Source organism: Thamnophis elegans, chromosome 11, assembly GCF_009769535.1.
Source record: "Thamnophis elegans isolate rThaEle1 chromosome 11, rThaEle1.pri, whole genome shotgun sequence".
Classification (NCBI taxonomy): domain Eukaryota; kingdom Metazoa; phylum Chordata; class Lepidosauria; order Squamata; family Colubridae; genus Thamnophis; species Thamnophis elegans.
The window spans coordinates 55269324-55413502 of NC_045551.1; the positions used below are offsets into that span (position 1 = coordinate 55269324).

The 144179-nt window shown below is 42.9% G+C and overlaps 2 protein-coding genes across 3 annotated transcripts; both read left to right on the forward strand.

Annotated features, from left to right (window-relative positions):
* The first annotated feature begins 67678 nt into the window (after positions 1-67678).
* Positions 67679-104184, forward strand: OBI1 (ORC ubiquitin ligase 1). Its single transcript, XM_032226972.1, has 6 exons — positions 67679-67829; positions 85855-85990; positions 87673-87764; positions 89301-89549; positions 96621-96709; positions 101668-104184. The coding sequence occupies exons 1-6, from the start codon at positions 67758-67760 to the stop codon at positions 103220-103222; spliced, it is 2193 nt and encodes a 730-aa protein (XP_032082863.1). The 5' UTR covers positions 67679-67757; the 3' UTR covers positions 103223-104184.
* Positions 104185-132983: 28799 nt separating this feature from the next.
* POU4F1 (POU class 4 homeobox 1) lies at positions 132984-135112 on the forward strand. Of its 2 annotated transcripts, XM_032226961.1 has the most exons (3): positions 132984-133106; positions 134081-134519; positions 134604-135112. In XM_032226961.1, the coding sequence occupies exons 1-3, from the start codon at positions 132984-132986 to the stop codon at positions 135110-135112; spliced, it is 1071 nt and encodes a 356-aa protein (XP_032082852.1). The 2 variants fall into 2 exon arrangements, with proteins under 2 accessions (XP_032082852.1, XP_032082851.1); XM_032226960.1 differs by having other exon boundaries at positions 134081-135112.
* Positions 135113-144179: the final 9067 nt, after the last annotated feature.

Below are 144179 nucleotides of genomic sequence, written 5' to 3' on the forward strand. Positions count from 1 at the left end.
CTTAATGCACATTTATATTTATATTTATGTAGATGTAGATGATATAGATTATTATCTAATATATAGACTTAATGTATCTCTAGATTTAGCCTTACAATTACATTTTTGCTTCCCTCTCAACCCTGGAGACAATGTCCCTCAATGATGATAAGCTTAGTCTATATCATCATTGAAGGACACCTAGTCTACCAAGAGCTGTAGTGGCACAGTGGTTAGAGTGCATTACTGCAGGCTACTTCTGCTGACTGATTGCCAGCAGTTTGGCAGTTCAAGTCCCACTGGCTCAAGGTTGACTCAGCCTTCCACCCTTCCGAGGTCGGTAAAATGAGGATCCAGGGGCAATAGGCTGATTCTATAAACCACTTAGAAAGGGCTGTAAAGCACTATGAAGCAGCATATGTCTAAGTGCTATTGTTGTTTCTCTATGATATAGAACAAACTCATGAAATGGATATGTCTAAATTAATGCAGAAATAAGATGATGAGACTCCAAGATGTAAAGACAAGGACCACTAAGAAAACCTTCCTTTGGCTTCTAGGTCTTTGATTTGATTATCAATTTCCTCTAACTCTCTTCCACCTTTATGTATTGAATCTTCCCCACCACCACCTTAAACAAAGGATGAGTCTTATTCAAAAAAGGTTGGTCTCATCCCCCACCCCCTTGGTTTTATGTCACACAGGGGAAACATGCTTTTGAGACATTACCCCTGAATTTAGCAGGGACAAGAGTTTACTGCTGTATGGTCATTAGTCAATGCACTAGCTGAAGCCTTAAACAAAAGAAAATAAACTACAAACAGGCAAGCATCCCCTGAAGGCACATCAACCTACCAGTAATGTGAAGCAGGGATTTCAAACACCACTGCCCTAGCATGTGGTTAAATATTGCTCCTCGTGACTTTAAACAGCCCTCCAAGGAATATAATATCACCATCACCATTGAAATGATGCTGGAGAGCAGGGCGGGGGGTGAGGGGGGGGATGGCTGGGCAGAAGAGTGAAGAATGGTACGTTTTTAGCAAATGCACTTCTTTTTTTAGTACTTGAAGTACTTGAGACTTCATGATCATTATACTTTTCGGCTCCGTAAAATTTGTCAGCACAAGGAAGCCTGGAAGAAGAAGAAGAAGAAGAAGAAGAAGAAGAATTAGAAGAAGAAGAAGAAGAAGAAGAAGGAGGAGGAGGAGGAGGAGGAGGAGAAGGAGAAGGAGAAGGAGAAGGAGAAAGATGGAGGAGGAGGTGGAGGAGGAGAAGGTGGAGGAGGAGGTGGTGGTGGTGGAGGAGAAGGAGGAAGAGGAGGAGGAGAAGGTGGAGGAGGAGGAGGAGGAGGTGGTGGTGGAGGTGGTGGTGGAGGAGGAGGAGGAGGAGGAAGAGGAGGAGGAGGAGAAGGTGGAAGAGGAGGAGGAGGAGAATGTGGAGGAGGAGGTGGTGGTGGTAGTGGAGGTGGTGGTGGTGGAGGAGGAGGAGGAAGAGAAGGAGGAGGAGAAGGTGGTGGAGGAGGAGGTGGTGGGGGGGAGGAAGAGGAGGAAGAGGAGGAGGAGGAAGTGGTGGTGGAGGAGGAGGAGGAGGAGGTAGAAAAGCTCTTTGGTGTTCTTTCAAAACACACTGCAAAAGGCACTAAAGAACATCATCCATTGATTTGTCATTCCTGGTCTCGTAAAAACACTGGAAATGAACTGAAGCACAGTTTTCGGAGTACGCAAGGCAAATTGCTTGCCTTTGGTTTCATGTGATTATAATGGACAACATCCTCTCCCCGATGGGACAGCTGGTCTTCCCTGAAGGGTCTTATTTAGGGAAATGAATGGACCACTAAAATAGTTCTGGAAAGCTGAGAAAATACAGGATCAAGTGTCTCCATGGCAAAGGGTACCTTAAAAACAAATAAATGTATCGTAGCAGAAGCTGCCATGAAGTGTGAACTGATTAAGTGGATTGTAGCCCTTGAAAATAGATCGGTATAAGCATGTCAGTCTTCAAAGTGTCGTAAGACTCTTTGCTGTGTTTGCACAACTTAATCACATCACTATTCTGCTTGTGAAATGGGGCCCTTAAATTTGAATCCTGCCTGTCTGTGTCTATGTCTTTCACTGTGTCCATGTTTGTGTTTGTGTCTGTCTTTGGGTGGGTAAGTGTAACGACAACTTTCTTAATATAAACACTGTTACCTACTCTAAGGGACATGTGAAGAGGAACTATTACACAAAACCTATTTGAACACCCAACTCTTACTTAGGATGTCCATGAGCTCTATATATGCATTTGAAGTATTTCTATACTTCTGTAAGGTAAAGGTTCCTCTCACACATATGCACTAGTCGTTCCTGACTCTAGGGAGCAGTGCTCATCTCTGTTTCAAAGCTGAAGACATCTCCATGGTCATGTGGCCGGCATGACTAAATGCCGAAGGCACACAGAACACTGTTACCTTCCCACCAAAGGTGGTTTCTATTTTTCTACTTGCATTTTTACATGCCTTCGAACTGCTAGGTTGGCAGAAGCTAGGACAAGTAACGGGAGCTTACTCTGTTACACAGCGCTAGGGATTCTAACCGCTGATCTGCCGACCTTTCTGATCGACAAGCTCAGCATCTTAGCCATTGAGCTACCATATCCCTATACTTCTGTAGTTATAAATATTACCTTCTATAGCTTACATCCCCTTTTTAAAAGAATTGCATTTTCAGATATGCAACATTCTGTTAATGTAGCTTTACAATAAATTAGAAATAACTCATCTGGTCATGTTTTCTCTTTGTTCCACCAGGTAAGGCTGATACTAATCTTGTACAGGTCTGAAAGTACAGTTCGATCACTGTCTTTTTTAAAGCCTGAGGATCTAGTTGGCAGAATCTCTTGTTCTGCCCACTATCTAGCCATCTCATAGCTGACCATTCCCTAAGCAACATCTCATTGCTCTCGGGGACTTTCCCACATACTATTACAAAAGGAAATATGGAAAATGATGAAAATGGAGATTAAAAAACAGGAGCAACAGCATCAGGAAGGAAAAAGAAAGAGGGACAAAAAAAAATTAGATTGGGATAAGGCAAAGGGGAAAAGTGAAGGCGGAAAAATAAATAAGAGAAATTGCCCAGAGTTATCTTGAGGTAAGATGGGTGGCCTATAAATTTATAAATAAATAAGTCCTAGTTACATTTCACAAAAAGAGTGAAATTCATCAGATTTCCAAATATCAGCCAATCTTCGGGCTAATTGTCAACAGGAACCCAAAACTGAAATAAAGATCTTTCTGCTTCTAAAGTATTTCTATTTTTCTTATCAAATGTGGAGATTCAAACTGAAATCCTCACATCAAGAAACATACTGGATTACCTCTGGCCAAATCCTATTAAATAGCCCGCTTCACAACACTGTTAGATGAGGGAGCCAAATGAAAGAAATTATATACATTGTCAAAGCTTATTAAAAAATAAGCCGAGAGACATTTAATGGGAGACTTAAAATAACACTACAAAAACAGAGATAACAAATTCCACAATCCCGAAGACACCCTAAATTGTTTTGAAAATCAAGGCATGAAACCAATTACAGTTTTAATACTCTCTCCCTCTAGTTTGTTAGTGTTATTCTGTAACCTTGCATGAGCTATATTATCAATAATTTATCTACTTGCACATCGGCCAATTTAATAAGAAATATTAAAATAATGTCCTGAGTTAATTACAGTGAGAGAAAGGGGGAAAAAAGGCAAGGACGGAAGGAAAGAATAATCTTGTAAGAAAATACTTTTGAGCAACTATCATTGCAAAGATTAGTATTTCATTAATAAAATCAAAACGAATAGAAGTTCCTAGTAGTAGAACTAGCTTGATAGAAGAACCAATTATCTCCCGAGATGGTGGGTCTTCTTTACAGGAGCCTTTCAAACAGATGTTGGGTAGCTATCTGGTGCTTTCTATTGCCAAGAGCATGAAGCAAACTCCTGGTCCCAACAAAAAGCCCTTTCATTAATTTACTGTGAATTCTGCTCGTTCACATTCAGCAAAGTCTTTTGAGGGAGGAGTTACAGTCACAGACCTTATCTGGCTTGGAGAGATGACAGGCCAATATCTGCAAAACTTGGCAAGGAGTCTCAGAGAGTCATGAACCAATTAAGCGAACGAATTGTCTCCTGCAAACTCCATTCCCCTTTCGCTTCTCTATTATTTCCTCTGGGATGGGCCATTCACTGTCCACCTGTGGCCTTACTCCCAAGTTGACCCCTGTCCTTTAGTTATTCCCTTCATCTGGCAACTCTGTGCATGCGCACAGTGGAAACAGGCTCCAGCTGTTCATCTGCCTCACTGATGTCTGACTCTAATGGCAGCAGAAAACTAGTATACGGCTCTGGCTCTCTCTCTGCCTATTCTATTCTATTCTCGGAGGATTTGCTTTCACTGCTTCATTCAACATTGACCAATCCAAAGTTTTCACAGGGATGTGATGATAACCATTTTTACAGGGCCTTGAGTCTGAATCTGAAAATTGGAGTATCGCATTCGATGGAAGGTGAACTTCTAATTTAGATTGAAGATCTAAATATATTGGGGGTGGGGGAAATCCACACACAATGGCCCATAATTGTCAAATCCAGGCAATTAGGATAGAACGTAAGGTAATATTGATAGATGTAGGTTAAACATTCTGGAAGATACGTGCTTGATAAGATAAACAACGGTGCAGTGTTATAATGGGACATAAAGGCATTACCATTGAAATATTTATAGAAAGTTAGATGGATATCGGATTCAAGGAGTTTGCTGGGAAATGCTCACTGCGACTTCGAGACTTAGCAGGATGCAAATTCACTCAGATTTCTCCTGCCTCTCGCTTTTTAAAGAAGGATTTCTCAGAAATACCACAATCGGGGAAGACACTGTGTGTTGTTTTGTTTTTGGAGCTCAACAATGTCATAAGGCAGAGTCTCTTATCCTGACTCTCATGCAGGTAGTTCTCGATTTACAACCTCAACGGAGCCCAAAATTTCTGTGTTTAAGTGAGAGGGGCTGTTAAGTGAGTTAGGCTCCATTTGACAACCTTTCTTGCCACCGCTGTTGAGTGAATCGCTGCAGTTATTAAGTTAGTCACATGGTTGTTAAGTGAATCTGGCTTCCCCATTAATTTTGCTTGCCAGAAGGTCGTCAAAGAGAATCACGGGACCCCGAGACACTGCAAATATGAATATAAATATGAACCAGTTGCCAAGTGTCTGTATTTTGATCATACGACCATGGAGATGCTGCAATGGTTATGGGTTTGAAAAACGGTCATAAGTCACATTTTTTTCAGCGCCATCATAACTTCAAACAGTCACTAAATGAAGTCAAGAACTAACTGCACACTTTGGGATTGGAAGTTTTGAGTTCTTTTTACCACCCAGATATAGCACATTAGGTGTAAAGCTAAGCCGGAATTCTAGGTTGTGAAGCAAATGTTTGCTTAAGGTTTTGTAATGTGGGGAACATCATTCTCCTACCTGTTCTTCAAGCAACTACTCTTTAGAACAATAGCAATAGCACTTAGACTTATATACCGCTTTACAGTCCTTTACAGCCCTCTCTAAGCGATTTACAGAGTCAGCATCTTGCCCCCAACAATCTGGGTTCTCAATTTACCGACCTTGGAAGGATGGAAGGCTGAGTCAACCTTCAGCTGGTCAGGATCGAACTTCCTGGCAGTCAGCAGAATTAGCCTGCAAAACTGCATTCTAACCACTGCACCACCACAACCACCACAACACGGGAGGCACCGTGTTGCGGTGGTTCTCCTCCTACCTCTCGGACAGGTCGCAGTCGGTGTTAGTGGGGGGGCAGAGATCGTCCCCTAGGCCCCTAACTTATGGGGTGCCTCAGGGCTCGGTCTTATCCCCCCTACTATTCAACATCTACATGAAACCGCTGGGAGAGATCATCCGCAGGCACGGGATCAGATACCATCAATATGCGGACGATACCCAGCTGTATCTGTCCGCCCCGTGCCAACTCAATGAAGCGGCAGACGTGATGAACCGAGGCCTTGAGGCCGTTATGGACTGGATGAGGGTTAACAAGCTTGTGCTCAACCCAGAAAAGACCGAGTAGCTGTTGTGCTTCCCTCCCAAAGATTCGATCAATATTCCATCACTCAGGCTGGGGGGTCAAATTCTATACCCCTCAGAGAGGGTTCGCAACTTGGGAGTCCTCCTGGATCCACAGCTATCGTTTGACCACCACTTGACGGCTGTGACCAGGGGGGCATTCGCCCAGGTTCGCCTGGTGCGCCAGTTGCGACCCTACCTGAATCGGGAGGCTCTCACAACAGTCACTCGGGCCCTTGTGACCTCTAGGCTGGAATACTGCAATGTGCTCTACATGGAGCTGCCCTTGAAGAGCATCCGGCGACTTCAGCTAGTACAGAACGCGGCCGCGCGAGTGATCGTGGGTGCACCTCGGTTCACCCACATAACACCTATCCTCCGCGAGCTGCGCTGGCTACCTGTCGATCTCCGGATGCGCTTCAAGGTGTTATTAGTCACCCATAAAGCCCTGCATGGTAGTGGATCTGGATACTTGAGAGACCGCCTTCTGCCAATTACCTCCCTGCGACCAATAAGATCTCATAGATTAGGCCTCCTCCGTATTCCATCGGCCAGCCGGCTGGCAACTACAAGGGGAGGGCCTTCTCAGTAGTAGCCCCGACCCTTTGGAACGAGCTCCCCGTGGAGATTCGTACCCTCTCCACCGTCCAGGCCTTCCGCACAGCCCTTAAGAACTGGCTAGCCCGTCAGGCCTGGGGACAAGGATAGGCACCCCTCCCGAATGATGAATGTATGTTGCTTGCTATTTTATTATATGTCTCTATGTCAATGTTTGTATTCCCCCTCCCTGATTTTATGTGAGCCGCCCTGAGTCCCCTCAGGGAAAAGGGCGGCCTACAAATATTAATAAAATCTCTAAAAAAATCTCTAAACTCAGTGCCTGATAGATGATAACTGAGATCTTTAATATATCTGAAGTTGAAGCAAAGATACACAAAGGCCTATCTGGATCCAGGTAGGCCAAAAATGGGATGCAAAGAGGCCGAAAATTGGACCGTGCGGAGGCTGTGATAGGTGGCAGCAGCAATGGGTGGCAATGGTGGTGATGGGCAGTGGCAATCTCCACAGCCTGGAACACCTGATAGGCGGTATTCTGGGAGGCAGATCCAAACTGCCAATCAGCTGCTTGTGCTAAATCAGGCTGTGGTGAAGCTGACCAGGCTGTTTGCTGTTTCCTTCAGGGAGGCAAATTGCTGGGAGGCAGAGGCAGAGGCAGATTGTTTTTTTTTTCTTGTTTTCCTCCACAAAAGCTAGGTGTGTCTTATAGTCTGGAGCACCTTATAGTCTGAAAAATATGGTATGCTGTGCATGGTACTGTCCATGGTACTGAATCATACACTAATTTCCATGAATAAGTCTATTTTCAGTGTGCTAAATCCAAAAAAGACCAACCCGCTGCTCAACAAGAGACCCTATACTATTCTAGACATATGGCTGTCCAGTTTGTACTTAAAGGCCTCCAGTGTTGGAGTACCCGCAACCTCTGAAGCTATTCCACCGATTAATTTTTCTCACTGTCAGGAAATTTCTCCTTAATTCTAGGGTGGGTTTCTCCTTGATTATCCATTCTTTCTTACCTTGCCTTCAGGTGCTTTGGAAAGTAGTTTTGTGGCAGCCCTAGAAATATTGGTATACTGCTAACATATCTCCCTAGCTCTTCTTTTCATTTGACTAAGGTAAAGGTAAAAGTTCCCCTCATATATATATGCTAGTCATTCCCAACTCTAGAGGGCAGTGTTCATCTCCGTTTCAAACCCGAAGAGCCAGAGCTGTCTGAAGACATCTCCGTGGTCATGTGGCCGGCATGACTAAATGCCAAAGGTGCACGGAACGTTGTTACCTTCCCACCAAAGTGGTCCCTATTTTTCTACTTGCATTTTTACATGCTTTTGAACTGCTACGTTGGCAGAAGCTGGGGAAAGTAACAGGAGCTCACTCCGTTACACAAGCACTAGGGATTCAAACTGTTGAACTGTCAGCCTTTCTGATCGACAAGCTCGGCGTCTTAGCCACTGAGCCACCGGGTCCCCTCTTTCATTAGACTACATAAACCCAATTCCTGCAACCTGAACCAAGCAAGAAGTTGTTTTTTAAAAAAAAGTAATATGCATCTCAAAAAGTCTGTCTGTGCAATTTCAGCAATTTTTCTTAAGCCCCAGAGGTCAACCTGGGCTGAGAGAAACTGCATTCAAGATCTTTGCAGTTACAAGCATTGCATTGTCTCTTTTTAGGAGTGAGTGAGATAGAGAGAAAAAAATTGAAAGTGGAAAGCCCAGCGGATATACTGACAGATGTCAAGAAGAGATGTGCTGCCAGGTGCCAGTCTAATAAACAGAAACTTCCCATCTCTTTGGGTTAATAAGACACCTGCCTCAAAGCTAACCACCCCCTTGGTTATCCCAGGCTGCCACAATACTTAAACTCTTGATGAAGTCCTCGTTGTATCAAAGGAACCGACTAACAAAGCCACTGAGTCAATTTAACCTGGTGAAACTGGACCCTGTGGGCTGGGTTATCAGAGTTTTGTGTTGAGATAATTACCACACTAAAGAGAGCATATGGGCTGTCAGGCTTGGCACATGGCCTGCACCAGCTGTTACCTGGGTGCTTTGGAAAAAAAAAATCTACTGAACAGCATTTTGGATGCAGAATGGCTCTGTGTAAGTTTTCCAAGCTCTCTGCTGGGAGTTCCCCATAATAAATTTGTTTCCTGTTGAGGAGGCAGCTTATGACCGATGTAACACTGAGAAGAAAAGAAATCACCGGGTGTTTTGAAAGAGGAATAATTGCCCTTTTAAAAGAAGAAGAAGAAGAAGAAGAAGAAGAAGAAGAAGAAGAAGAAGAAGAAGAAGAAGAAGAAGAAGAAGAAGAAGAAGAAGAAGAAAAAAAAAAGAAAAAACAGCTCCTTCCCCCTCTTGCTTCTAACACCAAAAATGATGATGACTGTACGTCAACTGTAAGCTGAGTTCAATTACTCAGTTGTGACAAGACTGTAGCTTTCTCCCGCTGCAAAAGGGCTCGTGGTGAGAACTGACATGAAATCATCGGGGAACGACTTGGCGGCAACTATTTTCATCCCCATCAAGGCCTGCCAGGACTGCTAGCCTTTCCATAAGCCGTGCGGTAATGAGTCAATTCTAATTATAAGCAACAAGGAGAGTTTTGAAGGCTGGAAAGTTCCAGCTGTTGGATTGCCCTTTGGTGGTGTGGAGCAACCGAAGGGGACCTTTGCTACCACTTTTGGACTCTGATTAGCTGGCTCTGCCTCCCCATCACCAAAAGGAAGAACTGTGGTGGGAAATTGTCAAGAGATGACATGGCTTAGCTTTGCATGTCCTGATAACCTCCAGTGGAAAATAAAGCCTAAGTAAATTCTCAATTAGCAAGGATTGGGAGGGGATGCTTTCTTTATGATGTGTGGTTCTTTAGTCATTAAGTTGTGTCTAACTCCCTGGGACCATAGCATGCCAGGCCACCCTGTTCTCCACTTTGCCCAAATCCATGTCCATCTGCTTAACATTTATATGAAACTGCTAGAGTAGGTCAATCACTAGTTTGAGATCAGATATCATCAATACCAGGCTACGTATCTTGATCCCAAGTGGCCACTATGCAGTCCTATTTATGACGTAGTGCCAGGAGGCTAGGTGGACTTGCGTGTCTGGGGCCCCCCAGATCCATCTGTATTCCAAGATTGACTCTTAGTAGGCCTGCATTTCCCCAATCGAGATTTGGATGCAATCTAGGAGTCCCCTTAAACTCTCAGCATCTGCTCATAATGCAGATGAAGCGGTGGCCAAGAGAGCCTTCAGTGATATATTAGTAAATGCTTTCCTGGGGGGTGGGGGAAATGATGGCTTAGCAGTTAAGGACACTGAGCTTGTCAGCTGGAAAACTGACAGCCTGGGTTCGAGACCCAACTGCTGCGCAATGGGGTGAGTTCCCATTACTTGCCTCAGCTCCTGCCCACAATAAATATTTTGGTTGGAATGTAATAGCTTTCCATGCACCTCAGCAAATAGTCATGCTGGCCACATGACCACAGGAGTGTCTTCAGACAACTCTAGCTTACTCGGCTAAGAAACGGAGATGAGCACCTCCCCCCAGAGTTGGATATGATTGGACAGTGGAAACCTTTCCTGGACTGGACTGGGAAAGCCCTTCAGAGAGCCACTCATCAGAGGTGGTATTCAGCAGGTTCTGACCAGGGGTGGGTTCTGGCTGGCTTTATTGCCAGTTCACTCATGTGCACATGCACAGTTCAATTAAAATTCTTCTGCGCATGCGCAGAACTCAAAAACAAGATGGCAGCGGTGACGGTGGCAACCAAGGAACCAGTTTGGGTGCATGGCAGCCCTGGGTCACTGCCAGTTCCAGCAGCCCAGGCCGCCATACCACTACCGGTTCAGCCAAACCAGTCCAAACTGGTAGGAACCCACCTCTGGTTCTGACCAGTTCTGGAGAACCGGTAGCGAAAATTTTGAGTAATTTGGAGAACCAGTAAATACCACTTCTGATTGTCCCTGTCCCCATCTATTCTCTGCCTGCCGATCAGGAGGGAATGGGGATTTTGCAGTAACCTTCCCCTGGAGTGGGGAGGAAATGGAGATTTTACAGTATTCTTTCCCTGCCACACCCACCAAGCCACACCCACCAAGCCACGCCCATGAACCAGTAATAAAAAAAATTGAATCCCACCACTGCCACTCATGCCATAGTTATCTCATGATTGGATTATTGTGATATACGGGCTATCCCTGTAGGTCCTCTTCTAGAAACTACAGGTAGCCAAGAATAGAGCAGGGTAGACAAAAATAGGGGTATCACTTTACCTACTTGTAATCTCCCTGCTTATCTCCAGTTGTCACTGCCCACTCAGTTCAGTCTGGACACCCGAGTGCCCTTCAGGTCTGCATCATAAAATAGGTCACCTTGAGGGACTAAGAATCTCCTTCCCTCAGTAATTCATGCAACTTCCACCTTTCTTTCATGACAAGGCCTTGTTGAAAACCTGGCTGTCATGTTACGAGAATAAGGTGATTGAGAAGGACTTCCCCCCCCTCCTTTATTTGGTTTTATTTTGTTTTTGTTTCGCATTATGTTCGTTTATTTTTCCTTTTTTTGTTGTTGTTGTAGGCAACTAAGAATCATATGGGAATCAGGTTGCTTCTTTGCTTGCTTGCTCATTCTTTTATTTTATTTTATTTATTTTATTTATTTTATTTATTTTATTTATTTTATTTATTTTATTTATTTTATTTATTTTATTTATTTTATTTATTTTATTTATTTTATTTATTTTATTTTATTTATTTTATTTATTTTATTTATTTTATTTATTTTATTTATTTTATTTATTATTTCATTTATTTCATTTATTTATTTTATTTTATTTATTTTATTTATTTTATTTATTTTATTTATTTTATTTATTTTATTTATTATTTCATTTATTTCATTTATTTCATTTATTTATTTTATTTTATTTATTTTATTTATTTTATTTTATTTATTTATTTTATTTTATTTATTTTATTTATATTTATTTTATTTATTTTTATTTTATTTATTTATTTTTATTTTATTTATTTTAATTTTATTTATTTTATTTATTTTATTTATTTTATTTATTTTATTTATTTTATTTATTTTATTTATTTTATTCATCTATTTTAATTTTATTTATTTTTATTTATTTTTATTTAGATTTATTTAGATTTATTTAGATTTATTTAGATTTATTTAGATTTATTTAGATTTATTTAGATTTGTTTGTTTGTTTGTTTGTTTGTTTGTTTGTTTATCTATCAAGCAATGTGTACAATGTAATTCTGGCCTTACAGATTCACTTTGGAGTTCATCAGTTAGCCTCCCCCAAAGGGCCTTTAAGGACCATCAAACAGGGAAGACCTAATGACAAGATGGTAGCCATGACCTTGTAAAACTCTTCTCCCCCCCCCTTTTTTTTTGCATTCATTCAAGGTCAAGGATTTGATTCCCTGGTCACAGCCAACATCTTGATATTAGTGATGGCGCTTGGATTTTTATACTGCTCCACAGTGCTTGACAGCCTCTCTGAGCAGTTTATAATGTCAGCATTTTGCCCCCAACAACCCTGGGTCCTCATTTTACTGACCTCAGAAAGATGGAAGGCTGAGTCAACCTTGAGCCTGTTAACCTGCAATATTACATTCTAACCACTGTGCCATCCCCCCACCTTTTCTCACATACACACACACACACACACACACACACACACACACTCACATCAGATGCCCCTGCCACAATTCAGCATAAACAAGTTGAAGGTGGTTCTTTCAGGCTAGGAATATGTTCCCGGTCCTTTTTTCTCTCAGAAGGAGACTTTCAACCTTCCCTGCATTAAATCATGTTCCATCCTTGAATTACTGCCTTGCATTATTTTACATACCCTTCTGACTGTGCTGCATGGTTATACATCTTTGACTGAGTTATAGTATATCTGACACTCCAGTGAAGGGTCATAGAATCCTACCGGTTCTATGAGAACATGCTTCACATGCGTCGTGCTCAAAGAGTGCCCTTGGTGTCAGCACTGGTGAGCAGAGCTGTTTTTTAGCTCAGCAATCCACTCTGCTAGGTGAATCAGGCTGAGCTTAAAAAACAAGGGACTATAGGACAGAGAATGACAGGGGAGGGAAGGCGGGGCCAACCAGAGGTGGTCTTTGCCGGTTCTCTGAACTACTCAAAAATTTCCCCTACCGGTTTTCCCAAACCGGTCCAAACCGGCTGAATACCACCTCTGTGACACTTCCAAACCCCGACCTTTGTCTCAGTCCCAATAGACAATGACAGCCAACCACAGAAAGGTAAACATTAAATTAAATATCAGGAAATTTTTAAATGTGTGTCCTGGCACATGAATGACTTTGAGGCACTTTTAACTCCTTGCAACTTCCACGACAAGTCCTTCAGAAGGGGTTTGCCACTACCTCCTTCCTAGGGCTGAGAGAGAGAGTCCCTGGCTTAATCAAAGACAACGTGCTTCGTGTCTCAGACCAGTGATGTGCAGACAGGGGAGGCAGGGGAGGCACAGCCTCACCACTGTCAATCATGAAAAAGAAAAAAATGTAAAGAGGAAAAGGCGAGTGCTGAGGTTAGGCTAGCTAGCTGCTGCCACACCGTGAATGACTGCCTGTTTAAAAAAGCCTCTAAAAAAGCGCCCTCTACTATGAGGCAGGAGAACTGCAGGCCTCATCTAGTCTGACTTTTTAGGCGTTCGAGCAGAGTTAAGCGAGGGTTAAAAGCCTAAAAAATCCCGAAGTAGTTGAGGCACGCCGTTCTCCTGCCTCATAATAGAGGGCGCATTTTTTTAGAGGCTCCAACTCTGTCATTCTGTTTAAAGCTGCAGCGTCGCGCTCCTTCTTCCTCCTCTCTTTCTCCGTTTCTGCTACCCCCCACCACACGCTCCCTCTTTTCCTTCAAATTTCCTTTTTTTCTTTTTTCTTTAATAAATGCAATGCTCAGGCATTCTCTCCTCTCCCGCAACACCCCACTGACTAAAGCACTTTCTTTCGCAGGGCTGCCGCGAGCACAGGCGGGCAAAAGAAAGTGCTTTAGTCAGTGGGGTGTCGCGGGAGAGGACTGCCTCACCATCCATAAACCTCACCGCACGTCACTGTCTCAGACAGGACTTGAACTCATGGTCTCCCAGTTTCTAGCTTGATGCCTCAAACTATTACACAAAACTGACTCTCACAATATAGTTAGTAATCAGGAAACATAGGGAGGCTCTCTGCTCAGTCACTCAAGCCCTGGTCATCTCCTATTTGGACTGTTGCAATGCACTCTACATGGAGATACCCTTGAAGAGTAGCCGGAAACTTCATCACCTACATAATGTGTCCCTGCGGCAATACCCAAAGAAGGGCGCATGTAACACTTCTGCTCCATAAGCTGTAATTTGCTTCCGGGTTCAATTCAAGGTGTTGGTGGTGACCAATGGTGGGATTCAGCCAGTTCGCAGCCATTCAGGAGAACCGGTTGCTAACTTTCTAAGCAGTTCGGAGAACTGGTTGTTGGAAGAAATCTCATTTTGTTTCCCCCCCACTTTACAGGAAACATTCTGGAGTTGTTTCTAGCCTAATCTTTATTGCCCTGCTTACAGAAATTGCCTCTCCAGTTAACCCTTATTACATTGTAACAGCTAAGACGAAACGCCCATGGACGTGAGTGACATTAAGTTGGTCACGCCCATCCAGTCACATAACCACTGAGCCCCACCTACCCAGCAGGTCATTAGGGCAGAGAACCGGTTGTTAAATTATTTGAATCCCATCACTGGTTTTGACCTATAAAGTCCTACATGGTATGGGGCCAGATTACCCATGGAACTGTCCAGTCTTTGTCCCATTACAATAGCTGTCTCATCTGGTCAGGCCGGGAAGGTTTGCTGCAGATCCCATCAGTTAAAGAATTGTGACTGGCAGGGTATAGACAGAGATCCTTCTGTTCCATTGGCTTCATCCAGACCCTCACTGTCCTATCATTCTGAAAAAGGTGTTAATACATGGCACTACGGCCTCAAATGGGGAGACCAAGGCAACACTTGGCTGTTAGGCTGGGTTGTCCACTGAAAGCCCTCCGGTTGCCTTTTAAGTAATTTTAATCCCTTGCCTCATCTTACAAATGCTTACTTTTTAAAACTTTTACATATACTGTTTTATATTTTGGTGTACATTTTATTATACACTACCCAGAGTCCTCTTTGAGGGAGACAGGTAAATACAGAAATATAATAGATGATAGATAGATAGATAGATAGATAGATAGATAGATAGATAGATAGATAGATGGATGGATGGATGGATGGATGGATGGATGGATGGATGGATGGATGGATGGATGGATGGATGGACGGACGGACAGACACTGGAAGTGGGAGAGATACCGTAGATAGATAAGTGTGATAGATAGATAGATAGATAGATAGATAGATAGATAGATAGATAGGTAGGTAGGTAGGTAGGTAGGTAGGTAGGTAGGTAGGTAGGTAGGTAGGTAGGTAGGCAGGCAGGCAGGCAGGCAGGCAGGCAGGCAGGCAGGCAGGCAGGCAGGCAGGCAGGCAGGCAGGCAGGCAGACACTGTAGACAGACAGACAGATACTGGGTGTGGGAGAGAGAGATATTGTAGATAGATAAATGTTGTAAATAGATGATAGATAGATAGATAGATGGATGGATGGATGGATGGATGGATGGATGGATGGATAGATAGATAGATAGATAGATAGATAGATAGATAGATGATAGATAGATACCAAATTTTAATAGATAAGGCAGAGACTTTTGATCTGCTGTATTGCTTTTGCTACAACAAGGAACAAAAGGCCAACTATTAAAGATAAAGTTTTAGTAAAAATAGATTAACTTTTCTTTATTCAAACAAAAGGAAGTTTTACACGATATAAAGTCATGTTCCATCTCAATATAATTGCTAGAATGACATCTGATAATATGCAAATTTCAAATAAATTTAATAGACTGAATGATTTAAACTGTTTGATTATCTGGGTTAGATCAGAGATTTTTCAAAAATTATCATCAAGCATTCACCATCTTGTTTTTAAAAAAAGATTCCCAGATCCTTTCATGAAAATACAAAATACAGTTTGATGATTAATCAATAATAAATATTGTATAGTATAATAAGTAGCAGACAGACAAATTTATTTCAGTTTTACACCCAGTATATTGTGGGCTCCTTGTAGTCATTCAAAAATATAGATATAAAACATCGGTTTTATCAATTTGTTGCTATTTTTGAGCTCATTTGCAATATTTATTAATTTGAATATGTTGCATTTGTCATTTTCAAACCTCTGAAGGAATATAACATTGAAATCCTTAGCTACATTATGCTGAAATGTCTCATTCGTCATCACAAGCAAACTAGTATTACAGGTAAAGCAAGTTGGTAAACTATTTGTTTGACCTGGTCCATTTTTTCAAGTACCTAATATAATTTCTAAATTTTGCAGATTTATTTTCAGAAATTCCATAAACATTTCTGCATTTTTTTTCCCCCAGAAGGGAAGGAAAAACTCTTGCACATTAAAATCCCCACGTTATTTCAAACAGTCCATTTAAAGTTGCTAGATTTATTGCTACAGGTATGATATACTTTCCAGAAATGATCTTGATGACATGCATTTAATCCACGTCCATTTCTGAGCTATATTCTGCAGGCTTTGGCAAATTTTAAAGAAAAACCCAGAAGTATCTTAATTCTTATCTATGGAAGACATTAAACTGCTAAGTACTAACAATTGGAATTAGTCCTTAAATCTCTAATGAGAATAATAAAGCAAGAATGCAGTTGGTGCTGCAACTTGATAAGGCCTGAATTTACTTGCTGCTAGCAAAAATTCCTGATCCAGCAATTTGGCATTTCTACTCCCAAAGGTGCAGGAAACGCTATCTGTCCTTTAGGAACATCTTCCATGGTAAGCAATTCTTATCTGTGCTATCAAAGGCCTGAGATAGCAGCATAATATCTAGTAACAGCAGCTTTATGAGGAGATCCATTACTGATTTAAATCAATCTCAAACATAGGGCTTTTTTTTAACCCATTCTGAGCTAAAACCAAGTTTCAGAAGTACTTTCACTTTTGATGAAACAATAACAAGTGTCTAAATAAGCATCAGGCATTGAGTAAGAAACTTGCATGACTTTCTGTGCTTCCCTCCTGCTATTGTCTCAACTTGCCATATATATTTTTTTTTCTTAGTGAAATACCACATACAGAAGTAGAGTAACAAAGCAATGAAATGGGTGGGAGGGGGAATAGGATTTTAAAAAGAGCAGCATGATAGATCCAGTGCAATAGCTTTCCCAAACCAAAGAGCACAGGGATTATTTTTATTTTCTCTATCAAAATTGTAAAAGAATAAATAGACCTTCTCCCTGCCTTGATAGCGAAACTCAAAGCAATGCTATATTTAAAACTGTGTCCCTTGCAGGGTAAGGAGCATAACGATCAACCAAGATGTAAAAAGCACAACGTTTGCCCTCTGCAATTAATAAAGGCTGTATTGAGAGTACAGCTGTTCAATGGAGGAAGCATAAGTTTGTACATAATGGTACACACTTTTATTCAAATCCAAATGTGTAAACACAGCTCCACGCACTTACGTAGTACAAAACCATCACTCTTTGCTATTTTGCAAAGCCATCGCTCTTAATTTTGGCATGAGTTAGAGCCTAATATTCAAATACGTTTTACTGATTTCATGTTTACATTTGTTTATTACAATACATATAAACATATTCGTTGTTTTCATGAACAAAATGCAACAGAATTTACAGATCAGAAACATAAAAAAAACAACCATAGCATTTCAATCGCCACCTTAACAATGTGAGTGAATAATTTATTTATTTTTGGCTTTGACTACTTCTACAGACTTTAAAGTAAAGCAAATTAAATAAGCCTTTCTGGAATCAAATGAGCATTTCCATTTGTTAACAGGAAATATAAATGTTGCACTAGGTTTTAATTTTCAATACCTTCAACAGTTATAATTAATGTTGTTCTATCTAGCAACACACACAGCACTTGCAGATACATAGACAGAAACAGAAACATTTATACTGTTGTGGGGTATGTTCACATATAGCATTGTATGTTTTGGGATCAATCTGTAGAAAATAGAAAGAAAGAATGTGCTCTTATTATTTCCTCTATAACTCTCTTAAGTTTCTTATTGTGTTTAATCTGTCATGATTAGAAACCAGCCTCCCGAATTTCACAAGTCTCACAAAACTGAATAACACGATGTTCTTGTTGCTACCTTTAATTTACCTGCTGACATGTGGAATATAAACCAGGCTAAAAGCAAAATCCTTCATTTTCACAAAAACCTCTAAAATTGAAAATAGTCTGTTATGCATTAAAGATATTAAATTTTATTAGATATTAAAAGATTAAAATTCCCAATGCCCTTATCCAAAGAAAGCACACGCAAACCTCAATCTAATCCTAAACAAGAAGGCATCAAAATGATGGAAACAGTTGTTGGGATGAGAACTTCCAGCTGTTCTTACAACGGGGTATATAAATGTTGTCTAAATACATGTTTATTTCAGACCATGCACCTATTTCTGGATTCTGCATGCATCAGCTTGTTTCCACACAGATATGCCATTAATTGGATGGAGTGAAATCAATTAATGAAGTTTCAAGAAGTAGGCATGTATCAGAATATTTGTATCTATGAATCATGCCAGATTTGAATTCCAGTTTCTCAATGTATCAGGGAAAACTATTTGTTTTTTCTTTGGTATATGGCTACTATTCTTTGAAGAAATATTAATTATATAGTATAAAATAATTTCAAAAAGGACAAATTCTTGTGCCAACCATTGGAATTCCCATTTACCAAATTCCTTTTTGTGAAAGGATCAATGATTTCAAAAATTCCTGTGGTCGTATAATGAGCCAGATCCCAAGTATATTTTTAGTGAATGCCTTTGGCCAAAATAGGCCAGAGTAAGTTTGCATGAAAATGTGAAATTTAGAAATGATCACCCTCTCCATATAACCCTCTTTTTTCATTGGACAAGGAAGATGCTATTCATGGCACAGAATCTTTGATAGTCATGAAATACTCCCATTGAAGACATTACAGTCCACACAACCCTGCATTATATGTCCTACCAGGTTTCTAGTCCACTCTACAAGCATAATTGATTTTTCTACCACACCTAGTGACACCTGTATGTGCTGTAATTTCATCTCCCATTATGCTGGATGAGAATTATAATTCCAATGCCTGCAGGCATCAGGTTGGGGAAAGTTACATTCATAAACATGATCCTTTGTTTGAAGGATCTTCAAACAAAGAAAATCTTCAAATAAGAGCATTATCAATTCTATTTAAAAGAAGTTTTTTTTTACATTTTATTTAAAAGAAAAAAAAGCAAACACCAGTAACTTCTCTGGTGGTCGTCATCTTGATTCTGAAAAATCCCACAACTCATTTAAGTGCAAAACCTGCTACAATGAACAAGGAAGGAAACTAAATAGATCCGAGATTGAACAGGAATGACCCCTGTTGAAGTGTGATCACTGTAGAGCGAAGTTTCTACATAGGAAATCCTTTTTCTTGTCACTGACAATAATATAATTTAACACAGACCCGACTGACTACATTAAACACAATTTTTTATGTTGCTGCCCATCATTCTGCCAGTTGAACTGAAAGTCTGGTACTCATAATGCATTTAACTTTTCTTCAAAAAATATATGCAATTGCTCTTTTTAAAATATTCTGCAGCGGGCTTGTCTTTGGCAGCATTTGCATTTATTCTGAAAAGAAACACATCTAAAATCACGACCATCATCCCTGCATTTGAATCCCTTCAAAGGGTCCGCTTAAAACACATATTGCAGACCTTTGAAAAAGATGATGCAACTCCAAGTAATATTTCTAATCTTTTCACTGATCAAAAATCTAGAAACGCCTGAAGCTTGTAATCCTCAGCGCAATAAAGAAACTGCATTCCTAAAGTTAGTATTTCCCTATTGCTTTCGTACACTGATATTAGTCATATCAGTCATCCAGTTTTTTTAGAACGGTTTTTCAGACAATATTTAGCCAGCTAAATATTTCTAGGAATAGTGAGGCATTGTGGTTGCCAAGGCATTTGCATTATGCCACCCTATTTAGCTTCATATTTTAAAAGGGTGATACGGCGAGGGAGACATTAAGGCTACGTCTTTGGGTTGGGTTAAGAATTATTCTTTCCAGCGAGTGCCATCTGTGCAAATTAGGTGAGGAGTCTAATTTCTCTCTCTCTCTCTAGCACAGTATGTAGTGAAGCTATCCATCTAACAACTAACATGGAAAATAATTGCATTCAGTCATGCTTGCTTATGCCACAAAGCAATTGCTGAACAATCTGAAAGGTGTGTTTTAATGTCCCTCTTCCAAAATACCAGAGACCCCCACATTCCCCATCATGCTTTCTCCTTTGCAAGTCCAGAAGTGCTGCACTCGGCGTGGTATTCAAGATTAAATTCTGCTCCACAGCAAAAACCCAGCAGACATAACCCACTTTGGGTGATTTAAATCTCACTCCACCACCCTTTACACTTTTTTTATGACAATAACCTTAAATCACTGGGGTAATTGTCCAATTTTACTTGCTAGATGACATCAGACAATCATTTTCAGGCCAAACTCTGCACCAGGCACTAATTCATAAGGGCCTTGTAAAGAGCAAAGAGAAGAAGGTGTTGTATGAAAGTGCTCCTTTCCATGCTCTTTTAGCAAAAGACGGTGGCAGATGCTCGTGACGCATTTCAGCAGAAGGGAGAAAATTCATAACCCAATTACCACTTCTGGATCGCACTTGTGCCTTTTCCAGTTCTGTCGTCCAGTCTGCAGCTGGTGCTGCAGTTCCCAGTTTTAAAGTTATAGAAGTGTGATTTTTTTTTTTAAAAAAGGGGGGGGAATAAAAGGTGCTCTCTGCACTACTTATAAAACAAAACAAAAAAGGAGTAGGATTAGGTTTTCCCTAAAGTGGGAAAGATATGTAAAGTTAAATCATAGTTTAGACAGCCCAATCATGATGTCATTTAAGCCTCAGAGCCGGCTGGGAATCCGACAGGACAGAAAGCTGCTGCAGACAATTTGGAAGAATTTGCTTTTTTTTTTTTCCCTTGCTCCATCATCAAACTTACCTTGAAGAGATATGGAGGAGCTCCTAAGAGGCGCAAATCAAACAAGGCTGCCCTACGGAAGGGAAGGCGGGAAGCTCAGAGACCTCTTGTTATTCTATCTAGGCCCCAGCAATTGTTCCTTTTCCTGGCGCAGGAAGAAGTGTGCCTTCCAGAAGACCATGCACGGAAAGGAATCATTTCAAGAAGGAATGCAAAGCAAGAAAACAAATAAAACCCTTTCGCTACCACAAATAATAATAATAATAATAATTATTAAAAAAAACAGAGAGAGAAGAGAGAAAGAGAGAGATGCAGCTTTGTGGGACTGTTCCAAGCCTCTTTGCCGTGCTGAATGAAAGCAATCCCTAAGACTGAATGGGTAATGAGATCCTGGCTCCTGAGATTTTAGCTTTCTTAATCATGTTCATAATTAATTCAAGAACATTGATAATTTCATTACATTCTTTTTGTCTTATCAATAAATGATGTGCCTGCACTTTTGGTCCTGTATACAGGGAGAGGGGAGATGCTTAGGGTAATATTGCACCAAGGAGGATGGGGGTGGGTGGGAGGGAGAAGGCTGCATAATATGCCTATGGCTAGAATGTATTTATTAATATAGATAATTTTAAAATGGGTGTGTGTGCTAAAAATGGTCACTGAGCAAAGGCCCCTATCCAAAAACATGGGGTGACGTGACACTACAAATTATTAATAAGTACTAGATACAGAGACAGGGGGAAAAAATCTCCAAAAAAAGTCAAGTTGTCTGCTTGGTTGGTTGAAGAGAAGCAAAGGACAGACTATGCTATTCCAGTCAGGTTTTCCATAGGACTTCTGGGGACACTCCTCCTCTGAAATAACTCATGGATTCATTGAACAGAATCAATCTAATGTGTTTCTTTTTTCTGAGATGTCTCTCCTCAAAGTATTTGATGGAAAGTTTGATTCACCAAACATACCCTGTTTCCCTGAAAATGACCTCCCAGGATAATAAGCCAGTCAGGCTTTTGAGCGCATGCGCTAAAGTAAGCCCTCCCCCCAAAAATAAGCCCTCCCTGAAAATATTGCAACACAGCAGCAGCCTTGAGGGGACAATGCTCACCACCTCCTGCACCTCAAAAATATAAGATCTCCCCCAAAATAAGGCCAAGCGCTTATTTCAGGGGTCAAAAGAAAATAAGAAACATGGATATTTTATGTATGTATTCAAAATAGCTATTGGTCATTCATTCCTCATCAGGATAATTATCTCCTGTGACATATTTGTCCATGCATTTTAGGAGATGCTGCTTTATGTTTGAAAATGTTGAGCAGACTATCTCCCTTTTCAATGCCTCTTTTCTTTGACCCAATGAAATAAATATCAGATAACCCTGCCGTATGTATCTGAGCCTGTTCTTCAAAACTGAACCTCTTCTTTTAGCATCTTACTCCATTTCTTCTTAACTAGCATTTCCAACCATTGGACAGGCCAACTGGATGTATGGTCCAGTGAAGTATGGAAACTGGTTAGAAAAGACTGCCTTAAATATATTGATGAGAAGAAAGTCATGAATGTGAAATAGTTATTAACCTATTAAATGAAAATAGGCTGGTTCCAGAGCTATTCCTTAGCTCTCTTGACACTTGAAATTCATATGGCTTTTGCTCTCATTCCTTCCAGATTTGATCACCTCATCTTTATTCAAGAGCCTGAAAAAAAGAAATTAAGCTATATTTGTCTAAATGCAGCAACAGAATCTTACAGGATCAGGAACCCCAATAAGACAGGCCTTCCAACAAAGTTTGATAACTGCATTCAGCAAAAGCAATTAGATTCCTGTGTCAGACCTTTTGAGTAAATATACAGAAATAGGCACTAGAAAGATTGCCTTTACACATAAGAACCTGCACATCCATATAGGACATGTCATCCTTTGATAGACGTATCAGAATTAAACAAGTTAGGATTAAATGAAGCCCCAATGATTTCATTAGGTCTGCTTTAATTATGACCAATTGCATCTATAGAGCTACATTAAGTATCAGATTTGCAGGAATAATAGTACCACTATGTCAATTCAATTAAAAACAAATTCTATAGGCATCAATATTAGAGAAGAACAGACCAGGAGCTAGTTTCTGTTCTTCTACCTTGGTTTCTATAGTTGTTTTGGCTTCTAGCCTCCTACCTTTCCTGATCATTGCCCATATTGGCTATAGCTAATAGAAGCTGTAAGCTAAGTCCCTATTTTCTGGTAGTATAAAAAGGTAAAGGTTCCCCTTGTACATATTGCATGTTCTAGTGATCTTGACTCAAGGGGGTGGTGCTCATCTCCGTTTCAAAGCCAAAGTGCCAGTGCTGTCCAAAGACATCTCTGTGGTCATGTGGCTTGCATGACTAAACACCAAAGGCGCATGGAACTCTGTTACCTTCCCACCAAGGTGGTTTCCTATTTTTCTACTTGCATTTTTACATGCTTTCGAACTGCTAGGTTGGCAGAAGCTGGGACAAGTAACAGGAGCTCACTCTGTTACACGACGATAGGGATTCAAACTGCCTAACTGCTGACCTTTCTGATTGACGAGCTCAGCGTGTCCCATTCTGGTACTACAGGTATGTCAAAAGTCTGTTCTGTTTAAGAAGAAAAGAACAAACTGAATTCAGTGGACTATTTCTAAACTCTAATTTTAAATCAAGGACGAATATGATTAAATTCAATGTTCTTTTTCCTGGAAAGTACACACTAAGAAAAGCAAGATGATTTTTCACTAAATTCAGACATGACATGCCTCCTAACTTTCTGAATAAACATGGTATCAATTGCATGCATAACTATTCTCCAAAGCACCTGAGGAAGGACAAGATGCAATGGGTTGTAACTAAAGGAGAAAATTAACTTAGAACTGAACAGAAATTCCCTGACAGTTAGAACAATTAATCAGTGGAACAGCTTGCCTCTAGAAGTTGTGAATGTTCCAACACTGGAAGTTTTAAAGAAGATGTTGGATATCCATTTGTCTGAAGTGGTGTAGGGTTCCTGACTAGGCATAAGGTTGTACTAGAAGGTCCCTTCCAACTCTGTTATTCTATTCTGTTCTAGCCCTGTGATTCTATATTCTATCCTTAAACAGTCATTTGCCTGAGGCGATTCAAGCCTTTGGAGAACAACAGCAAGGACAATGCATCAACATCACATATGACAAACTTGATGGCCATGGGCTGCCTTCAGTTGACATCCAGTGTGGTCTACCACAGTCCCGTTGACTTCCTAAGGAAGGTCTTTAGTCTTGACTTTGTATAGCACCAGGCATACCGATTCATGTGTCGAATTGTAGTCAATCCAGGCTGTGCTCATATTGATCTACTTAGACCTTGAGTCTTGGGCAAGTGCTCTTTCTCTGAGAAATGGTGTTTTGAGCCACTGATCTGGTTCCCAATGCCCTTCTGTATGGGCAACTTGATTAAGAGCTTGGAAATTATGGTGCATCCTCTCTCTGAATCTGGAAACCTTTCGTGTCCTCCCTGCACACTCCCAGACTTGCTGAAAAGTTGGACAGCTCCCTTCAAGTCCAAAACATGATCGCAAAAAAAATTTCAAGACTGGTGTTTCTTGTGAAAAGATAACAAAATAACCTTCTCCCGTAGTACTATTTAACAGGATTCATCTCAGATTTATGCGCAACATACCCTAAAACTGTGATGGCAAACCTTCCTAGGCACAGGAAGCCATGTCATCCAGCACACACAGCCTTGCCTGTTTGTCTTCTGGGTTTCTGGTGCTCATGCGCATGCAGTGATCAGCTTTCCTTCGTGTGCGTGGCAGTGCCTAAAACTTGGGTACCGGACAGGGGTGGGTTGCTGCCGTCATATAAATCCTCTAAACAAATAAAAAAATGAAATAATAAACATAAAAACATTTGTAGCATAGATCTATGATACAAGTGCCAGCTTGCAAATGCTTAATCTTAATCTGCAAAAGATATGAATCCCCAAAGCAGAAATACTTCAGTCTGGTGCAAGTTAATTCAGAAATATATATTTTTGGGAAGAACTTCAGGGATGAAATCTTTGGGGAAAGAAATCTGAAAACACATATGAAGGATCACCTGGCCAAAGATAAACTAGGGAGAGACATTCTTCTTCTTTCTCTCACTTATCTATCTACTATCTTCCTTTTCTTCCTCCCTCATTTACATAGGCAGAAGACCAGAGAGAGACCTATTTTCACAGTTAATTTAAGGACTTATAGCTGCAATCATGCCAAATTTGGTTAATGCTAACCACAGGTTTGTGGGTATTTTTAGCTTAGCACATTTGACTAGTTTATAATGCAATATATTGTGTAAACTCCCAAAGGTGACTTAATTCAAGGGTGAAATTCAGTAGGTTCTGACCAGTTCCTGGAGAATCGGTAGTGGAGATTTTGAGAACCAGGAAATACCACCTCTGTCTGGCCCCTGAGTGGGGTGGAAATGGAGATTTTGCAATATCCTTCCCCTGCCACGCCCACAAAGCCACGCCCACCGAAACAGGTAGTGAAAAAAATTGAATTTGACCACTGCTTTAATTCAGTAATCAGAGCATTTTGTGCAAACATAGCCATAATAATAGAATCTCTCCCTCCCTCCCTCCCTCCCTCCCTCCCTCCCCTCCCTCCCTCCCTCTCTCTCTCTCTCTCTCTCTCTATATATATATATATATATATATATATATATATATCTATATATATATATATATATATATATATCCATCCATATCCATATCCATATCCATATCCATATCCATATCCATATCCATATCCATATCCATATCCATATCCATATCCATATCATCTATATCTATATGTTTGTGTCTGCATCTACATTTCTCTCTCTCTCTGCCTATTTTGGCTCTTTTCTGGGGTGAATTCCTATAAATCAGAATTTACATACTCAGTGTGATGATTTCAAATCAGGTATTTTGAATTTGGTTGGGAGACCGCGTATCTTTCTCTTAAAGTAGTTCTTAAGTCCTGCACTCCCGAATCACTTAGCAAGGCAACATGTTGTGGGAGACAATGACGGATGGATTATAGATGATGTATATACTGAGTAGATTTATCAGTAAATCATGACATCCATTGACTTCCCGAAGGTACTAGACCTGTCCAAATCGGAGGACTCATTGTTAGGATTACTGCTAGAGGATTAATATTGACAAAACATTCAGTTCTGATTTCTTCTTCTGGAAGCTTAATATAACATAATTTAATTAAAAGCTAGCAAGGATTTCATCCAATTCACAAATATTGGCAAGCTTGAGAATGTTTTCAGGTTCACTTTCTTCATACATCTTAAAAAAATGGCTTCCTGATTTCCTGTCTTCTAGTAAGATGCTGAGCTTGTCGAGCAGTTCAGCAGTTTGAACCCCTAGTGCTGTGTAATGGAGTGAGCTCCCGTTACTTGTCTCACCTTCTGCCAACCTATCAGTTCAAAAGCATGTAAAAATACAAGTAGAAAAATAGGAACCACCTTTGGTGGGAAGGTAACAGCACTCTGTGCGCCTTTGGCATTAATCCTACTAGCCACATGACCATGGAGACGTCTTCGGACAGCGCTGGCTCTTCGGCTTTGAAAAGGAGATGAGCACTGCCTCCTAGAGTCAGAAACCACTAGCACATATGTGTGAGGGGAACCTTTCCTTTTATCTTTAGTAAAAGCAATGACCAGTTCCAGTGTGTTTTTCCTAGGACCAAATGCTAATCCGCTCAGTAACAAGGTTTGCAAGCAGTCCAGTCCTAGCAGCTTTGCTATAGGAAATTTCAGGACAGTGATTAAGAGAGTGAGTTGTTGTGTTTCTTCTCTTCCAGCATCAGCAATCAATATTTAAAGCACCATTAATCATTAACCTTTAGAACCAGTTTGGTCTAGTGGTGAAGGTACCTGGTTAGAAAGCAAGAGAACATGAGTTCAAGTCCTGTTTTAGCCAGCTGGGTCTTCTTGGGCCAGTCACCCTCTCTCTTTCTCTCTCTTGGCTCAATGCACCTCACAGGGTAGCTGTGAGGAAAATAGGGGACAGGTGTATTAGATACATTTGGTTTGTCAAACTTGTGATAAGATAACAGGTATAAGTATAAACATGGACATGAACAAAGGAAATGAGTACAAATAAATTGGGACAGTAGGACACGGCAGAAGGCACGCTGGTGCACTTATGCACACCCCCTTAGGGACCTCTTAGGAATGGGGTGAAGTCCACGGTGGGCAGTTTGAGGTTGAAGCTGTGGAGGTTTGAGGAAGAAACCACAGAATCCAGTAATGCATTCCAGGGATTGACCACTCTGTTGCTGAAGTCGTATTTTCTGCAATTGAATTTGGAGAGGTTTATCATAAGTTTGTATCCATTGTGTGCTCGTGTATTGTTGTAGTTGAAGCTGAAGTAGTCATTGACAGGTAGGATGTTGTAGCAGATAATTTTATGTACTATGCTTAGGTCAGACAGAAGGTGGCATAGTTCTAAGTTGTCTAAGCCCAAAATTTCAAGTCTGGTGGCATAAAGTATTCTGTTGTGAGCAAAGGAGTGGAGAACTCTTCTCGTGAAGTATCTCTGGATTCGCTCAATTGTGTTAATATCCAATATGCAGTGCGGGTTCCAGACAGATGGCTCCACTGGTGGGCCACAACAACTCCATCCTCTCGTCACCAACCTGTCAGTCTGCCTATTTGGGGGTAGATGTTTCCTTGTCTTCTAGAATCTTGGTGGACTGTTAGACAGGTGTACATGTCTTCCTGTTACTTGGGCTAGACTTGAATAACACCTATCAATGTCAGCCAGCTCCCAATATCCATAATATATCAATGCTGCAAATGACAATGCTGGTAGTATATAGACAATATCTGTCATACCCAGAAGCATAGTGAGAGTGGTTCCTTCTCAAAATAATAAAAGCAGTAGAAAGTATCCTCGTACAAAACCTTTTGTTATCAGAAGCAGGAAAAACAAGGAGAGTTAATGCTGTCACTTGGGACAGAACAACAATACGTTGTTTCCAAGGTAAATCAACTAGAGGTCACTTTTTATTTTTGGGAAAAGGTCTTTTTAAAGGCCACAGAACATGTCTTTAACCTAGTGGTCTTCCAAAAGACAAGTATGCCTGTGTATATAAGGAGCCTGTGTGACACTTTGAAATGTCTCAATGAAAATCAATTATCTTGTTTCTCAGCAGGCTAAGCCAAATAGCCACACAATAGCAACAGTACTTAGAATTACACACTGCCCCACAGTACTTTACAGCATTCTCGGGGCAGTTTAGAAAGTCAGCATATTGCCCCCAATAATCTGGGTCCTCATTTTACTGACCTCGGAAGGATTGAGTCAATTCTCAGGATCGAACTCCAGCTGTGGGCAGAATTTGCCTGCAATACTGCATTCTAACCACTGCACAACCAGAGTTCCTACTCAAGGCAGTCTCTAGTATCAAACAAGAAGGGAGCGTACTCAAAACTACCTTAAAGTGGGACCTTAGCAGTGTGAGTTGTGTATCAAAAGACTTCTGTCTCTATTTTGTCATAGTTTCTTCTGTCATGAGGATATCCAGGAAGGGTTATATATTGTTATTGTTATTTTCCTGTTATGGTTATTTTCTTCTTTCATTGTGAATTTGATACCTTTGAGCAGGAGTGTCAAATCCAAGACCCGGGGGCCAGACTTGGCCCATGGGGTGCTTAGATCTGGCCTACAGGGCCACCCTGGAAATAGCAAAGGACCAGCCCACGGGGCCTCTGCCAGTGAAAATGGAGCTCGGGAGAGCCATATGCTGCCCTCCTAAGCTTCGTTTTCATTGGTAGAGGGTTGCAGGAGGCCGTCATAGCCAAAAACAGAGCTTGGAAGCCTCTCTTCACTGGCAGAGCACTTGGGCCATCATAGGTGCCCCCGACACAAATGACATCAAGCTGGCCATGTCCACCCTGGCCACATCCATCCTACCCCCCCCCCCAGGTCAAAGACAACCCTGATGCATTCCTCAATGAATCAAGTTTGAAATCCCTGTCTTGAGCATGTTGTTGATTATTTAATGTGTCTTCTCTAGTTGTTCCTTTTTGATTATGATGAAGGCTTTATCTTCATACTGGTTCCATATTTTTGGTTGTATGTAGGTAAAGATAAAGGTTCCCTTCGCACATATGTGATAGTCGTTCCTGACCCTAGGGGGCGGTGCTCATCTCCATTTCAAAGCCGAAGAGCCAGCACTGAGCGAAGACGTCTCTGTGGTCATGTGGCCAGGATAACTAAATGCCAAAGGCTCATGGAACACTGTTAGCTCCCCACAAGAGGTGGTTCCTATTTTTCTACTTGCACTTTTACGTGCTTTCGACCTGCTGATTGGCAGAACTGGGACAAATAACGGGAGCTCACTCCATTATGTGGTGATAGGGATTCATACTGCCGAACTGCCGACCTTTCTGATAGACAAGCTCAGCGTCTTAGCCACTGAGCCACCGTATGCCTTTTGGCTGTATGTATAGAAGTGCTATAGATTATAGAGAGCTAAACTCTGAATGACAGTCTCTGTTATGAATCCTGAGAGATCATGGGATCCCATGAGTGTTTCTTTGATTGGTTGGTATATCTATCCATCAAACAGAAAAGGAGGTAGTGAGGCAGAAGTTGATGAGAGCCATGATTCTGGGTAATTAGTGTTTTTGTCTAGGTCAAGTGTTGTTGTGTAGTACTGGTGCCATTGATTCTTTTGCTAGTTCTGAATCTATGGATGTGAAGAATGCTGTGACATCAAATGTAACCGCAATTTCATTTTCTATTTTTAGTTCTTTAATTTTCTGGAGGCTCTGCAGTTGGGTAATGAAATGTCTGCAGCAATCAAGCAAACTAAGAGAGCACCAAGATCTCTCCAAACTCAAGTAAGGAAAATAGATCATAAACTATCCTCACATTATGAAATTTGCAGTCCTTGTAAATTCTCACTCCATGTTGTTGGCTCATGTAATGGAGTTACCTATCACAATAAATCATGTGGCATTTTTCTCCTGTTGCAAAGGTGGGTTCCTACCCGTTCGCACCTATCGGTAGAACCGGTTTGTCAAATCTACCGAACCGGTTAGAAGAGATTCCACCAGTGGACCCAGAACGCAGGCCACACCTACAGAAGAGGTTCCAAAAAATTTTGAAACCCTCCACTGGTCCTTGGATATGATTATTCTACACTATCATGCTCATATTTATAAAACTCAGTGCCTCTGTGAAAGGTAAGGATGACTACTGCGTTTGTGGTGCAATCAGAACATTGCGTGTGTTGAAGTTGTTTTAATGCAAACCTAAGATGCCTTTTAAAAAACAAGTTTACCTCATATTCTTATGCATGCCAGTGCTGTGTGTGAGGTAATTTAAGGTGGTTCTGACAAGTGTCGTCGGCATCTTCATATCCGGTCACATGGGCGGCAAGCCACTCCCATCTGGTCACATGGGTGGCAAGCCACTCCCATCTGGTCACATGGGTGTAAAGCCACTCCCACAAAGGAGGCCACACCCACAGAGTAGGTTCGAACAATTTTTGAAACCCACCACTGCCCTTTTGAGTACACAGATATCTATACCATGCTTGGCCTTCTTCTCGGTAAGATTTACTGATCAAAGGATTATGCCTTGGAGCCAAATGAGATGAGTTTTAAAATATTGTTTAAATTATGGGAAGGAAATAGTTCTACAGGGAGTCCTCGACTTACAACAGCTAATTTAGTGACCGTTCAAAGTTACAACAATCACTGAAAATAGTGACTCATGACCATTTTTCACACGTGAAACCTTTGTAGCATCCCCATGCTCACGTAATCAAAATTCAGATGCTTGGCAACTTATGGCTCATACTTATGACCATTGCTGTGTCCCAAGGTCATGTGATCACCTTTTATAACTTTTAGGCAAGCAAAATCAGTGGGAGCCAGATTCACTCAACAACTGTGGCCAGAAAAAGTCATAAATGGGGCAAAACTCACTTTAAAAATGTCTCACTTAACAACCTAACTTTTGGGCTCAACTGTGGTCATACGTCAAGGACTATCTCTACTTTAATCAGATTACTTCCAGTACTGGGCACTACATTTTAAGAAGGGCCCTTAGGTCAGAATAGAGCTGGAAGGGACCTTGGAGGTCTTCTAGTCCAGCCTCCTGCTGAAGCAGGGGAATCTATATCATTCAGACAAGTGACTATCCAGTCTCTTCTTAAAAACCTCCAATGATGAAGCACCCGCAATGTCTGAAGGCAACTTCTGTTCCACTGGTTAATTATCCTCGTTGTTAGGAAGTTTCTCTCTAATTCCAAGTTGCTTCTCTCTTTGATTAGTTTCTTGTCTTGCCTTCTGGCTTTGGAGAATAGATTGACCCCCCTCCTCTTTGTAGCAGCCTTTCAAATTCTGGAATACTGCTATCATGTCTCCCCTAGTCCTTCTTTTCTACCCAAACCCAAATCCTGCAACCCTTCTTCATATGTCTTAGCCTCCAGGCCTTTAATCGTCTTACTTGCTCTTCTTTGCACTTCTGCCAAAGCCTAGTTGAGATGTTCTATCCTCAACTAGAACATCTTCTAGCCCAACCCCCTACTCAAGCAGGAGACCCTGCACCAGGTTGGGTTCCTGCCAGTTCTAACCTCTTCTAACCCTGCCAGTTCTAACCTCTTCTATAGAAGAGGTTCCACAAATCTACAGTGCCGTTTAGAACCGGTTCCAGCTCCCTCCCCCCGCCTGTCTGCACATCATCAAGATGAAGAGCAAGAGGAGGAATTCTGGGAGTTGAAGTCCACAAGTCTTAAAGCTTTCACGTTTGAACACCCCTGGGGTTTTTTTCTAAAGTGTTAGGGGTGCAAGGGTGTTGCAACTTGACAGCTTTAAGACTTGCGTGCTTCAAGTGCAAGAGTTTCTGAGCCAACATGACTGAAGGAGGAATTCTGGGAGTTGAAGTCCACAAGTCTTAAAGCTGTCAAGTTTGAACATTCCTGGGGGGGGGGGGTTCTAAAGGGTTAGGGATGCAAGGGTCTTGTAACTTGACAGCTTTAAGACTTGCATGCTTAAAATGCCAGAGTTTCTGAGCCAACATTTTGGTTGCTAAGCAAGAGCGTTGTTAAGTGAGTTTCACCATATTTTCAAGTTAGCCACGCCCACCCAGTCCCATGGCTGGCAAGCCCTTCCCACAAAGCAGGCCACACCTACAGAAGAGGTTCTAAAAATTTTAAGGGGGCGGTATTCACTTATCTTCCCTACCGGTTCACAAATGTGAGTGTGCAGGCTCAGCCTTCCACGCATGTGCTTTCACTGAAAAAAAAGTGTCGAAATGGGATACTATAGAGGAGGGATGGCAAACCTTTTCAGCACCGAGTGCCCAAACCAGAACATGTATGCATTTACCTGCATGTGCCCGCACCAAAAACCTGAAGACCAGCTGTCCAGTGCAAGCATGCCTGTTTTTTGGCTGTTTTGGGGCCGTTTTTGGCCAAAAAAAATGGCCCAGAAAATGTCTGGTTTTTTCGGCATTTTTGGGCCCCTCTGAATTTCAGGTCATTTGGGGGCTGTTTTCTGGCTGTTTCCTGGCCATTTTTGGCCTGAAACAGCCCAAAAAAGGACCAAAAATACCCCCAAACAGGCTGGTTTTGGACATTTCTTACAATGCCTGAAACAGGCTGAAAAAAGGACAAAAACGCTCCAAAAATAGGCCGGTTTGGGGGCATTTCTTGAGCCATTTTCAGGCCATTTTTCCAGTGCTCCAGTGCCCACAAAGACCAGCTGGTGATGGTACACATGCCCACAGAGAGGGCCCTGTGGTACACGTGCCATAGGTTTGCCATCCTGGCCATAGAGCCAGGGCAGGTGGGCGGGGCCAGCCACGATTCCCACTACTGGTTCAGGCGAACCAGTCCCACCCGGCAAAATACCAACTCTGCCTAAGTCCCGTGAAGAATGATTAAAGAATTTAGCAGTGTTGAACTCTTTGAAGAAAGACACGGTAGCACTTTCCAACTTTCTAAAAGGGTTTCAGTTTGGAATAGATTCCAACAGAACTTTTTGAATACAAAAAAATAATAATAACTTTTTGAATACAAATTCATCAAACTGTAAGAGCAATTTGACAATGAAACCAGTTGTCCGGAGAAGTGGTGGACTCCCCTTTATTGGACAGCCATCTGTCAGAGATGCTTTAATATGGATTCTTGTATGAAGTAGGGCTCGAAAACAATGGCTTGAATGCCTCCTTCCAACTCTAGGAGTCCATAATTCTCTAATTAGCTCCTGGCATCTCTAGTAGATTGCATTAAAAGCCAAGCGTTGCAAATGATGCCAACTATGCCTTCTGCTATTGTAGCTAAACGCTGGTCCAAGATCCAGCAAAAATGGCTGGATGGAGGTGAACCCTGAACAAGGAAGTGCCAGATAGATCTGCTCCTCCATTATGCGAGCGTCAAGCTTAGGAATGTACTACTTCATTTAATGAAAATTGAATTCTTGATTCTAGGCATGCATTATGCAACAGGCAGCTATGACTAGAACTGATCTATGTAATTGTTCCATTAGACATTTCCTATCTAGTGATCATTATAATTAAAAATAAAATAGCACTTCTTCAATCCTTTGATCTGAGTGAGGAGAAGTGACAGTCTTCAACGGGATACGTGTAACTGAAGGCCGAGTTTCATGTAATGTATAGTTAAGAATAATGCAGCTGAAAGATCAAAGAAAAAATGAACAGGTTTGCAAAAAATAACTTTCTTCAAAACAGTAATTTCTGCCTGAATGAGTTTGAATGGAAAGGCAGGGCCTCCGATTCATATTTTCTGCCGAGTGCGTGAAGCAATTCCTTAATGCTTAGTCTTAGATACAGATTAGATCCAGATTAACAGAGTTGGAAGGGATCTCATAGGTCATCTAGTCCAACCCCCTGCCCAAGCAGACCCTACACTATTTCTGATAGATGGCAGTCCAGTCTCTTCTTGAAAGCCTCCAGTGATGAAGGTCCCACAGACTCCGAAGGCAACTTCTGTTCCATTGGTTGATTGTTCTCACTGTCAAAAAATTTCTCCTTATTTCCAGGTTGAATCTCTCCTTGATCAGTTTCCATCTATTATTCTTTGTCTGGCCTTTGGGTGCCTTGGAAAATAGCTTGACCCTTCCTCTCTGTGGCAGCCCCTAAAATATTGGAACACTGCTATCATGTCTCCCCTGGTCCTTCTCTTCACTAGACTAGTCATGCCCAGTTCCCACAACTGTTCTTCATATGTTTTAGCCTCCAGTTCCCTAATCATCTTGGTTGCTCTTCTCTGCACTTTTTCTAGAGTCTCAACGTTTTTTTTATAGTGTGGTGACCCAAACTGAATGGAGTATTCTAGGTGTGGCTTTACTAGGGCTTTATAGAGTGCTCTTCCTTATAGACAAATCCAAACAAATCCACTGGATCTGTCATCGAAAGTAGCAAGAGGGAAGTAACAGTTGGAAGGTACCTTGGAGGCAGTGGTGAGTTTCAAATATTTTTAGAACCTCTTCTGTGGGTGTGGCCTGCTTTGTGGGAGTGGCTTGCCAGCCATGTAACCAGTTGGGAGTGGCTTGCTGGCCATGTGACCGAGTGGAAGTGGCTTGACAGTCATGTGACTGGGTGGGCATGACCAACTTGTAAAATGTGGTGAAACTCACTTAACAACGCTTTTGCTTAGCAACCAAAATGTTGGCTCAGGAACTCTGGCATTTGAAGTACGCAAGTCTTAAAGCTGTCAAGTTACAAGACCCTTGCACCCCTAACCCTTTAGGAAAAAAAACCCCAGGGGTGTTCAAACTTGACAGCTTTAAGACTCGTGGACTTCAACTTCCTGAATTCCTCCTGTCGCTCTTTGTCTTGATGATGTGCGGATGGGCGGGGGGAGGGAGCTGGAACCAGTTCTAAACGACACTGTAGATTTGTGGAACATCTTCTATAGAAGAGGTTAGAACTGGCAGGAACCCACCCCTGCTTGGAGGTCATCTAATCCAACCCCCCATTCACGCAGGAGACCTAAACTAACACGTGGCCTCTTTTCCTCCTCTTATTATTAAAGTTGTAGCCTACCCAACTCTCTGTAGAAGCAGATCTTGCCAAGGATCTTGCCAACTTTAGAGGTCTTTCCCCACTGTTGAATTAAAGGGGCTAGCCGCCCATTCTCCAGTCATCAGAAATGCACCACCTTTTGGCCAATGCTTTTCCTACTTCTAGCACGCTGATCTTTCTCATTTATCAGATGAAAGACAAATCCAGGAAGCTCCCACTGGTATTTGCACTACATCTGCCCAACAACTTTAACACTGATACCCAATGGAAGCCCAAATGGGTCACTGAACACCTAGGCATAGGAAGGCATATAAATAGGATTCACACCTCACACAGCGTCTGCCGGGACTCTGCATAAATGGGGCATAGTAGGCTCCCCTCAGTGTGACTGCAGGGTCCCACATCAACCTGTAGATCACATTGTTCTGTCTTATTTTATTTCATTCATTTATTTTGTCAAGGGTGCATAAGATAACAGATATAAGTACAAACATGATTATGAATACATGAAATGGATACGAATAAATGGGAACAATAGGACAGGGATGTAGGCACTTTGGTGCACTTATGCACACCCCTTACAGACCTCTTAGGAATGGGGTGAGGTCAACAGTGGACAGTATATAAGGTTAAAGTTGTGGGGGTTTGGGGAAGAAACCAAGTAGTGCATTCCAGGCATTGACCACTCTGTTGCTGAAGTCGTATTTTCTGCAATTGAATTTGGAGTGGTTTATCATAAGTTTGTATCCATTGTGTGCTCGTGTATTGTTGTAGTTGAAGCTGAAGTAGTCGACAGGTAGGATGTTGTAGCAGATAATTTTATGTACTATGCAGAAGGCGGCGTAGTTCTAAGTTGTCTAAGCCCAAAATTTCAAGTCTGGTGGCATAAAGTATTTTGTTGCGAGCAGAGGAGCGGAGGACTCTTCTCGTGAAGTATCTCTGGACTCGCTCAATTGTGTTAATGTCCGATATGCAGTGCGGGTTCCAGACAGATGAGCTGTTTTCGAGAATTGATCTAGCAAATATTTTGTATGCTCTGGTTAGCAGTACAATATTACCAGAGAAGAAGCTACGCAAGATTAGGTTAACAACTCCTTTTGGCAATGTTGTTACAGTGGGCTTTGGGGTTCCACCACAAATGCGCGAACGACAAAAGTGCGCCTGACTAAACCGCGGTGACAAAACCGCGCCGACGAATGAGCGCTGAAGCGCGCCGACAACAGCGCACCGACAGAAGCACGCTGTAACCATAACCCTAAACCTAACCCTAAACCTAACCCTAACCCTAAACTTAACCCTAAACCTAACCCTAACCCTAACCCTAACCCTAAACCTAACCCTAAACCTTACCTTAACTTAAATCGTGCTTCCTTCGGCGCGCTGTTGTCGGCGAGCTGTTGTCGGCGCGCTTTTGACATCGCGGTTTTAGCGCCACGCTTTTGTCATTCGCGCATTTGTCGGGTCACGGGCTTTGGCACTTCGGTCATTAGAGATGAGATTAATAATCATTAGAGATCATTAGAGATGACCATCTATAAGCTTAGGGCATATACTATAATGTTCATGCAGGATTGTTTCTAAAAAGTCTGAGAAATTGACTATTGTTTGATTGGATTCATAAATAGAACTATGATAAAAGCAGTGCTCAAGATCGGCAACCACAAATCCTTACAGACAAGGGAAGTTCTAGAATATGACCTTCAGTAAATTACCTATTTGATAAATATATCAGCATGCAAGCAACGTTATGCATGAGGAAGCCATTAAAGGAGCACAGAGACAGAAATAAAAGCTATTAAAAATAAATGTACGGCAATGGTTCATACGGGCTATCTGAATGGAGCTGAAAGATATAAAAATAATTGACTGCAGAATGGAGTGGCAGAATTCCCTTCTGCCACTTACGTTTAATTCAGGAATATGGTCAGGTGTCTTCTTGATTTCTGTATGGGATTGGAAGGCCATTTTGTGGTAATTTTAAATTTAGCTTTCTCTGAGGAAAGAAGAGAATACACCTCAGTAGAGCTTTCCGTAGCCTTCCTGACAGGTAACAGTGGAGAACTTTCCTGCACATATTAAAATACAGGTAGTCCTTGACTTATGATTGCAATTGAGCCTAAAATTTACGTTGCTAAATGAGACCATTGTTGAGTAGAGTAGAGTAGAGTAGAGTAGAGTAGAATAGAGTAGAGTAGAGTAGAGTAGAGTAGAGTAGAGTAGAGTAGAGTAGAGTAGAATAGAATAGAATAGAATAGAATAGAATAGAATAGAATAGAATAGAATGAGTTGGAAGGGACCTTGGAGGTCTTCTAGTACAACACCCTGCCTAGGCAGGAAACCCAACATCACTTAAGAGAAATGGATGTCCAATCTCTTCTTAAAAATTTCCAGTGTTGGAACATTCACAACGTCTGGAGGCAAGTTGCTCCACTGTTCTCACTATCAGGAAATTTCTCCTTTGTTCTAAGTAGCTTCTCTCCTTGATTAGTTCCCATCCATTGTTTCTTGTCCTGCCCTCAGGTGCTTTGGAGAATAGCTTAACTCCCTCTTCTTTGTGGCAGCTCTTGAGATGTTGGAACACTGCTATCATGTCACTCTATGTCCTTCTTTTCATCAAACTAAAAAAGAGCCGAGGTGGCGCAGTGGTTAAATGCAGCACTGCAGGCTACTTCAGCTGACTGCAGTTCTGCAGTTCGGCTGTTCAAATCTCACCGGCTCAGGGTTGACTCAGCCTTCCATCCTTCCGAGGTGGGTAAAATGAGGACCCGGATTGTTGTTGGGGGCAATATGCTGACTCTGTAAACTGCTTAGAGAGGGCTGAAAGCCCTATGAAGCGGTATATAAGTCTAACTGCTATTGCTATTGCTAAAAACTAGACAAACCCAATTCCAGCAACCGTTCTTTAGATGTTTTAGCCTCCAGTCCCCTAATCATCTTTGTTGCTCTTCTCTGCACTCTTTCTAGAGTCTCCACATCTTTTCTACATCGTGGTGACCAAAACTGAATGCAGTCTTCCAAGTGTGGCCTTACCAAGGCATTATAAAGTGGTATTAACACTTCACGTGATGTTGATTACATCTCTCTGTTTATGACACGAATCCCACGGTAAACTTTATATTATTCCAATCCATTCCGCCATCTCATTAGCATTACCCATTTCTGTTGCAACAGGCATGCAGAGTATGGGGAGGAGGTGGGAAGAGATGGGGTGTATGAGGAAATCAGGTGTACTTACAGCTGCACTACTCGTAGCTTCTTCAAACAGGAAGTACTTCAGGCTCCAAGTGTAAAATAGAATATTTCCATGCACCCCGAACATTAATATAAAATCTTGCATAAGTACATTCAGGATGACAGGAAAAACCTGATAGTAAAGATTCAGACTCTCTCGATGCAAAGTTGACTATTCACAGAAAGACATTTCAACAGGGTGAATATCTGAACGTTGGCCAATCACTCCACCTCCTAGGTCATACACAAAAGTTTGTGGAGATTCTCAGTCATCCGGGTCATGGTTGTCCCAAAGGTGCTTTTTCAAGCGACAACTGGACTTTCTTGTTTTTTTCTTTGAAGACGTTTCGCTTCTCATCCAAGAAGCTTCTTCAGCTGTAGCTGGACGGTGGCAAATGGAAGGATTTATACTCCTTGCAGACAGCTGTCCATTTGCATTGAAACACTGTACTGTATCTTTCTCCTTTATCCAGCCAGAGCCGAAGAAGCTTCTTGGATGAGAAGTGAAACAAAACCCCAGAAAGTCCAGTTGCCTCTTTAAAAAGCACCTTTGGGATACACAGAAGTTCTTGATGTTCTTGGTTATGCACTTTCCTTACGATCGGAGGTGAAATGCTCTGAAGGCTGCTACTGGTTTGCTTTGCGCGAGCATGCGCACCGCAGGTACTAAGAAGCCTTTTCTGAGTCTGCAAAGGTAAGTAGCACAGCGGGGAGGGGTTAACAGATGTGCCACGTGATTTAGATTCGCTAAAAGAAGAATTTCCAGCTTTCTAGTGAATATAAATCACGTGGCACAGCTGATTATCGCACAGCTGATCATCAGAACTTTTTTTCCCCGCCTGAACCGGTAGTAAAAAAAAAATGCTTTAAAAAGTTTTTAAAAGTTCCAATGATCACCTGTGCGACAATCAACCGTGCTGCACTATTTCTAGCAAATATAAATCGCGTGGCACAACTGATTGTTGCACAGCTGATCATCAGAACTTTTTCTTGCCTGAACCGGTAGTAAAAAAATGCTTTAAAAAGTTTAATGTTGCAAGAAGGGACACAGTGGCTCAGTGGCTAAGATGCTGAGCTTGTCAATCAGAAGGTCGGCAGTTCAGCGGTTCTAATCCCTAGTGCCGCATAATGGAGGGAGCTCCCGTTACTTCTCCCAGCTTCTGCCAACCTAGCAGTTCGAAAGCACGTAAAAATTCAAGTAGAAAAATAGGAACCACCTTTGGTGGGAAGGTAACAGCATTCTGTGTGCCTTTGGCGTTTAGTCATGTTGGCCACATATAATCACGGAGTCTTCTTCGGACAGCGCTGGCTCTTCGGCTTTGAAATGGAGATGAGCACTGCCCCCTAGAGTCAGGATTGATTAGCACATATGTGCAGGGGAACCTTTATCTTTACCTTTAATGTTGCAAGAACCAATCTGGTTCAGTTATCAGGACCACAGGATCCAGCAGGAGTCCGAAAGCTCAGAAGATTAAACTTCTGGTCCTGGTGACTGACCCAAATTAGATCTTGCTATATTGAACGAATTGTGAGCATTATGGAGAAAGAAAGAGAGAATTTCCCCCTCTCCAATAATTTGCTATTTTTCCTTTTCATCTCATCAACAGCCAGCAGGGTCAACATTTACCAATCAAGGTTACAACAGGAACAGGGAGAGCCTGAATTCATAATTCCACTCATCTTTTTAAGGACATTTTTTTCTGTCATTCTTATCACACCCTGTTTGGATAGCTTCCAAATAAAATAAAATGACATAAAGGAGAGAAACTACTTTACACAAACACCCTGCCACACCTAAGGATGACTTAAGGCTGTTTTAGAAATAGTGCTGGAGATGGGAGACAATGATATGCGACAAAGGAAGAATATGAGTGCCATCAAGTTACAATTGTGCCATAGTAAAATTCAAGTGAGACTATGGCCTCCTCCTCCCTACAGATTATTCCCGCGGTTCCATCTGTCATGATGGGCTTTAAAAAAAAAATTCTTTATTTCAGTAAGCAATGTAAAATAGGATATGCCTGATCTAAATCTCATAATGTTACACCTCTTCTTGATTAATTTGAGTAGATCATAGAATCATAGGGCTGAAAGGGATCTTGGAGGTTTCCTTAGACTTAGAATAACTTTATTGTCACTTTAAATGTACCCTCATCGGCATACATTATAATGAAATTTCATTGCACACAGCTCTCAAAGGGTCATCACTTCCAATATGGACTACATAAATATGATAAATAAATAAATACCCACATAGATTATATGACAACACAATCTAGTTTAGTTGCAGAGGTGGTATTCAGCTGGTTCCATCCATTGGTACTATGGAGAATCAATTGTCCTTCAAGTACTGGAAACTTGAAGTAAAAGAGACAAGTTATCGTGTCTCCTTTAAATCTTCTCTTTGTTAGGCTAAACATACCTGGTTACCTTAGCCATTCATCATACGATTTAGCTTCCAGACCTTTCATAACTTTTGTTGCTCTTCGCTGCATTCTTTCTAGAGCCTCAGCATTTTTTATGTGTGTGTCTGGGAATTCTGGGAATGGGAGATTGAAGTACATGAAGGATCAGTTAGTTTCCCTATAGGAGTTCTTACATGCTTTTTGTATAGCATCTGTCTGATCGCTTGGGCTCTGCAGTGAAGCCATGTTAGTCGGCTTGCTATGTAGATGGGAATTAGCAGGGAAATCTGCTGAGTAGACAGAGAAGTTTAAAACAAAATCCTCAAAAAAGGCATTAACAAACCACTGGTTTAAAGTTGCAAATAAAGTGGCATGGACACGTACACACACACACACACACACACACACACACACACACACACACAAAGCTAGATAGATAGATACTCTCCGGTCATTTTGCTTCATGACAAAACTGTGATCGGGCTATGCAGGAGGAATTCAGTTCATAATCCGTTGGCTCAGTGGTGGTCAGTAATTGAAACACATAAGGGAATATCGCTCCCGCCACCTTGAGTCTGGAAGCAGTTCCATAGGTGGAAGGCATAGACATTTTGGTGAGGTACCGACGTTTAGTACTGTAAGGAGCCCCAGACCGCTCCTGAGTGAAGGAGTGGAACATCTGCCAGTTTGAACTGAGGTAACGGAATCTGAGGCAACTGGCAGTTGGACCAGAGTTCTTTTCAGGTGGGGAGGGAGAGTAGAACTCCTTAGCATCAGAGCATGTTAATTACTGTATAAGAAATACTAATGATCTGGTGGTCATTTTGAAAAATCCGTTGTTAGCGAGCACCTAGAAGCCAAGTGGAACATACATGCCAAATTTCACATTTGTAGGCTTTATGGTTTCATGATAGTGAGTGGTACTTGACTTTTTTATATATAGATTCATGTGAAAAGGTATTTATCTATTTTAGGAACTGCTAAGAACCAGAAAATTTTTACTACATTCTGATATGTAAAACCATAGAACTGAAAGAGTGTACTTTCTTTTTCATGTGATGAAAATAATTATTGTTGAAAACAATTCATTGTAGTGTCCCAAAAGTTAATTGGTTGCTTAGACTAGCTTGGCTGTTCAGGCTGACAGTTAAGGAAAACTCTGTTCTCATGAAACTTTATCACGGTCTCTTGTCTATATATCCAAACAACAGATAGTCTTATAGAGAGAATAATGTTTGAAGGGGCCAGAAACCAAATGAGCAAAGTTTTGAGCCTGTCATGTAAGTTGTTCTTCTTCACTTCTATTCTTATCATCCACCCCAGGGTTGAGTTCTGGCCAGTGGTGGGATACAACTGGTATGCCTGGTATGGGTGTATCAGTGCCTGCTGGGAGCACAAGGTACCGTTCTGGTACAGTGCTCCGGAGGGCTCACCCGCCTACCTGCCCGCTCGCCTTATAGCTATTTGAGCCAATCGGGGCATTTGCGCGATAGTATGGAGCGTATGGCACCTGCGAGATTCTCTGCCGAGCTGCTGGAGTGTCGCGGGTGGTGGGTATGCATGCGCGTGCTGCACACATGCACGTGGTGGGCACCCGGCCCCGTTGCACTGTACCAGTTGCGCCAGGATCCGGAACCCACAACTGGTTCTGGCAGAGGCTACAGCTAGTTCACTCAGGGGAGTACTGCGTGCACATGTACAGTACAACTAAAATTGCTTTGCGTGTGCGCAGAAGCAAAAAACAAGATGGCAGCACCCACAATGCCACCAGGAGAAATGGTTCGGGGTCGTGGCAGGCCTGGTTTGCTGCCAGTTCCAGCGACCCAGACTGCCAAGCAACTACTGGTTCAGCTGAACCAGTCCAAACCTTCAGGAACCCAATACTGATTCACCCTGAAGAAACCTCTGTGATATTATACAGGGCCCCAGCAGGACCCCAGTTAGAATTTTATGCTAACATTCATAGGATAATGTACAATAAATATTCATGGGACCTCAAGCACACACCTCCCAAAACAAAACCTTGGCGTACTTCTGTTTTGTTTGCGGAGCAGGGGGAGGCTGGCTTGTCGTATAATGTTGCTTGGGCCCTAATCGCATTTCCCAGTCATTGTCCTGAAAGATAGACTTCTAAGTAATAGTGAAAAATCAGATGTGACATTGTTTTCAAGGCCGGTTTGCGCCAAAGCGATCCGCATTTGCATCTTGTAAGAAACAGCTGGACCATGACGAGATCCCATTAGCACTAATTAAAATTATATATATTTTTGGGATGCAGAGCCCTGGTGTCTTTGGCTAATCCTGCTTCATTGGACTCAAAAAAAAAAGAAAGAAAGGTTTTGGGAAAGCCATTATGTAATCCGAAGCCTGATTTGCTTGCTTTTGGGATAGCATGAAATCGGCCCCTAACTGATTTCCTTAAAACTGTGACCTAATAGAGTCAGCTCTAAGATTTCATTTAAAAAGAAAAAGAAAAGGAAGAACCCAAGACACACACACACACACACACACACACACACACACACACACACGATTAGAGCAGCCCCCGTCTCAGCTCCGCATTTAATTAAAAAAAATTAAAGCTTTTATTTCACTCTTCCTTGCCTGCCTTGATGAAGGAAAGAAAATGTAACGCTAAATGAAATAGCTCGCAATGTTTCCTCTTTTCAGCTCACTTTACTAGCTCCCTGTTGTTCCTGGTGTACAATTTGCAAAACATATTGCTTCAATACTTACAATCAGAGAGGCGGCCCAGCTGCGGGTGGGAGAGGACAGCAGTCTCTAATATTACCATAATAGTCTGTAGAAAATCCCAGGAGCTCTGGGATATATATACAATTCTCTATACTGCAGACCCCAGCTGGAGAACATTCTCTTGACATGCATGCCAACCTTTGCCTGCGGGCCAAAAGAGAGAGGGGGGGGGAGGGAGAGGTGTGGGTGGGTGGGGGTTGGGTTGGGGGAGACAGCAAAGTAATCATGAAAATAAAATATCTTGTCAACTGGAGGAGATACCACGTCTCTGGGTCTCTTCCCCTCCGTGTTCCAATAAATACAATGAAACACTAAGATTCTAAACCAATTGATGAACTGCGAAAATACACAAAGACATGCAGGCTGAAACTGGAATATGTTCCACCAGGGAAGGAAACCACCAGTGGGTCGTATTAATTCTGCAATTCAGAATCAGGGTAGATAGACAATAACAAAAAACAAACAGAAATAAGATCACCAACCTAATCCAAAAAGAAACCCCCACTAAAGTATGTATGGGAGGAGGGCTTTTCCATTTTCTTGTTCTCTGTCCTGGACTTTAATGGGGGTTTCTTTTTGGATTAGGTTGGTGATCTTATTTCTTTGGAATCCATTGGATGTCAGTACGTTGGTGAGAGTGTGTAGTTCGGTTTTTAGGTGTTGTTCATCAGCTAGGCGTTTTGTTCTGGAGATGAGTGTCTTGGCTACGGAATTGATCTGGGCTGGGTGGTGGTGTGAGAGTGCGTGCAGATAGCGGTTAGTGTGTGTTTTCTTCTGGTAGATGGTGTGTCCTAGGGAGCCGTTAGATTTCCTGTAGACTAAGACGTCCAGGAAGGGGAGTTGGTTGTTTACTTCTGTTTCCATGGTGAACTGTATTTTGGGGTGTAGGCTGTTGAGGTGTGTAAGGAAGATGTCCAGTTGTTCTTTCCCATGTGGCCAGATTATGAAAGTGTCGTCTACATATCTGAGCCAGAGTTTAGGTTTGTGATCAGATTTTTCTAGAGCTTGGGTTTCAAAGTTTTCCATGTAGAGGTTGGCAATGACAGGTGAGAGGGGTGATCCCATGGGTGCTCCTTCCATCTGTTTGTATCTTTGTCCATTGTGAATAAAGTATGTGTTAGATAGGCAGTGGTTGGTTAGATCCAGGATGTGTTTGGGGGGGTTGTATTTGTTTTGGATAGCTGTTAAGGCTTCTTTGATTGGTACTTGGGTGAAGAGTGATACGACATCAAAGCTCACGAGTAGGTCACTGGGCTGTAAGTTTTGTTTCTTTATGATTTCTATGAAGTGGAAAGAGTTTTTTTACATGTGAGGTGATGGAATCTGCATAGGGCTGTAGTTGTTTGGCAAGAAATTTGGCTAGATTTTGTAAAGGTGAGCCTATGGAGCTGACTATTGGTCTAAGTGGAGTTCCTTCTTTGTGTATCTTGGGTAGACCATAGAGCTTGGGACATCTGGATGATTTTTCTCTGGGAATGATTCTTTGCTGGATCTCTTCACTGATGGGGGAGGCTTTTATTTTGGTTCTAGTGGTTTTTTCCAGGTAGGTGGTGGGGTCCGTGTTTAGGGGTTTGTATGTGGAGTCTTGGAGTAGGTTGGTTAATTTGGTTTGGTAGTCAGAAGTGTTATAATCAGTGTTATGTTTTAATCCCCTACTGGCAGTTAAAATTTAATCCCCTACCAGCAGTTATAAGGAACAAAACAGCCAAGATCCCACACTACTCCTGGAAACACCAAACCTGAAGTAGTCAGCAGCAGCCTGAAGATGACGAATGTGACTTCGTCGAAACGTCGCCAAGACTGCTGAAAAGGAGGAGAACCTGTGGCTTAATGGCTAAGACATCTGCCTAAGATGTAATAGAGCACAGGTTCGAATCCCAGTAAGGGTACGGCTAGCTGATGAGATCTATACTAGTCTCCCTTTATTTATTTATCAGCACAAATATAACACACACACACACACACACACACATAATGTGTATGTATGTATGTATGTATGTATGTATGTGTGTGTATATATATATATATATATATATATATATATATATATATATATATATATATATATATATTTTATGGGAGGAAGCTAACTGCTTCCATCATCTGTCTATCGGCTCGTCACAAGAGTCCATCACGACAGAAACCCAATATTTTTACTGTTGCCTTGGTTATATTTGTTTTTTTTTTTGTTTTTTTTATTTGTGCTGATAAATAAATAAAGAGAGACTTACTTACTTACTTAATTGGGGCTTACCAGGGGTTGTAAAAAATCTAATAGATACCTTTCACCCTGGCTTCGCTGATAACGGATAAGAGCCTGTGGCCTAATGGCTAAGAAGTTTGCCTAGGATGTAATATAGCCCAGGTTCAAATCCCAGTAAGGGTATGGCTAGCTGATGAGAGCTAAATAGCTTGAAATAGATCTATACTAGTCTCCCTTTATTTATTTATCAGCACAAATAATATATATATATATATATATATATATATATATATATATATATATATATATATATATATATATCCCTATTATATATATATATATACATACATACGATATATATATATATATATATATATATATATATATATATATATATACACGATATATATACATACATACATACATATATATATACTATATACTATATATATATATATATATATATATATATATATATATATATATATATATACACATACACACACATACATACATACATACATACATACATAGAAGGAGCACCCATGGGATCACCCCTCTCACCTGTCATTGCCAACCTCTACATGGAAAACTTTGAAACCCAAGCTCTAGAAAAATCTGATCACAAACCCAAACTCTGGCTCAGATATGTAGACAACACTTTCATAATCTGGCCACATGGGAAAGAACAACTGGACAACTTCCTTACACACCTCAACAGCCTACACCCCAAAATACAGTTCACCATGGAAACAGAAGTAAACAACCAACTCCCCTTCCTGGACGTCTTAGTCTACAGGAAATCTAACGGCTCCCTAGGACACACCATCTACCAGAAGAAAACACACACTAACCGCTATCTGCACGCACTCTCACACCACCACCCAGCCCAGATCAATTCCGTAGCCAAGACACTCATCTCCAGAACAAAACGCCTAGCTGATGAACAACACCTAAAAACCGAACTACACAATCTCACTAACGTACTGACATCCAATGGATTCCAAAGAAATAAGATCACCAACCTAATCCAAAAAGACACCCCCACTAAAGTCCAGGACAGAGAACAAGAAAATGGAAAAGCCCTCCTCCCATACATAAAAGGCACCACAGACAGAATCAGCAAAATCCTCCGCAAACACAACATCAAGACAGCATTCTGCACAGACCGGAAAATATCCACCATCCTAAGAAACCCCAAAGACAAAATTGAATTAGAAAATCAAGGAGTATATGAAATCCCATGCACTACTTGCCCCACCACATACATCGGACAGACCAACAGAAGAATAAGTGCACGCATTGAAGAACACAAAAATGCAATCAAAAAAGAGGAACCAACTTCTTCCCTGGTCCAACACCTCGAAGCCACAGGACATAAAATTGATTTCAATAAGACAAGAACTATCGCCAAGGCCGAACACTTCAACAACCGTATAATCAGAGAAGCAATTGAAATAGAAAAACGCCCACACAGCATGAACAGGCGGGACGATACCTCCCGCCTGCCAGCCTTTTGGAAGCCTGCCCTTATTAACAAACGAATCCCAAACATGATGAATGAGACCAGGCCCACACCCACAATAGCCACGCAGAATATCACCAAAAAACATCCACAAAGAAAACAGACAAAAACACAAACTGATGAGGAGTCACGACCCAGAACCAGAAGCCAGACTGCAAAAGCACAATTAGCCTCTTTAAAACCCTTCCTACCCTCACATGAAACACAACCCCCCAAACAATCAGAACAGAACACTCCTCCACCAAATAAGGACACACCTCCACCTAATCAAGACACAGCCAAGCCCCCACCCAATCAGTTTAATCCCCTACTGGCAGTTAAAATTTAATCCCCTACTGGCAGTTAAAAGGAACAAACAGCCGAGAGCTCACACTACTCCTGGCAACACCAAGCCTGAAGTAGTCTGAAGCAGCCTGAAGATGACGAATGAGACTTCGCCGAAACGTCGCCAAGACATCTCCAATTCTATGCGGGAGAAAACCCGAACAACTAGAGACCTACATACTAACACCCGCGAAAACCTCAGAAAACACATACATACATACATACATACATACATACATACATACATATATATATATATATAATGTATGTATGTAGGTGTGTATGTGTGTATGTGTATGTGTGTGTATGTGTATAAAAATTAAAATAAATAATTAAATAAATAATTAATTAAATAAAATTAAAATTAAAATTGTATTAAAATTCCTTTAGACTAGTTTGGAGATAGCAATAGCAATAGCATTTAGACTTATATCAGTGATGGGATTCAGCCAGTTCGCACCTATTTGGGAGAACCGGTTGGTAACTTTCTAAGTAGTTCAGAGAACTGATTGTTGAAAGAAATCTCCTTTTGTTTTTCCCCACTTTACAGGGCTAATCCTGTAAGGAAGGCAGGAAGGAAACATTCTAGTGTTATTTCTAGCCTAAGTTTATTGACCTGCTTACATAAACTGCCTCTCCGGTTAACCCTTATTACATTGTAACAGCTAAGGCGAAGCGTCCATCAACCTGAGTGACCTTGAGTTGGCCACGCCCACCCAGTCACATGATCACTGAGCCCCACCTACCCAGATGGTCATTAGGGCAGAGAACCGGTTGGTAAATTATTTGAATCCCACCACTGACCTATATACAACTTGACAGTGCTTCACAGCCCTCTCTAAGTGGTTTACAGGGTCAACGTATTGCCCCCAACAATCTGGCTCCTAATTTACTGATCTTGGAAGGATGGAAGGATGAGTCAACCTTGAGCCAGTGAGACTCGAACTTCTGACAGTTGGCAGAATTAGCCTGCAGTATTGCATTCTAACCTTATTGCACCACCACAGCAGATGGCAGTCAGCAGAAGTAGCCAGCAGTACTGCACTCTAACCACTGCACCACTACGGCTATAGTTATGTCAGTCACAATTTATTCTATTTAATGTGCTCTATAAACCAAGCTAACAATGGCAATTGTTTGACATCTTCTGTAGGCCTGAGTGAACAAGTTGGCTTAGAAGACTCAAGAAGACCATGTCTAGACTGTTGTGCAGACAAAACCTGATGCTAAATCACAGTTTCTTCTATGCCAGTGTTTCTCAAACTTGTCAACTTGAAGATGTCTGGATTTCAACTCCCAGAATTCCCTAGCCAGCGAATGCTGGCTGAGGAATTCTGGGAGTTGAAGTCCAGACATCTTCAAGTTGACAAGGTTGAGAAACACTGTTCTATGCATACTTCTTCTTTAGGATGTGAGAAATTGCTTTCATTTAAGTTAAAAATGTTTAAAAGTAAGTAAAATGATTTCTGGGGTTTTTTTTAAAGATGAGAACATGTGCAATTTCCTTTGGCTGGAATGCATCAATTTTTATTTTTGTTTGCTATAGACCACTGAATTAATTAGCTTTGGAAGTTTAGACTTGTAGGAAAGGTCTTTGTATGATTTGTTTAGCTTTCTGCATTCCATGGTACTTCTCTGATGACTCCCAAATTCTTTCATCCTAATCACAATTCTGAATGAGTAGTCTATAAATAGGTTCTCAGTTCAGAGAATCCAGAGTGAGATTCACAACAAAAAGAGAGAGAGAGAGAGAGAGAGAGAGAAATCATAATGCAATATTCATTTTTATTGATTATATTTATAACCCAAGAGGTTTCCAATCCAGGCATTGATTAAACCCAGATCGCACAGGTGAAGTGTGGCAAAGAATGATAAGAAGCTGTTGGGAATGGGCAGAATATAATTTTTAAATAACATAAAAAATAAGTTATATTTCATTTTTGTAAGTCTTTGAAAGAGGGAGTTCATTTCAGGGACCATTCCGATGCCTAACCTACACAAACTGAAATGATCTTTGGGCTGATACATTTCCCAGAGACTTCAAAAAGTCAATAATTCCATTGTTTTGTGCTCAGCTGGTTATTTGGACTAAACTAAAATAGGATAGTGGCAGACCACAGAGTATCCACAGAAGGCAGTCATAGTTAACCTGAAGAAGAAGGTGTTAAGGAGATGAATCATTTTCAAATTGGAAAACCAAAATGATGATGATGTTTAACGATGATGATGATGAACAAGGAGAGATTCAACATGGAAATAAGGAGGAACTTTCTGACAGTGAGAACAATAAATCCATGGAACATAAGATACCTTCTGAAGTTGTGGGAGCTTCATCACTGGAAGCTTTCAAGAAGAGGTTGGACTGTCATCTGTCCGAAATGGTATAGGGTCTCCTATTTGGGCGGGGTGGGTGGGTGTTGAACTAGATCAGGGCTGTCCAAACTTGGGAACTTTAAGACTTGTGGACTCCAACTCCCAGAATTCCTTAGCCATGGCTAGCTAGGGAATTCTGGGAGTTGAAGTCTACAAGTCTTAAAGTTCCCAGGTTTTGACACCCCTGAACTAGATGGTCCCTTCCAATCATTCTGTTAATGATACGATGATGACAATGATACAAAGATGAGAATGAGGATGAGAAGGTTGAGGAAGAAGTAGAAGCAGGAGGAAGAGGAGGAGGAGGAAGAGGAGGGGGAGGAGGAGGAAGAAGAGGAAGAGGAAGAGGAAGAGGAAGAGGAAGAAGAAGAAGAAGAAGAAGAAGAAGAAGAAGAAGAAGAAGAAGAAGAAGAAGAAGAAGAAGAAGAAGAAGAAGATGATTATTTCTGTGGTTCTACAGGACAGGAGTCAATAAAGATTTCAAGCAAACAAATCTCATCAAAGCATTAGAAGAAATAATATCCTGCTTTATATTTTATTTACCCATGGAACTCTGTTCTAGGAAGAGGTGAATTTTCCTTTCCTGAAGATATTTAATATATGTTTTTTTCTTTATTCAGGACAAGGTTAAAATACAAAACTTCCTCCACCCACAAAAAAGAAAAAGAGAAGAAAAACCATGAAACAATCAAAACATTAAAAAAAGAAAAAGGTGCATAAAAAACCCTCCAACAAAAACATATACACCTATATTATCCTTCCTAACTGAATATTGACGAATACAATATTCAATTGAACAAATTAGTTTTGTCCCTTTAAATGTCTTATTTAGCGACAGAAATTTTGGACTTGAACCCTTTGCTGGAGATATTTGAATAAAGACTGAAGGCTGAAGCTACCTCTGAAAAGAAAGATTTTCATGAATCCAGATTAACTCCTGAACATATTCTTATAGCTTTCTTGAAAACCACATGAAAGGATGTATTACTGCTGTGTGATTCCAGGATTTTTGCTTTAATAAAATATTTTCGGGCATTTCTAATGGTTGTCCATCCAAATGTTAATCAAATTTGTCATCGATTGCTGGTTTTTCTTTTTCAAAACCAGCCAAAATTACCTATGTGCTGCTACCAACTCTGACTGATCTCATAATCTCATGATTAAGCCAAAGTATATGCAACTGAGATAATCACAAATTCTTCCTCTGTTACTCCATATTTTCATTCTTTTATTATCCTCCAGGTATACTTTTCAGTTTACATCTCTCTTTCCTTTTTTAGCGGGTATTCAAAGAAGCTAAGAGAATTTCTAAAACAGCAAAACAGAGTCTTAAATGTTTCAGTACCAGCTCTGCATTTGGCACCAATTGGAAATCTAGCTGGGTTTTCTACCAAATACAACTTCTGCTTTTCAAGCATACCCCATGGACCTGTTGATTGCACTGCAGATGCCAAGATATGATTACCTTAATTGTAAGCTCTGTGGAGTAAAGATTTGGTGTACCTGCTCCAAAGCATTATGCCCATAGTAACAAGAGTACCAGTAATATTTTAATTCTATTCTTTGTTGTGCCACCATTGTGAGCATTTTGATTGTATACTTCATGATACAATTGAGTCACCAATACAAATCTGTTCTGACCCCCTCCTCCGTCCAGTAACGAATGCCGAGACAAGCTTAGCTGGAATTCCACAGCACTTTATTAGCAGGGAACATAAATCTCGGTGGCTGAAAGCCCAAGCATAACAAACAGATAAGAACCTTGGCAGCAACTCAGACTTCGACAGAGACAGATAACAGCTTCTCCAGTGTTAAGAATGAAGTTGAATCCTGCAAAACCAGACTCCTCCCAGTCTCTCCTTAAATACAATCTTGAGAGGAGCCTAATTACAACCACCTGGTTCCAATTATCTTTCGCGTAGCTGTTCTCTCCGTCGATCTGCCCGGTGTTTCCGGGCATCCAGGACCACCTCCCTGGTCTCCTCATCACTACTCCAAGGCATGACGTCAGGAGCACACTCCCTTTGGCTTTCACCGCTGCTCTATGCCTCGGGTGCCTCCTGGTGGCCAAACAGTCTCTCTGCATCCTGCTCAGAGTCTGAACCCTGTCCAGGGTCCTCCACCTCTTCCAGAGCCAACTCATAAGGCTCCTAGCTGGTGGAGTCTGTTTGCAGCTCCAACGGCTCCTGCTGGGCCACAACACAAATCCATAGTCATATAGCCTCCCCACATATTTTTAAGCAAAAGGATTGGAGTAGTAAATATCTAGCTTATGAAGCTTCCAGAACAGTGTTTCTCAACCTTGGCAACTTCAAAATACGTGGACTACATCTCCTAGAATTCCTCAACCAACCATGTGTCAGAGTTTGTTGCATAAATTCAAATCCAGAAGCACACACGGATAATTGATGCAGCAGGATTCATTGACTTCTTTATATACATAAGAATAGATGAAAAATGTACAATACCACAGTGGTTCTTCCAAGTAAACACAAGGCAGGAGAGTTACAGGCAAACACAAGCAGTTAATTTCATTTCAGCAGACAAGTCTAGACAGACTGCTAGTTTACTTCTCAGAGCGGCAGACTGCTTAAGTTTCTGTTTCAATTCTCTGCACAGACTCAGATCTGTTTAAGCTCCCATTGGCAGACTTAGTTGCTATGCCTATTCATTGGCTGACCTTGTTCCCATGTCTCTACCAGTCATGAATATTTTAATACCATGCTGCCATGGGGAATTTTGGAGTTGAAGTCCACATATCAAGGTTGAGAAATTCTGGGTTAGAGACAAAGTATATTCTTTACATATGCAAAGTAGTGTCTTTCATTTGGCCTATTCACAGCTAACGACTCTCATACATAGCTTCTCTTAGACAATTGACATGTATCTCTAGCTATTGTTAATAATTAATAATAGTAATTAATATTAATATCTCTGCATGATACCTTGATTAGCTGACACCTATCTGGAGAATGAATGACTAGATTTGGCTTATTTAACTACTCATAGATATAGCAAATCATTATAATAGTATTATAGTATATAGTCCTATTGAGTAATTGTTCCTGAAGAATAATTCTAAATGCTGTACATCATGAATGGTATGGGATGATTGACACTGGATCATCACATATGATCCATGCTCTGTTGCATAGATACTTTCCTATTAGCAATTTTTCTTTCTAGTTAAAGCTGGTCTTCACTATAGTATTTTCTGAATTCTCCCTTAGAGAAGTAAAATATGTGGCTTGTTAGGTGTTGATGGATTAAGCTCCAATAATCATTAGTCACTGCTTATGATGATTGGGTTGAAGTACAACAGTTGGAGTCCAACAGAAACATGTATTCTCCACTGTTGGATTCTCCTTCAATGCTGTCATTCCCCTCTGATTTAGACCAATCATTAACTGACCAGATACTTATCCTGAGCTAAGCTAAAGATTTGTCAAATTGTTTTACACGGTTGTCAACATGAAAAGAAACAGCTCCTTATCACTTTTAAAAGGAGGTAAATAAATGAACTATTGCTTGCAATAGAAGAAAACATATGATGTTTATTTACTGTATATATCATATCTAGAGATTGTCCATCTCATAGAGCAACAAGAAAATACTCTCTGATTATGCACAGAATTTTCTTCTGAAAGGACTATTATCATCTATTTATCTATTGGATTTATATAGCATCCCAGAGCCATGGTAGTACAGTACTTAGAATGCAGTACTGCAAGCTACTTTTGCTGACTGCCAGCTACCAGCACTTAGGTAGATTGAGTCTCACCGGCTCAAGGTTGACTCAACCTTCCATCCTTCAAAAGTCAGTAAAATGAAAACTCAGATTATTGGGGACAATATGCTGACTCTGTAAACCACTTAGTAAGAGCTGCAAAGCACTGTGAAGTGGTATAAAAGTCCAAGTGCTATTACTACTACCATTCGATCTAAAAATGCATAAGTGACTAATTAAAGCAATTGGAATAACAATTACAACAAGCTAAACAAAAATACTAATAAAAAACTAAAATTAAAAAACGTAGAAGGGTGAACCAGTATCTTCCATACAGTATAACTGCCTTGCAGGCTCCCCATTTTTCTGTGATCCCCAAGCCTGCTGAAAAACCAAGTTTCATGTTATCTGGTTTAGGTAATGAAACATCTGAAAGAAAACAGCAAAGCTCAGAAAGCACCACGGACCCCCCATTACCACCCTAAGCTACAAATATTCTCCTTTGAAATGTAATGTTTCAGTTCTACCAATCTGAAAAATAAAAACCCACAGCATGTCTTGATCACATTTGAGCATATCTACAATACAATCCTGATATCTGTAAATTAATTGTCTTCTTTCCCTTTGTAAACCTTGGGAACTATAGTTTGACAGAAGAGGCTGCAAACATTTCAACAATATTTTCAGCACTCTCTTCAAAGAACAGCTCCCCGAAATCAGAGTGTCTATAATCGAACCAGGTTCATGTAATATTTACACGTTTTGATAGCTGGGTTTATTCCAGAATGCTTCAATTGAAAAATGAATACCAGAGTTTAAGTAACAGTTACAAGGAAATCAGACATATGTTATGAATTAACCGAGAGTTAATTTTATGTGATTGTAAATGTTAAAAACATGCTAAAGATCAATAGGCTTGTTTCAGCTAGTATATTGTGTAAATCCAACTTATTTTGGTTTACTCATTAATGTTGATTTAAATAACCTTAGCTGTGTTCAATATGCGAGCTCAAGGTTTTATTCTATCAAATAAAAACAAACCTAATAACCAAGAATCAATGCAGAGTTAAAGCAAAGCAGGATGCCATAATTTCCTACTCAGTCAATGCATTCTGAAGTCAAAGCAAATATATTGTTCATGCATGCAGATCCCAAAGTAGGGATATTGCTCAAAACCCACCAATAAAGGGAAATTTGCAACACTCATTTACCTTTGGCTCATAGTGACTACTGATATCCAAAAAGTATTTCAAATGTTTCTACACATAAGCAAACAAATGTTGCTATCAAATTCCTTCACTGGAGGAAATGAGACATTGTTGATTTTGGAAGAGAAGACAGATTTGTGGTCCTTCATTCATAATTGCTGGATCACAGTTGTTATTGGCTATGTTCTTAAGGTTAATGGAAACTGGATGTTCAACATCTGGGGGTGTGGGGGCACTATATCAAATTCAGGAGACCTGATTAACTCAAGATTAACTAACAAAGACTTTTGGATTGTGGATAATTTACAGGAATAAATACATAATTGTATGATATTGAAGTTAGTGTAAAAGCAAAATGGATGACAACAATGTCACACTTTTATATGTCACTAGCTGAATACCTGTGCTTTGGGATGAAACTATGTGCTTGGGCAATGCAGGAGAAATCTGGTTCACTCCACTTCAATCCGTTGGCTCAGTGATGGTCGGTGATTGAAACACATAAGGGAATATTGCTCCCACCACCTTGAGTCCGGAAGCAGTTCCATAGATGGAAGGTGTAGACATTTTGGTGAGGTACCGACGTTTAGTATTGTAAAGAGCCCCAGACCACTCCTGAGTGATGGAGTGAAATGTCTGCCAGTTTGAACTGATGTAATGGAATGTGAGGCAACTGGCAGTTGGAACAGAGTTTTTTTCAGGTGGGGAGAGGGAGTAGAATGTCTAATTCCTTAGCATCAGAGCATTTAATTACTGTATATGAGATACTAATGATCTGATGGTCATTTTGAAAAATCCTTTCTTAGCAAGCACCTAGAAGCCAAGAAGAATATATGTGCCAAATTTCAAGTTATAAGAGCCAAGGTGGCACAGTGGGTAGAGTGCAGTACTGCAACCACTTCAGCTGACTGCTATCTGCAGTTCGGCGGTTCAAATCTCACCGGCTCAAGGTTGACTCAACCTTCCATCCTTCCGAGGTGGGTGAAATGAGGACCCAGACTGTGGGGGCGATATGCTGACTCTGTAAACTGCTTAGAAAGGGCTGAAAGCTCTATGAAGCGGTATATAAGTCTAACTGCTATTGCTATTGCTAAGTTTGTAGTCTTTACGGTTCTGGAGATTTCATGATGAGGGAGTGGTGTTTGGCTTTTATAGATGAAGATTCTGGAGAATATCCTAAACTATTATACGTTTTAAATCAATACAATGCTTCATTATGCTGGGATAGGTAGCGATCCTAGTATGATTTGGAAGAGATACTTCAGATAGTTTGCACAGCTACAAAACAGCCGCATGACTGCACAAACCAACGTAGCTACTCTAATGAGTAGGAACGGCATAGAAACACTTGTGCTCTCGTGCATTCTGAAGCACCTTTTCTAAACGGAATCTGAAGCCTTGCATCGTCCTAGTATAATATAGATACCCTGTGGGAGGATGAACTAGTGCATTAAGCTGTGTATTTCAATAATAGTACACATCCATAAAATTATGCATGGACCGGGATACTTGCGTTAATGGGAACAAAATGTTTCAATTATATCAGTTACTTGAACTATGGGCTATGCAACCTCATCTGAATATTCTTAATCCCAAAGGACAATCAGACTAGTGGCAGTAAGATTAGTTCTTCTATTTTCATTAGGGTTTTATGGATTTTGAAAAGATATGGCTCTTTCTAACTAAGGAAATGATTAACTGTGCATAGGTGCATTTTATTAGACTAAACATTAGTTTCTAACCAGGCGTGGTATACACTTACCTTCCCTGCTAGTTCACAAAGGTGAGTTCGTGAGCACGCATGCTCGCTTCACTTGCACACGCCACCTCCATGCATGTGCAGGTGCTTCTGCGCATACACTTTTGGTTAAAAGAAAATGGCCTAAATGGAATGCGATAGATCCAGGTGTGGGTGGGCAGAGCCACCCATGATTTCCGCTACCGGTTCAGGAGATCCAGCCCAAACTGATTGAATACCACCACTGTTTCTAGCCTAACTGAGTACTGTAATTTATTAATGGGAACTGATTAACTGACTAACCTGTTAATGGAAACTGGTTAAATATGAATATGGGCAGAGTTATATGTACCTTTTGTAGCTCCTGGAGGAGAAGAGGGACAATAAGTCACTTTTTCCAGTTCCATTGTAATTCTGAATGGTCACTAAACAAATTTTTCTAAGTTGAGCACTCTCTGTATAGTCAATTTGATTTCTATGTACTGCATCTGGTTATGTCTACATGAAGAGGCATCGTTTTGGTTGTTTGAAGGCCGTTAGCTATGAAGAAATCTTTGGAGTGGCAGAAGTGGATAAGTGTCAGGCCTGCATTTATATTCCTTTTAGAATTTTGGCCTGCCACACTTTCTCTTATTTCATTATGCTGTTTCATTAGTATAGTCGATGGGAGGGGGGAATAGACAGGAGTGAGATTGTGGAATGTATTGTTTTCATTCTTTACTAGAAGCCAAGGTCATCCTTTGTCTCCGTACTTTGACACTTGACTGGAAGCAACTGGGTGTGGATGCCAGCGTGGAAGAAGAAGATTGGACCATGTGATGGATTGTGGGTGTGGCGACAAGATCATGAATTTTTAACTGGGTGGAATTCTGATGTAATTTCCAGAATTGGGATTAACACAGATGTGCTAAGATGTCTGCTTTATTAAATTGGAACTAAAAGGATTGTTTTGCCTTGGACTCTGATTTAATTCTACATGATACTAGGAACGCTGACAATAAGACAGCGTCCTGTTCCATTTTATTTCATAAATGTTTTAGCCCAATTAATTTTCTTCTTTCATGTTTCCCACTCTGGCATGTCAGTCACCAATCACAAGCAACACCTTGCTTGCAAAATGTCCTAGATTTCTTTAAATATAAATCAATGAAGAAGGAAGACAAACGGTTTAGATTTTAATGTGAGTCCCTTTATTCTCTATATAGTGAAGTGCTGAAGTATATTATCATCTCTGGTGGACATTCCCCAAAGCAAAAACAAATTGGACAAAAATGCATACTTGATTAGAAAAAAATGTTTGAAATAGCATATAGATTTTAATCCAGAACTATTTTTGTTAGGCATAGTACCAGAAAAATATGATAAAGGATATGTATATTTGATATTACATGTTTTAACAATAGCAAGAATTGTATTTGCACAACACTGGAAAAGCTCGGAAACACCTATGGAAGAATATATAAGTAGAAAAATATTGGACTGTGCAGAAATAGACAGATAAACTCTGAAGATAAAAGAAAAAGAAGATACAGAATATTTTCGAACTTGGGACTTGTTTTATCAGTGGTTAGCCAACAGGGTAGAAATTAGGAACTTAAGAAGTATTATTAGAATAGAATAGAATAGAATAGAATGGAATGGAATGGAATGGAATGGAATGGAATGGAATAGAATAGAATAGAATAGAATAGAATAGAATAGAATAGAATAGAATAGAATTCTTTATTGGCCAAGTGTGATTGGACACACAAGGAAATTGTCTTGGGTGCAGATGCTCTCAGTGTACATAGAAAGACAAGATACATTCGTCAAGAATCATCAGGTACAGCACTTAATGATACTCATGGGGTACAAATAAGCAATAAAATCATAGTAGTTAACAATCAATATAAAGCAACAAGCAACAAAGTAATAGGAACGATGAGAAGACTAATAGTAATAGTAATGCAGCCTTAGTGAATAGTTCGACAGTGTTGAGGGAATTATTTGTTTAGCAGAGTGATGGTATTCAGGACAAAAACTGTCCTTGTGTCTAGTTGTCTTGGTGTACAGTGCTCTATAGTGTCGTTTTGAGGATAGGAGTTGAAACAATTTATGTCCAGGATGCGAGGAGTCTGTAAATATTTTCACTGCCCCCTTTTTGACCCGTTTGACTATGTAAAGGAATTGACCAGCTATAAGGGGACATTTCCTGACAGTGAGAACAATTAATCAATGGAACAACTTGGCTCCGGAAGTTGTGGGTACTCCAACAGTGGAAGTTTTTAAAAAGAGGTTGGACAACTATTCGTCTGAAATGGTATATAGTGTTTCCTGCCTGAGTAGGGGTCGGACTAGAAGACCTCCAAGGTCCCTTCCAAATCTGCTAATCTGTTATATACAGGCAGAGTTTGAGTGAGAGACATGTCCATCCTGTAGCTTAATCAAGGAGATGGGTTATATATTTTTTTCCGCCGGGCCATTTAGACCAATCACATTGTGCTAATTGGACAAATATATACGTGTTCACCAATCTTAAGGCTATAAAAACTGTTCATCTGTTCAGTTGCAGGCCATTTAATTTTGGATGCCTCATTGCCAGTTGGTAACAGTAATTAGCATTCCCCATACCGTGGCAGCTTCCCCGAAGCTATGCTAAGCAGGGTTGCCCTTTTGTGTGGAAACATAAGCAGAGCTGTGCAAATGATTCTGGCCACCCATCTTAGAGACAGACGCTCGAGCTCCTGCTTCTTGGCTCAGGACCGCTGCCTTCAAGGCCCACCTGCAGACCTTATTTACCGATTATTAATGACAGGAACTGTCAGAAACTTTGAAAGGCACAGCGTGGAACCTGGGGCTCTGCCACCACCCACCCCCCCACAACTATCCTCCGTAGAGCAGTAATGTCATTGAATGGCATCTGATTCTACGTCCTGCCTTTTGCTCGCCATGAATAGGTTTGATTCGTTGGATTCTAGAAAGGCAAAATCGGGTCCAGCCTGAGCATATGAGTGGGCACATTTGTTTGCTCTTCAGTTTATTACCGCTATGAAATTCTGCCGTGCAGCTTGGGACCCTCCAAGAGACTCGGTGTGCTGTAAACTGAATGTGATTTGCTAAAGCTTTGTATCAGGGGTGAAATCCAGCAGGTTCTGACAGGTTCTGGAGAATCGGTAGTGGAAATTTTGAGTGGTTTGGAGAACCGGCAAATGCCACCTCTAGCTGGCCCCAGAGTGTGGTGGGAATGGAGATTTTGCAATACCCTTCCCCTGGAGTGTGGAGGGAATGGGGATTTTGCAGTATCCTTCCCCTGGAGTGGGGAGGGAATGGAGATTTTGCAATATCCTTCCCCTGGAGTGGCGGGGGGGGGGGTAGAGATTTTGCAATATCCTTCCCCAAGGAATGGGGAGAGAAGGGGGATTTTGTAGTATCCTTCCCCTGCTATGCCCACCAAGCCACGCCCACAGAACCAGTAGTAAAAAAATGAATTTCACCATTGCTTTGAATACAATATGTTTGCCTGGGCTTCTTACACTTAGGCAAGAAAAATCAAAAGCACACATATGAACTGGGTGAAACTAGGCTGAATAGCAGTAACTATGAGAATGATCTTTGAGCATTAGTGGAAAACAATTTAAATATTAGCCAGTAGTGTGCAGCGGCAGCCAAAAAAGCCAATGCAATCTTAAACTGCATTAGCAGAGGGATACAATCAAGATCAAGTGAGATTCTAATCCCCTGCTATAAAGATTTATAGGGGGTGACCAGGGACGATATGATAGCAGAGTTCCAATATCTCAGGGGCTGCCACAAAGAAGAGGGGGTCAACCTATTTTCCAATGCACCTGAAGGAAGGACACAAAGCAATGGGTGGAAACTAATCAAGGAGAGAAGCAACCAGCTAGCGACCCCCAGGGGGAGAGCCTTCTCTGTGGGAGCGTCTTCCCTCTGGAATGAGCTGCCCCTGGAGCTTCACATAATACCCGACCTCCGGGCCTTCCGACGCGCCCTAAAAAGTTGGCTTTTCCAGCAAGCCGGCCTGGCCTGAACAAAATAAAATAAATGATTGATTTAATTGTTAATTTTAATCTAATTTTTAAAATGTTATTGTTAATATTAATTGGGTTTGTTTTTGGATACTCTATCTAATTTCCTTTTTAACTTTTGTAATATGTGTTGTTGTTTTTTTAATGTTGTACGCCGCCCTGAGTCCTTTGGGAGAAGGGCGGCATATAAATCCAATAAACAAACAAATTTGTTTGTTTGTCTACTATGGTGTAAAGTTTCCTGCTTGAGCAGGGGGTTGGACTAGAAGACCTCCAAGGTCCCTTCCAGCTCTGGTAGAAAGCTTTTGATTTTGGGGAGAGCTACCTCAACAGCAAAGGAACCAGCAGCCTGGAAATTTGCTGGAGACTAGTACTTGGTAAAGCAGTCCTGAAAACCTTGGAAAAGATATTCAAATGCCATGATGTGTTCTACAGCTACAAAAGCTACAATTGTGCAAGCAATGCCATTCCCTGTGACTCTTTATAGGAACTAAAGTTGGACTTTAAGGAAGTAGGACAGGAAGAATATTGATGCCTTTGCTTGATGATGCTGAAGATTCCTCAGACTACCGTGGACAGCAAGAAATGACCATACTGTTGAGAGTTGAGAAAGAACAGATCAAGGATAGATCTTGGAGAAAAATCTATCTAAGTTGTCACGAGGAAACAACTCAATGGCGCTTAATCAATCAAAAGACCCCTTTCTCACCAATGGTTTAAAAAAACAATCAAAGAACTACATTCATTAGCAAACACCATTATTGTACAATGAAGCAATTTTAAGAATAATAGATCAAGCACTGACAAATCCCAAGCAGTTGAGAATGGCATGCAATGAAACTGGATGCATTGTATGATGCCGGACAACTTTGATAGGAAATGTGATGTATGATGGCACAATTTAAGCTAAGTTGAATTTTTTTAAAAAAATAATAATTGGCCATTCCCATGAGCAATACATTCTAGGAATCAGATGGATAAGTTAGTAAAGCATTAATGGGAGAACTGAAGCTTTCAAGTTCTGAAATAAGCATAACTGGTGAAAGACCAAGCTTGAAGGACCCACTATGGTGACTTACTGTAAGTCAGTGACTTACCGTATTTTTCAGAGTATAAGACGCACCGGAGTATAAGACGCAGCAAGGTTTTGAAGAGGAAAATTTATAAAAAAGTTTTTGCACTCTGCAAACCTCCCAAAAACGCCCCCCGCCCCAAGGCATGAATAGCCTTTAGGGAGCTTGCAGAGTGCAAAAATGTTTTTTTAATGTTTTAATAAAAACGAGACCAAACGGCCCATTTGTCATTAAAAAAAAAAGCATGGATAGCCTTTAGGGAGCTTATAGAGTGCTTCTGAGGGTTGGGGGGGGGGTTAAATTGAGCAAAAAAAGGACCAAAGAGCTTCTTGGATGAGAAGTGAAACGTCTTCAAAGAAAAACCGGAAAGCCCAGTTGCCTCTTGAAATAAGCGGTTCACCGACAAAAGGGCGAACATCAAAAGTGCGCCCGACTAAACCGCGGTGACAAAACCGCGAGTTCTAAAGCGCGCCGACGAATGAGCGCTGAAGCGCGGCAACAACAGCACAGAGACAGAAGCGCGCTGTAAACTTAACCCTAACCCTAACCCTAACCCTAAAACTAAAACTAAAACTAAAACTAACCCTTACCTTAACTTAAATCATGCTTCTGTCGGCGTGCTGTTGTCGCCACGTTGATGACATTGCGTTGATGATGTCGTGGTTTTAGCACCGCGGTTTTGTCGGCACGCTTTGTCGTGCGCGCATTTGTCAGATCACGGAAATAACCACCTTTGGGCCAAGAATGTTCATACTGTACTTTTTTGCCAGAAGAGAAAACCAAGATCTTATAGTTAAATAAACAAATAATGAGTTCACACATGACATTTGTCACAAATCTTTTCAGCCAATCAAAAAAACTCCATTAATCCATATCGATTTATAATGATAACTACATTTGAACCGAATCTCCTGATTAAGAATACAATCAAAAACATGCAGAACACTTTCCAACGCCTCGTTTAAATTAGATTCATTTTGCTGATTAATTATTCAAAGGAAAGTTTTAAAACAAAATCTTAAACTCTATTAAAAATTAATTGAATTCACTTTTTCATTGACCCATTCTGACTTTGGGTATATATTAGAAATCACACCTAATAATCCGAATAGATGTTTTAGACCTAGCTTAGTAATCATTCTGTCATCTGCCAGATAATTGTTCATTCATAAATATTGATTTCAGGTCCATTCTTTTTCCTTTCTTAAACAGCATCTTATTTTCCTATAACTTAATCCTGCGGTTTCAACTCCAACAAGTTTTTTCTTTTGGATTCCAACAAAATATCTTTTAAAATATTTATTTGGTTGCTTATTTGCTAATCAGGAGGGTTGTTTGTTGTCTCTGCTCATGGCAATTTAGTTGTAAGTTAGATGTTCTGTAGCCAGCCTCATTCAGCCAAACCTGGTGTTGAATTGAGAGAATCAGAAGAATTAAAGTTACAATAAAGAGTTACTGTACCTCACTTTTTGAAGGCTTTAAACAAATACCTTTTAAAAACAGGTGTTAAAGGACTGTCCCAGTTTTGATTCTAATATTTATGGATTTAACTTCAGTTTTATGTCTCAGTGGAAATACATGAGAAACCTCCATAACTGATAATATATGTCTGGAAAGAAGGGAGGGAGGGAGGAAGGGAGGAAGAAGAGAAAGGAAGGAAGGAAGGAAGGAAGGAAGGAAGGAAGGAAGGAAGGAAGGAAGGAAGAAAGAAAGAAAGAAAGAAAGAAAGAAAGAAAGAAAGAAAGAAAGAAAGGTTGTGGAAAGGAATATCTATATTAGCTGGCTGGAAGACATCCTGCAGAAGGCAATGTGCCTTTTATTTTACTGATAAATTCAGAAAGATTCACCCTTATACCATACATGCTTATTCAAAAGGAATCCTCCAGAAAAGCAGGATATATTTCAATATAGTGATGGAATGTCCAGCCGGAGAAGGAGTGGAAAGAATGTTGACAATATATCCAGGGGTGAAATTCAGCAGGTTCTGACAGGTTCTGGAGAACCGGTAATGAAATTTTTGAATAGTTCGGAGAACTGACAAATAACACCTCTAGCTGGCCTCAGAGTGGGGTGGGAATGGATATTTTTTAGTATCCTTCCACTGCCACGTCCATCAAGCCATGCTCACAGAACTGGTAGTAAAAAAACAGAATTTCACCACTGAATAGATCTATGAAGATTCTCAACCATCCAGGCATAGTTGTCTCCAAGGTGCTTTTTCGGGTATTTGTGGTATAACTGATGAAGCTTCTTGCATGAGAAGCAAAATTTCTACTTCTTCTTCTTCTTCTTCTTCTTCTTCTTCTTCTTCTTCTTCTTCTTCTTCTGCTTCTTCGTCTTCTTCTTCTTCGTCTTCTTCTTCTTCTTCTCCTTCTCCTCCTCCTCCTCCTCCTCCTCCTCCTCCTCCTCCTCTTCCTCCTAAAACAGTCTACTTCCTTTTAAAAAAAGAACTATGAGACAATGTTGGCAATAGGACTACATCTTCCCAGGGACTAAGGGACACATTCCAGATAGAGCCTCAAGGAAAGAAACTGCACAATCCTGGATGAGGGAGGGAAGAAGAAATTCAGGGAAGCCACACCCTAAAAACTCCCAAAGTGTGTCTATTAGGTTAGAACAGTGGTTCTCAACCTTTTTTTGGCCATGCCCCACCTAAGCATCTCTAAAATCCTGATGCCGCTCCCCCCATGACATCTGATTCTTACTTTACTCAAAAAGTGAATTCTACCCACCCAGAGGAAGCCTAAAAGACCATTAACTTGGTTTAAACAAGGTTCAAATTGCCCCATTAAAAATCAAATAGGCAGTAGATATAGAACCCAGACGAGGCACTGTTAAATGGAAAAGTGGGGGAAGAAGGAGTATACAGAAAAGAAAATATTAAATATATAAGTATACAGCCACAAGCGAGATATAAAGGGGAGGAAAATATAGCTGGGATAGATTAGTGAAGGTAAGGGAGTAAGAAATGATATCAAATTATATTTGAGTCTGCAGAAATACCATCCCAGGGAAATGTAAACTGAGGCTGGAAAGAGACACCTACAATAATAGAAAAGAGAGAAAGAAGGAGAACATGAAAGGAAGATGGGGGAAAGAAGAAAGAGGCAAGGAGGATGGAAGGGAGAGGAAGAGAAGGAGAGAGGGTAGGAAGGAGAAGAGGAAGAAGAGGAGGAGCAGAAGAAAGGCGAGGGAAGAAGGAAGGGGAAGGAGAGGAAGAAGGAAGAAAGTAGAGAAGGGAGGGAGAAAAGAAAGGGAAAATGAGGTGAAGGGATGGTAGGGAAGAAGGGATGGTAAATAAAGCAACCCAAATTGTATATTATAACCTATTAAATGAAATAATGAATGTATAAGAATGATAAATGTATAGAAGAATAACAACTATGTGAATGTATACTTAAAATGCTATGTAAGAGAATAAAAAATAAAAAAATTTCTGGGGAAAAAAATCGCCCCCTCTGGGGCTTGGGCCAGTGCTGGGTTACAACCGGTATGCCCCGGTACGGGTGTACCATTTCCTGCTGGGAGCCCCAGGTACCGTTCAGGTATGGTGTTCCAGAAGGTCTGCCTGCCCATCCACGCTCCTTACCGGGCTTCGGGCACAGAGCATACAGCGCCTGCGTGATGCTCCGCCAAACAGCTGGAGCATTGCGGAGGCGTTGCGGAGCATTGTGGGTATTAAGTACATATGTGCGCTCTGTGTGTGTTCATGTGGTAGATACCCAGCCCTGTTGCATCATACTGGTTGCAACGGGATCCGGAACCCACCACTAGCCTGGGTCCATGTTGAGAACCACTGGATTAGAAGGTTATGGTGTAGGTCTGGGGAGATTTTGTCTATTGGGTGTAAGCAAATAAATAACTTGATTTGATTGGATCACACAGTATCATCTTTGGGCATGGATCTCACAATACAAGTCAGAAAAAATATTATTACTATAAGATGTCCAGTGAGGTACTACAATATAACATAAGCATGGGCATTGGAAGATACCGTATTTTTCAGAGTATAAGATGCCCTTCACTCCCCCCCATAGAGGGTGAAAATCTGGGTGCCTCCTACAAACTGAACACAGCATTTTTGGCCTCTGAAACCTCGTCCCTTCACAAAAATGGACATCAGAGGGCTCGGGAGGCCTGCAAAATGCTCCTGGGGGCTGGGGAGAGCAAAAATGAGTGAAAAACAGGCCGTTTTTTGCTTGTTTTTGTCTCCCCAACTCCCAAGTGCACTCTACAAGCCTCCTAAAGGCCAAAAACGGGCTCGTTTTTTCAAAAAAAAACCAGCCATTTTTGCTCATTTTACCCCCCAGCCCCCAGGAGCACTTTACAGGTCCCCCAAACTCTTTGCATGCCCCGTTTTTCACAAATATCACCTCTGGCTGGCCCCAGAGTGGGGTGGGAATGGAGATTTTGCAATATCCTTTCTCCTGGAGGGACTGGGAATATAGATTTTGCAATATCCTTTCCCTGCCATGCCCACCAAGCCATGCCCACAAAACTGGTAGTAAAAAAATTTGAATTTCAGCACTGGCCAAATTCCTAAGTACACTAAGTATTCCTAAGCTATAGCTATACAGTATAGGTAGCCCTCAATTTACAACCATTAATTTAGTGACCATTCAAAGTTACAATGGCATCCCCATGGTCCACATGATCAAAATTCAGACACTTGGCAACTGGCATGTACTTATGACAGTTGCAGTGTCCCAGGATCCTGTGATCTCCCTTTGCGACCTATGACAAGCAATGTCAAAGGGAAAGCCAGATTCACTTAACAATCATGTTACTAATGTTAACAGGTACAGTGATTCATTTAACAACTCTGGGAAGAAAGGTCGTAAAATGGGGCAAGCTTCACTTAACAACTGACTTGCTTAGCAACATAAATTTGGATCTCAATTCTGGTTGAAAGTTGAGAAGTACCAGTATCTACAGAGCTGCATATGTCCCAAATCATTTTGGAGATCCATTACTAATTGTGTAGGTCAGTGTTACTCAACCAATGATTCCCCAGGTGACAATCCTTCAATCATTTAGATGGGAAGCAGAACAGAGGAATTTCACTACCTGTTTCTCCGGGTAGTTCTCTGCTTACAAGAGTTTGTTTAATTAAATAAGTGACTGTCTAGGTGCTTTTATTTTATTTTATATTTTATTACTTTTTATTTTATTTTTTATCTTTTATTTTATTTTATTTTATATAATTTATTATTTTATTTTATTTTTTATTATTACTTTATTCATTATTTTATTCTATTTTATGTATTATTTTATTTTATTTTTTATTTTATTTTATTTATTATTTTATTTATTTATTTTATTTATTTTATTTATTTTATTTATTTTATTTATTTTATTTATTTTATTTATTTTATTTATTTTATTTAATTTTTTATAAATTTTATTTTATTTTATTATTTTATTTTATTATTTATTTTATTTATTTTATTTATTTTATTTATTTTATTTTTTATTTTTTATTTTTTATTTTTTATTTTTTATAATTTTATTTTATTTTATTTTAATATTAATTTTATTTTATTTTATTATTTTATTTTATTATTTTATTTTATTTGTTTTATTGTTTTATTGTTTTATTGTTTTATTGTTTTATTGTTTTATTTATTTTATTATTTTATTATTTTATTATTTTATTATTTTATTATTTTATTATTTTATTATTTTATTATTTTATTATTTTATTATTTTATTATTTTATTATTTTATTATTTTATTTTATATTTTATTTTATTTTATTTTATTTTTTATTTTATTTATTTTTTTATTTTATTTTATTTTATTTTATCTTATTTTATTTTATTTTATTTTTATTTTATTTTATTTATTATTTTTATTTTATTTTATTTTATTTTATTTTATTTTATTTTATTTTATTTTATTTTATTCTATTCTATTCTATTCTATTCTATTCTATTCTATTTTATTTTATTTTATTTTATTTTATTTTATTTTATTTTAATTTTATTTTTTATTTTTATTTTTTTATTTTATTATTTTATTTTATTTTTTATTTTTTATTTTTTATTTTATTTTATTTTTTTAAATTTTATTTTATTTTATAAGCGAAGGACGACCGCCCTTAAAAGAATCGCGATTTCTCGCGCCGCCCCTTCCTCCTCCTCCGAGGTCGAGAGTTCTGCAAAAAAAGGCGTTCTCCCCCCCCTGACGGAGGGAAGGAAAATTGGCCTCGGCGGCTTGCCGTACGCGAAGCCTTTAAGCAGCGTGAGAGTTGGAAGAGCGAGGGTTCCCTTTTCCGTTCCCTGCTGCGGCGCTTGCAGCTGGTGGGTTGGAACTTTCACGCTCGCGGGATTCGAAACGTCACAATGGCTCAGAACGTTCAGAATGTTACATTGTCTCTCACGCTGCCCATCACTTGCCACATTTGCTTGGGAAAGGTAAACGCCAGCCTCGCCTTTGGGCTGATTACAAAGGGACCGCGCGGAGTGGGAAACGTGTCCGGCGCCGGCGCCACTCCCTGGGAAAGGCGCGTGGGACGCAGAAAAGCCCCCGCTTGGGCCAAGCGCTTTTTTCTTTTTCATTCCACGCGTTCTTTCTTCTCTCTCTCTCTCTCTCTCTTTTTTCCTCCTCCCTTTTATCTTAAAAAAACAACCGTCGCGTGGCTTGAATGGGCGATTATACCCTAGCTTTGTCCTCGCTTTGAAAAGGCTCGCCGGAAAGCTTAGGACTGCGGTGGCTGTTCGAGAGACAGGAGAAGGAAGGCCTCAGATTAGGTGGAGAATGGCATGGGAGCCAAAGCGAGGGATTTTGCCTTCGGGGAAGCTGTATTTCCGCTTTCCAAACGTGCTTTCAATGGTCGGCTTCTTAATAATAATAATAATAGTAGTAGCAATAATAATAAGGACTCGAGCTGTTGAGCTACCAACCAGTCCCAAAGACTGTGAATCTCACCAAAGATAATAATAATAATAATAATAATAATAATAATAATAATAATAATAATGCCTCTACTAGGAACAACATATATTTTAAGAGAGTACTTGGTTGATACTTGGTACTTGGTAGCAACCTGCATCAACTATTAGCAACAGTCAATGGTATTTGTGACACATCTTTAAATGTTCACTTGACTGAGTTACATGTTTAATGAATAATAATAATAACAACAACAATAAACATCTGGCTGGCTGTACAATGTTTAATAATAATGGCATTTGTCAATGATATTTATGACACATTTTTAAAGGTTCAGTTGACCGAGTTTCAGGTTTTAATTAATAATAATAATAAATAATAAAATAAAATTCTTTTATGTACCATGTCCAAGAATTGTGTAAGATACATCAAAAAATTGCAGCTTCCTGCAATAATACCAGCGGAACTGCAAAAAACTGCGCTACTTGGAACATCGTATATTTTAAGAAGGTACTTGGTTGATACCTAGGATGCTGGCAGCAACCTGTATCAACCATTAGCACCAGTCAATGGCATTTGGGATGCATTTTTGAATGTTCAGTTGATTTGAGTTTCATGTTCTAAATGAATAGCGTATATAATATTAATAAAAAACAAACAATGATACCCATTGTCATTGGGGCACTTGGCACCATGTCCAAGAATTTTATAAAACACATCAACCAATTGAAGCTTCCTGTAATAACACCAGGGAAACAGCAAAAAACTCTGTTACTCGGAACATCGTACATCTTAAGAAGGTACTTGGTTGATATCTAAGACACTGGCAGCAACCCGTATCAACCATTAGCACCAGTCAATGGTATTTGTGTGCGTTTTTGAATGTTCAGTTGACTGAGTTTCATGTTTAGTGAAGAAAGTATATAATTATAATAATTGGTCGATACCTAGAATGCTGGCAGGAACCTGTATCAACCATTCAGTGCCAGTCAATAATAATTGTGATATATTTTTAAATTCAGTTTACTGAGTTTCATGTTTTATGAATAAAAGTATAATAATAATATAATTCTTGCTGCCATGCAAATGTAGCAGAGCTTCAGGAAATCCTTTGCAAGGAAAAGATAGAACTGGACACGATTCTCTTTCTTTCCCTCTCTCCTCCCTCTCTCTCACCTTCTCTCTCTCCTTCTTTCCTTCTTGGGTGGCGAAGATTCATGCCTTTCAATTAGGATTGTCGTTTTGTCAGTAGTTGTGAGTAACCCATTTGGGGGGTTTGGACGGTGCTTAATCGAGGTTCGGTAGGCCAAATAACACCCACAACTGAGCCCGAAATGTCTTATGTCTGTTGCTGAGCAAGACATTGGTTCAGCGAGCATGGTCCCTCCCGTTCTGCAACCTTTCTTGCCGCCTTGGTTAAGTGAACCGCTGCGATTGTTAAATTTAGAAAGCCGGCTGTTCAGGGATGAACCTGGCTTCTCCATTGACTTCGCTTGTTAGAAAGTTGTCAAAAAGAGGGGATCACAGGACTCCGGGGCCCTGCGACCGTCATAACTATGAACCAGTTTGCCAAGTGTGTCAAATTTCGATCGCATGACCCTGGGGATCAGTGGTGGGTTTCAAAAATGTTTGGAACCTCTTCTGTAGGTGTGGCCTGCTTTCCGGGTCCACTGGTGGAACCTCTTCTAACTGGTTCAGTAGATTTGACGAACCGATTCTACCAAACTGGTGTGAACCGGTAGGAACCCATTTCTGCTGGGGATGCTGCAGAAGTTGTAGAAAAATGGAAAGAAAAATGGTTGTCAGTCCCTTCCCCCCCCCCCAGTGCTGTTGTAACTTTGAACGGTAATTAAATGAACTGTCGTAAGTCAAGGAGTACCTGTGTGAGTTGCTGATTCTTTTTCCTCTGCATGTTGTGTTGTCATTGGGTTTTCCCTTACTCATCATCTTCTAAGGTCCAAAGGCTTGGAAAGATTTGAAGGTCAGAAATTGTAGACTGGTTGTGACAGCTCGTTCTGAGCTACAGTGATTTTGGGATCTGTATTACTATCTGCCTTTGATCTGTTACGGCTTTCCGCTGTCCTTATCCACCTCCATTTGTTAGATTTATGAGGTGTCCAGTTTCTCCCCTAAGACGATCCTGTTACTGTCATGGCCCACGGAAGAAAGGCTTTCCTCCCCCACCCACCCCAGAATTGGTGACTGTTCTCCTGATGGCCTGCTCCATTGTTGAGTTCTCCCTCCTGAATTGACTTCTAAGAAACTGTTTTATTGCTAGGCCCTTGCAAAAAGGTAAATTAAGGTTTCCCAGAGTTTGCTGCTCATCCTTATTTCTCAGCCAAGGGAGCCAGTGTGGTCCGAAGACATTTTCTGTGGACATGTGTGGCCAGCATGGCTAAACACCAAAGATGCACAGAACTTTTATTACCTTCCCACCGAAGTGGTATCTGTTCATCTACTTGCATTTGCATGCTTTCAAACTGCTAGGTGGGCAGTAGATGAGGTAAGAACGGGAGCTCAGCCTGTTGCACGATGTTTGAACCCAGGCTGTCAGCTTTCCAGCTGACATGCTCGCCGTCTTTAACCTCTGAACCATCGCTCCACAATGCAATCACTTTGCAGTGTTGATATATCTTTGCACATAAAGGTATTAACTGTATCCTTTTTCTTCACTTTTCTCTGTACAAGGAGCACTTAAAGATATCATAAAAACAAATATCAGTAGCACTTAGACTTAAACAGTGCTTTCCAGCCCTCTCTTAAGCGGTTTATAGAGTCACCATATTGCCTCCAACAATTCCTCATTTTTACCAACCTTGGAAGGATGGAAGGCTGAATCAACCTTGAGCCGGTTGAGAATTGAACTGCTGACGGTTGGCAGAATTAGCCTGCAATACTGTATTCTAACCACTGTGCCATCACAGCACAGCCTATATAAATTTGAATAAAAATGCATGGGTTAAAAATGGATAACAAAAGCAGAGGTATCTAATCTAATGCAGATTTATGTTTATGTAGATGTGGATTCTATAGATTATTATCTATATAGACTTAATGTATCTGTAGATTTAGCCTTGCAATGACATTTTTGCTTCCCTCCCAACCCCCGAGGATGGTGTCCTTTAATGATGATAACCTTAGTCTGTATGATAAAGGTCAAACTCATGAAATGGATATTTCTAAATCAATGCAGAAATGAGATGATCAGGCTCCAAGATGTAAAGACAAGGATCACTAACACAACCTTGGTTTGACTTCTGTGTCTTTGATTTGATTATCAATTAGCTCTACCTCACTTTCACCTTTACGTATTGCTTGATTCGACCTTGAGCTGGTGAGAATCGAACTTCAGGCAGCCGGCAGTCAGCAGAAGTAACCTGCAGTATTGCATTCTAACCCCTGCGCCACCCACAGCTTATATGGGTAAAAGAATGTCAAAATAGTATTAATATCTACTAATGGTCTGATGGAACAGTACGGGTAGCCCTCACCTTACAAACTATTCATTTAGTGGCCTTTCAAAGTTGCAACAGTGCTAAATCAAGTGACGACCATTCTTCATACTTATGACAACTGCAGCATTCCCGAGGGTCAGAATTCAGGCGCTTGGCAACTGACTTGTCTTTATGATGGTTGTCGTGTCCCGGGCTCATGTGATCCCCCCTTTTGCATCCTTCTGACGAGCAAAGTCAATAGGGAAACCAGATTCACTTAACAGCCAAGGAACTAAACTGTAATTACTAACTTAACCACTGCAGTGATCCACTTAACTGAAGCAAAAAGAAAAAAAAATGAAAAAGTTGTAAACAGAAATTTTGGGCTCAGTTGTGTGTGTACGTTGAGGACTAGCTGTGCAGTTTTTACTGTTGCCTAATTTGGCGGCGATGAAGTCTTATCGGCTCCGTAGAAAGAAGCTGGCCTCCAAGGAAGACTGGAGACCAGTTTCCCAGCCTTGGGAACCTGAAAATACGTGGACTTCAACTCCCAGTATATCCCAGCCAGCATTCTGGCTACAGAACAATGAGCTGGCTCACACAAGAGGAAGTGGATTTTCAGTTCTCCTGAAATTTTAAAAGCAAAAAGCAATACTAACAGGAAGCTTCTGTCATTTAATCCCAGCTGCGTACGGTCCCTTAAAAGTACAGCGGATTCCAATCAGGCCAATATACTTGCATATTTTGAATACTTTTTGATGAGAATTCATCACAGTGGGTGTTACCGTAATCTGGAGATAAACACATTATAATTATAATTATTAAATGTATTATTCCCCTGCCTTCTTGGAGCTTAGGGAGATAGATAGATAGATAGATAGATAGATAGATAAGTAGATAGATAGATAGATAGATAGATAGATAGATAGATAGATAGATAGATAGATAGATAGATAGATAGATAGATAGATAGATAGATAGATAGATAGTAGATGGATGAATTGTTGTTATTAGTTGCGAAGTCATGTCCAACTTATTGTGACCCCATGGACAATGTTCCCCCAGGCCTTCCTGTCCTCTCCCATCCTCCGGAGTCCATTTAAGCTCACCCATACTGCTTCAGTGACTCCATCCAACCACCTCATTCTTTGCCTTCCCCTTCGTCTTTTGCCTTCAGTCGTTCCCAGCTTTAGGCTCTTCTCCAGTGAGTCCTTCCTTCTCATTAGGTGACCAAAGTACTTGAGTTTCATCTTCAGGATCTGGCCTTCTAAGGAGCAGTCAGGGTTGACCTTCTCTAGGAGTTACTGGTTTGATCGCCTTGCAGTCCAAGAGACTCGCAGGAGTCTTCTCCAGCACCGTAGTTCAAAGTTGGTTATAATAGGATGCTCTTAATTTTATATATCCTATTAAATTAAGAGCATGGATTGGTCAAATGGATTTTAACATGCTTCTTTCTAACTCCCCGAGCAAAAATTGAAGCCTTACTTTACTAAAACATTGGTCCTGTGTTCTGAATGCTTCGTTTTCAAGAAAGACGGCAAAAAGACTAATCAAATCTTTATTATAGTCATAGACCAGCATAAGCATTTTCATTATGGTTCTCTCCCACAGCGAGAATAAGATTAACAAACTCGTAACTTTGCACCTGAATGCTCAGAGTAGCAGTTTATTTGCTTTATATTCTGTATAGGAAATTGGCTGAAGTATGGATGGTGTTAGTTTAATATTGGCAATTATATGTGGGGCTGGATCATTATTGTGTAACATTATAGTTCTTTTTTTTCCCCCCAGTCTTGTTTGGAGTTTAATCTAAGAACAAAGATGTATTGGTTTAACTTAAAAATGGGCAGACGTTAAACAGGAATCTTTAAGTGATTTTCAGTTTATATTCTATATAGGAAATAGGCTGAAGTATGGATCACATTATTTTAATATTGGCAATTATATGTGGTGTTGGGTCATTGTGTAACATATTTCTTTTTTTCAGACTTGTTTGGTGTATAAATTAAGGACAAAGATGTATTGGTTTAACTCAAAAATGGCCAGACATTAGACAGGAATCTTTTAAGTGACTTTCAGTTTAAGTTCTATATATAGGAAATCGGCTGAAGTATGGATGGTGTTAGTTTAATATTGGCAATTATGTGTGGAGTTGGGTCATCGTTGCATAACATTACATTTCTTCTTTTTTTTAAGGCTTATTTGGAGTATAATTTAAGGACAAACATGATGTATTGGTTTAGCTCAGGAATAGCTCATAATGTTTAGAGTGGAATCTAGGTGATTTTCAGTTTGAAAAAGAAAAGATGAATTGCTCATTTGAATGTAAAATAAACCCCTCTTAAGAATGGAAGAAGCATTGGATGAATTTGTGGGTGAAAAAAAAATCACTTCTGGCACTGAAAAGAATCTCTGGATTAGGAACGCAGAGAGGGAGGGAGGGAGATGGGCAGGTTAAGAAATTTTTTTGTTGTTAGTTGCAACCTATCGAAGTCGTGTCCAACCCATCACGACCCCACGGACAACGTTCCTCCAGGCCTTCCTGTCCTCCACCATCCTCTGGAGCCCATTTAAGCTCACACCGACTGCTTCAGTGACTCCATCCAGCCACCTCATTCTCTGCCGTCCCCTTCTTCTTTTGCCCTCCATCTTTCCCAGCATTAGGCTCTTCTCCAGGGAGTCCTTCCTTCTCATTAGGTGGCCAAAATATTTGAGTTTCATCTTCAGGATCTGGCCTGCTAAAGAGCAGTCAGGGTTGATCTCCTCTAGGACTGAGCCAAGGTGGCGCAGTGGTTAAAAGCAGCACTGCAGGCTACTGCTAGATCAGCAGGTCAGCGGTTCAAATCTCACCGGCTCAGGGTTGACTCAGCCTTCCATCCTTCCGAGGTGGGTAAAATGAGGACCCAGATTGTTGGGGGCAATATGCTGACTCTCTGTAAACCGCTTAGAGAGGCCTGAAAGGCCTATGAAGCGGTATATAAGTCTACTGCTAAGTCTACTGCTATTGACCGGTTTGATGGCCTTAGGTACATGATGGTGAACCTATGGCACACGTGCCACAAGCCTCAGCTCCAGTGTGCATGCTGGCCAGCTGATTTTCGGGCTTCTGGAGGGCCGGAGGAGGCCGTTTTCGCCCTTCCCAGATTTCCAGAAAGCAAAAAAAGTTCATTTCCAAACTTCCGGTTGGGCCATTTTTCACCCTTCCAAGCCTCCTGAGGTTTTCCTGAAGCCTGGGGGGGGGGGGCAAAAAACAGCCCAACGGGCAAACCGGAAGTTCGTTCCCGGCCGGAGGAGGGTGTTTTCTTTCCCCAACCCCCCAGGCTTCAGGAAAGCTTCCGGAGCCTGGGGAGAGTGAAAATCCCCCTATTGGGGGGGGGGGCGTTGACACACACGTGGGGGGACGCGCATGCATGCGCAAGTGTAGGGGTCGTGTGCACAGGTGGGTGGGCACATGCACAATAGCATGCACCATTTTGGCACACCTTCAGAAAAAGGTTAGCCATCGCTGCCTTAGGTTAAGAAATAAAATGCATTTAGAGATGTGTAAGTACTAAGCTGGTGATTAATAAGAAGTTTCAACCAATAGAAGGAAGTCTTATAGTTTTGTCAGGGAGAAAAAAAAACCCTGGATGTAAGTCATCAGCGTTCTTGAGGAGAGAGAGACACACCTCATAGTTTCCAAAATGTGTTTATAAAACTGAAGCAAGCTTGTTGTTTGTTTATTCCTCTCCCTAGCAAATGAAAAGTGAAAGCAGTACAGGTAGTTCTGGACTTATATTCACTGAGTGGCTGTTTAAAGTTATAATTCACCTGAGGTTACAATTGAATTTCAGCTGAGTTAAGGAAGTCTCCTTAAAATGGATAGAGGAGAATATTTGTATGTCAAGGTTGAACTGAGAGGTTCTTGCTGCTTTCTGAGCTTGGTGGTTTTCTCGCAGATGTTTCATTACCAAACTAGGTAACATAATCAGTGCACCTTGTTTGAGTCATGTTAACTTAGTTTGGGCAATGAAACATCGGCGAGAAAACCACCAAGCTCAGAAAGCCCCAATAACCCCTCATGTCAACCTTAACATACAGATTTTCTCTTGTCAGTTTAAAGAGAAACCACCAACTGAATTAGTGGAGAAGGCGAAATTAACTGCTTTAATTAGAGATAATGGACTAGACCAGCGGTTCTCAACCTGTAGGTCGGGACCCCTTTGGGGGGGGGGGTCAACGACCCTTTCACAATGGTCGCCTGAGACCATGGGAAAACACATATTTTTGAAAAAAATACGGAAAACATAAAATAATTTTATGGTTGGGGGTCACCACAACATGAGGAACTGTATTATTAGGAAGGTTGAGACCTACTGGACTAGACAGCTATATGAGAGACTGGAAACTGGACTTTCTATGTCTTAAATATAATAGAAAATTCATAGAGGGATTTGAAGATTAGTGCAATGTTTAGCTCAACCTGTTGACTGCTTTTTCTTCCTTCTCTCTCTCTCTCTCTCTCCCTCCCTCCCTCTCCCTCTCTCTCTCCCTCTCCCTCTCTCTCCCCCTCTCTCTCTCTTAGAGTTGGAAGGGACCTTGGAGGTCTTCTAGTCCAACCCCCTGCTCAGGCAGGAAACCCTATATCAGTGATGGTGAACCTTTTCAGCACCAGTGCTGAGACTGGAATGTGGGTGCATGCACACACGCATGCCAGAGTGCCGGAAACACAAAGATTAGATGGCTGGTCTGCATGTACACGCCAGAAACCAGAAGAGCAGCTGGCGATGGCGCATGTGCCCACAGAGAGGGCTCTGAGTGCCACCTCTGGCATTTGTCCCATAGGTTCACCATCACTGCCCGATCCCATTTCAGACAAATCACATGATGTGTGTGAAAAATGGGCCCAAGTCCCCTGTTTTCAGTGCTATTGTAATTTTGGTCACTAAATGATTGCTGTAAATCGAGAACTGCCTGTAGTCCACTGTCCAAGTATTAGGCTTTATCTTTAAGTAGCCTGGCCTATTTGGCTTCAGGTGAAACTCTCCACCTGGATTTCATAAATGATTTATGCAGAAAATCAGTCTTGAAGTTGTCAGTGCCTGTTCTCGTGAATTAACGTATTGATTTCTTGCGTCTTAGTTTCTTGTGTTGGATTTGAATGGAAATAGAATGACAGTTGGTCTTACCTGAACGGTTATTTTAAGAGGTGTTTGCAGGATGGGCCAGAGATGGCATTATCCCAGCCATTGGCCTCGAGACTGGGTTGAAGCTGAAGCCACGCCTCTGGGATCCTCTCCTCTGACTCTAGTTTCAATGCAGTATGCGCTCCCAAGATCCTGAAAACAAGTCACAAAGGAGACACCTACACACACACACACACACACACACACACACAGTCTATCTAACTTAGGGTGGGAACTGGCCCATCCTGCAAACACCTCTTAAAATGACAGTTCAGGTAAGACCAACTGTCATTTTCCAGAGTGGGTTTGCAGGATGGTCTAGAGATGGGACATACCCAAGTTTCGTCCCAAGGGTGGGCCCTCACTGATCCAACAGGACCTGTTCCAGGTCCCTGCGGCCAAATGCTGCTTCGGAAGATGCGAAGGCATCCAGCCTGTAGTGCCGGATGAAGGGCAACGGGGATGCCCACGTCACTGCCCTGCAGATGTCTTACATAGCGGCCTGGGAGGCCCAGGCCGCTGAGGTGGCCGCACTCCAGTGGTGGGATTGAAATAATTTAACAACCGGTTCTCTGCCCTAATGACCAGCTGTGTAGGTGGTGCTCGGTGGTCATGTGACTGAGTGGGCATGGCCAACTCAACATTACTCACTTCAATGGATGCTTCGCCTTAGCTGTTACAATGTAATAAGTAAACCGGAGAGGCAGTTTCTATAAGCAGGCCAATAAAGATTAGGCTAGAAGCAACACCAGAATGTTTCCTTCCAGTCTTCCTTACAGGATTAGCCATGTAAAGTGAAAAAAACAAAAACAAAATGAGATTTCTTCCAACAACCGGTTTTCTGAACTGCTTAGAAAGTTAACAACCGGTTCTCCCGAATAGGTGCGAACTGGCTGAATCCCACCATTGCCGCACTCCTAGTGGAGTGGGCTGTGATGCCGGCCGGAACCGGCAATTTCTGTGCCTCGTAGGCGAGGGCAATGGCCAGATGGAGCCACCGGCTAAGGGTGGATGGGGAGACTCTCTTCCCTAGCGATGAGGGTTGGAATGACACAAACAGAGCCTCAGACCTACGAAACTCTGCCGTCCGCCTTAGGTAAATCCGTAAGGCTCTTCTTACATCTAAACGGTGCCAACTGTGCTCCCGCTCCCTGGTCGGGTCTGGGCAGAAGTCCAGAAGAACCACCACCTGTGCCCAGTGGAAAGCCTTGTTTACCTTTGGCAGGAAAGCTGGGTCCAGGCATAGCACTACCTTGTTATTGTGAAAAGTACATAGATCCTCCCTGGAGATGCGAGCCCCCAGCTCCGAGACTTGCCTAGCCGAGGTGATAGCCACCAGGAACACAACCTTACAAGTGAGGAACTTCCGGCTAACCATCCGGAGTGGTTCAAAAGGCTTGGTCATAAGGGCCCGTAGCACCGTGGGAAGGTGCCACGTAGGAAACCTGTAGATTGGTGGTGGATGAAGGTGGGCTGCCCCCTTTAGGAACCTCTTAACTAAGGGCAAACGAGGTAGCTGAATGGGACCCTCCCCAGGTAGCACCATGGCCAATGCTGCCAACTGTCTCCTAACCGTGGCTAGGGACAGGCCCTTGTCCAGACCCTCCTGGAAGAAATCTAGGACTTGAGGGACCGTGGCCCTGGAGGGGGTGACGTGGGTGGCCTGGCACCAGGAGACAAACGTCTCCCAAGTGGAATCGTAAATCCTGTTGGTTGACTGTCTGTGGGAGGCCTCGATGGTTCTGATCACCTTTTGGGACAGGAGGGCACCTCTCAGGCGCTCCCGCTCAGTCTCCACACGTCCAGTTGGAGCCACTGTGGATCTGGATGGACCAACTTCCCCTGTAGCAATCTCACCTCCCCCCAGGGAATCCTCCACGGTCTCCCTGCCGACTGAGCAGGTCCACGAACCAAGCTCTCCTGGGCCAGTAGGGGGCCACTAGATTACTTCAGCCTGCTCTCTGACTACCTTCTGGATGACCCAGGGAAGGAGAGGTGGGGGGTGCGTACAGGAGTCCGACCAGCCACTTGGAGCGAAGGGCGTTGACCCCCTCCATTCCCCGAGATGGGAACTGAGAGAAGAACCACCACAGCTGAGCATTGGACAGAGTGGTGAACAGGTCCACCACTGGTCTCCCGAACCTCTGGCAGATCCTCTGGAAGAGCTCCTTGGACAGACTCCACTCTCCGTTGTCTACTGTCTCCCAGCTCAGCCAGTCCGCCTGATGGTTGTCAACGCTGGTGGTGTATTCTGCTCAGATGGAGCACAGGTGTTTCTCTGCCCAGTATCCCAGTGACATTGCCTCGGTGTGCAACGCCCTGGATCGTGTGCCCCTCTGTCAATTGATGTGTGCCTTAGCTGGAACGTTATCTGGAATCCTGCCTGGAAGGGCCCCCTAGGGGTGACCTGGACCTGGAGGGGGAGGGACTGATCCTGCCCTGCAGAGCCCTAAACCTCTTTGCCCTGGAGAAAGTTCTCACCAAGACCTCCTAGCTTCGTCTCTTTGGCTGGCACGGGAAGGGCGAGTGTCAGCCGAGGCTTTAAGGCTCCTGGAAGAGGCAGTGGGATGCTGCCTGGTGAAAGTCCCCTCCCCAGGAGACATGGGGGGGGAGGGCATCTACCCACCATCACACAACTACTTACAACCACTCCTCGTGCTTCCTACAATTTGCTCCTCACCCACACCTCCGCCGCTAGAATGGCAAGGTCCTCACTCCTTTTGTCGCACACTCCGAATTTTAAAACACCACCGGGGCGCATTTCAGGGTTGCTGCGGCTTCTCAGGGAGTCTGCTGCTGCCACGCTGCTTCCCAGCTGCCTCTGCTGCTCCTGGGGCTTCTTGCTGCTGCTGCAGCGAGGTGTGCTCTCCTTTTAGGCTTCTGGGCTGTCAGACTGTAAACCAGGGCCGATCTGCCCTCTCGGGGCTCCACGTGGTCGCCGCCAAAATAGCCACTGGGACAGCGACCCAGTCACCGGAGCCTCCAAGCCCTGAGATTTAACCCTTGAATAGCTGGGAAAATCACAGCTAATAGCAGGGACTTACTGGGAAGTGAAGGAAGGGTCTCCTTGTGGGAAGGAAGCAAGTTGAGCCGAGGATGGTCCAGAAAAGTTGAATCAGATCAGGAGTCAAGAATTTACAACCTCTCTTTGGCCAGACTGGATTGAAACTGGAGTCAGAGGAGAGGAGCCCAGAGGCGTGGCTTCAAGTTCAACCCAGTCTCAGGGCCAATTGGCTGTGATAATACCATCTCTGGACCATCCTGCAAACCCACTCTGGAAAATTATCACTTTTTTCTCTCTCTCCTATGTCATCCAATCTATTGGTTGGGGGGGGGGGGGTCGCTTCCAGGTTTCCGCAATTTTTTTCTATTTAGGTATAAACAGAGTTCATGCCACAAGGGTTGTGTTGTTTGCAAAACAGATTCCTTGAGTGGTGCTGTGCAAATCAGCTGTAGAGACAATCCCCTTCACCTTGAGCTGATCCCCTCCTTCAACCCTTTAATGCACTGATCCCCAAACTACGACCCGCAGGCCAGATACGGCCCGCCAATGCAAAGTATACGGTCCACGGAGTTGTTGGATTCAGCCCCGCTCCTTGCCCTGCCCTTCACCATTGGCCTTATCTTCCAGCGAGCATCCACTCCAGCTACACTTCCGATTAGTTATTTCACCGGTTGAGCTGTACTTCTGATCACACCGCGGCTGCCAAAGGGTGCTGGGGAAGACCAGCTGATTGAGGGGTGATCTCGCCCATGCAGCCATTTGATCCAGGGCTGCTGGGCGAGTAGGGGAGGGGCAAGTACAGCAAGGACAAAGTCAAAATGCACTGCTAAATTGGCCACGCCCACCCAGTCACATTCCCACCTAGCCACACCCACCCAGCCAGTCCGCCCCCCCAACAGTCTGAAGGACCATGAATCGGCCCCCTGTTTAAAAAGTTTTAAAGCATAGGTAGAGGACAGATTACTTTTTGCCATCAAGATAGATTACTATATAGAAAGTCCTTGACATTTTGTTATTGCAAAGTCCTGTCCGACCCATTGTGACCCCTTTGGACAATGTTCCTCCAGGCCTTCCTGTCCTTTATCATCCTCTGAAGTCCATTTAAGCTCACGTCTATTGCTTTGGTGACTCCATCCAGCCACCTCATTCTCTGCCATCCCCTTCTATTGCCCTCAATCTTTCCCAGCATGAGGCTCTTCTCCAGTGAGTCCTTCCTTCTCATTCGCTGGCCAAAGTACTTGAGTTTCATCTTCAGGATCTGGTCTTCCAAAGAGCAGTCAGGGTTGATCTCCTCTAGGTTTGATGGCCTTGCAGTCCAAGGTACTCACAGGAGTCTTCTCCAGCACCATAGTTCAAAGGCCTCAATTCTTTGGCACTCACTTTTCTTATGGTCCAACTTTCACAACCATGAATTTGCAACTGGGAAGACTTAGCAGTTTTTTTAGTGACTGTTCGAAGTGAAAATAGCAGTGAAAAAAGTTTTTCACACCCTTGTAGCATCCCCACAGTCACGTGATCAAAAATGTTTGGTAACTGGTGTCAACCCTGAAGCTGATCTGACTGAGGCCATTTTAAGGCTTCAATGTTGCCACACTGGAGCTGAGGGATAGGAAGAGAGGAATGAAGAGAGCTGAGATTTGTAGCCAAAACAAAATACTTGGGAACCAAGGACATTCCCAGAGACAGGAGGAGAGAGGAGGAGTGAAATTACCAGGAAACCAGATAACACCTTGATTGGACCATGTGACATTATTTGGGCAAGGAGGAAAACTTTTAATTAGGCGAAAATCGTGGGATTGACCAGATTTGCTCCTGTACACATAGGGCAGGGGTGTCCAAATTGGACAACTTTAAAACTTGTGGACTTCAACAGCATGGCTGGCTGAGGAATTCTGGGAATGGAAGTCCACAAGACTTAAGAGTTGCCAAGTTTGGAGACTTTTGACATAGGGCATCATAAGTGGCTACATAAAAGCTAACAACCAAGTTCAATCCTGGTTAGTCATTAGATGGGGAAACTACCTGACAAGTTCTCAGAAGATAGCAAGACACTTGGAGTCAAACTCAGCTTAAAGGTGATTGGACTTTAAGAACAGCAGACCCACAACCCTTGAGAAATTAGAGTTGTGTTTAATTTCGTGTTGCATCTTCAATCTGCTGGAAAGAAGGACAACTTAGCAGCACAAAGAGCGAGGACTTTGGGGAGTAAAAGTAACTTTAGAGACCACAAGGAATGCTTTTTATAGAGGGCATTAAGCAATGCAGAGGGTTTCCCCCCCCCCCCACTGAAATGCTGAATCCCAAAAGCTTGTGCAGGATTTTCAATTAAAGAGAAATCTTATTAGTAAGGTCCTTCAGAAAGTTATTTCTCTAAACTGTTACTTTGCTCTTGGAGGAAAATGCATAAGCATCTTGTTAAGTTACAAGCGTTTGAAACCTAATTCTCCGTGGTCCAATGAATTTTATCTCATAACAGAATTGCATGCTGCGTAAAGATAGTTGTGCTCTTTGCATTGGAAAAATCTCAGCAGGATTAATAAAAACTTTTTTTGCCCTTTAGGGAAAACTCTGTTTTTGTTTTTTGGCCTAGAGTAGTGATGGCTAGCTAACCTCTTTATCATCATGTGGCAAATGCGTGTGCGTGCACCTGCACCCATAATGCAATGTGCGTGCAACACTCCTCCCCCCCGTACCCCATTTTGGACCTGGAAAGCCGCCCGCACTAGCCTAGAAGCCAAAGTGGGGCACGGGTGCTGCGCGAGGCCCCAAAATGCAGTGCGAGTGCCCCCTGCAAATGGGCCCACACACACATGCACGCATGTGCCCCAACCCTGTGCATGCACGGCAGAGACCCAAAAACCAGCTGGCCAGTGGGAGGCCCGCGCACATGCATGGTGGAGCGACGGCTGACATGCCCACAGAGATTGTTCCACATGGCACACGTGCCATAGGTCCGCCATCACGGGCCTAGAGGGAGAAGAAAGAAAATTGGCCAAGTGAATTCTTCGATATGGCTTAAAAATTGGGAGTTTATTGTTTTTTATCTTCTTTCCGGATCCTTTGTTTTAGGTTTTATGCAAAAGAAATATCCAATATAACATAAGGAAACTTACCGTATTTTTCGGGGTATAAGACGCTCTGAAGTATAAAACGCACCTAGCTTTTGGGGAGGAAAACAAGGGAAAAATATCTGCCTCTGCCTCCCAGCAATTTGCCTCCTTGCAACAAACAGCAAACAGTACAGACAAAATACACTGTTTGTAGTGTTATATTTCAGACTATACTTGTACCAATGCTGATTGTTAAGTTGTCTAAACAATAATAAAGCAGTCTTTAAAAAATAAGTCTAATAATTTGAACATTCTATAGGCATTTATAGTTATTGACTTACCTCCTTGCAGCAAACAGCAAACAGCCTGAACTAGTACAAGAAAAAAAAATCTGCCTCTGCCTCCCAGCAATTTGCCTCTTGGAGGAAACAGCAAGTTTCAATTTCAATTTAAGCATGGGCTTCCCGATTATCAGCTGTTTCAGGTAAAGCCCAAATTTCCTCGTTTGCTGCAAGGAAATAAATTGCTTGGAGGCAGAGGCCAAAGGGTGAGGGACGGTGGGTGGGTGGGGATACATTCAGTATATAAGACGCACCCAAATTTTCACCCTCTTTTAGGGAGGGAGAAAGTTGCGTCTTATACTCCGAAAAATATGGTGATATGCCTGTTTAGAATTAGTCGGGAACGACTAGCACATATGTGCGAGGAGAACCTTTACCTTACTTATTTGAAGAGGTAGGTAATGAAATATTATTGTGACACTTTATTGGGTATCAGAGCAATAGATTATATACTTTCATTATCTAGCTGTCTTTAAACCTGAAAAGATGCAGGGCAGATGAAATTCATATTTGCTAAATCTGGAGGACATTACTGGTGATAGGATAATATAGGTAGTCCTCGATTTACAACAGTTTAGTGACCCCGTTCAGAGTTACGATGGCACTGGAAAAAAGTGACTTATGACTGCTTTTCACACTTAACTACTGTTGAAGCATCTCCATGGCCAAATGACCAAAATTCAGGCCTTTGGCAACTGACTCATAGTTACGATGATTGCAGTGTCGCGGGAGGGGTGGTGTCATATGATCCCCTTTAGCGACCTTCTGACAAGTAAAGTCGAGGAAACCAGATTCACTTAACAACAGAGGTGTTGGTAACTTTAAGATATGTAGAGGCATGCTGACTGGGGAATTCTGGGAGTTGAAGTTCACAAGTCTTAGTTTGGCAGCTTTATCATTTCAGACAAATGTCTCTTCTCAAAAACCTCCAGTGATGGAGCCTCCACAACCTCTGAAGGAAAAGCCATTCCACTGGTTAATTGCTCTGTCAGAAAAAACTACTTATTTCTAGATTGCTAATAGAATAGAATAGAATAGAATAGAATAGAATAGAATAGAATAGAATAGAATAGAATATCAGAGTTGGAAGGGACTTTTGAGGTCTTCTAGTCCAACCCCCTGCTTAGGCAGAAAACCACTTCAGACAAATGGTCATCCAACGTCTTCTTTAAAACTTCCAGTGATGGAACATTCACAACTTCTGGAGGCAAGCAGTTCCACTGATTAATTGTTCTAACTCTCAGGAAATTTCTCCTCAGTTCTAAGTTGCTTCTCTCCTTGATCAGTTTCCACCCATTGCTTCTTGTCCTGCCCTCAGGTGCTTTGGAGAATAGTTTGACTCCCTCTTCTTTGTGGCAGCCCCTGAGATATTGGAACACTGCTATCTCTCATGTCTCCCCTAGTCCTTCATTTCGTTAAACTAGACATACCCAGTTCCTGCAGCCGTTCTTTATATGTTTTAGCCTCCAGTCCCCTAATCATCTTTGTTGCTCTTCTCTGCACTCTTTCGAGAGTCTCAACATCCTTATTTTACATCATGGCAACCAAAACCTGGATGGTTTTGGATTAGTTTCCACCCATTGCTTCTTGTCCTGCCTTCTGGTGCTTCGGAGAATAGCTTGACTCCCTCTTCTTTGTGACAGCCCCTTGGATATTGGAGCATGAGCAACATGGAGATGGCCCATGCTGTTGCAAGTGTTAGCTTCATAGTGTTGATTTCTGACGTTATTTTGAATGGGGAGATTTAAAAGGACTGAGGAGGGGGTAATTTCTGTATGTATATCATTGAATAAAACAGAGACTTTAGCTTGATTAGGAACTTAATTTATAGGCGTTCCAAGAACATGTGAATCTTAAGTGATGAAGCTTCTATAATTAATCTATCCTATCTTATCTTATCACTGGAAGCGAAGAGATTGGACTGCCATCTGTCAGAAATGATGTAGGGTCTCCTGCTTGGGTGGTGTGTGTGTGGACTAGATGACCTACAAGGTCCCTTCCAACTCTGTTATTCTGTATATTCAGTGTGCCATTTTTGCTTCCTTTTTGCTTCTGTATATAATCGGCTTGGACTTGTTTGAGAAGATGGGCACCATGGTAATGAGTAAATAGGCAAGTTCAGTGGTGGGTTCCGGATGCCATTCCATCCCGAGCGCGCATGTGTCTTAGTGCCTCTGCGAGCCTCCACAATTCTCCAGCTACTCAGCAGAGCGTCGCACAGGCATTGTATGCACCATGTTCATGCGCAGAAGCGCAGAAGACTTAAAAGACCGGTAAGGAGCTCGGGCAAGTGGATGGACCCTCCGGGGCACCGTACCGGAACTGTATCCAGTACTCCGGGCAGGCTCCGGTACACCCGTACTGAGGCGTACTGTCTGCAACCCACCACTGGGCAAGTTGCAGAGTGGATGGTAACATAGTAAGTGTGGCCAGGGGAAAAGCTTACTTCCAGCTTGTAGGGTCATTGTTCTTTGAATGCCAAATGTGAATTGTTGCTTTTATTCCCTCCAAGCAAAAAGTTTTAACTGTTAACCCTTCCTTCTTTCTCCTAAGGTCCGTCATCCGGTCATCTGTGCCAACAACCACGTCTTCTGCTCCATTTGCATTGAAGTCTGGCTTAAGAACAACAGCCAGTGTCCTGCTTGTAGGATACCCATCACCCCTGACAACCCTTGCAAAGAGGTCTTAGGTAAAGTAACTCTCTTTCCCCTTAAATATGTACACTGCTCTTTTATACCCGATGGAGGAAGTCCTTAACTTACGACCACAATTGAAATTTGGGAAGTGAGTTTTGCCCCGTTGTACGATTTGCCTTGCCACATTTCTTTAAGCAAATCTCTGCCATTGTTAAATTAGTTACACGGTTGTTAAGTGAATCTGTTTTCCCCATGAACGGTGCTTGTCGCAAATGGGGATCACGTGACTCCCGGGACACTGCCACTGTCATAAATGTGAGTCAGTTGTCAAGCATCTGAGTGTAAATCACAGGGATGCGGCAACAGTCATGTGAAAACTGGTCATATGTCACTTTTTTTCAGTGCTGCTCTAACTTCAAACCAGAACTATTTCTTTTGGGAATCATAAGCAATAAACATAACAAGGGGGTAATCTACTTAATAATACATATTATTACGGCAGCAAGAATGGTCTTTGCCCCAAACTGGAAAAACAGGGAAATTCCACAAGAAGAGGAAGAAGTAATTAGGAAAATTCTGATTTGGGCTGAAATGGATAAATTGACGTGGGAATTGAAGAAGACGAATCAGAATATTATAAGATCTGGGATAAATTTTTATCAATGGTTGGAACAAGAAAGAAAAGGACCCAAAATAAGCAATTTATAGAATGGAGAGTAGAATTATGTATGAAATCATCACAGGGAAAATGTGTGAGACAAGAACAAAGCAACATGAATGGAAATACGATAGCCTTATTTTTGTAAATGCTGAATAGACCAATTGTAAATAAGCATGGTGGTTATAATGTCTAACTTTACATTCTAGTATGTATGGCAGAAACATTGCCAGGACGGTTACAATGTGTCCAATGTTTTAATGTGTGTTTAATAAAAAAAAACATTTTAATTTTTTAAAAAGTAACTTCAAACAGGTTAATAAATGAATAGTTGTAAGTCGAGGACTGCCTGTACAGAGTGATAAAGCTAATCCTTTGTTTCTTTTTTTTTTAAGGTTTTATTTCTTTTAAAAAACACAAATATTTCATCACTCGTCAATCATTAAAACATTGAAGTACAATTTTTTGTATGCCCCTCCCTCCCTCCACCCCCCAACCCCCTCCTCCTTCCCCCCCCCCCCGACTTCCCAAAACCCGTACACGGTATGGATTTTTAACTAACACAGTCTAAAATCTATTGAGAAAAAAGAAATTAAGAAATTAATGACATTCTACATTGACCTTAGCTTCTTCTTACTGAACTAACTTTAAACAGTTTAAATCATTTCTGATCTTAAGCATAGGCTAACTGGAATTTCTTAGTCCCATATTTATTTTGTATATAGTCAATCCATTTTTTCCAATCTCGTTTATATCTCTCATTTGAGTGATCTTTAAGATATGCTGATATTTTAGCCATCTCGGCTAAGTTTGTGACTTTCAATGTCCATTCTTGGATTGTAGACAAGTCTTCCTTCTTCCAGTATTGCGCCACCAACAGTCTTGCTGCAGTTATTAGGTGCAGAATCAAGTTAGTCTCTGCCACTGTAAAGTCAGTACATATACCTATACAAACAATCCTTTGTTTCTTGATGGGGAGAGGCCCTTTTGCTTGAGATCAGAGGGGGGAAAAAGGAATTTTTCCTCTGCAAGTCTGAAAAATATTGAAATGGGATGGTTTTTGTTTTTTTGCTGCAGGAGGAACAAGCGAAAGCAATCCCGTATTTAGCCCTGCCGTCCGAAAACAGCTTCGCAAAACCAGACTCGAGATACTGCACAAAGAATACGAGGTAATACTTAGAGCAAAGAGGGGCTTTTCAGAAATACTTTATTGCATTCGCATGACTGATAAGAGATGGCATATCTCTACCTCCAAAAGTGCTTTTTTTTGCAGCGAAGATGTTTAAAAACAGGTCCTCCAAATGTTGGAAATGTAATCAAGGACTGGGCACATACTATCACATGTGTTGGACGTGTCCAATTGTGGGATTCAATATTTTTTTTTACTACCGGTTCTGTGGGCGTGACTTGGTGGGCGTGGCATGGCTTGGTGGGTGTGGCAGAGGAAGGATACTGCAAAATCCCCATTCCCTCCCGATCAGCTGGGACTCGGGAGGCAGAGAATAGATGGGCGTGATGCCAGTCAGAGGTGGTATTTACCAGTTCTCCGAACTACTCAATTTTTCTGCTACCAGTTCTCCAGAACTGGTCAGAATTAGCTGAATACCACCGCCAAAAGCAAAAAAAAAAAAAAAAAAATGGTTGCAAATGCACACATGGTTAGGAAAAAGTTAAAATGACATATAGATTATAATCCAGAATTATTTTTCTTAGAAAAATAATATTTTTCTAGAAAAATAATATTTTTCTAGAAAAATATGAGAAAGGGAAAGGTTTCCAGCACTTACATGGTTCCTCTTCATGGGTGCCGGAGCGCCAGAAAATGGGCCGAAGAACAGCCAAAACACAGAGTGTTTGGGGCCATTTTCGGGCTGCTTTCAGTCCATTTTGGGGGTGTTTTGGGGGTGTTTTCATGCTGTTTTTCAGCTCATTTTCGGCACATTTTTTAGGTCGAAAATGGCCTGAAAATTGGCCTGAAAATTGGCCAAAAAACAGACATTTCTATGCTGTCTAGCTGGTCTTTGGGTTTCCGGCACGAACACACATGCCCATGTACATGCATGCACACAAATTCCGGTTTGGGTACTCCATGCTGAAAAAGTTCCCTATCACTGGTATATACTATATATTCAACAATTAACTTTTATGTTGCCTCACATCTGAAGTGCTTTAAGTCAGAGCAACTAAATCACATCTGCCTTACTCTGCTATCAGAAATAAGATGGTGAGCAAGATGATTTTTTGGTACCCAAGTTTCCTTGAAAATAAGACCAGGTATTATATTAATCCCCCCCCCCAAAAAAAAATACATTAGGGATTATTTTTCTGGCTAGGGTTTATTTTTAGGAAAATGCAGTACTAAAATGCCTCCATCTGGCTGACAATCTCAACTGGGGCTTATTTTGGGGGTAGGGCTCATATTACGAGCATCCTGAAAAATCATGCTAGGGCTAATTTTATGGTTGGGTCTTATTTTCAGGGAAACACAATATGATCCAGCAGAATTGTGTCTCTCTGAATGGGGCCCACACACAGGTTCATTTGGCGAAACCCTGAAATGTAGAATAATAATTATCGGATTCTGGACTACGGTCACCCTTCAAAGGCTTCCCCTGAGAATTAAAACCTTGTGGCTTGATCTGCTTTAAACTGTTACTGTTTTCATCCGTGGCCTCTACTTCACTCTGGGTCTTTTCTTCCATTAGGATGAGATAGAATCACTGCAGAAAGAATTGGAAACTCTGAAAGGAGAAAACCTCAGCCTGGAGTCCCAGCTCAAATCTGTCCTGCACCCTGAGACCTTGCAAGTGCCGGAGAGAAACCAGGAGTCTCCACAACCTTCAGACAATGAGCACAAAGTGGACACTGAGACTTTGGCAGCGTGGACCCAGAAGCTCCAGGCCGCCAATGACATGTATGAGAAAGTGAAGGAGGACATGGAAAAATTAATGGAGGTAACGTGTGTTAATGCAACTAGGTGGACATCTAAGCATTGACGGTTGGCAGGGATTGGGAATTCAAATTGTCTAAGCCAGGGGTCAGGAGCCACATGTGGCTACGGAGCCACATGTGGCTTTTTCATCCCTCCGCTGCGGCTCTCTGTTCCCGGTTTGCGCGTTGGGTGATTTTTCGCCCCCCTGAGGCTTCAGGGAAACCACCTGAAGCCTCCGGGGAGCAAAAAATGGCCGAATATCGAGGCCAAAAATCAGCTGGCCAGCGTGCACATGTGCACTGGAGCTGACAGGGCAACGCCTCGGGCAGTGCCCTCATAAATGACTCTGCATGCCACCTGCGGCATGCGTGCCACAGGTGTGCCATCACGGGCCTATACCATTCCAGACACGTAGCTGTCCCAGTCACTTCTTGAAAGCCTCCAGTGATGGAGCACCCACAACCTCTGAAGACAAGCCTGTGCACATGTCCTTGAGAGCCGGGAGAAGGAAGAGACGCTGCAGGCCAGGAGACAGAGAGATAAGAAACAGCCCAGCCCTCAAAAGGAATATGGGTGTGGCAGGCCTCTTACAAAGAACCCTTCCTAGTTTCTTCAGCTGTGAAAGCAAGGAGGCGAAATATACTCCGACTTGCAAAATTCTGCTGCTGTAAAGGTAGCATTGGATATGATTATTCTACACTATCATGCTCATATCTATATAACTCAGTGCCTCTGTGAAAGGTAAGGATGACTACTGTGTTTGTAGTGCAATCAGAACATTGCATGTGTTGAAGTTGTTTTAACGCAAACCAAAGATGCCTTTTAAAAAACAAATTTACATCATATTCTTATGCATGCCAGTGCTGTGTGTGAGGTAATTTAAGGTGTTTCTGACAAGTGTCGTTGGCATCTTCATATCCGGTCACATGGGTGGCAAGCCACTCCCATCCAGTCACATGGGTGACAAGCCACTCCCACAAAGGAGGCCACACCCACAGAGTAGGTTCGAACAATTTTTGAAACCCACCACTGCAATGCATGCTTGCACTTAACCAAATAAGAAGGCATTGCCCCAAATATCTTTTTAAAACAAATTGCAAGCTTTCAGCTTTAAACCTGAGCTATCGGTGAAAGTCCTACCTGTGAAGCATTATATTTGTTCTTGTGTCATTCCACCTTGCCTGGGTTTCCTATGTACCATTTAAGAATTAAACTGTCCCCATTTTGGTAATCAGGGCCAAGGCAGAAACAAAATTGATTTAATGGAGGTGACTTCGAATTCAATGGATTTAATTAGGATTATCTTCATTTACCACAACCTGGCTGATTTGGGCAGATTTGGAAAAAGCTAAACAGGGAGTCAGGAATTTGGGATAGTGAAATTTAGGCATGAGAATGGGAAGGCAAAAAGCAGGAAGGAAGACATGTTGACAAGAACCAGAGGGGCCAAACCGGAATAAGCCAGCAAGCCACTCCCATCCAGTCACATGGGCGACAAGCCACTCCCACAAAGGAGGCCACACCCACAGAGTAGGTTCGAACAATTTTTGAAACCCACCACTGATTGGTACTCAGTGGTTGGTGCTTCTTGTCTGCATCACCTTGAAGGGCTTATAGTACAGTAGAGAAAACAAGCAAAATAAAGATTCAGTAATGGTCAGTTGACCTTATGTCCCTTGACCACAGTCAAAGATCCAATTAAATGAAGAACACTCTTGCAGAGCGATGTACTTTTTCGTGCTTTTATTGTAAGATCAAGCGGAAATGCTCCTAATGGCCCATAAATAGGACCAGGCACCTCTTTGCTATACACTTCTCCTCCATCCACAGAATCACAGGGCCTCCCTCAGGATCAGGTTAACTGATGCCCTGCAGCTAATTGGGAGTTTCATCTCCTATCGGATAATAGTTCTCTAAGCCCACTGTTAGGAGATTGCATGACCATTTCGCTCCATGATATCTCAAGGGTGTGAATTACCGGGCCTCTAACTTCTGGCAGCCTTCCTTAACCATGGCAGAGAAGTTTCGCAGATATCAAGCTCCAGCAATAATTGGAAAATACCATTGCACATTTAAACATGAAAATTCTGAGAACATCGGACGATGCTACCTAGATTCCTGTTGGCATCACAGGGGGATTTCATACATTGCAAAGATTTCTCACTGCGGGTGCAGAATTTATCTGTTCCCCTGTATGATATTTAGTTTATTCGAAGAAAGTTACAATACCAAACACCAAAATATTTTTTTTTTAAAAAAATTGCTTAAAAGAGGAAAAAGACACAACAAACATCACATTAAAAAGAAAAAGAGTCTTTAAAAAAAGACTTAACACAGAGACACATAATGTCTTCCCTGATTGAATGCTGATTGATAAAATACAGCAATGTTAGTTCCCCACTCCTTGGGGAGCAGGCCAAAAGAATTTTAAACTATTAAATCTGTTTAGAGATTGTTGGCCTGTCATCTGTCTACTACAGTGGTTCCCAAACTTGGCAACTTTAAAACTTGTGGACTTCAACTCCCAGAATTCTCCAGCCAGCAGAGCTGGGAGTTGAAGTCCACAAGTTTGGGAACCACTGGTCTACTATATTAATCGCAAGGTAGGAAAAATAGCAATTACTCTATAAAAGTAATTGAAATGTTAATTTTTTGTCTGAAATGGTATAGGGCCCTGATGGCGAACCTATGGCAGGCATGCCCCTGGTGGCACGTGGAGCCATATCTGAGGGCATGCAAGGGGTTGCCCTATGTCAGCTCCAGCGCGCATGTGTGTGCCGGCCAGCTGATTTTCGGCCTTCCGGAGGGCATGGGGAGGCTGTTTTTGCCCTCCTCAAACTTCAGGAAAGCCTCAGAAAAGTGAAAAACAGGCCCAGTGGGCCCACTGGAAGTTCAAAAACGAGCTTCCGTTGAGCCGTTTTTAGCCCTCCTCAGGCTTCAGGAGGCTTTCCTGAAACCTGGGGAGGGCGAAAAACAGGCCCATCGGAAGTCAGGAAACGTGCCGTTTCCTGCCTCCAGAGGGTCCGGAGGGAGGGGGACGCCGTTTTCGCCCTCCCCAGGCTCCAAGAAAGCCATGCACGCATGCACGGGGGAGCAGCGGGGGGATCGTGCATGCATGCTCAGGTGGGCAGCGGGGGGGTTAATTACAGGTGTGGGCATGCACGATAGCACGGGCACACACTTTTGCCACCTGAGGGGATAAAAGGTTCGCCACCCCTGGTATAGGGTCTCCTGTGAGCAGGGGATTGGGCTAGAAGACCTCCACGCTCCCTTTCCACTTTGTTGTTTTCTTATATTCTGTATACATGTCACAAATGCCTGAAGGTTTATTTCCTTGTCAACAACCTGAAGGAAAACGTCAGAATCACTGGCCTGTTTTGTCTACTGGCCCTTTTTTTGCCAATCCAGGCGCTGCTAATTGCATTAGGCCGTTTTCCTTTTTCAATATCGATGAACAGATTTCCTTTCAAGGATTCCGATAATCTATCGTGTATCTGGCTGACGACCTCTTGTTTTGCAAATGTCATCTCACTGGCTCAGAGAGAGAGGCCCTCCCGGCCTTTCTGGGGCTAACCTATAATTTGTGTGATTCCATTTACTGAAACAGGGCCCTGGTGTCCTAGTGATTTAAAAGGGACATTTTAGGGTTTAAAAGAACCTGCCCTAAAGCCTTTCATTTTGTTGGAGAGAGGGAGGGGAAAGGAGGGAATTGAGGGAGGGAGGAAAACAAGGGAGGGAGGACGGAAGAAAGGAAGGGGAGGGAAGTGAGGGAACCGAAGCAAGGGAGAGAGGGAGGAACAAAGGAAGGATGGAAGGAAGGAAGGGGAGAGAAGCAAAGGAAACGAGGGAGGAAGGAGAGAGAAACAAGAGAGGGAGGGAGGAAGGGTGGAAGGAAGGAAGAGGAGGGAAGCGAGGGAGGAGTGGGAAGCAAGGCAGAGAGGGAATAACGAAGGAAGGATGGAAGGAAGGAAGGGGAGAGAAGCAAAGAAAACGAGGGAGGAAGGGGAGAGAAACGAGAGAGGGAGGGAGGAAGAATGGAAGGAAGGAAGGGGAGGGAAGCGAGGGAGGAGTGGGAAGCAAGGCAGAGAGGGATGAACGAAGAAAGGATGGAAGGAAGGGGAGAGAAGCAAACGAGGGAGGAAGGGGAGGGAAACAAGAGAGGGAGGGTGGAAGGAAGGGAGAGAGGGAGGAACGAAGGAAGGAAGGAAGGGGATGGAAGCGAGGGAGGGAGAGATGAAGGGGAGGGAAGCAAGGGGGGGAGGAACGAAGGAAGGAAGGGGAGGGAAGCGAAGGAAGGGGGGAGGAGAGGGAAACAAGGAAGAGAGGAAGAAAGGAAGGGGAGGGAAGCGAGGGAAGGAAAGATAGGGAAGCAAGGGAGGGTGGGAAGGGAAGAAGGAAAGTAAGGGAGGGGAGGGAAGCAAGGGAGAGAGGAAGGATGGAAGGAAAGAAATTAATTAAGAGCAACATCATGCCATCATGAACTAAAACAACCGTGCTAAAACCCAAGAACATCAAAATTTAACAATTGGTAAAATTATCAAGAACCAAGGCACGAACCTCCCTGTTCAGGAGCCCTCTCTGCTTGTAATCGTAGTTCATGACAAGACTGATGTAAAACCAGCTTCACCGAATCAAATGTGTTCAGTTTATCAAAAAGAACTTTGTGTGCGAAGCATTTAAGACTTTATTAGTTCCCTTCCTTTTCCAACAATGAGAAAACTGAGCAGCTACAAGGCAACTTTTGGTAACTAAAAGCTTATAATTTAGATCATCGCTCTGCTTAAATGAATTGGGAAAATCGTGTTGATCTAAATAGTTGGGCTGGGATTGAGTACAAGTAGTCCTTCAATTATCACCATTCATGCAGTGGCCGTTTGAAATTACTCTGGCACTGAAAAAAGTGACTTGGAACTGGTCCCCACACTTACAACTTACAACTTCTCCAGCCTCTTCATGATCACATGATTAAAATTTGGGTGCTTACCAGCCAGCTTGTACAGATAGTCCTGTATATCCAAATTACCTTAGAAGGAAGGAGGGAATATAGGAGAGAAGGAAGGGGGGAAGGAAGGAGGAAAGGAAGGGGGAAAGGAAGGAGAGAAGGAGAAAAGAAAGGAGGGAAAGAAGGAAGGAGGGAAGGAAGGAGGGAAAGGAGAGAAGGAGGGAAGGGGAAGGAGGGAGGGAGGAAGGGGAGTAGGAGAGAAGAAACGAGGGAAGGAAAGAGGGAGGGAGGGAAGAAGAAGTAGCACCGTTGTAAGATAAGATGGATCTATGGGATGATAAAAAAGCAATCTTCAAGTATATTGTCAACAGTAGGGAAAAATTGTTATAAATACATATTATTAATAACAGTTATGAGATCATATAATTGTGAATGTATATATGAAATTGATAAAATAAAATAAAATAAAAAAACAAATTACTTTTACAACAAAAGACATGAAATCCATACATTGCTCATCCCTGGAAGAGTTGTCAATCAGGACAGAGCTGGAAGGGACTTTGGAGGTCTTCTAGTCCAACCCCCTGCTCAAGCAGGAGACCCTATACAGTTCGAGACAAGTGGCTCTCCAGTCTTAAATACCTCCAGTGACGAAGCACCCACAACTTCTGGAGGCAAGCTGTTCCTCTGAGTAACTCTCCTCCCTGTTAGGAAGTTTCTGTTCAATTCCAGCTTGCTTCTCTCCTTGATTAATTTCCATCCATGGTTTCTTGTCTTGCCTTCTGGTGCTGTGGAAAATAAATTTACCCCCTCTTCTTTATGGCAGCCCCTCAGATATCGGAACACTGCTATCCTGTCCCCCCTCCCCCTACTCCTTCTTTTCTCTAGGCTGGCCATACCCAATTCCTGCAACCGTTCTTCATATGTTTTACGTGGCTTAATAGATTAGCCCAATGGGAAGCAGCTTTTCGAATGTTCTAAATTTCTTGATACAGTATGTGTGCGCCCGTATCTGGACTTTATTGCATTTTTTTTCCCAAAGAAAATAAGTTTTATTCACTGAGTCATAGTGAATGACTTGGCTTGTCAAAAGGTATCCTTCCAGAAATGTTGCCCACGTAAAATGGCAAACAGATGATTGTCATGAGTTTTGTTCTGTCTGTCTGTCTGTGTGTGTGTGTGTGTGTGTGTGTGTGAGAGAGAGAGAGAGAGAGAGAGAGAGAGAGAGAGAGAAAGAGAAAGAGAGAAAGAGAAGCATGGTGCGTAAGGTTAGGGGACCATGGATCATTTTGCCGGAGGAACAGATTAAGATTTAGTTTATTTGTATGCCGCCCTTCTCCGGGAGGGACAGCCCGGCGAACAACTCAAAAGGGGAAAAGGGGATACAAACACAATACACGTAATTAAAATACACAAGAGTCATACAGCCATACAAGTCGAGAGGGGAGGGGAACTCATCAACCCCAGGCCTGCACAGCCAGGTTTTGACGGCTTTCCGGAAGGCCTGGAGAGAGGTGAGGGTCCGAATCTCCGCGGGGAGTTCATTCCAAAGGGCCGGAGCTGCTACAGAGAAGGCCCTCCCCCGGGTGGTAGCCAGATGGCATTGGCCATCCGGGAAGGAAGGAGAGGCAGAAAAGGGAGAGAGAGAGAGAGAGAGAGAGAGAGGTGCATTGTAGATGTGTATATCTGTCTCTTTAAAAAGAAAGTCTATGCCACTGAGTAATCTTTGTCCGCTTGGAAGAACATACGGTAGACGTTCAACATTCATTTTGCTGATACCTGCACACCGCCATGTCAATCCATTTAAAGAATTTTGTCAGGGAGTGGAGGCAGGAAACATTGAATTGCCATTAGTATATCTCTTTTAATGATCGTCAGGTTGAACTAACACAGCTCTTGTTTATTTCCCTGGATAGCAGCCTCGCGGCGTATTTTGGAATTATGAATTTAAAATGTCTGTTCTCTTGCCAGTTTCCGCCTGCCCGTCTCCCAGGGTAATTTTTAAGTGGTGTCTCTGTTGGACGGGGGGGATCTTTCTAGGATCTCGGCCATGGCTGCTGTTACCTTTTCGTCCCCTCCTTCTTAAAATCGGGCCTGGTTGGAAGAGATGTGAGTCTTGTTGACGTTGTTAATAATTTTACTTCCACGTAGGTGAATAAGAAACTGAGGCTTGAAAACGGTAGCCTTGCCAGGGAGAACTTGCAGCTCAAGGCTGAGGTTGGAAGCAGGTCGCCCCAGAGGTATGTAAATATTTTAAAACCCTTCCATGCATTTTTCATGGGGCTGGGCTTTAACTCTTAATGGGCGAAAACAGGGAAGGTGCAATGAGGCGAGGGAGCTAAAAGGAATGTCTAGGCAATGTCTCCTCTTTGCGGTTTGTAGGCTGCTTACAAGGGTCGGCCCAGGTTGGTTTCTAACGCATCTATATATATTTTTTTACTGTTGCCTTTTTGTTACATTTGTTATATTTATGCTGATAAATAAATAAAGGGAGACTAGTATAGATCTATTTCAAGCTATTTCAAGGCAACAGTAAAAAAATATTGGGTTTCTGTCTGAATGGTCTCTTGTGACGAGCCGAAGACAGAGAGTGGAAGTGTGACCTTCCTCCCATATTTGGGCATACCAGGGGTTGTGACTTTAAATATATACCTCTCACCCTGGCTGGCTGATAAGGAATCGAGCTGTGTAGCTCAATGGTTAACACATCTGCCTGAGAGGCAATAGAGCACAGGTTCGATTCCCAACATAGGGTATGGCTAGCTGATGAGAGCTAAATAGCTTGAAATAGATCTATACTAGTCTCCCTTTATTTATTTATCAGCATAAATATAACATTATATATATATATATATATATATATATATATATATATATATATATATATATATATATATATATATATATATATATATATATATGAATGAAACATGACTGTTTGATCACTAACTTCCCCTTCCTGATTGCTCTGTGTACTTCTGTCCTCTCAGTACATATATGGCTGTTTGTCTGTCCATACACACACACACACACACACACACACACACACACACACACACTTGCATGCACACTTCCAAATTATGCAACTTTGGGAAGACATGGCTTTATTTATTTATTTTTAGTTAAAGGCCATCTTTAGGAACTAAACTAGAGCCACGGTGGCGCAGTGGTTAGAGTGTAGTACTGCAGGTTACTTCTGCTGACTGCTGGCTACCTCCAATTGGGCAGTTCAAATCTCACCAGGCTAAAAGTTGACTCAGCCTTCCAGCCTTCCAAATGAGGACCCAAATCGTTGGGGGGGGAAATAGGCTGACTCTGTAAACCGCTTAGAGAGGGTTGTAAAACACTGTAAAGCGGTATATACATATATGTGTCTGTACACACAGACACATGTACATACACACACGCACACACACAAACACACACACACACATGTAGTTCTCAGATTACAACTTCAGTTGAACCCCAAAATTATGTTGCTAAGTGAAACATTTGGGGTTTTTTTAAAATAGTTTTTATTAAACATTTTGACCTTTAAAAACAGAAAAAAAAGCAACAAATACAGAAAAACAAGACAAACATAACAATATAACATAGTTTTACAACCTTCTGTATCTGCATACATGCTTAGCTTTTGTAGTTCTCTACTCCACATTGCCTTCCTATCGGTTTTAACATCCGTAATAGTGTAATAACAGTTGTACTAACAATTGTAATAATATTGATTTGTTTGTATCGCCATTATATTTACATTATGGTCAATACTTTAAGTTTGGTACTTAAATACTTTTAAGTTTCACTTTCAGTGAAACATTTGTGAAGTGGGTTTTTGCCCCATTTTAAGACTGCCACAGTTGTTAAGTGAGTCGCTGCAGTTAGTAAACTGTAAACTGTTAGTTGTAAAGTTAGTAACTGGTTTGTTAAGGGAATCTGGCTTCCCCTTGGACTTGGCTTGCTGGAAGGTTGCAAAAGGTGATCTCCTGGTCCTTGTGTACTGCAACTGTCGTAAATACGAGACAATTGCCAAGCATCTGGATTTTGACCACGGGGATGCTGCATTAGCTGTAAATGTGAAAAATAGTCATAATTCACTTTTTTTCAGTGATGTTGTAACTTTGAATGGCCCATGGATTCCCTCCGGTTCATGGCATGCCGGAAACTGAGCTACACAGATAAGTGAAGCCATGGGATGCAGGTAGACAAACTAAACAAACTGTTGTAACTCAAGGACTACATGATTGTGTGTGCGTGTGTGTAGGGAGAGGGAGAGATAGAGAGATAAATGTAGAGATAGAGAGATCGAGAAATAGATGATAGAGAGAGAGAGAGAGATGAAAGGCGAAGGAATGCAAGGAATTTTAACAGTGTCAGCCCTGCAGTGATTGAACAAGAGCTATTCATCAGAGCAACATATAATTGTTCCAAATGAATCCTCCTTTTTTTAAAAAAAGAAAGAAAGAAGGGGGGGAGCCAAGCCCTTCTAAAGGATGGTGACAATTACTGAATTTCATATTGGCATTTTTATATTTGACAAGGTGACATTGCGGATGAAATGTATATTGTAAAAGGCGGCTGGGCTGTAAGAATGATTGAATGTAAATATTTCAAGATGTGGACCGCTGTTCAAATGTTATCATAAATCTCTGCCATTGTTTTAGGGGATAATTCTTCATGCATATTTGAGTTGAAAGGATAGGGCCAATCCCTAGAAGAGTAATCTGCTTGGTTATTGCCTTTGGACTGCTAATGGTTTCGTTTTCTTTTCATATTTATTTTTATTTTTTTGGAAGAAAAGTATTCTCTGCTCTCCCTTTTATGATACTGTTCTGAATTAGGCTTCCCCCAGCAGCACGAAGCCAAGTCCTTGTCCCGATAAACCCCTTTTATTTAATTTACAGTGAATTCCTCTCCCCCAAAGTCTTTCCTCTCCCACAGTCTTTCAAGATAGTTCACAATTACCGACCTTTATCAGTCCTGGAGAGTGGCCAGGCCGATATCTTACAGACACTGCAATACTTGGCAAGAATGCAGGAATGAATTAATTGTCTCCTGCAAACAGCCCCCCCCACACCTTTCGCTCCTCTTTTATTCCCTATGGGAGGGGCCATTCACCGTCCATCTGTGACCTTACTACCCCCAAGTCAACCCTTGTTCCTTAGCTGTTCCCTTTGTCTGGCAACTCTGCGCATGTGCACACTGGGAACAGGCTCTATCTGTTCGTCTGCCTCACTGATGTCTGACTCCAAAGGCAGCTGATAATTGTCACATGGTCCTGACCCCATCTCTGCCTCCGATGCAGAGCACTCGTCAGAGCCTTCCCCAGACTCCAGGAATGCCTCATGTTCCTCCCCAACCTCCTCACTGTCCGAATCTGGCGGGCCACAACAGATACGAAGCTGAGATGATGGATGGATATGGAAAGATTTCAATACAGGTGTATGCCTCTTAATTTGCACAGGAAAATGATTGGCTACCTATCTGTTACTAACCCTCTTGTTCCCTTATTTCCAAATCAACTGAACATCCAATAATACAATACAATTCAATAGCAGAGTTAGAAGAGACCTTGGAGGTCTTCTAGTCCAACCCCCTGCCTAGGCAGGAAACCCTATACCATTTCAGACAAATGGTTATCCAACATCTTCTTAAAGACTTCCAGTGTTGGGGCATTCACAACTTCTGGAGGCAAGCTGTTCCACTGATTAAATGTTCTAACTGTCAGGAAATTTCTCCTCAGTTCTAAGTTGCTTCTCTCCTTGATCAGTTTCCACCCATTGCTTCTTGTTCTACACCCAAGTGCCTTGGAGAATAGTTTGACTCCCTCTTCTTTGCGGCAACCGCTGAGATATTGGAACCCTGCTATCATGTCTCCCCTAGTCTTTCTTCTCATTAAACATGGCTCTCTGTGATTTATGCTGGGTTCAGAAATAAGCACAGGCAGTCCTCCGCTTACGACCACAAGTGAGCCCAAAATGTATGCTGCTAAGTGAGAAATTGGTTGAGTTTTGCCCCATTTTACAACTTCTCTTGCCACTTTTCTTAAGTGAATCACTGCGGTTGTTCAATTAGTAGCCTGGTTGGTAAGTGCAACAGGCTTCCCCGTTGACTTTGCTGGTTGCAAAGTTGCCAAAGGGGGTCACGTGACCCCTGGGAAGCTGCAACCGTCATAAATATGAGTCAGTTGTTAAGCCTCTGCATGCAAGTCAACTGACCACGGCGGTGCTGCCAAAATCGTACGTGTGAAAAAATGGTCCGAAGTCACTTTTATTCAAACAGTCAATAAGTAAAGTGTTGCAAGCCGAAGAACATCTATAGCGTGTTCTCTAGATTATCTACCCCAGCTTCCCCACAACCTTTCGGGCACCAGGGACCGGTTTCATGGAGAGAGGTTTTTCCGCAGACCGAAAGGGGTGTGGCTTCGCGTGCTACCTGCATCCCATGGATGGGGGGCTTCGCTTATGTGTCTAGCTCTATTCTATTCTATTTCTATTCTATTTATTAAATTTATAGGCCGCCCAATCCCGAAGGACTCCGGGCAGCTTACAGAAATAAAATTTTAAGAGAAAGGTTAAAAAAAACAAACAGAAGAAAGCAGATTAAAAGAAACACATCATGCACCCAGTCTAATCGGAGCTGGACCTCAGTCAAGAGGTCAACAACCCCAGGCCTGCTGGAATAGCCAGGTTTTGATAGCTTTTCGGAAGGCCATGAGAGTGGGTAGGGTCCGGATCTCTGGGGGTAGTTCGTTCCATAGGGTCGGAGCGGCAACAGAGAAGGCCCTCCTCCGAGGCGCTGCCAGCCGACATTGTCTAGCTGATGGCACCTGGAGAAGGCCCACCCTGTGCGATCTTATCGGTCGTAGGGAGGTGTGCGGCAGAAGACGGTCTCGTAGATATCTGGGTCCTAGGTCATGTAGGGCTTTAAAGGTAATAACCAGCACCTTGAATTGTGCTCAGAGACCAATAAGGAGCCAGTGCAGCTCGCGGAAGATAGGTGTAGTGTGAGTGTACCTTAGCATGAACCGGAGGCAATCCATGGACCAGGGATTGGGGATCCCTGATCTACCCCATTCTTTCGACGCTACCGCTAGCAGATTGCATTGACAATAGTACATCATGTCCATGTTGCTTCCTTCCTGTAATTTTTGCTGGATTTTGTTTCTGCTTATTCATTTGTTTGTTTGCTTGCTTGCTTACAGGCTGGGAAGGTTCACCGTGGCAGCCCTTCAGACCAGGCTGGAGCAATGTGAGCAGGAAACAAACCGTCTTAAGAAAGCCTTGGAGAGAAGCGACGCCTACGTAGAAGACCTCGAATCCCAGATCGCACAGATGAAGCGAGAGTGGGACCAGAGGAAACCCCCAAGCCCAGAAAATGTAACTGCTGCCTCCATGGAGGATAAAGACTGCGAAAGCCCCCCTAGCAAGGCTGTCGAGAGCCCCCAAGAACCCATAGACCCGACCTGTTTATGCGCTAGTCATACCCCTGTTGATCTTGATGAGCCAGCAGGACTTTTAGGGAGTAGCAATGATGTCTGCTTAAATTCAGCTAGCCAGGCTTGTTCGGATGATCCAGTCACCCCAGAGCCTGCCGGAAGAGATGTTTTCCGAAGCTCTCAAGAGGGTCTTTTGGACATTGGCAGCTCTGACATGGATACCTGTTCAGAGCCAGCCTGGGATAAAATTGAGGACTGTGCGCCCTATAAAGAAGAACTCTATGATCTTCCAGATCCGTGCACTCCGTTGTCTCTCAGTTGCTTGCAGTTAAACACACCCAACAATAAGGACGACCCGGCTGTGAAAGAGGAGAGCCAGAGCGAGCCATCCGGCTTCCTAAGGAAATTGGAATTTGAGGATTTCGGAGAGGCCTCTGACGACTGCAACAAAGATTCCCCGGAACACAGCGTAAGCAGTTGTGAGAGCAGCGAACCTAAGGAAGGCTGTTTCTCTTCGGACAAACCAGACTTTTGGAACAGGTGCCAGCCACGTTACGGTGAGAACTTGGACTTTGAAGGCTCGGAGCCCAATACGGCCACCAGCGACTCGGCCGAGTCTTTACCGAAATCGAGCGAAAAGAGCCACAATACGGGCGTGCTGAAAAAACTGCATTCCATCCGATCTTCGGAAATGAATCGCACCAGGACGTCTAGTGAGGCGTCCATGGACGCGGCTTACCTCGATAAGATCTCCGAACTGGATTCCATGATGTCCGAGTCGGACAACAGCAAGAGCCCCTATTACACCTCCAGATCCTCTTCGGACTTGGATAATTCCTGCAAGACGACCCAGGGCCCCGACCACTTAAACGAAAATGGGAAGAACGAAAAGGAACGGAAAGAGCCGCGTTCTCTGAAGAGCCCTCTCAGCAGGGATCATTCCGAAGAGGGCAACGAGTGGAAATTTGCGACTTTTTCCATCCTTTCCCCATCGTCGCTAGACACCACGGAGCCTTTCCCGCTCTTTGCAGGCCGGACTTCTGAAACGAGCGAAGGGAAGCCTCAGAGCTTCTTATTCCAGAGAGAGCTTTCCCCGAGCTTTCTCTTCAGCAGCTCTCAAGGACCTTTTGACGAGAATAAACTCGGCTCCTCTTTATTTAAGGTGGCTCCTGAGCTGCAAAACCTCCATAACCAACTCCAGTCTCCTTGGTCGTCATCGTTCGTCCCCGACAGAAAAGCCAAAAGCATCCATTCGTCGGCGAAAAGGAAAATTCAAAGCAGCCTATCCAGTGCGAGCCCGTCAAAAACCACCAAGAACTGATTTGTTATGTCTTATTTTTTGTTTTTTTGTTGGGGTTTTTTTTTTTTAAAAGCAAATATATATATATATATAGTGCCCAGTGTGGGAAAATGTTCACATTCTCACTCTCCACCTTATCTCTCTACAGGATATTCTTCGCCCAGGCCTCCTTTGATCTCAGTCTGTCCATTAGTTGAGACGCTGAGTGATGGAGCTTGAATATTCTCTCTGTGTCTCGAGTGTAATGAGCTATTCGTTGAGAGAAGCTCTTCAGAACGTGCATCACTTGATGTCCTTCAAGTTTTGATATCTTGGGTTATTTTTTAAAGTTTAGGTTGTACGAAGTCCACTTGCTCTTTATATGTCCAGTTACTGAGTGTGACAGACCTTTGAAATGGTTCAGCATTGACGCCAGTCTTTCTATAGGGTAAAGCACCTCTGGAAAGATGTGTAGCTGCTTTCTTTAGAAAACATTGATGGCAACTATTACCTAGTCTGGTTTTTTTGTAGAACCCAGCTCTGAGAATAAAAAAAAAAAAAACCACGTTTGCCTGTTCCTTAGCTGCATGAGTCAGTCTATCTCTGTGCTGAATTATAGCTTTTAATGTGTAGCTCTTAACATATTTTTTTTTCTTTGACAAGTCTTTAGTTTGGGGAAATGTCAGTTTGCTTCAGATGGAAAATCCAGAGGTGTTTTTTTTTCTTTTTTTTTTAAAGAGAATTTGATTAAACACTGCTTTTAATTCTCTCCCCTCCCCTCTTCACCCCACCCCTACCATTTCCCCCCCTCCCCCCGGTGCTCCATTGTTGTACAAGAATATGTGATTTGTGTCTTGTGTAGTTCATCAAAAAAATGGGTTGGTATGCTAATGGGTTGTTTACCGAATGTGCATTTTACATGAATACTGTACTGTTTTACATTAATACTGCATGATTTTTCTATGTGGAGTGAATAAAAAAAAAAGTCACGAGCACCGTAACCATTTGATGTGGCTTCGAGTATTCAATTAACACAGTAAGGATTGTGAACTTGTATAATTAGAAATCCTTTCTGAATTTTCATTAGTTTGTTTCCTGATAGGAGCATGTACATGTACACTTTTTGTTAAAGTAGGATAGTACAAGTATAGTGCATAGAGCTGTGCATTAACTTGACATTCTGGATATATGTCAATATGTATTGTCTATAATTTCAAACATCAAATGAATCAGAATCTGGATGGGACCAGCCCAGATTTGAATCATTATCAGGAAATTCCACCATCAGTCATCCGATAAACACAAATAGCTGTATCCTTTTTGCCAGAGTGCGCACAGTGTAGCTATGTGAGACAACCCAGGAACAAATACAGTAAACAGAGGTTTGTATTCAAATAGTGTTTTTCTACAAAGAATATATACATACACGTACTTTAATCAGACTTCAAAACAAACAGCAATCAGCAATTACAGCACGGAAGCACAGAGAGAGAGAGAGAGACCCCAAAAGGGCCTCTTATTATTGCAGGCTCTTGGTGATATCAATCCCAAAACCTTGCTGACTCATTCCCAGCATGACATCATCGTAGCAGCTGGTCAGCTCTTAAATCATTACCCTGACATTTTTTTAAAAAATCAATAGACTAGGACAAAATTTGCAGACAAAGTAAGACTGGGTTAATCCAAACAGGTGCTGGGAATTTTGAGCTACTCTACAAAATCTTGGATATCCTGCGCCTGCAGTTCAGGATTTACAGTTGTAGCAACTTCTCCTCGATGCCAGATTTACGAAAAATTGAGAGACCTTTTGACAAAGAGATTAGAGCTTTGGGAAGAAGAAGAATGCCCTTCTGAATGTGATAGAATTGTTGCCAAATATATAGTACATTAGTGCTCTAAAATCAAAAATATGTTTTTTAATGGCAAATTGATTTCTTTGTGTAAATCTTCCTCAGATTTAAATTCTTCCTCGGATACAAAAATTAAAACATTGGAAATGACATCATGTTGTCCCATAAAATTATGGGTCTTTTTTTATTGGCAAACCTGGAAAACATGAAAGTTGCATAGATTGAGTTAGACCAATAGCAAATAAATATGCTCCCAAGGATGTCAAACCGAGAATGAGCAGAGTTATATAGTTTAGTTTAGTTTAGTTTAGTTTAGTTTAGTTTAGTTTAGTTTAGTTTAGTTTAGTTTAGTTTAGTTTAGTTTAGTTTAGTTTATTTGGATTTATAGGCCGCCCTTTTCCCTGAGGGGACTCAGGGCGGCTTACAATCATTAGGGAGGGGGTGCAATTCAAAACAAACAATATGTGAACAAAATAAATAACGTAATAAAAACACAACTTGCATTCAACATTCAACACTCGGGTGGGGCAAATTAGAGACTTATCCCCAGGCCTGTTGGGATAGCCAGGTCTTAAGGGCTACGCGGAAGGCCTGGACGGTGGTGAGGGTGCGTATCTCAATGGGGAGATCGTTCCACAGGGTCGGAGCTGCAACAGAAAAGGCTCTCCTCCGTGTAGTCGCCAGTCGGCATTGACTGGCGGATGGGATTCGGAGGAGGCCCAGTCTGTGCGATCTTATCGGTCGGAGGGAGGTAATCGGCAGAAGGCGGTCTCTCAAGTACTCAGATCCACTACCATGAAGGGCTTTAAAGGTGGTCAACAGGACCCTGAAGCGCACCCGGAGATCAACAGGTAGCCAGTGCAGCTCGCGGAGGATGGGTGTTATGTGGGCGAACCGCGGTGCGCCCACTATCACTCGCGCGGCCGCATTCTGAACTAACTGCAGCCGCCGGATGCACTTCAAGGGCAGCCCCATGTAGAGCACATTGCAGTGTTCCAGCCTATAGAATGCATCCTTGCAGAATAAATACGATGTTATCTGCTGACACCAGAAGGACATACCTTGCTGGGGGTGCTCAGAATTGGCAAATCATCTCTTAAACCCACGGGCTCTGCGCATGCACACACTGGGAACAGACTCCAGCTGTTCTTCTGCCCCACTGATGTCTGACTCTGAAGGCAGCTGATAACTGGCATACGGCTCTGGCCCTCTCTCTGCCTCCGACACAGAGCCCTCATCAGAGCCTTCCCCAGACTCCAGGACTGGCCCATGTTCCTCCCCAACCTCCTCACTGTCTGAATCTGCTGTCAGATCCGCTGGCGGACCACAACACAAACTAGCAGCTGGTTTTATAACATATAAGGTTGTTTTTTTTTTACTTCTGCATCCTGTGTTGCCTTTCCCACACTCCCATCAGTGTAAATCAGGGCTTTCTTTGTGACTAAATAAGGGACTTCCTTTCTATACCTGGTGGAGCAAAGCACATAATTTTGCAAGATTGTTAGCGTCATCAGAAAGACTTTTTCCAACCTGAGAGCAGTAACAGCCAAGGGCAAAATTGAATTCAAACTGGATTATCAGAATGGATTTTAAAGAAACGCCCAATTCCTACATGTAGGATGATCTTATTTCGTCCCCCCACCCCTATAATTGCAAACTGCCATAACTTGTTGCAACAGGCTAACACGGTTTCTTGCCAAATCCCTTATCTCCATGAAATAGGTCATATACTCGCTTTCCTTCTCATATTTTTAAGCATAAGAAATAATTGAGTTAAATTGAGACATCCTAACGGCTTACTGGCACATGTTTTCTAACCACTGTCTATAATATGTAGTGGTGGTTCTGGCCCCATCAGTGGCCAAGCGGAGCTGAACACTGAGGACGTTCGGGAGGAACAGGGACAAGTCCTGGAGGCTGGGGAAGGCTCTGATGAGGGCTCTGCATTGGAGGCAGAGGGCGGGCCAGGGCCTTCTGACAATTCTCAGCTGCCTTCGGAGCTAAACAGCAGTGAGGCAGAGGAACAGTTGGAGCCTATTCCCAGTGTCTGCATGTACAGAGCTGCCAGAAGAAAAGAACAGCTATGAAATCAGGGCCGACTTGGGAGTAAAGCCACAGGTAAACGGTGATTGGCCCCTTCCATAGGAAATAAAAGAGGATTGAAAGGGGAGTGGGCTTTAGCAGGAAACCATTCATTTGTTTCGTTAGTTCGTTTCAGGAGTGTGAAGATCTGTCCGTGAATCTCAGAGACTCTCTGCACAGTCTTTCCTTGCACAGCACCTCATTTGGAAAATATTTACATGGCAGCTATCCAAGCTAGATAAGGTCTGTGGTCATAAATTCACCTTTGAAAGACTGTTTACCAGGCCTTTGCTGAATCTGAATGAGAGGAATTCATATTCGTTTAATAAAAGAGGTTTTGTCGGGACCAGGAATCTGCTTTGTACTTTTTGGGGAAGCCTAGATCGGAAGTGTTGTTTTTTTTTTTTTTAAAGGAAGAGAACTGACCTTCTAAAAACTGACCAGAAAAGTAGCAAGGATCTTCACGATAAATTTGTGTTTATTCACTTTTAAAGTGCTTCAATAAAAAAGCTGTTTTTGGTTTTAAAAAATAATGACGGTTTTCTACTTAAAAGATGGGGTTTAACCAGTGATGGGTTCCGGATCCCTTTGCAACCGGTACAGTTGCAACGGGGCCCGGAGCCCTCCACATGAATGCACGCAGTGTGTGCGCACACACTGGCAATGCGCGTATGCGTCTTACCATTCAGCAACACCTCCGTGAGCCTCCGCGACGCTCCAGCTGTTCGGCAGAGCGTTGCACAGGCGCTATATGCACCATGCACGTGCATGGAAGCACCGAAGGGTTTAAAGACAGGTAAGGAGCATGGGTGGGTAGGTGGGCCCTCCAGAGCACCATATCAGAACAGTACCCGGTGCTCCGGGCAGGCTCCGGTACGCCCGTACTGGGGCGTTCCGCCTGCAACCTACCACTGGGTTTAGAGCCAAGGTGGTGCAATGGGTAGAGTGGGTAGAGTGCAGTACTGCAGGCTACTTCATCTGACTGTTATCTGCAGTTCGGAGGTTCAAATCTCACCAGGCTCAAGGTTGACTCAGCCTTCCATCCTTCCGAGGTGGGTAAAATGAGCACCCAGACTGTTGGGGGCAATATGCTGACTGTGTAAACCACTTAGAGCCCTATGAAGCGGTATATAAGTCTAACTGCTATTGCTATAACTGCTAACCTATCCTAAAGTAAAGAGCATCAATTTGATGTTTCTTTGCAAATCTGATATAAATCAACATTCAGAGGCATCCATGACTAATGAAAAAAAAAGTCAAGTAAATTTCTTAATTTTTTGATTCCAATAATAATCAGATAATGTGGCGGTTTCAAGATTAACAGGCTTAGTATACTATTAACATGGATCAAAAACTTAAAATGTTTATGGCTTAATAAGGGGCTATAAAATTCCTTGTTAGGAGGGTAACTTTATCAGTTACGGAATTAATCAGAAAAGTCATGGATACCTCTGCATTTTGATTTGCTCACCAGATTTACAAAGAAGCATAATATCTCGATGCCGTTTACTTTGGGATATTGAAGGAAGTGTCGCAATGTTAAGCGTTTAATGTATGCTTTCTAGTTATTAAAAGGAAAGTTAACACTTGAAGTGGAGTAATTAAAGCTTTTATGAGTTCAGCATCAAATCAGTTAATGCGTGTGTCAAGCATGCCTCCTCTGATATCCAAGAAAGGAAAACCTCCATTTTAATAGAGATAAAAGTACTTTTACAAGATATGAAGTGAAAACAGCAAAAGGAAAGCAAGATCTGAGCCAGAAAGGTGGGAACATATGGATATCATATCATCACCGGCTCAGGGTTGACTCAGCCTTCCATCCTTCCGAGGTGGGTAAAATGAGGACCCGGATTGTTGTTGGGGGCAATATGCTGACTCTCTGTAAACCGCTTAGAGAGGGCTGAAAGCCCTATGAAGCGGTATATAAGTCTAACTGCTATTGCTATATCAAATGTTTACCCAGCACCCATCCCCCAATTCCCCAACCCATTGTCCAATCTGCAACTGCCTAAAGTGTCATGTGGGATGCATCTTCATACAGCCTCATCGTTGGTATGTAGAACGGTTGGCCTCAGTGGTGGGTTTCAAAAAATTTTGGAACCTACTCTGTGGGTGTGGCCTCCTTTGTGGGAGTGGCTTGCCGGCCATGTGACCTGGTGGGAGTGGCTTTCCGGGCATGTGTTCTCTCTCTCTCTCTCTCTCTCTCTCTCTCTCTCTCTCTCTCTTTCCTTTTGTCTCTCTGTCCCTTTTTTCTTTTTTTCTTTCATCTCTCTCTCACTCTTTTTCTTTCTTTTTTCTTTTTTTCTTTATTTATTTCTTCCTTCCTTTCTCTTTCTCTCTCTCTGTGTCAGTCTGTGTGTGTGTGTGTGTGTGTGTGTGTGTGTGTGTGGTGGGTTTCAAAATTTTTTAGAACCTCTTGTGTAGGTGTGGCCTGCTTTTCGGGTCCACTGGTGGAGCCTCTTCTAACCGGTTCGGTAGATTTGACGAACCGGTTCTACCGAATAGGTGCGAACTGGTAGGAACCCACCTCTGGTTGGCCTTGACCAAGATCAAATATCACCAGCGTGCGCAGAAGATGATGAGAACAAGACTCCTCCAGTACAATATAATTCCCTTCCCTAATACTATGCACGCACCCCGTTCCTATGGCAGCCGCTAGCAAGCAAGCGTAGCAAGCAAAACAGAGGCTGACAGCGTGTATTGTATGCGGGAGAATAAGATCAGCACAAGTTACCCTTGACTAAGCAATCATTTAGGTTACGAATTGGCCTTCAGTTTTATTTATATGGCATTTATCTCCCAAGAAGATAATGTGCCTTACTGGCAGTTCTGGCACTCCAACTGAGTCTCTGGTCATTTTCACTGCATAACATTAATTATGGGGCCTCGCCCATGTATAAAGGCAGCTGATTTGCAAAGCAAAATCCACAGATATTCAATCTGGATATGCAGACTCCGTGATTGCATATACACTATATTGCCAAAAGTATTCGCTCACCTGCCTTTACTCACATATGAACTTGCTGTAAATGACATCCCATTCCTAATCCATAGGGTTCAGTATGACGTTGGTCCACCCTCTGCAGCTATAACAGCTTCAACTCTTCTGGGAAGGCAGTCCACAAGGTTCAGGAGTGTGTTTATGGGAATTTTTTGACCATTCTTCCAGAAGCGCATTTGTGAGGTCACACACTGATGTTGGACGAGAAGGCCTGGCTCTCGGTCTCCATTCTAATTCATCCCAAAGGTGTTCTATTGGGTTGAGGTCAGGACTCTGGGCAGCCCAGTCAAGTTCATCCACCCCAGACTCTGTCATCCATGTCTGGAACGATCTCCCCCCTGAGATCCGGACCCTCCTCACTCTCTCGGCCTTCCGAAAGTCTGTTAAGACCTGGCTGTTCTGGCAGGCCTAGGGCTGCTGATCTTTGATTGGACTTCAGCCCCATTATAATCGAGTGTATGTTGTGTCTCTTTTAATTTATTTCTGTTTGTATTTTAAACTCTTTTTAATATTTTTAAACTGTTTTATGTAAGCTGCCCAGAGTCCTCCGGGATTGGGCGGCATACAAATCTATTAAAATGACAAATTACAAAATTTATGGACCTTACTTTGTGCACCGGTACACAGTCATGTTGGAAGAGGAAGGGGCCAGCTCCAAACTATTCCCACAAAGTTGGGAGCATGGAATTGTCCAAAATGTCTTGGTATGCTGAAGCATTCAGAGTCCCTTTCACTGGAACTAAGGGGCCAAGCCCAGCTCCTGAAAAACAACCCCACACCATAACCCCCCCTCCACCAAACGTTATACTTGGCACAATTACCGATATAAAGAAAATGTGAAATTTAACTGTCTGCTGTTCGTTATTGTAGTACAAATAATTTATGTCAGTCAGTGGTGGGTTTCAAAAATTGTTCGAACCTACTCTGTGGGTGTGGCCTCCTTTGTGGGAATGGCTTGCTGCCCATGTGACCGGATGGGGGTGGCTTTCCACCCATGTGACCGGATATGAAGATGCCAATGACACTTGTCAGAACCACCTTAAATCACCTCACACACAGCACTGGCATGCATAAGAATATGATGTAAACTTGTTTTTTAAAAGGCATCTTTGGTTTGCGTTAAAACAACTTCAACACAGGCAATTAATGATTGCACCACAAACTCAGTAGTCATCCTTACCTTTCACAGAGGCACTGAGTTTTATAAATATGAGCATGATAGTGTAGAATAATCATATCCAAGGACCAGTGGTGGGTTTCAAAAAATTTTGGAACCTCTTCTGTAGGTGTGGCTTGCTTTCCAGGTCCACTGGTGGATCCTCTTCTAACTGGTTCGGTAGATTTGACGAACCGGTTCTACCGAATAGGTGCGAACTGGTAGGAACCCACCTCTGATACATTGTCATGGCTAATTTTAAAAATGGGAGTTATTTGTAAGTGTCAAAACAGAAGATTATTTTTTTTCTGACCTCAGATGAGGTGAACCATTGCTACTCTGAGCGGAAAACTTTGTGCTGGAAGAAATAAAATGCAGATCCTTTTTTTCAACCTGTACCAGTTTTTTACCTAGTCTGATGATCATAGTGGCATTCCAGAAGCTAATTGTTCGCATGAGGTACAATAAACCATGTTTTTCAAATCACAGCAGATGGTCCAGCAGAGTGCGTTGAGCCAAGCCAAGCAAACAACATGATGGCTTAGATCTGAAGTGGCACCTGCCAGTTGCCGAGGAACCCAAAAAAACATGTATTTTGAGATGTGCCCAGATTCGACCATTGAAATACCAAAGCCAGCCATATGTTGCCAGTTTATTTGTCTCATGGAAGTAAACAAAAGACGTATGTTAATATGTTGCGCCATGGAAGAAATGCAATGCACCTTTAAACTTCAGTCGGAAGTATTAAAAGTATTGCTAGATCAGGGATGCCAAATTCAAGGCTCACGGGCAGGATTCAGCCCGCCGGGTGCTTAAATCTGGGAATAGCAAAGGACTGGCCTGTGGTGCCCCTAGTAGCCAAAATGCGGCACCGGGGGGAGGAGTGTGTGCATCCCCCCCCCCGTGCCTAATTTTGGCCAGCAGGGTGCTGCAAGAGGCGTCCATCTCATCTTCCCTTCTCCCCCACCCCACTCCACCAGCCCGCAGAGGAGAACTACAATGCTGATCCAGCCCTCAGAGAAATCCAGTTTGACACCCCTGTGCTAGATAGAATGTGTGAAAAAAATTCACTTTCCTGGGGTCGCAGATGATTCATTGCAGTGAATGCAGCACAGAAATCAATCAGAATAGAGCTGAATGGGAGCTTGGAGGTCTTCTAGTCCAGCCCCATGCTCAAGCAGGAAACCCTATACCCATGATGGCGAATGCTCTCTCTGTTGGCACACAAGCCATTACCCCAGGTTAGCTATGCTGCACATGCGTGCATGCCTCCTGTTGATCAGCTGGTCTTTGGGTCTCTGCCGCGCATATGTGAGGGGCAGGGCACCTGTGGGGGGACATACCCAGGGAGTGGGGTCCATGCAAGGAGGTTGCATGCGGGGAGGGGGATGTACGTGGGCCATGTGCATGTGTGTAGGGGCAGGGATGAGGGCGTGTGGGGGTGGGGTGCATGGTGATGGCAGGCACATGGGGGTGGGCGTGAAGGGACAGGCATATGGGAGCAGGCATGTGGGAGGCAAGCATGTGGGGGCAGGGTGTGAGGGGGTGGGCGTGTGGGTGGTGGGTGGTGGGTATGAGCAGGCATGTGGGAATGGGCATCTGGAGGCAGGACATCTAGGAGTGGGGTGTGTTCAGGGGACAAGTTGTGTGTGGTGGGCCTGTGTGTGCAGCGGAGGAGGGCATGTGCATTGCATGCCGAGGTGGCGCAGTGGTTAGAGTGCTGTACTGCAGCCACTGACTATTATCTGCAGTTCAGCGGTTCAAATCTCACCGGCTCAGGGTTGACTCAGCCTTCCATCCTTCCGAGGTGGGTAAAATGAAGACCCAGATTGTTGGGGGAGATATGCTGACTCTATAAACTGCTTAGAGAGGGCTGAAAGCCCTATGAAGTGGTATATAAGTCTAACTGGTATTGTTATTGCTATTTGGGGGGTTCAGGTGCCTGGGTGCATATTTGCGCATGCGATTTGTGCACAGTTCAGAAAAGGTTAGCCGCTACTGCCCTGTACCATTTCAGACAAGTGACTGTCTCATCCCTTCTTTAAAACCTCCAGTGATGAAGCACCCACAACTTCTGAAGGCAAGATGTTCCACGGGTTAATTGTCCTCACTGTTAGGAAGTTTCTCTTTAATTCCAAGTTGCTTCTCTCCTTGATTGGTTTCCATCCATCGCTTCTCGTCTTGCTTTCTGGTGCTTTGGAAAATAGGTTGACCTCCTCTTTTTGTAGCAGCCTCTCAAATATTGGAATATTGCTATCATGTATAAGTATAATCTTTATTGTCATTGTACTTAAATGCAATGAAATTGGTCCTTCTTTTCTCTAGACTAGTCTCAAATATTGGAACAATGATAACTCAAGGCAGTGAAGCAGGGGTGGATTCCTACTGGTGTTGGTACCAGTTCACTTCACATGGATAGTCTAGTTCAGGGGTCGGCAAACTTAAACACTCAAAGAGCCGTTTGCCACAGAAAGGAAAACACTGGGAGTCACTAAGGTCCTAACCGGAAGCCCCCTGTTCAATTCTGGAGCTGACCGGAAGTTCAGTTCCCACACCATAGAGTCTCCTCCTAGCGCAGCATATTTTTTCCTTTACCTGTCATAACCGAAAGCCCTATCAATTGTGGAGACAACTGGAAAACCCTTCCCTTGCCATAGAGTCTTCTCCTGGCACACTGTGCTTCTCTCTTCCCCCCACCAGAAGCTCCTCTCAAAATTGTGGCACTGAACGATGACAGAGCCACAGCAGAGGGAGGAAAGAGCCACATGCGGCTCCAGAGCTAGTGTATATTCTGGGTATGGCTAATCTAGTGAAGAAAAAGACCAGGGGAGACATGATGGCATCTTTCCAATATTTGAGGGGGTGCCACAGAGAGACCCCCTTCTCAAGCTATTCTTCAAAGCACCGGAAGGCCAGACAAGGAATAATGGATGGAAACTGACCAAGGAGAGATTCAACCTAGAAATCTGGAGAAATTTCCTGACTGTGAGAACAATCAACCCTGGAACAGAAGTTGCCTTCAGAAGTTGTGGGCTTCATCACTCGAGACTTTCAAGAAGAGACTAGACTGCCGTTTGTCAGAAATGCTGTAGGGTCTCCTGCTTGAGGGGGGGGATTGGACTAGATGACCCATGACCGTGATGGCTAACCTCTTTTGGCTCAGGTGCTGAAAGTGCGTGTGCACGATAGCGCACATGCCCACACCCATAATTTAATCCCTTCCACGAGCCTCCTGTGCATGCATGCATGACCCCATTGCCCCCTCCCCGTCCATGTATACATGACCCTCCTGCCCTCCTGAAGCCTGGGGAGGGCAAAAACAGCCTCTCCTGCCCCCCCCCCCCCGGAAGCTCTCTGGAAGCCGGAAATGGCCTGTTTCTGAACTTCCGGTAGGCCTGGTAAGCCTGTTTTTTGCCCTCCCCAGCCTCCAAAGCCTTTCCTGAAATCTGGAGAGGGCGAAAAAGGCCTCCCCCAGCCCCATGGAGTCCCCTTCAAAGGCCAAAAATCAGCTGGCTGGCGCACTGCAGCTGACTTAGGGCAACATATCGTGTGCCCTCAGAGATGGCTCCTTGTGCCACCTGTGGCACGCGTGCCATAGGTTTGCCATCACGGACCTACAAGGTCCCTTCCAACTCTGTTAATCTGTCTGTCAGGACAATACACATATATATGTATCTGTATCTCTATGTGTGCAGGTATATCGTTGTGTATGTATATAGTGTGTGTTATGTATGTGTTTGGATAGATATACACTTGAGAGCAGGCAACAGAATTTCATTTTTAATATGGGCCACTGTGACAATAAAGTTATCTTATCATACAGTGTAGCTTATCCACTGCCTGACTATCATTTGCCAGCAATTCAGGTAGAGATTTTTTTTCCCCAGCCCTACCTGGTGTTGCATGCAAAACTGTATTTTGATGCCGTGCTCTGTTTTCAAACAGCAGCTTGGTAGTAAATGCATCTCTCTGGATAAACACGACCTTGTCACCCAGGTGGGCGAAAGGTTAGATAAACAGAAGTTGCGGTATTAACATATCTTCTTTGGATGCAGCTCTTCCTCTTTCATGAGCCACTCAAGGGCACACCGCACGCCTCGCGTTCGTCTCCGTTGCTCATTGTTTAAATATTTAATAGCAGGAGGTTTGCACACACAAAACTCAACGTGTATTGAAATACTACAAAAGCAGGGCTGCCTTGGCTACACGATAGAAATGTGTCTGCTTTTCTACTTCGGGGAATCCGAAAATCTGCATTGCCCTACTTTGAATCTAGCCAACTCAACTGCAGGCAATCCTATCTGCCTACTGGGAGTGATTGCACTTAATCATCCTAACAGCGTAGGGCAGGCGAAAGACAACCTGGGGGTGCCCCCCAAATGTTGTTGTTCACAACTCCAGAAGTCTTAACCAGTACAGCTTATGTTTTAGGATGATTAAAGTTGCACTCCAAAACAACTGGCTTCTATTAAGCTGTAATTTATATAACACCAAATGTACAAGCACTAATTATTTTTAGAGTATAAGACGCTCTGAAGTATAAGACGCACCTAGCTTTTGGGGAGGAAAACAAGGGGAAAAAATCTGCCTCTGCCTCCCAGCAATTTGCCTCTTTGCAGCAAACAGCCTGTTTCAGTTTCAGTTTTAGTTTAGTCTGATTAGCACAAGGGGAAAAAAATCTGCCTCTGCCTCCCAGCAATTTGCCTCCTTGTAGCAAACAGCCTGTTTCAATTTCAGTTTTAGTTTAGTCTGATTAGCACAAGGGGGAAAAAATCTGCCTCTGCCTCCCAGCAATTTGCCTCCTTGCAGCAAACAGCTTGTTTCAGTTTCAGTTTAGCTTGATTAGCACATGGGAAAAAATCTGCCTCTGCCTCCCAGCAAACAGCGTGTTTCAGTTTCAATTTCAGCATAGCCTGATTAGCACAAACAGTTGATTGTCAGTTGGATCAGCCGCCAAACAATCAGCTGTTTCACGCTGCGGGGATTGCCATAGCCTATTGGCACCTCTGCACCCCCCATTTTTGGCCTCTGTGTACCCCATTTTCCACCCATTCCAGGCAGCAGGAATCAGAATGGGTGGAAAATGGGGTGTGTGGAGGCTGAACATGGGTGTGCATGAAGGCGGCAATAGGCAATGGCAGTCCCTGCAGCCTGAAACAGCTGATAGTTGGGAGGCTGATCCAACCAACAATCAGCTGCTTGTGCTAATCAAGCTATGCTGAAGCTGAAATTGAAACAGGCTGTTTGGAAAGAGTATAGAGAAGAGCAACTAAAAAGATTAAGGACATATGAAGGATGTCTGGAGGAATTGGGTTTGTCTAGTCTAGTGAAAATGAGGACCAGGGTTGACAGGATAGCAGTGTCCCAATATTTGAGGGGCTGCCACAAAGAAGAGAGGAGGTTAATCTGTTCTCCAAAGCACCAGAAAGCAGGACAAGAGACAATGGGTGAAACTTAATCAAGGGAAAGGAGCAACCTAGAACTAAGGAGAAATTTCCTGACAGTGAAAACAATTGATCAGTAGAACAGCTTGCCTTCAGAGGTTCTAGGTGCTTCACCACTGGAGGCTTTTAAGAAGAGATTAGTTAGCCATTTTTTTCCAATGGTATTGGGTCTCCTTCTTGAACAGGGGCTTGGATTAGAAGACCTCCAAGGTCCCTTCCAACTCTATTATTCTGTATTGTGTATTCTGCAATCTATCTGATTAGACTGATCTATAAAACCAAAGTGGAAAATTTATTATTTCTTTTCTGCACTGTAAAAAAATAAAATACAGTCGCAGCTTTAATTTCCTGGACCCTGTTGATTCCCATCTGGATTTTGGATGTAGACACTTATCAAGAAACAAAATCAGATTTCCACTGTTATTATACAAAACGAAACTAAGACTTTGCCTATCGTTCTCAGTTGGAATTCCCTTTGTGACTGATACATAGAAGAAGGTGACCAAAGCATAGGGAATTTTTGAAATGATTCCCGTATAAAAATATGACCTTGAGCTTGTGAGGATCAGAGTTTGCCTGCAATCTTGCACTTTAACCATTGTCTAGAGCAGAACAGGGACGCAGTGGTTCAACAGGGATGTGGTGGCTCAGTGGCTACGATGCTGAGCTTATAGATCAGAAAGGTCGGCAGTTCGGTGGTTTGAATCCCTAGTGCTGTGTAATGGAGTAAACTCCCATTACTTATTCCTGCCAACCTAGCAGTTTGAAAGCACATAAAAATGCAAGTAGAAAGATAGGAGCCACCTTTGGTGGGAAGATAACAGGGTTCAGTGCGCCTTTGGTGTTCAGTCACGCCGGCCACATGACCACGGAGACGTCTTCGGACAGCGCTGGCTCTTCAGCTTTGAAACAGAGATGAGCACCGCCCCCTAAAGTCAGGAACAATTAGCACATATGTGCAAGGGGAACCTTTACCTTTACCTTAGAGCAGAACAGGATTCAAATTTCTTAAATGAAACTTAGCTTTTGTCCTGGCTCCATCATTCTTTCCTCTGACTTTTATGCATTTTTTGAATAGGAGTTCCAGCACATGACTAAAGCATGAAATGTAGCCCTCTGGCCAAAAAAAAAGAAAGAAAGAAAGTTAAATAATTATGAATTTACAATCTCAAACGTGCTTAATATTTAGCTGATCCTTACACAAAGATTTAGTGGCCGTTGCAGAAATGGTTCCGTTTTTTTTTTTAAAAAAAAAAAAACCTATTTTCTTTCTTTGTAGCACCAGCGTACTTTTCCCACCCCTTATCCATTTTATTTAGATGTACAGATGTTGTATAATTAAAAATGCTCAAGAGAGGAAAAAATGAGAAACGTCTTCAGCAACAATTTCCCCTTTTCTTATTCGGTTGAAACAGCACTAAAATGAACACCCAGCCAGGGCTGGGTGTGCGTCGCCATGGTTGGCATGGCCTAGTTGGCCTCCTGCATCACGGTGAGGGGGCCATTTTCACCTTCCCAAGGCTTCAGAGGATTTCCTCGAGCCACTATGAGGGCGAAAATTGCCTCCCCTGGGCTCCAGAGGCCTTCCGGAGGTCAGAAATGGTGCCGTTTTCAGTTTTCCGGAACTTCTGGGAGGCCCGTTATTACCCTTCCCCAAGCCTCCACGCGGGCCCTGCACTTGGAGACTCCTGGGAGGGGAGGGGCGGTATTGGAGGGGTGGGGTGGGGTGGGCGTGGCCAGCCAGAGGTGGGATTTGGAGGTTCTCCAAACCGGCCATAACGTTAGCTATGGGTTCTCCTGAACCCAGGCGAACCCTTAGCAGGCCACCCCTGATTTCAGGGTTATGATTATTCACCACCTACCCTTAAAAAAAACAAAGAGTTACAAACTCCAACACTGGAAGTTTTTAAGAAGAGATTGGATAACCATTTGTCTGAAGTGGTATAGGGTTTCCTGCCTAAAAAGGGGGTTAGGCTGGAAGACCTCCAAGGTCCCTTCCAACTCTTGTTATTCTGTTCTGTTCTGTTCTACTCCACTCCACTCCACTCCACTGCACTCCACTCCACTCCACTCCACTCCACTCCACTCTACTCTACTCTACTCTACTCTACTCTTTCTGCTTCTCCTCTTTTGGAATTTGTAAAAACAAACCCAAAGCTTTGACAATGCAGTGGAGAAATTGAAGATGTGGTCCACCACCACAATAACACTTCATCTAAACATGTCCCAAAGATGCTTTTCAAAAGGCGACTGGACTTTCTTGGGCTGTGTTCCCCCCCACCATTGAAAAATGCCTCACTTGTAATCCAAGAAGTTTCTTCACAACTGAAGAAGAACCGAACTTGGAAGAAGAACTGAAGAACCGAAGAAGCTTTTTGGAGAGAAGCGAAATGTTTTCAAGAAAAATAAAATCCAAGAGAGTCCAGTTGCCTTTGGAAAAGCACCATATGGACAAACATGACCTGGAGGATTGAGAATCTCCATAGACATTCATCTAAGCATATTTTGTGAAATCCGTCCTGTATGAGAAATCAATGTAAACAAGGTACATTAAGCATAATTGAATTGGCTTACATTAGCCAACTTATCCAGGTGCTCCAAGAATTATTGCATATGGGACACTGTAGCCAATAGTCATAATAAATGAAAGAAAATATGTGTGTCTCAGGATAATGTTGCAAGATTTAATCTGGATCGGTTACTAGAGTTTTAGTCTTCTGAGCTTTTGGACGTGCTGGAGTCCATCCTCAGGGAACCTCTCTCTACTGTAATACGTGCTTTGGGTTATTCTATGCATCATATTTATGTGGTGCCTTCCTATTGGTTGATTGGTGTGTTGATGGTTGGCAATTGGCTGTTGTTTCCTTATGCTGCCCAATCCTTGGCTTCTAAGTACCTGATACGTTGGTGATAAATCAGCCCTCCTGTTGACTGACAAGGGGCCCCGTTTCCCAGGCTTCAATCATTTCTCTGGCTCTCTTTGTACCTGCTCAGCTGACAATCTTAGTAGCTGCAAAATTGAATGGATGTCTTTGTTCATTGCAATGTGATAATAAAGTCACTACTAAGATTGTCAGCTGAGCAGGTACAAAAAGTCATAAGTCATGATGAAGTTTTGGATTGAGATGAAGTTGCTCCAATGGCTGGTTTCTCTGGTTTTTTTTAAATCATTATCACTAGAATGCCTAAGGCAAAATCCCTTCCTTCATCCAAGTCACTGATAAAAAATAATAACAACTGAACATCATAGGGCCCAGAATACAGCCCTGTGATCCAGTGTCTTCCTCAATAGCAGCATAGGAGTCCATCTTACATGGAATTAAATTAAACCAACAATTTAAATGATTGTATCATCAACATTTTTCCAATGTCTTCTCCAGGTGATTGTCTTATTTTTGTTTTTGTTTTTTAACGTTACCTAAAATATCAGAACTCAACTTAGAATAGTTTTGCACAGAGAATTCATATAGGACAAACCTTTTTGGCACAGAGTGCCCAAACTGGAAGTTGTGTGCATGCATGTGCATTTATGCACACTGGAGTGCTGAAAAGCCGAAGACCAGCTGGCAGGCATGCTCATCCCTGTTTTGGGGGCATTTTCAGGCCATTTTTGACCCCAAATGGCCCCAAAACACCCCAAAAACAGTTTGAAAATGGCCTGTTTTGGGGGGAATTTTTGGCTGTTTTCTGGGCCATTTTTCAGTGTTCCAACGCCCGCGAAGACCAGCTGGCAATGGTGCATGTGCCCACAGAGAGGGCTTTGTGTGCCACCTCTGACAGGCGTGCCATAGGTTCGCCATCACAGATATTGGGCCTTCCTTGGGAATTAAGTTTGAGTGAACTTTCGAAGTGCATTGTTCAAATCCCAATTCCACCCCCAACAAAACAATCCAGAACCACATTTTCTGATGACGTAAAATGGAAAAATTGTCAAATGTAGACTAAATCAACAAGAGCAGTGATTCTCCCTTTTTCACCTATTTTTTTCCCCCCTGAGTGATCTGGCATATATAGTCATGAATTTGAAAGGTTTTCTTTTTTTCAAACACATTAAGTGTCCAATTGCCTTATGTACTTCCATCTGTCATCTACTATTGCTGGGAAAAATAACACGTGAGCCAGAATTCAGCCAATCAATATTTATTTGTCTCATCCATAGATTACAACACAGCAGCAACAATCATTACAAAATATTGAAGTCCTTGTAAGATATAGGAAAGTATGCAGTTTGAAGTACATCAAAATAACCATCATAGATCCAGTTTGTTTCCTCCCATCCGCAGCAAATAACAAAATGCAATCTTTATAATATGGTTTACTGAAGCAAATGTGCCAGATAATAAGCCCCCTGCCATTTTATTTGTCCCTCTAAAAAATAATCCAACACCCCCCCCCCCCCCCGAAAACCTTCCTTGCAGATTTGGAAACATTTTATTTGGCTTGGTATAAACGTGCGTTTGGGTCCTTGGATTTTTCATCAGTGAGCCAACAAAGCTACCTTCAATATCTGAAAGCATTTCCAGGATATTCCTTAAGAACATCCACCGTACAAATTGAAATATTCTGCAATCCAGTTTCTTCAGCAGGCATCTGAATACAGAAAGCAGGGAAATGTACTTCAGTAAAGGATTTGCAAAAGTTTCAGAGTGCAATTACGTTGATGCTGGGTCTGACAGTTGGTGAGGTCCTTACTTCCCCTTCAATTTTTTCTTTGGGGGGGGGGGGTGTTAGGTAAGTTTGAGCAAATGGCAGATGTGAAGAATTTGTTATAAATTGCTTTGCATTCTTCCCAGGTTCCTTTGGGAAGAGGCACAAGTATTAACACAACATTATTCATCATGCACTACTATTAACCTTCTCATCGTTCCTATCACCCATCTCCTCCCTCTTATGACTGTATGACTGTAACTGTGTTGCTTGTATCCTTTATATGGTTTCCTAGCATGATTTGATTGCTTATTTGTACCCTATGATTATCATTAAGTGGTGCCTTATGACTCATGACGAATGTATCTTTTCTTTGATGTATACCGAGAGCATATGCATGAAAGACAAATTCCTTGTGTGTCCAATCCTGCTTGGCCAATAAAGAATTCTAGTCTAGTCTATTTCAGGATTCTTCAAGGAAATCCTTGAGGGGTCAGCTTTGTAAAGAGTTTACCTTGGTACCTGACAAAGGTACAATGAAACAACAAAGAAATAGCTTTGATAAGCAATGATTTCTCCACCATGACCAAATCCACCTTCACCCTTCACAAACTGCTCCAATTAAGTTGGAGGTTTCCCAACTATTGGAAAATTGTTTGATCCCCTCGTCTTTGTAGAGACTTCTACAAAGTAGAGGGGGGCTCAAACTATTTTCCAAAGCATGGAAAGGCAAGACAAGACACAATGGTTGGAATCTAATCAAGGAGAGAAGCAACCTAGAACTAAAGAGAAAGTTCCTAATCATGAGATCAATTAACCAGTGGAATAACTTGCCTTCAGAAGTTGTGGGTGCTCCATCACTGAAGGCTTTAAATAAAAAAACTGAACAACTATTTGTCTGAAATGATATAGGGGGGTTGGACTAGAAGACCTCCGAGGTCCCTCCCAACTCTATTATTCTATGCTGTATTTAGGATGTAACTCTGTCCTAACTTACCTGCATCTCACTGAATTCCAATGGATATAATCCTCAGCAGTCAAATACATATAACCACTCTTTAACAAGGCAGTTGCTTGCAATATTCACAACTCATAACATTTCTTTTTTCTGGCAGTCTCAAAGAGTTGCTTAAATTAGGAAGAGCCACCATGCAATTCTGTCAGCGTTTTTAATCCAGAAGGTCAGAATACGAATGGATGCGTATCCTACATACTTTATCAGAGGGGGCCCCTTCTATTGAGGAAGGCATCAACAAACAAAACAATGATAAAAACTCACAGCAGAGGCAATGGAAGAATCCTAGTTTGTGGGAGATTGTGAACCAGTTGTATGCTGGACCCCCAAATGACTGACTTGCATTATCTACCTCCTTTCTATCCACTTCTTTACAACGTTACTTTGAATTAATGTTTGAATATATAGCATTTTGAATATATAGCATTTTTGTTGATAAATAAATGGAGACTAGTATAGATCTATTTCAAACTATTTAGCTCTCATCAGCTAGCCATACCCTTACTGGGATTTGAACTTGGGCCGTTTTTACATGTTAGGCAGTTATATCAACCTCTAAGCCACAAGCTCTCCTCCCTTATCAGCTGAGCCAGGGGAATAATTAAGTGTTTTGTCGAAGCACCTGGTATGCCCAAATATGGGAGGGAGCATACCGCTTCCCTTGCAACACAAAAAAATAGTTTTTCTGCCTGGAAGGCTCCTGGAGTGGAACTGAAAGGCAAAAGAGAAGCAGTATGCTCCCTCCCATATTCGGGCATACCAGGTGCTTTGACGAAACACTTAATCATTTCCTTGGCTCAGCTGATAAGGGAGGAGAGCTTGTGGCTTAGAGGTTAATATAAATGCCTAATACGTAAAAACAGCCCAGGTTCAAATCCCAGTAAGGGTATGGCTTGCTGATGAGAGCTAAAAAGCTTGAAATAGATCTATACTAGTCTCCCTTCATTTATTTATCAGCAAAAATACAACACAAAAATGGTTTTCTGCCTGGAAGGCTCCTAGGGTGGAGCTGAAAGGCAAAAGGGAAGCAGTACGCTCCCTCCCATATTTGGGCATACCAGGTGCTTTGACAAAACACTTTATATACCATTTATATATAAAGAAACGTTTTGGAAGCATTCAACGGATTGCAAACAAGAGGGAGCACACCAGATCCATCTCAGCTGAACTGTGTAGAATCAAGAGTTAATATTCTCTCAAAGTTGATATTTCTAAATAAAAATGATTTTTTTATTGCCAGGTTATGGGGGGGGGGAAGAGATTGGACAACCAATCTGGAACGGTATAAGGTCGAGCGGCGGGGGGGGGGTGGACTAGAAGACCTCGGAGGTGCCTTCTACTCTTTCTATGTTCTATGGATGTGTGGCAATATACCTGTGCACGTAGCTGGCAAGGACCTGCAGAGGAGGCGAGAAAGAGAGGAACAAAAGATCAAAGCAGAACTGGAGAAGGCTGGGACAGAGGTTGTGCTTCAGGTCCTTTCCCTCCCGTCCTGTTATCGAGAGAAATGGACGTTCACTTTAGAAAAACAACACCTTTTACTTTCACTACCAAACAGGCAGACTGACGGTGTATGTATTTACCGTGAAGGGAACCTGGGGAATTAAGCCAGGAAACCAACAAAGGATTTTCTTTCTACCTTAACCTTGCCTTCCTTCCCCCCTCCCCAAACCCACCCACCCCGCCAAAATCCTTTAACAAATTAATTAGTCCTAATGAATGAACGCTTCATTTTAGTTAAACGTGCTGCAGTTCATGAATTAAATTTTCATGCGGTGATTAAAGGCTCTTAAAATATGCATGGTTTCGTTAAAATTTTATCATAAATCAGCACAATGCGTTGCATGACAAGGCAACTATTTCCCCGTCTCTCTCTCTCTCTCTCTCTTTCTCTCTGGCTCTCTCATTCTCTCTCCCTCACACAAACATTCTCTCTCACATACACACTCTTACTCTCTCTCCGTCTCTCTCTGTGTGTCCCCACTCTCTCTGTCTTGTCTCTCTATCTCTCATTCTCTCTATTCTCTCTCTCTCTCTCTCACACACACACACACACACACACACACACACACACACACACACATTCTCTCTCTCACACACTCACTCTCTCACTTTCTCTCTCATTCTCTCTCACACACACATTTTCTCTCTCTCACACACACATACACACACACTCCCTTATTCTCTCTCATTCTCTCTCTGTCTCTGTCTCTATTTGTCTGCCTGTCTCTCTCTCTCTCTCTTTCTCTGTCTCTCTATCTCTCATTCTCTATTCTCTCTCTCTCTCACACACACACACACACACACACACTTATTCTCTTTCATTCCCTCTTTTTCTGTCTCTCTCTCATTCTCTCTTTCTCTGTCTCTCTCTCTCTCTCTCTCTCACACACACACACACACACACTTATTCTCTCTCATTCTCTCTCTTTCTCTCTCTCTTTCTCTCTTCTTCCCTTTCTCCCCCGCCCCACTTCATTTATCTCCCTCCCTCCGCTCCGATTGAAACGTGTGTGTGTGTGTGTGTGTTTGTGTGTGTGTGTAATCAGGGTCGCTCTAGGACTGAAGCATCACTTCCCGGGATTTGTTGGCAGGCGAAAGCTCCCCAGATGAGTTCGCGTTGTTAACTTTCGAGATCGATCCCTTCCAGCTCTTCCCCTCCCCACGATGTAAAGTGTACTTTCACTGCCTCTTAAAGACAGTGAAAGAAATGGTTTCACCAGAAGAGGGGCGGAAGGTCACCGCCGAAAGTTGAAACTGATCATGCCTGAAACGGGATCGCTGAAGTTAAGACTTAAAAAGAAAAAAAAAAGAATCGACTTTTGAAAGCCTACGAAGTTATGGATTCCCTGTACATCAAGAGCTGGGAAATGGCTCTGTGTGCCACCTCAGAGACGATTCCTTCAAAACTTCCCTATTTCTCGGTGCGTGTTTATTTTCCCCTTCTCCACCATTCAGGTGTCCTTTTGCCTAGCAAGAAATGTCACCGACCATCCTTAAGAGTCCGTAGCGATTCTCAAGTCATCCTGGTTGTCCCAAACGTGCTTTTTCAGGAAGCAACTGGACTTCCTGGCTTTTTTTTTCTTTTTCTTTTGAAGACGTTTCGCTTCTCATCAAAGAATATAAATCCTTCCATTCCCCACTATCCAGTCAGAGCTGAAGAAGCCTCTTGGATGAGAAGCGAAACGTCTGAAGGAGGAGGAGGAGGAGGAGGAGGAGGAGGAGGAGGAGGAGGAGGAGGAGGAGGAGGTGGTGGTGGTCCAGTTGCCTCCTGAAAAAGCACCTTTGGCACCACCGTCTTTAGATGATACTCATACCTTTTGTTGTCTAAAAACGACTCCGTTGAAGATCTTTTTTTCCTGGGAAGGTAAAGGGACGGTTCTTGTTTTTTTTCCAGGCGGCAGGAAGGTCCCATTCTCATCAGCGCTTATCTGCTCATCGGTAGCGGAAATGAACGTTCCCGCACGTGTGTGAACCAATCCAGAATGCTAATGGGTTTCAATACACGGAAAATGAGAGGTGTGGGGGAGAGGGAAACGGCTTAAATCTGTTGGGAAAATCATCCGGAAATGTAAGCCCCTTTTGCACATATTTACAGGGGAGTAACAGACAGGAATGTTAAGTTTATACAAACAATGATTTGAGCTTTATATTAACAGAATAGCAGATTTGGAAGGGACCCTGGAGGTCTTCTAGCCCAACCCCCTGCTCAAGCAGGAGACCCTAGATACCATTCCAAACAAATGGCTGTTCAATCTCTTCTTAAAAACATCCAACGATGGAGCTCCCACAACTTTTGAAGGTAAGCCGTTCCACTGGTGAATTGTTCTCACAGTTGGGAAATTTCTCCTTAATTCTAGGTTGATGTCAACGGAGATTCTCAGTCATCCAGGTGTAAGGTTATCCCAAAGGTGCTTTTTCAAGAGGCACCTGGACCTCCTTGTTTTTTCTTTGAAGATGTTTCACTTCTCATTCAAGAAGTGAATCTTCAGCTCTGAAGGCCTAGGTTGCTTCTCTCCTTGATTAGTTTCCATCCATTGCTTCTTGTCCTGCCTTGTGGTGCTTTGGAGAATAGATGGATCCTACGTTTGCCTTGTGACAGCCCCTCATGTATTGGAGGCCTTGGTGCAATCAATGGAATCGACCTGGCACTTATTCACAAGATCTTTCTAAGCGCTCTGGAAAAGGAAACGGGGTTGGATTTGGTTAGTAGCTGAGTGAAGGACCACCAGGAGATGCCAGAAGTATAAACTAGGCTGTAAAATAAGGTCCCACGTTGCTACCAAGAAGAACAACATGGGCAGGCCCACAAAGTCACCAAAAGTCAAGTTTGAAAGAAGGAGACTTGTATTTTCATCGTCATATTTATGTATGATTTCTGATGCCTCCAATCTTGCCTTTTTCCTCCCGAAAGGAGAAAGTGGAGAAAGTGCCTTTGAGATGTGAAATCCCAATTAAGCTTTTTCATAATTAATAAGGGCACGTTCTATGTCTTGGCTGCAAAAGCAATCACCCACAGCTTGGATTTAGCTTAATAAGCCCAGTCTGGCTGTTGTCAGGAAATTCCTTATTAGAACATGGGAATGCTTTTTGAGCATTCAGTCATAGCATTTATTTTGGGGTAAATTGATAGGCTCAAATACTGGCCACCTAATGAGAAGGAAGGACTCACTGGAGAAGAGCCTAATGCTGGGAAAGATGGAGGGCAAAAGAAGAAGGGGATGGCAGAGAATGACGTAGCTGGATGGAGTCACTGAAGAAGTAGGCGTGAGCCTAAATGGACTCCAGAGGGTGGTAGAGGACAGGAAGGCCTGGAGGAACATTGTCCATGTGGTCACGATGGGTCAGACATGACTTCACAACTGACAACCAATTGATAGGGTGTTCCTCCTCAATCTCTCAACATCTTCTTAAGGATGACCTAGCCTTGAAAGAAATGTGCTTGATGTCTGCAAGCACCTTCCTCTTTCTCTCCAGGGTGGTGGGACTGATCTTCTTTGAACTTCCAGTCAATGAGAGAGCTGCAGTGTCAACATACCTGGAGGACAATTGGTGGGACAAAGCTGTGGAGGGATGCAATGACACAAAACCACAAGTTCTCAACTGCCATAAGCTTGTGTATCCTTCCCGTCCTCATCAGGCATTTATTCATTTCTTGAGAGTAGTACTACTAACTTTAAATGTCACATAGTCTGTCTGGGTGATGCAGAAGTTTTTGGTACTAGCTTGATAACAAGTTTTGCCAAGATCTGTGTCATCTGTATATATGTGATGTCCTAATGATGCAGCCATCTAAAATAAAGCTAAAGAGAAACTGGGTTACCTGGTTATTGATGAATGGCAACTGCAAATCGAGGACATCTTCCTGTTTCTGAGAATGTAAGGTGAAAGAAAATACCTGGAAATACCAGTTTACTTCTGTTTCCATATATCAGTATTTCCATAACACTTGCTTGCCTTGCTTTCATCTCACTGAATCATAATGAGCCATAAAAAGCGATATCCAATCCAGCTATATCTCCAAAGATCACAGGTCTCCCAAACCTGAATATTTAGATAGATGCTGATATTGGTGAGCATCGAAAAGGTTCATCTTGAAGGACCAACACCTATTCCAATGCATTGGGAGGTCCATAGAGGGAACTTTGGGTTAATAAAATTCAGCCTAGTTTATTTCAGTAGACCAGATGGAAGCATTTGGGAAGAATTGACGAATGAGTAAAGCTCCAGCTTCTATTCAGCTTTTTCTTACTCTTGTATGAGGATAGATTATAGGGTTTGTGTATTGGAAGTATATGAGTTGGAGATCACTTCCAACACTCCCCATCCTGCCATCTTCAAATGAAGAAACATCTGCCGTTCTTTACAGGACCATGGACAGGGAGATGTCTATACCACTGCAACTAGATTGCTGCGTTATGAGTAAAGTATCCACCCAGGTGGTGGCTTTTAAGATATCTGAATGTGGAACCCAATGGTGGTCAATTATTTTGGATTATGCCAGGCACCCAACTTGTGACTCTAATGGGATCATTGCAGTTCCCTTCTTTTGTCTTTTCGCACAAGAGAGATTCAAGTAATTAGGGCAAAAAAAAATCTTTCTAATTATGTATTTGTGTGTGTGGGTGTGGGTGTGTTTAGAAACGTTTTTATCAGCTGAAAACTAAAAAGAGTTAGAAATGGAAAGAGAAAAAACTTGATCATGGAATTATGGAGTGAAGAAATATTTTACTATATAAAAGAAAAGCCACACATTCACATCTCCTCTCCCCACATAATAGTCTCCCTGTTCCAAAATGTTCACATGCATGTTATTCCCAACTGTTTTCTTTTGAGACAGATAAAGGGGGGGGGGGGAGGAACCCAATAAAGAGGCATGGCAAAGATACCTGGATTTGAGCGATAATAGAAATTAGTCCTTATACTTCACCAGTTGTAGGGTGTTCATTTAAAAGCAAACTGTTTTTGTAAGGAGTGGCTTCGATGGTCGCTGGGGAGCTGTCCAGCAATAGGAGTTCCTGAAAAAAGCACAACATCTGGTCACTCAGAACCTCACCCTTAACCGATTCAATTACGATGATCTTCCCATTTAATGAAGGCTCAAAGCACTTTAGGCACATCTTCCCTGCCATAACATCAGAACAATTCCTTTAAATCGCTCTGCAGTATCTTCTACACTTGGATGCTGAGGACTGAGAACAGAACATTTTGTCGTAAACACACAACACTTGGTGAGAATCGCTGGGACGGATTCCTCATTCAATCTCTTAAGCACTGAGCTGCCTTTTCTCTCTTTAAGCTATTCTCACTTTTGGCAAAGTGCCTTTGAAGTAATCCATAGGACAATCTCAGTTTCTGGAACAGTCCAACCCCTCCAAAACTCTCCTGCCCCCCCCCCAATATGTTAAAATGCAACCCCCATAATTCTTAGAAGCAAGTGATGGCGATTGTGCACTGGAATCGGAGGAAAATTGGAAGAGATGGACCGAGAGAAGCTTGGTGGTCCTAGTCTCGTCTCCCGTTAGCTTTTCAAAAGCAGTGTTCGTGGGAGAAACAACCACGGATGTCCCACCATGGGTGACCCCTGACAGCCATTCATTCCAGTCTTCTGCTTGGAATGCCCAGGAATGGCACTGAAGGCTTTAATGCAATGTGGCAATGATAGAAGTGCAATGAAACAAAACCAAATGAAAAATCCTAACTAGTTAGAAAAGGAAAATAAATTTAAGAAATTGAACGCGGAGAGAAGAGCAAGTTTACGCTGCTGTCAAAAATATAATGTTTATAATAATATTTCCCTCTCTTGCTTACTTTAAATTCTATGAAGATCCAATAGCTCCTTCATCCAACTACCTTTCTCTACATCTTATGGAATATATATATATATATTGTAAAAATTGTAAAAGCTTACTCTGAAGACCATTAAGTCCACCATAAAAAAAAGTATCTAGTTGGCTCAGTATGATGGGATAGTTTGAACAAGTATGGTCAGCTCTGAAGTGAAAACGCAACTTCAGGATTGTACCTGTGTATTTAGTGGTCTCCCATCACCTGAACAGGCTTTGCCTGCCTCCATCCTTGGGCCATTTGAGAAGAATGGAGACATTCAGAATAGGCCACTTTTTACTAGATGAAACTTTCCACCCTCTGTTCTCACTAAAGATCCTTACCAGGCAACCACACGCTCACAACACTGTTGGTAGTTGGTATTTGACAGCACTCGGTCCTCACAACAGGTGAGAATCCAATCATGATTTGGAAAGAGGCAAGGATCTGAAGGCATGAGTTTGCAAGGAAGGCATGTGTTACTGTGCATTTTTCATCGCGAACGACAATCTGGAGTTCACAAGAAAAATAATGCTAGCCTTTCCCCAACCCATTCCTGACAGAGCAGAGTGCTTGGGATACCCTTCAGAGGGATCTCTAAATCTGAACTCAGGAACCCCATGTGACACATTCAAGGGTAAAGATGGAAATTAAGGAGTGCTATAGACATTTGGGCTATGGGGAAAAATAGGCAGGAGGTCAGTAATAGAAAATATGGATGTTCATGCCATGAATGTATATACCAATCTTGGGGGGGTTGAAAACAATGCTCCCCAACATTTAAGGAGGACATCAATTCCTTGACTAATGTCCTCACTCGTTTTCTCAATATTATTATTTCACATTAGTTGTTTATTTCCAGTGGGTATTATTGCCTACAGCCTCTCTGTGTGTGTCTCTCTGTCTCTCCTCTCTCTCTCTCTCTCTCTCTCTCTCTGTGTGTGTGTGTGTGTGTGTGTGTGTGTTTGTTTAAAGGGAATCAGAAATGGGACTTCTGAAACTCATTCTCTGATTATGGAGACAGGGCCTGCTCATATGTGGGAAGGAAGACATAAACATTCAAATCCCATCTCTTGTTTTAATAGGAGTTCCATTTGAAGACTCGTTACTTACACACACACAAACACACACACACACACACCACACACACACACGGGACACCTCTACAGAAGTAACCAAAGGATCTGGGTTGCACTTACTTTTTTTCACCCATAAATTGGAAATAAATTTGTTTGCTGAGAAGATAAACAAGGCAGGTGTCCTTCCTTTGAAGGATGAATGGCTCTTCGGATCAATCCATGATTTTGCAAATAACGTTCAGAAATATTGTTTGGTGGAAATAAAGGGAATGCTTTGACATCAGACCTAAGCAGGGATATCTGGAGGCTTATTATCTTGTTACTTCAAATGAATTCTCTCCCCCCCCCCCCCCAAATAAAGCATGGCCCTGCTACGTTTGAGAAAAACAAGCTCCTTCAAGTTAGATCCGTGGCTCTTTCTTTGTTATCCTCCCATCCTAGGTAACAGACAGATTAGCAGTAAACCGCTAAGCTATCCTTCCTTTAAACAAGCTAAATTCAGGCCAATAGGTTTATTTAAAAAGCTGGGATATTGTTTTTCAGGCTCTTGGAAGGAGGGAGGAAGATAGGGGAAACTGTAGACCTTCACTGAAATATGGATTATTTTAAGGAGGTGATGGGAAGCTCATGGGCTATTCTCAAGCTCAGGACTCACTTCCTTAAAAAAAAAAAACCATTTGAATCCCACCCACTCATTCAAGATTATCTATGTAAATCGCTTCCAAAGAAATAACTGGTTCTGTGAGCATCCCATGTCGCTATTGAAGGGTAGCGGACAAATGAAGACGTTTCTAAAGAAGAAAGGAGAAGCAAGGCATGAATTTGGGTGGAGGCAAAACTCTGAGTAATGCCACCATGGCAAAGAATGCCATCGAAGGCAGGATCTCCCAAGAAAGCCAATATCCCCCCATAAGGGGGCAGTGATTGGCGGGACCTTTTCAAACAGAAGCAACCCTGAACAATAATTGGTGCCTCACAGCTCCCCTCTACATACAGACCCATGGATTACAATGGATTCCCCCCCCCCATACCTTTTACGGGGAGCCCAAAGAAAGCTCCCCAACTTCTCTGGGATGGGAATATAGTATTTCGTTCTGAGCATACAGTCGAAACCTCAAGTTCATCGGAAAGCTAGTCAATCCCATTTATTAAGAAGCGGGGCGAGAGTTGCGCTGAAAGCAACGGCACAAACGCAGGTTTGACTTTTTCAGCACTGAAGTGAGTGGACAGCGCCGGACTCACCGCCAGACGACCCAACTCCATCAATAATAACTGAAATCGTTCCGGAGCGCTTTGCCAATAACGCTTCCTATTCTCTTTACAACACTGAGCAGAGTCGCCCTTGCCGGGCCGAAAGCAAAGCGAACAAAGATTTAATATTTAACACCACAATCACGACACGGAAGTTATCCGGCATCCAGAGGCGTTCTCAAAGGCAAGGCAAGTCGCCGGGTTTGGCTCGGCGGACACATTTGCGCCGAAAAGTAATAGTAAGTAAATGTACCGACAACTGACCCACGTCGCCTCCGGCCGCATTTTCACCAGGACTCAACTGGCGCTGCCCGCTATCCTGCGCTCCAGACCCGCGCGCGGGGCACAGCGCCGCCGGGTTGCCCCCCTTACCCATCGCTCCTCTGCAAGCGTGCCAGGAGGGGCCCCTGGCTTGGGAAGCCCGGGTCGACATCAGTAGCCTTGGCCTTTGTCCTCTCTGCGGACTCCTGGGCTGCTTCGACGTGAGCTCGGCTATGCAACTCAGGGGGCGGGGAGGAGGAGGAGGAGGAGGTGGAGAAGGACGAGGAGGGGGGGCAAAGGAGGCAGAGCGCAGGAAGGAGGAGGAGGAGGAGGAGGGGAGAGACCAAGGGCAGTCCATCAAAACTGGAGGCGCAAGTTCTCGCGAGAGGGAGAATCGGTCGGGAGCCCCGGGATGTGGGCTCAGGTGGAAGCAGAGCGCATCTCCTGCCAGCCCGGGGGTAGAGCAGGCAGAAGAGTCGAACGGGCCGGGTTGCAGGAAGGCTCGCCCTGCGCGCTCCCGGGGAGCTGCCAGCCTGAGTAGCCTCGGATGTGCTGCTGCGGCGGCGGGGGCGGCAGCCTGGCTGTGCTCGGCGCACAGAGAGCCCTTTCGCCCGGCGCGCTGGTGGCGCTAGGCGCGGATCTCCTCCTGGTCGCCGTTTCCCTCTTGCTGTCCGCCCGCCGAGCCGCCACGATGATGTCCATGAACAGCAAGCAGCCCCACTTCGCCATGCACCCGTCCCTGCCGGAGCACAAGTACCCTTCGCTTCACTCCAGCTCCGAAGCCATCCGGAGGGCATGTCTCCCAACTCCGCCGGTAAGAAACGCGCCGCCAGTTGGACTTTTCCCCCCGGGTTGACCGGTTCTTATTCTCTTGCCTCCCCCCACCCCGAGCCCGGAGTCCTCGGTCGCTCCCCGGCCCCCTGCCGCAACCGTGGCTGCCTTCCTGGCTTCAGCCGCAGCGGCTGCCTCGGGTGGCTTTCAGCCATCGCCTCCGCCCTTCTGGAGGGAGAGGTTGAGAAGGGGTTCGCTTCCCGGGGCTTCTCTGCCCCTGAATTTTCCACGGCTTTTTAAAAAAAATTTGCGGGGTTCCCTTCGAAATTGACCTGGCAAGAAAGGCCGAGGCAGCCAACCGAGCCGAAAACGGCGCAGCCAACCGGTCTCCTCTGGCCCCTTCGCTTTCGCCCTTTCTTGCTCTCTGTTCCCGACTCGCTGCGGGCTCCCTCGATTTCTCCCCGCAGTGGGGGAAAAATAACTTCTACGCTCTTCTCTGGCTTAACCAACTTGCCTGTTTTTTCTCCCTCTCTCTCTCTCTCCCTTTTCTGCCTCCCGGTCCTCTCCTTCCCGCTGCTCCTCCGGCCAAAATGGTCCATGGTCCCCTAACCTTACGCACCGCGCTCCTCTCCCCCCCCTCTCTCTTCACTGCATCCGTGCACTTTCGGGTGGACCATTCCCATTAATTTTTCCCGCGGCCGTGTAATTTTTTTCTTCCGCTCATCACACTCGCCTCTGCTCCATCCCTTCTTCTCCCGCACCCCTCTGTCCCCCTTCCGCCTTTCTCTTCCGCCTTCCACCCGTCCTTTTCTCCTACACGGCAAACCAACTTTTCCCTTGAATTCCTTTGCCACGCGGTCCCGCACCCGAACATTTCCCCCTGTCTTTTTGGTTAACGCTTCGCGGCGGCTTCCCTCCTTCCTTCCCTTTCCTTCTCGGGGATGCCTTCCTCTTCCCCCACCGTGGCCCCCTTTCCCCCCTCTCCCTCGCTGCCCCGTTTCTCTTTGTCGGTTGCAGCTGCAGGGCAATCTCTTTGCCACCCTGGACGAGACGCTGCTGGCGCGGGCAGAGGCTCTAGCAGCCGTGGACATCGCCGTCTCGCAGGGCAAAAGCCACCCTTTCAAGCCGGATGCCACCTACCACACCATGAACAGCGTGCCCTGCACCTCCACTTCCACGGTGCCCTTGGGTCACCACCACCACCACCACCACCACCATCACCAGGCGCTGGAACCGGGCGACTTGCTGGAGCACATCACCTCCCCTTCGCTCGCGCTCATGTCCGGCGGCGGGGCGCACGAAGGGGCGGCCGGCGGGGGCGCAGGCGGCGGCGGCGGCGGAGGTGGAGGAGGAGGGTTGATCTCCACGTCCGCCCACCCGCACTCCCACTCGCACATGCACGGCTTGAGCCACCTGGCGCACCCGGCGGCCGCCGCGGCCATGAACATGCCTTCAGGCCTGCCCCACCCGGGGCTGGTGGCGGCGGCTCACCACGGGGGCGCCGCCGGGCAAGCCGCTGCGGCCGCGGCCGCAGCTGCAGGCGCCGCCGGGCTGGCTTCCATCTGCGACTCGGACACGGACCCACGCGAGCTGGAGGCCTTCGCGGAGCGGTTCAAACAGCGGCGGATCAAGCTAGGCGTGACGCAGGCCGACGTGGGCTCGGCGCTGGCCAACCTCAAGATCCCCGGCGTGGGCTCGCTGAGCCAGAGTACCATCTGCCGCTTCGAGTCGCTCACGCTCTCGCACAACAACATGATCGCGCTCAAGCCCATCCTGCAGGCGTGGCTGGAGGAAGCCGAGGGGGCCCAGCGCGAGAAAATGAACAAGCCGGAGCTTTTCAACGGCGGCGAGAAGAAGCGCAAGCGGACTTCCATCGCGGCGCCGGAGAAGCGCTCCCTCGAGGCTTACTTCGCCGTCCAACCGCGGCCCTCCTCGGAGAAGATCGCCGCCATCGCCGAGAAATTGGACCTCAAAAAGAACGTGGTGCGAGTTTGGTTTTGCAACCAGAGACAGAAGCAAAAACGCATGAAATTCTCCGCCACCTATTAAACCGTTCACGCGGGGCTTGGTTGATATGACCGGAGACGGACCGATAAACTGAAACTTTTGAGTGGAAAGAGAGAGGAAGCGCGCGCGAGAGAGACAGACAAACACACATACACACACACACACACACACACTCACACAAAACCCGAGCAGTCTCCCTCTCGGAATCCACCCACGCAAACTGACCTTGACCCCGAGACAGGACCCGCGAACAGCTCCCGCGAGACCTTGGCAGCCTGGGGAGGGGGAGGGCGGAGACTTTGGGGCAGGGGGGGGAGGGGGCACCGAGGGTCGAGGGCTGCGCGGAGTGGGAAGCAACTGAAGTTTTGGGAAGCCAACGGACTTCTCCTTTGGACTAAAGACTCTTTGGGGGGCGGGGGAAGAAATAATAATAATAATGATGATGATGATGATTGCTGGGAGACCAGGGACCTAGCCAAGCCCAGCGAGACGCTGCGGAGAATCCCGAGCGAGGGCCGGTTCCGCTTCTCTGTTTTTCCTTACCATTTGCAGATTTGGAAAAAAGGGAAAAGGGGGTTTGGGAGGGGGCGAACGACTGGACGGGAAGGTTGGGCGAAGACAGAGAAGAGTTCATTTCTTGGGTCGGATCCCTGCGGAAAGCGAGGATGAATTGCAGTAGAAACACACCTAACACACACGCACAAACACACAAATACAAGTATTGTAGACGAAACCACGAGGTCTTTTGAAGATTATGATGATTATTCTGGTTATCCTGATCGTTACCAAATGGTCAACTGACGCGAAGGGAAATCTACCCGATGCGGAACAATGCTTTTTTTTTTTTTTTTTTTTTGGCTTTCCTGTTTTACCTTATTGTTTCGTTTTCGAGCATGGGTATCCCTTCTCTGTTACGCCAGGGATTTCTTTCTTTTGAATTTACGAAACGAACGGCTCCTTAATTCTGTCTTCCTTTGTTCGTTTGGGATTTTTTTTTCCCTGGAGAGGGGGTGAAAAACACGGCTTTGAATGGAGCAGGGAAAATGTCTTCATGAATTTGGTTAAGGACCCGCCAATGTATCCAAAGGTCGTTGCTATTTCAGAATTAGTGATTTGTTCCCCCTCCCTCGCTTCCACCACTCACCTCCCCAACCCCTTAAGTGTAGGGAATTGACGCCCGTTTGGAATTATTTCCATCCGCGGTTGGTTTTTGCGTTTAAGCGAAGCAACAACTACTTCGAATTCCTAAAAAGGTAGAGATGAAGTCCGGCGCCCAAGTTGGCAACGGGGCGAATCGGATTTTGACCCCCTTCGTTAGACTGTGTTGCGAAATCCAGCATCGCTTTTGAAATGGAAACTTGGGTTGGCTATGAGGGTACCTTATACATACTTAGGCTCTGTGCGAGATGGCGGTTGTTTCCCGTTCATTCAACCGAGATGGAAGCTAAAATAACTTTGTCAAATTAATCCCGAATGGATTAGAGGTGGGGGGGGGGGGAAATTGCTTTGTTTTGTTTGAATAACTTTGGAGGGAGAGGGAGGGAGAGACGAGAAAAAGCATTTTCCGCTCAGTCATAAACGCAGAGAAGCAATAATAATAATAATAATAAATCGAAAGCCACCGGTAGTTTTGCACCGTTTTAGGGGCTTTTTCCCCCCCCCGCTCCGGAAGTCAGAAAATCTCGTTTTTGAAGAGTCACGAACCAGCAGCCTTCGTGGCCCCTGAATGATGAAGAAAACCGCGTTGTAATTGATAAATGGGTGGGTGCAATTCTGAGACATAGTCAGAGCGATGCTCCGTGAAGGAGAGAAAGCGGGGAGGTGGGGAAAAAAATAAGTTGTCGCTGCTATAGAAAAGGCGTTAATTTCCGAAACGATGCTTTGATTTTTTTTTTTAACGCAATCGACAGTCAAGGAAGGGGGGATGGAAAGGGGAGGGATCCCGAGCTTATGCATGCACACCCCGAAAAGGCACAGAAACATTCAAGGGTCAGGTCTTTGGAAGTGCGTTTGTTTGTCGGCTTATTTACGCTTTAATAATTTATAACACGTGTTGAGTTTTTCTTTAAAGTGCATCGCCGTTTGCAGACCAAACATTCTATGCATTTGAAGCCAAGCACTAAAAAGTTAGAGTAGTTTCAAAAATATATATGCCCCCCCCCTTTTTTTGTCTTCCATGATTTGTTTGGCATTCTTTGTAAATGGGTGTGATTTCATACAGTCCCGCTGTTTGTTCTTTGAGCAAAAAAACAACCCCTTGCACACATACACGCACGCATGCACACCTGCTCATACACACGTGGAGTCCATGTCACGCTACTTGCAATTAGGTAGGTGTGTGTGTGTGTATGTGTGTGTGTGTGTGTGTGTTTGTCTGTGTGTGTTTTAAATGCAGAGCAAGCAACAAAAGAGAAAGGCAGTTTGTAAATATTTTCTTTTAATGCACAGAGAGGTTAAAAGAGTTACAGCCACGTGTCACTGAATATCCCATGTACCTTCGCCGAGCTTTCTCCTAGGTTGAGTCACGCTGATGTTTTTTATTTTTTAATTTTTCAAAAGTTTTTAAGATCCCTTAGAGGTACCTCTGTACACCAAATCATACACTAGGGAGACGGATCCCAGCAAACCTACAAATAAAACCAGAAAAGAAAAACTCCAGAAAGTATTATTATAATTCATAATTTATTTGATTTACCTTGGAGGGGGGGGGGTGTTTTCCCCCTGAAACACGGCTGCTAAATATAATACATTAATATCGAGGCTTCGAGCCACCGAGGAGGAAAGACACTAAAACAAGCGAGACGAAATGAGTCTACCAAAAACATTTTGAACAAATTGAGAGTTGTATTTTTCTGCTAAATTCAGAAATCCTTACTATAAGATAAATCTTATGTGCGAATGGATGCTCTGAATAAAATGAACTATATAATTAGCTGCGTGTGTTTCTTGACCTTTATTCGGTACCATGCTAAAATCATGGAGTTTAAAGTTTACGTCTTTAAAAAAAAAAAAAAAACGGAATATTTTTTGCCTTTAAAAAGAAAGCCTCGATTTTTTCGCATCAGTAAAAATTACAGGAACTGAACCACGTCCCGATTAATCCGTTGCGCTTCGCGGCGAGATAGCCACGCTTGTTATCCTTGTTTTCCTTCAATGAAAGTTGAAAGTTCCTCTAACGAAACTCACTTACTTGGTCGCCGGGCCCCGCTCCGCTAGGCGTTGCCTTTAAAGTATAATCCTAGCAACCCCAATTCGGTTAAATTTAGCAGGGACGGCAGTCAGCTCTGCAATTCTCTTTTCTTGAAAATAAACCAGGCTGACAATCTTCAGAAAACCGAGGGAAACTGCTATATATAGGTATATAAACATACATTTAAAAGTCTTGTAAAGCCGCGCTAGATCAGATCCGTTAGCGCTGGAGGAGTCGGGCATCGGCGTCGTTTCCCAAAGAAATTATTAACTAAATCTGATGTAGGCGCTATTCCGGGAACCTAAGGGAGAAGTAAAATCCGAAATTTGGATCGATTTCTCTGAGACGATTTCTCTTTTTAACCGGATCAAGCTTCCGTTTCGGCCGTGAACCTGTGAACCAAGGGGGCGGGGGGGGGTGTCGTTGTAGCGTTGTCAAGAAACAACACGTTCTGAAGATTGTGACTCATCTCCCGCCCACAATTTTTGGCACGCGGGGAGGAATTGGGAACGTGAAAGAGGGGCTTTTTAAAAAATTCTTTTTCCTCCTTTTGTTTTCTCTCGAAAACAAGCTTTTCTTTTTTTTTTGGTTGTTATTAACTCGCAATGTCATCTGAATTTTTTAAAAAATAATAATAATAAATGCATTTGTAAAATGACAATATTTTATACCTAAGTTTTATCGGGCATCTTTTTTTTCTTTTTTTTTTTGGAGAATCAGGAATGACCAAATAAAATAAAACATCGAATCGTGCTTTTTTACTTTTGCTTATCTGCTCCTCTCTCCCGCGGTGGGACGCTAAGAGAGGCTGACCTTTGATCTCTTAAAATAAATACCACGAACAAGGGTATATATCTGTTGGTCGAAAGGGAGGGAGGGCTTAAGATCAGCATCCATACCTATGGAGAGATACCGATTATAGTCAGAACAAATTACAAGCAGAAGGGTAATGAATAAATAAGAGATTTGCAAGGCCGCCAGATTTCATATTGATTCGTGATTGTAAAACACAGCTGATAGAACAGAACAGAACAGAACAGAACAGAATAGAATAGAATAGAATAGAATAGAATAGAATTCTTTATTGACCAAGTGTGATTGGACACCCAAGGGATTTGTCTGGTGCATAGGCTTTCAGTGTACATAAAAGAAAAGATACATTCGTCACGAATCATAAGGTACAATTATTGATAATTATTTGATGGGGTGGGTACATGTGCCTGATATAAGCCTATAGAACAGAAAGGAGCCTCAGCGAATTCCGGCAGGCTGCTCTCAGATATAAGTCTCTAGGAGTCTTGCTTTTAACCCTGAAGCTGGACTGAGGAATTGTAGGGCAGAGATCTAGAGAGTAAAGGTAGGTGTGGAGGAGAGGGGCCACTTGAGTACAGGTACAAAACTTTCGTGTCTGAAAGTGCCATTTGAGGGAGGGAGGGAGGAAGAGAGGGAGGGAGGGAGGGAGGGAGGGAGGAAGGAAGGAAGGAAGGAAGGAAGGAAGGAAGGAAGGAAGGAAGGAAGAACAAAATAATAGAGTTGGAATTCAACCCTATACAATTTCAGACAAATGGTTGAATGAAGGGAGGAAGGAAGGAAGGAAGGAAGCAGGGAGGGAGGAAGGAAGGAAGGAAGGATGGATGGAAGGAAGGAAGAACAAAATAATAGAGTTGGAATTCCAACGGCCTGCACAAGCAGGAAACCCTATACAATTTCAGACAAATGGTTGAATGAAGGGAGGAAGGAAGGAAGGAAGGAAGGAAGCAGGGAGGGAGTGAGGGAGGAAGTAAGTAAGTAAGTAAGTAAGGAAGGAAGGAAGGAAGGAAGGAAGGAAGGAAGGAAGGAAGGAAGGAAGGAAGGAAGGAAGGAAATTTCTTTTATTTTAAAAGAGGCGCTCCGGTTTCCAAGTTTGAAACCATGCCGTTTCTAAACGCATCCTTTCCATTGGACAAGTGGCCGGATTCTTTAAGGACCAACTGGCGCCACCACGCCGGGATTCGAAACGAAAACATTTGATTGGGAACCGAGTTGTGTGCTTTGCCCCCCACCCCACCCCCGTTCTTCTCAAGACAACAGTCCCAGCGCGTTGCAAGAGTCAGCCCCTTCCGAAATGGCAACTCCCTTAGGAGGACCACAACAGCTTCCACAATTCCCGGCCTTGAGGAAGTCGGGACTTCCCGTCACCGTCGTAGGTCTGAGACAGAACATTCGCAGAGGACTAAATTCTGGAGCTTTGAATTGAACCTCTTGAAGGGATGGATAAAAGTGTTTCTCCTTCCCCAATTGGAAAGAGGCGTTTCTTGGGCTTTTGATCTGCGGTTTCTCCCACCTCCTCCTGGGCCTTCACACACACCCCTCCCCGCCCGCGGCAATCACACCCCTCCTCCTTTTTAAATGGTCACCCTCTTCTTACTCCACCTTCCAACCCAGAGGTATGGCTGAATTTAAAGTCGGAATGGAGTTCTCTTTCTCCGTTTTCTCCCTTCGCTTTTATCTCCTCTCAGCTCTCTCACCGGATACAAGTAGTCCTCGAGTTACAACAGTTCATTTAGTGACGGCACTGAAAAAAGAATCTTATGACAATTTTTCACACTTACAACCGAACCCGTGGTTATGTCTCTGTGGTCACGTGATCAAAATTCAGATGCTTGGCAACTGACAGGTCTTTATGATGGTTGCAGTGTCCCAAGGTCACCTTCTGACAAGCAAGTGACCAGGTTCACTTAATAACCACGTTACTAACTTAACTATAATATGATGACTCTGTAAAAAGCTTAGAGAGGGCCGTAAAAGCATTATGAAGCAGTATATGTCTAAGTGTTATTGCTATTGCTATTAACAACTGCAATGATTCACTTAACAATGATAAAATGGGGGAGGACCCTCGCTTAACCAATGTTTCCCATAGTAACAACATTTTGGAATCAATTGTAGTCAGAAATTGAGGATTATCTGCATGAAGCCTAACTTGATGCCAGCAGAAAAAGTCCAGATATTTTCCTACGTGCGGCAAGAAACTGTCCCCAAATACAGAGTGATGAAATATACTTTCATCATGGTAATATCATCATCAACAACAAAAACAACAACAACAATAACAATAATGTCCTTGTTTAGGACTCAAGCTGTTGAGCTACCAGCCTCAAAGATTAAATAATCTTTAAAAAAAGATTAAATAATCACCCAGGCCCAGGCGACATGCCACTAGCTGGCTTGCAGGAGGACAGGTTCATCAAACATCATAGCCTACTTTTCCCTGAGAAAACGTCAAGCAAAATTGGCATCTGATATAGCAAAGGGGTACAAAGCATCTCTTTAGAATAGAATAGAATTCTTTATTGGCCAAATGTGATTGGACACATAAGGAATTTGTCTTTGGTGTATTTGCTCTCAGTGTACATAAGGAGAATAAAATACATTCATCAAGGATAAAAAGATACAACACTTAGTGATAGCCAAGATTACTAATAAGCTATCAAATTGTATTAGGAAACAAAAACAATATAAATTGAAAGATACAAGGAATATGGTTATAGTAATAAATTGGAACTAGAAAGGAAGATGATGATGATGAAAATAATAATAATAATAATAAGAAGAAGAATAAGAACAACAACAACAAGAAGAAGAAGAACAATAAAACCCCGTATCAACCAGTAACACCAGTCAATGGTATTTGTGATACATGTTTGAATGTTCAGTAGACTGAGTTTCATGTTTAATGAATAAATTATTATTATTATTATTATTATTATTATTATTAATTTAAACTTGGAACAGCTTATATCCTCCGACGTTACCTTAACATTTCCTAGGTCCTTGGTTGGGACTTGAGCTTATGAGCTACCAACCAGCACCAAAGGCTGTGAATCTTACCAAATATTAATAATTAAATATTAATAATTAAATAATAATAATAATAATAATAATAATAGTAGTAGTAGTAGTAGTAGTAGTAGTAGTAGTAGTAGTAGTAGTAAAGCAGCTCTGATATGCCATGTCTTTCCCTCCCCGCAGAAGGAGAACAAGAAACGAAATATTAATCCGATTCCAAAGCTTCCTATTTAACCGAGAGGCGCGCCTCCTATAACTTCACCTGCTCGCTCCTTCCTTCCTTTTCCTTGGTTAAAAAGGGAGATCCCTAATTGATTACCTCTTGCCCGCGCCGCAAACATTCCCCTACTCTTGGGAACCTGCTCCCATCCCCTAGACAAGTCTCCGATGAGCATTAATTAATCTGTGTTTTAAAAGGTTGATAAAATATTAGTGCTTCTCCTGCGCCCAGGCCCGGGAAAATCGGGCGGGGAGCCAGGAAAAAAAAAAGGTAGGGGGAGACGGCTCCGCTAAGCCAATCGCTCGCCTTCCCCTCCGATCGCTGCAAACACAATTACCCCGCCGCCCTCTGCATAATTCATGGGCTGAGATTTGGAAAATTAATAAAATGAATTATAACAAGAGGCTAATTAAAACTTTAGTAATTGTTGTCGAGGCGGCTTGATGGGAGGCGCGCTTCCGCCAGGCGCCCCTCGCCTTTTCTGAAAAGAAAGTTGCTGGGATTAATATTAATAATAGTACTACTAACAGTTGGGCGGGAGGGGAGGTCCCGGGCGGAGGGAGGGACGGCTTTCAGGCGTCTTCTGCGGCGGAGGAAAGAGTCCGGGTTAGGCCTACGGATTTGCAGGGGTCCCCCCCCCTCCCCCGACTTCTTTTAGAGTTTTGATTCCAGCCAGTTTGGAAATTGGACTCAAGTGGCGGTTTCGAACAAAACAAAGGAATTGAACGTTTATCAACAAAATGGGCTTTTACTCCGAACCTCATCCCCTTGGCCCAAGTCAGAAATATTACAATATTTCAATCAGCATACATTGTGTTTATTCTAAAAGAAAGCTAATTATTCTGGCTTGTTTTCCTATGGTTTTCAGAATCCCAAAATAACAATTTCCTAATTATTTTATTAGAGAGCTTTGTAGTAACCTAAAATCATTCCCTGTTTTCCTTCCTTCCTCTCCTTCCCTTCCTTCTTCCTTCCTTTCCTCTCCTTCCTCTCCTTTTCTTTTTCTTTCTCTTTCTTTCTTTTTCTTCCTTCCTCTCCTTTCCTCCCTTCTTCCTTCCTCTCCTCTTCTTCCTCTCCTTCCTTTCTTTCCCTTCCTTCCTTCCTTCCTTCTTCCTTTCCCTTCCCTCTCCTTCCCTCCCCTTCCTCCCTCCCTCCCTCCCTTCCTCCTCTGCCTTTGTCTCTTTCCATACTTTCTCCCATCAACTGGCTACCACCTTCCCCAGTTCTGAAATAAGCTAAGGCGACACCATTGCGCTGAACTTTAACTTTCTATGAATCCCCGCCAAGCACGCTAACGGCAAGTTATCATGGGTGTTGTAGTCAAAAAGTTCTGGAAAACTTGAGGCTGCCTACTTTAAAAAAAAAAATCCCCTTTTCCCCAATACGGTTCCTCTTTGCAAAACGAGAGGCACGCAGGTGCGTAAGGCATCTGCGGCCGGTGGCGAGAGCAAATTGTGCCGTAAGAGCCGCAGGTTCTCCAGCGAATAATTTGGAGCCTTCCTGCTCACTGTGACTTTCCAGAGACTCGCCGCGACCTTACAAAGAGTCCCAGTGCTGAATACTCCCAGCCCTGATCCCGTGAGCAGGCGGGGAGTCGTTTCAGCCTCTCTCCTACCCCCCACCTCTTCTGTTTCGGGGTGCATTTTTAGGCGCAGACGGTGAAGGAGGGTTGACCAACTTATGGAGGAACCAATCCATTTGACTCAACCTAGTTTATGTTCAGTTAATTTGAGAACGAAGGAAGGACAAACAACATCTTCGCTCCCCCTTCACCCCCCCCCAAAAAAAAACGTCTGACCGATCTTGACACGTCCACTTTCCCACCAATTGGGCACAGGGTGTGAATCGAGCGAAGTCACTGGGCGCCAGTA

What these genes read in the sequence shown, in the direction of transcription:
- OBI1 (XM_032226972.1), top strand. Translation starts at nt 67,758, where the DNA reads ATGGCTCAGAACGTTCAGAATGTTACATTGTCTCTCACGCTGCCCATC. An exon ending in CCCTTGCAAAGAGGTCTTAG is followed by an intron (nt 85,991 to 87,672) that starts GTAAAGTAACTC and finishes TTTTTGCTGCAG; the next exon opens with GAGGAACAAGCGAAAGCAAT. An exon ending in TACTGCACAAAGAATACGAG is followed by an intron (nt 87,765 to 89,300) that starts GTAATACTTAGA and finishes TTCTTCCATTAG; the next exon opens with GATGAGATAGAATCACTGCA.
- POU4F1 (XM_032226960.1), top strand. Translation starts at nt 132,984, where the DNA reads ATGATGTCCATGAACAGCAAGCAGCCCCACTTCGCCATGCACCCGTCC. An exon ending in CATGTCTCCCAACTCCGCCG is followed by an intron (nt 133,107 to 134,080) that starts GTAAGAAACGCG and finishes TGTCGGTTGCAG; the next exon opens with CTGCAGGGCAATCTCTTTGC.